The sequence below is a fragment of the Bos mutus genome, chromosome 28 (genome assembly GCF_027580195.1).
Source record: "Bos mutus isolate GX-2022 chromosome 28, NWIPB_WYAK_1.1, whole genome shotgun sequence".
Lineage (NCBI taxonomy): Eukaryota > Metazoa > Chordata > Mammalia > Artiodactyla > Bovidae > Bos > Bos mutus.
The window spans coordinates 19,427,684-19,569,780 of record NC_091644.1 but is presented as its reverse complement, the minus strand read 5'-3'; the positions used below and the strand labels follow the sequence as shown (position 1 = coordinate 19,569,780).

Below are 142,097 nucleotides of genomic sequence, written 5' to 3'. Positions count from 1 at the left end.
ACGCAAGCCTGGGCCACGTGGCCAACCTGTGCTGAGTAATACTAGTCACTGCCCCTGCCCCTCACTGGGCAGCCAGGCTGTGCCCGGCACAGTACTGAACACTTGACGTGGACAGATGACCTTCCCCAGAACACTGGAAGCTGGCACAATGGAGTTCTGGCATTCTGAAATGTCTGCAATTCCCATAGTCAGTAGAATACCGCTCTCATCTTTGTACCTGAATCATGCCTCTCCGACTATTTCCTTAGGGTCAGAGTTTATAAACCACTTTACAACCACTTTTAGTCTCCTGATACTTGCAGACGAGGACTTACGTAATTGTCAAGTGTCACATACAAGGCAAAACATTCACTTTTTTTTTTGCCAGTATCTAATATTGTGCTCCACATATAGTAAATGCTCAGTGAATATTCACTAAATTATTATCAATTATCATTCCTGGATGATTAGATTCTTTCTGGTGTTCTCCATCTGACCTCGGGTTGGTTTTTGACACCTTCTCTGCTCCAAGACCCCTCGGTGTCTTGCCTGATGCCGAAGTCACTTGCTGTTAGGACACAACAAACAAGCACACACTCCCTCTGCCCACTATGGCCACAGGATTCGGAGCCCCAGACCTGTGCCTGCCCTCAGTTTGCCTCTGTGGCCAGCTGGGCCAAGGCTGGAGCCCTGCGGTGGGTGTGTTCTTCCTTGTGGCAGCCTCGGGCCCCTGGGCGGCATCCAGAGAGGGCTTGGGACACACAATCATGGGCAGAAAAGCCACCTCTTTCCCTTCCTACTCTGACCTCGCCAGCATCCTCCCAGGATCCTCCCTGTCCCAAAATAGCCATCTGCTGCCTGAGATCTGGCCGCATCCTGCTTCTGGGCTGCGTGTACTGGTTGCCCCGGGAGTGATGGGCCTGCAGCCTGGGACGGGATGCCAGAGGTCGAGCCTTGTTAGAAAGGTCACAGTGGCCAGAAGTTCAGAGGAATAGGTGTGGACAATTTGCAAACCATATTGCCTGGTGGGACAGGAGGAGGGTCTCAGGAACAGATATAAAGGCCGTGGGACTTCCTGGGCCACTTGAGAAGAATACACAGCTCAGGCAAACTCCCCTTTCTCTGTCCCTGTTCTCAGTAACAAACCAGGAGCAGGACAATATAGGCTCCAGTCAGCAAGGAAGCAGCTACTTGAGACCCGCCACGCTGGGGCTGGGTGGGGCGGTCAGCGGGTGGGACAGTCCGCGGTCACACACACACACAGAGGGAGCTGTGATCAGCTGAGCCTCTGGATCAGATCACTTCACAGGCTGGGCCTCATCTCTAAGGCTCAGAGTAGGTCAGAGTCACATGTTGACCACCAGACTGAGAGGTCTGCACTTTAGGAGCAGGGGCAAGTGGGTGATACGATCAGGTTTGGGCATTCACGCCATCACCAGCACTGGTCCAGGGGAGGGATGGAGGAGAGAGAAGTTGCCTTCAGCCAGGATGGTGGGAGGGGCCACAGCCATCCTGCGGTTTAGGACTGCCAACGGGAGGTGTGCATGAAGTGTGGGGGATCCCAGAGGAGCCTGGGGCTCTGGGAAGACTCCACTGAGGAGGTGGTGCTGGAAGGTGGTTGTAAAGAACAAGAAGCAGATGGGAGGGCACATAGAGTACAGACTCAGCTGCCACCATAACCGAAGACACCCTCCCCACACTCCCCCACCAAATACAGAGATTTCAACGAGGTGGAGGAGGATGACTCTTCCCTAGCAGCCAGGGGATGGTGGTCCTGGCTGGAAGGCTGGCCTCCCATCTTCATCATGTGGCTTCTGTCTCTGGGCCGCTGACGCTGCTTTGTTCTCACCATCAAATGGCCATTGTGAAAGGGAAGGGACCCAGGAGAGTATATGCCCAAACCCTTAAAGGCAAAACTTGGGGAAATAGTTAAAAATGCATCACTTCCCTTCATATCTCATTGGCCAACACTTAGCACATGGTTGCCTTCTGGTCCAGGGGAGGCTGGGCAGTGTTTAATGCTGGGCGGCTGTGTGCCCAGACACAGATTTATTGTTATGGGAGAGCATGTCCTGGGGAAGCACTAATAGTCTGCACAGAGGGCATTCCAGGCTGAGTCATGACATGGACAAAGACTCAAGGAGTGAGAAAAAGACATGTCTGTTTAGAAATGGCAAGCAGTTGAGGGAAGCCAGAGCATAGAAGTAGTGATGGGAAACACAGGTGGAAAAAGACAACAGAGAGACAGGCTGAGGCATTCTGGCTCTCTCTGTTCAATGGGAGGCAAACGATTGTCATCCTGAGGATGGTAGTTGATTGGTAATGTCTGCCTGCAAGACTGTGCTGAGTTAGATCCCGAGGCTGCATCCAGGCCCAGCAGAAAGTGTGGAGGTCATTTAATGATGTCTGGCATGGGTATAGGAGTCGTAGGCAGTGAGGTCTGTGTCCTGGCTTTGTTACCCACAGAGAGTAAGATGTAGTGTCAGAGAAAGTTTGGGGACATGGTGATGTGACCTGGTACAATTCATATTCTGGAGCCCAAACTAGCAAGGATGTGGAAGGCAGAGAAACCCCTTCCAGCAACACAGTCTGTGATTCTGTGGACAGAACTTTATTTTCTCATGTGCTGCTATTTGTGTTGAGGTTGAAACTGCCTCTCGGGCTTGGTTATTTTCCATAGGTGCTGAGGGCTGGCATCCACATGTCCTGAAGTCTTTCCTTTGTCTAGCCTGGCCCTGTCTGTCCTGGCACCAGATTTCACCTACAAGAGCCTCGTGGTGTTTACAAGATCAGAGCTATGACCAGAGCTTCTATCCCAAACTGGACTGCAGTAGAGCAGATCCATCACCTCCTGTCTGTTTCTTTTCAGTTCTCCTTAGGTCAGACTTGGCTAACCCAGAAAAGGGAGAATTCAGACCAAAATATTCCTTGCTGCCATTGGTGAAGAAAAGGATTAAACAGCTGATGGTTAGGGAGAACATTTAAACTAAAGAAATACTGTTGTCAGAAACTCTGCTTTACATGCCAATCACTGATGGTTAATTCTGAGTCATTTTGGCTATTCTTTAAAACACATCCCTAAGGACCAGTCTGGGAAGAGACCCCGCTATTCAGTTCAGGCTCTCCCTTGTTCTGCTTTCACATGCTGAGTCAGCTTCGTTCTCCCCACCCCCATCCCACCTCCTCCTCCTGACTTTGCAGGTTTGACCTCCCACTCAGGCTCCAACCTCTTGTGGCAACATCAATGCTCCCTTTCCCGTGCCCACTGCTGTCCATCGGTGGCTGGGTTCTGTCAGTTCCACTCCTCTGCTCAGAAAGTATCCATGGCTGCCTAGTGCTTGTAAACACCCCCACACCAATGGTAAGTCCACATTCTCTCTCTAGCCTAGTCTCTGATCAGCATCCCACGTGCTGTACTCCTTTTTATTCAGTAAAATCGGGCTGTTCACCTGCCTGTATACCAGTGTCTCACCTGCGTGTATCTGCTCATGCTGCCTCTATAACTTTGTTCTCCATTTCTACCTCCAGACCTGCTACAGTATCCCCACAGTTCCTTCCATCTTTCTCTCCCACCCTAGTTCTGCTATTAAGTTACTATGGTAACATATTGCCTGGTGTGTGCTCAATGTATAATCCAGGCAAAACCACCTACTGGGACAAGTCATTTGTCTTCCAATGAGAAGTGAAAACAGACCAAGATGTGTACACCTGTGAAGCTTTCTCCTTGGCCACGAGCGTCAGTGATTTGATTTAGATTCTACAGGTGCAGTCCTCAGTGTGAGGCACTTACTCAGTGAGAGGAGCCTTTGTGGGTTTCCCGCCAGGGAGAACCTTCCCTGCCTATGAATGCCACCAGGCAGCCTGCTTGATATCTCCCCCTGGATGTGTTCCAGGCCACCCATCCTCAAAAGACACACAGCTGAAGCCAATGTCTCTTCCCCACACCCGGCCCTTTCCCAGTATTCCTGCTCCTGGGGAATGGCGCCGTTAGCACACCTAGGCCAGAACTTGGGCGCCAACCTGAAGACTACCTGTTCTTTCCCACCCCCTAGATCACTAAGTCTCAGGTTACCACCCTGCCAGTCCCTCCACTTCCACTACCACCATCATCGGTCTGCCACCATCTCTCACCTGACTTGCTGCGATAGCCCCTAACAGGCCTCCTCCAATACCCTGTCACCCAGAAGTCAGCATGTGCTGTGCTTGTTGTGCTTAGTTACTCAGTCATGTCCCACTCTTTGTGTGACCCGAAGGACTGCAGCCCGCCAGGCTCCTCTGTCCATGGGGATTCTCCAGGCAAGAATACTAGAGTCGGTTGCCATGCCCTCCTTCAGGGAATCTTCCCAACCCAGGGATCGAACCCAGATCTCCTGCACTGCAGGTGGATTCTTTATCACCTGAGCCACCAGGGAAGCCTGAAGTCAGCATGGTCTTTTTTAAACTTAATGCATCACCCTACGGCTTCCCTGGCAGCTCAGGTTCAATACCTGAACCCCTGGAGGTCAGGAAGATCCCCTGGAGAAGGAAGTAGCAACCCACTCCAGTGTTCTTGCCTGGAAAGTCCCATGGACAGAGGAGCCTAGCAGGCTACAGTCCATGGGGCCACAAAAGAGCTGGGCACAGCTTAGCGACTAAACAACAAGGCTTTAACTAGGCTTTAACCTTCAGCGCTTTCTGTCCCTTCCAGTATAAGGGCCCAAACCCCTAATGTGACCTGCCCACCCCCCAAGTCTCCCCTCCTGCCAGTCTTCCAGCAGGCTCCCTCGTGACACCCAGCTGCCACTCCTCTGATGGCATTTGGATGGAGAGGCTGTAGATGAAGGGAGCTGCAGTCAAGCCAGAGCAGCAATGCTGTGCTTTAGCTATTAGACAACTAGTTCAATAAAGCCTGGATGCTGGGCTTCAGACAAAGGCAGGTCCTGGAGTCTCTGTGGCCTCTTTCAGCTCCAGGTTGTCCCAGAAGAGGGCTGGCTGTGGCCTTAGAAAGGGCACCGAAGCCCCTGGCCCTCACGAGAAGGGGAGGATCAGGGAACAGGCTTGGGAAGGCCCACACAGCCGGGATCCAGGTGCTGCCCTCTAAGAAAACACTGCCCCCCACCCGCCCCGGCCCCCTGGAAGCGCCTCCCCTCTCAAGACCTTCAGCGGGAGGTTTAGAGCCGCCCAGGGAATTCTCTAAAGTTAATTTCTTCCCCATTTCCTCTCGAAAGCACTCCCAGACCCCCAGGCCGCCTGGAGGATGCTGATAATGTGTTTCTTCTAGATGGGCTCTGATAACGCCCACCCGGGTGGTCGCGGAGATTTGTAGAGAAATAAAAATAAGGAAATGGGGGTTCCAGACAGGCAGTGTGCTGCGCCCAGAAGGGCCCTGGACTGGGAACAGGTCCTGGACCCTGAGAGCTCCAAGCAGGCCACTGCCCTGTCTCTGGGCCTCAGTTTCCTCACTTGTGAAGAGAGGTGGACACCCGTGAAGAACAATTTAACCGTATCTGGTCAAGTGTAGAAAGCCGCCCCGCTCTTGCCACACCCTAGAGAAACACTCACACGTGCGTACAAGAGGAAAAGGGGTCCACCTCGGCACTGTGTGTGCCGTTGCCCAAAGGGAAAGAAAACCTAAATATTTGTCAGTAGCAGAGTGGAGACTCCTGGGGTATTGAGTAGTGCTACACTTAAGTCCCGCACATACGAACGAGTTATGTCGTAAGAGCACGTTCCTAAATCCAGTTTGTTCGTAAGTGAAGCACAGTTAGCTTAGGTACCCAACTAACACAATCGGCTATACAGTACTGTACTGTAATAGGTTTATAATACTTTAAACACAAACGATACATGAAAACCACAAAAAATAAAACATTTAAAAATTTTATAGTACACTACCTTGGAAAGTACGTAGGGCAATAAATTAGCTGGCATACAGGGGCTGGCATCAGGTGAACAGGCTGCCTGTGGGCCGCATCAGTGAGGGGACACTGGCCCACTGAGGGTAAACGGGGACCTCACTTTGTCCAGGGTTAGGTAAGTGCCCACAGAGGCATAAGCATCACATTTGGAAAGTGAGGGAGTGATGCTTTTGAAGAGAGGAATCCGGAAAGGCTTCCTGGAAGAAGTGGCATGTGAGGCAGGCCTCGCAAGACCAGTGAGATGTCAGTAAATGAAAACCTTTATAAGAACACGGTGAGTGACAGAAACCGTGTAATACAAGTGTAGAGACAGTGTTTCCCACTGTGGGAAGGGAGGAATAATCTAGAATGACTATAGCAAGCTCGTGTGGAGGGATGGAGGAAGAGAAAAGGACGAGAAGGCCGGATGGGGGAGATGGGCTATGGAGGGAGTTGGCTGACATGCTGAAGATGCATGGTAGGTTTCTCAGATATGGTGTGACATGAGCCAGCTGAACGGAGCTGCAGGGGGAGGAGAGTTAGTGCTGAGGAGCCAGGAAGAGGCAACACCAGTCCTGCTGAGAGAAGACACGGAACATCAGGAGGTACAGGTTGAGAGGTGGTGAGACTGCAGAGGCAGAATGGCAAGTGTAGGCCTCTGGTTAGGCGCAGGCAAAGCAGGGGTCGAGGCCATGCTGAACTCGTGAGCCCGGGTAACCAGTGACGACCCTGGCATGTATTTCTGCTAACAGATGGCATTATACCTCAAGCTTAGGACAGTATTACTTATATTCCCACCAAGCATTTTGGGCTGTCGGGCTGTGGTAATCCCTAGTTCAATGATGAGGAGACAGGATCAGAGATGTTCAGAGACTGTCCAAGGTCTACAGCTAGAAGACAGAGTCCAAGGCTTCCAATGCCGGCCCATTTGCACTCAGGGACAAGGCAGAACAGAAGGGAGTAGGGTGGAGAGGAAAGAGGTAGGGCTCTATTTTGCTTTTTGGTTTTTTATTTTTTGGCCACTCCATGAAGCATGTGGGATCTTAGTTCCCTGACCAGGGATTGAACCCGTACCCTCGGCAGTGGAAGCACAGAGTTTCAACCACTGTCAGGGAAGGCCAGGGCTCTATTTTGGATAAGCTGGCCGGGGTTGGCGGGGGAGGGGTAAGAATGCAGGATGTTTCTGTGGAAGTGCTGAAGTCCTGGGAGGGCTCCCGGGGGTGGGAGAAGGAAGCTCTGATTCTATGACCTTACCTGTACTGGCAGCTGTCTGGCCGCTAAAGCCACTGCTCAGGGCAGCGAGGGCAAGGGTGCGCCTTGCTGGAGACTTTGTGCCCTGGGAGTTGTCGCCTCTCCCAGGGTGAGCTCTGGCCCAACGTGTGCCAGAGACACAGGGGCTCCCTGCCCCCCACACAGTGGAGGGTCCTCCTCTGCCCGCTCTGTCCTGGAGGACCCCAAGTGAAGCTTCCAATGCAGTGGTGCTGAAAGAATGCCGGTGCCGCTCTGCTGGAAAGGAGAAGTAAACGGGAAGGGCCGTGGCCCGCATAAGAGACTAGGAGGTCAGACACCTTGACATGTGGACACAGCCCTCAGCTCTTCCTAGAGCCACCCAGCCGCCCACTCCCTGGCTGGTGCCCCCACTCCTTCTCAGCCCCACCAGCCTCTCAGCTGCTCCCCAGCAGATTCCTGTCCACCGTCAAGTCAGCTTGGATGGTCTCTGACAGCAGCTTGTCTGACTGCCTGCTTCGTACCCTGCACACCTCACTCCATCCTCCCAGCCTCTCTCTGAGATTAAGACTCTCAACATGACCACGTTTCCAGATGAGGACTTTGAAGCTCAGAGCACATCTGTCAAGGATACAAGGCTAAGAAGTGGCAGGGTTGGGACCTAAAACAAACTGTCAGAAGTTATGTCCTGACGGACTTCCTCCAGCCACGGGAGTGAGTACTTCCTGGGAGCAAACTGCGGACTTGGCAATGGCCATAATTCTTGTCCAGGGCAGTAGTATTGGATAAGGCTGGAGGACATAAATTAATAATGATAGCAACAATGTGTATCAAGGACTTACTCTGTGCCAGGCACTGGTGTAAGCTCTTTATCACTTTATCTCATTTAATTCTCATAATTACTTAACGTGGCAGTTCCTGTTATCTCCACTTTACAGATGAGAAGACTGAGGCTCAAAGAGGTTATGTCATGTGACAAAGGTCGCAGAACTAGCATGTGCTGGCACCAGAATTATTTTAACCTAAGAAGTATAGGGTCTTTCCGAGTGGTCCAGTGGTTAATAATCCACCTTCCAATGCAGGGTTGCAGCTTTGATCCCTGGTTGGGGAGCTAAGATACTGCAAACAAAACAAAACAAAAAACCAGAAGCAATGTTATAGCAAATTCAATTAAGACTTTTAAAATGGTCCACATAAAAAAAAATATATATATATATATCTTTAAAATAGTCTGACTCCAAACAAACCAGAACAGTGTCAGAAGGCAGACTTGCTCTGCCTCCCTCTGTCTCTGTCACTTTCACTCAGTCAATCAACAAACTGATGCCATGCTCTGTCCTCAGGAGGCTCAGAGGAGCTCAGGTGAAGGGAGTCCAGGTAAAGGGAAGAACAGGCAAAGCAGCGGCTGCTGCAGAGTCCGAGGGCTCCAGTAGGGGTGGGCCTACTGGAGACAGTGGCAGATGGGTCCCCTGCATGGGGCAGTCCAACTGCAGTCCTGGGGTCACCTCTGTGAGGCGGGCCACAAGCAAGGCAGGGATCAACACTGTTGACGATGGCCTGCACAGCTGGCGTTTGTCCTGAGTCACTAACCCCGGGGGTTAGAAGACAGCCAGTAGCCCAGCTGCACTGGGCTCCTTGGTGAGGAGAAGGAGAGGCCCCCAGATCCGCCTGAGGGGGTGAGGCAGAGGTTGGTGGGGGCTGGGCAGGCAGAGAAGGGAAGGAGACAAGCATCCCCAGAGAGTCTGACCCTCAGGTAGCTGAGTGGCAGCAAGACTGCCCTGGGCCTGCCTGCTCATTCTTTCCAGCTCACTTAACCAACTCAACCCAGCGCTTCTTCCTGCCCCGCGCCCCCCCACACCCCCCGCACCCCCGTCTTTGCCATCCGCTTGTGTATGGCAGACGTGGTAGGCAAGGCAAGGGGGAAATGTCCCCAGTGGGCAGAGGTGCAGTGAGAGGAGCTGGGTCCAGTGCCTGTGTCACCACATTCCTTGGCACATGGATACCTCTGCCCAGTGGAGACCCTGGGCCGGGGGCGGGGGTGGTTCGTGGGGGTCAAGCACCAGCAGGGGGCTCCAGCAGAGGGGTCTGCCACTTCAGCCAGCCCAAGTAGGGGAGGAAATGCGTGAACCCTGGCGTGGAGATGCAGGAGCACCCCCAGCAGGTACAGGGGGCTGAGTGGATGCCAGCTCCCCACATAGCTATAGGCGCTGTCACAGGGTAGCCGGGCACATGGTCAGGGAGGCCTGGGCTTCCGGGGGCAGCGTGAACAGGGCAGGGGGCAGTGGGTTCCTGGCATGTTGGCCTGGAGGGGGCTCCCCTGGCCATACCTCCAGACTCCCTCCTGGACACCTAGGGGTGCCCCAGGGCTTTGGGGCCCAGAATGTCCCCTTCATCGCCCTTCAGACTTAAAAGCTGGTGTCAGCCCTCCTGGAATGAGACTTTCCTCTCCCTCAGGTGCTCATGAGTTTGCACACTGTGGCCGCAGGGACATTGCTGTGGCTTCACCCATTCAGCAGTGCACCGGCGTTGGTTCTGATCGGCGGGTCTCCATGTGGCTCTAGTTCCCAGTACCTGACTGCATCACCCCCTGCTCTGCTCTTTGCTGATTGGAACTTGGAGGTGTTGACAGGAGCATGATGTTCTGTTTTTAACCTCAAGGAGTGGGGATGAGGAAGGGGCAGATGACTCACTGGACTGAATGTACACTGACTCTGGGAAATAACACTGGCAGTTCACAGAGATATTTTTTAAAAATCTATATCATGTTATTCTTTTGAAGTCATGTGCTCTTGCTCTGGAAAGTCTGTACAACTCTAGAAGAATCTGGCTCCCAACTCTTACAATTATAATCCTGGCTTCTGCCAAGTGCTCCCCAGCTTGGCTGAGGAAGGAGCAGGAAGGCAAGCTGTGCATTCAGAGAGGAGAGTGAGGAGCCTTTAAGGTGTGGGGAGAGATCAACCTTAACCCTGGATCCTGACCAGGTGCGGAGGGATGGAAGGGGGCACGTCTCCTCCTTACAGTGGCCGGATCCAGACCGCAACACCAAATGGACATCAGAGGCTACCTTTAGGGGGAGGCAGGGTCCCACCCTTTCTTTGAAGGGAAGCTTCTGAGCAATGCAAACTTTGTGTGCATGCTCAGTCATGAGTGCTCTGTGCAACCCCATGGATTCTAGTCCAGCAAGTTCCTCTGTCCATACGATTATCTCAGCAAAAATACTGGAGTGGGTTGCCATGCCCTACTCCAGGGGATCTTTCCAACCCAGAGGTCGAACCTGTGTCTCTTGCATCTCCTGCATTGGCAGGCAGGTCCTTTACCACTGAACCACCTGGGAAGCCCAGATGCAAACTTTACCTGTCACATAACCAGAATGGGAAAGACTAGGGATCTCTTCAAGAAAATCAGAGATACCAAGGGAACATGTCACGCAAAGATGGGCTCTATAAAGGACAGAAATGGTATGGACCTAACAGAAGCAGAAGATATTAAGAAGAGGTGGCAAGAATACACAGAAGAACTGTACAAAAAAGATCTTCACAACCCAGATAATCACGAGGGTGTGATCACTCACCTAGAGCCAGACATCCTGGAATGTGAAGTCAAATGGGCCTTAGAAAGCATCACTATGAACAAAGCTAGTGGAGGTGATGGAATTCCAGTTGAGCCATTTCAAATCCTGAAAGATGATGCTGTGAAAGTGCTGCACTCAATATGCCAGCAAATATGGAAAACTCAGCAGTGGCCACAGGACTGGAAAAGGTCAGTTTTCATCCCAATCCCAAAGAAAGGCAATGCCAAAGAATTCTCAAACTACCGCACAATTGCACTCATCTCACATGCTAGTAAAATAATGCTCAAAATTCTCCAAGCCAGGCTTCAGCAATACGTGAACCGTGAACTTCTTGATGTTCAAGCTGGTTTTAGAAAAGGCAGAGGAACCAGAGATCAAATTGCCAACATCCGCTGGATCATGGAAAAAGCATCTATTTGTGCTTTATTGACTATGCCAAAGCCTTTGACTGTGTGAATCACAATAAACTGTGGAAAATTCTGAAAGAGATGGGAATACCAGAGCACCTGACCTGCCTCTTGAGAAATCTGTATGCAGGTCAGGAAGCAACAGTTAGAACTGGACATGGAACAACAGACTGGTTCCAAATAGGAAAATACATCAAGGCTGTATATTGTCACCCTGCTTATTTAACTTCTATGCAGAGTACATCATGAGAAACGCTGGACTGGAAGAAACACAAGCTGGAATCAAGATTGCCGGGAGAAATATCAATAATCTCAGATATGCAGATGACACCACCCTTATGGCAAAAAGTGAAGAGGAACTAAAAAGCCTCTTGATGAAAGTGAAAGAGGAGAGTGAAAAAGTTGGCTTAAAGCTCAACATTCAGAAAACGAAGATCATGGCATCTGGTCCCATCGCTTCATGGGAAATACAAGGGGAAATAGTGGAAACAGTGTCAGACTTTATTTTTGGGGGCTCCAAAATCACTGCAGATGGTGACTGCAGCCATGAAATTAAAAGATGCTTACTCCTTGGAAGGAAAGTTATGACCAACCTAGATAGCATATTCAAAAGCAGAGACATTACTTTGCCAACAAGGGTCCGTCTAGTCAAGGCTATGGTTTTTCCTGTGGTCATGTATGGATGTGAGAGTTGGACTGTGAAGAAGGCTGAGCGCTGAAGAATTGATGCTTTTGAACTGTGATGTTGGAGAAGACTCTTGAGAGTCCCTTGGACTACAAGGAGATCCAACCAGTCCATTCTGAAGGAGATCAGTCCTGGGATTTCTTTGGAAGGAATGATGCTAAAGCTGAAAGTCCAGTACTTTGGCCACCTCATGTGAAGAGTTGACTCATTGGAAAAGACTGATACTGGGAGGGATTGTGGGCGAGAGGAGAAGGGGACGACAGAGGATGAGATGGCTGGATGGCATCACTGACTCGATGGATGTGAGTCTGAGTGAACTCCGGGAGTTGGTGATGGAAAGGGAGGCCTGGCGTTCTGCAATTCATGGGGTCTCGAAGACTTGGACACGACTGAGCGACTGAACTGAACATAGGAGCAGAGCCCCGCAGGTGGGACTGGGGTGTCCCACTGGTGACCCCTCCAGATACCTGGATGCTCTAGAAGCAGGATACAGAATACACCACTGTCCTCCAATCTGCTTATTTTTATAATTGGGAAAAATAACTCCAGTACTTTGGCCACCTCATATGAAGAGTTGACTCATTGGAAAAGACTCTGATGTTGGGAGGGATTGGGGGCAGGAAGAAAAGGGGACGACAGAGGATGAGATGGCTGGATGGCATCACCGACTCGATGAACATGAGTTTGAGTGAACTCCGGGAGTTGGTGATGGACAGGGAGGGCTGGCGTGCTGTGGGTCATGGGGTCGCAAAGAGTCGGACATGACTAAGTGACTGAACTGAACTGAAGGGGAAAAAAGGAACTTGCCTCAACCTGCACAGTTAGATGGGCATGGCCAGGTTCTCAGTGTCTTGTCCTCCAAATGAGTCCCCAGAGGCACTCCTGGGGCCACAGGAAGGGTGGACTTTTACGGAAACTGAGGCAAGACAGAGGAATGTAAATAGCCCAGTGGCCAGTGTTGGCCAACACTGTGATGCATCCTGAGGCCAGGAGCTCCCACCAAGATGGGCAGCTAGTTCCGGATTCATCTGTCCATTTGACAGTCTGTCCTTCCTGCCAGAATAAATGATGATGTCATGTCCCTAAAGCTGATTGGCCCCTGAAGCCACCACCCCCCCGCACGACTATTTCCAGGGATGAAGTCAGGTCCAGTCTTCTCGAATCCTCCCCTGGGCATGTCTCACTCACCCTTCTTGGTTCTGTGGTGGGCAGTAAGTCCTTTGAGAGTTAGACATCAGCCTTGACTCTCACTTCTTCCACATCCTGTCTGCCCAGCCCCCTGTAGGGTGGACAGCCAGGGCAGTAGGATCATGTTTCTGTAGAACAACAGACTCAAAGATTCTGAAGAAAGAAAAGGAAGATACAGAGAAGGAATGTTATTTTTATTGTCCAAAGGAAGCTCAGGCTTGGGCCCATTTCTGATGCTCATTCTAACAGCTGTAGTAGGGCTAGCTTACTCACAGCATTTGCCCACCATAACATCCCCTGTGATATAAGTCACTCTCTTAGTCTTGGGAAGCTCCAAGGTCCCCCAGCCCTTCTGTATTCCCATGCAATCTGGTCTTTGTCATCCAGCAGCACAGGAGACCAGGGCCCTGTGGACTGGCTACCCTTAGGCACTCTACCCACTAAGTCCTGGGCAGGCAGGGTGTGTTCCTACTCCAGGGCATCCAATCAGCCCCTTCCTCATGTTGCCAGGGCCACATGTCTTGCTCTTGTCCCTCCCCAACTTGTGTCAGAGCTGGACAGGCCAAGACAGGTTTTAGTTTGAACTTTGGCTTTATAGACAGAGTCTAAAACACAGAGCAAGAGGCTTCTTCAGCCGTGTGTGGAGGCATCTGACAGGATTGTGTGCTGGCTGAGTTCCAGGATTTGACTGTGTTACAACGGGCAAGTGACTTAACCTCTCTGAGCCTCAGCTTTCTCATCTGTAAAATGGGGATAATGAAGCATCTGTCTCATTGTACTGTTGTGGGCACTAAGGAGATGTAGGTAAATCTTTGGGCACAGTGCCTGGCAGCAGGAGGTGCCTACTACATGCTGCTCTTCAGCTCTCCTGAAGCCCCACCTGGGACTCTTTTGACTGCCCATATTGCCTCTCCTCCTGAGTTTCTGAAACACCACTGCCCTGAGACCAGTCCTTCCAAAGGACTATGTTTGAACATCTGTCTGTTATCCACAGCAAATACAGAAATCTCCACTGAGGCCCTGCTATACGCAGAGCACCAGGCACTTTTATACAACCTTCATAAAGTCTTCAGATCTGCACTGAGTCACTCTCAGGATCCCCAATTGATTGATTAATTGGGGATCAGGAAGATCCCCAATTGATTGATTAATTAGTTCAGAGGATGGGGTGTGAGCACTCCAGTCAGTAGGAATAGCACGTGCAAAGGCCCTGAGGTAAAAATGAGCTCAGTGTCTGAAGAGAAAGGGTGGAGCCACCTGGTGGAGCTGGTGAAAAGGAAGGAGGTCATGCCTCCAGAAGGGCACAGCTCTGGCCTGTGGGGTTTGTAAATTTCATCACTGGTGAACCAAAAGTTTTAGAGGGGGAGCCGCACACTTCATGTACTATTCATGAAGCCGCACACTTCATGTACTATTCAGGTAGGGAGAGAAGAGCCTACTGTGGGGTCCAGGTGAGAGGCGGTGGTAACAGAGGATATAGGAGAAGAGGAGAGGCCTGGGCTGTGTTTTGGAGTTGACATTGGCAGGCCTTGCTGCTGGGCCGTCTGCACTGAGGGGAGACGGAGAAGCAAGGCAGGACACACAGCTTTTCAGCTGGAGCACTGGGTTGTGCGGGGCGTGGGGCTGGAGCGTGGCTGAAGCCCTAAGTGCCGGGTTCCTGGAGGCACGGCAGCAGACCTGGAAGAAGAGACTGGAGGGACAGTCAGTGGCGTTGAAGGCGCCGGCTACTTAAGGATCTTATCATTTTCACACCCCCAGCTGTGGCATCTGTTGACTGGAGTGAGGAGTTGGTTGAATGGCCTGGTTTCACTTCCAGTTCATCAGTCCATGCCCGGGTTTATCAGGTGCAGAGAGGGGCTGGGTTTGGGAGGAGGGAGAGACGGGCCTGTCTGTATAGTTGTGGAACACAGCTTGTTGGCTGGTGTGATGCAAAGGGCCCCCAGAGTAAAGATGTCCTGAGTTCCCCTTCCCACCACACGGCTCCCGGTGCACTTCCTTCTCCACTGAATCCCGCCTGGCTAGGATGAGGGGCCCCCTTTGAAACTTGAGCAAGGTAAATTTAGGACAAATTCAGGAAGTCCTGCTTCTCACAATAACTCGGGAGCTCAGGGACCGGTTACCCCTCGAGGTGCTCCAGGCTGGGAATGTCACAGGATCCCAAAGGGATCCAGGGGAAAGGACAAAATACAGAGCCCTATATGGCTCTGGAGAGGAAACCTGGGATCTGAGTGACCTTTAAGTTGACGTCACAGAGGAAACCAGTCCCTCGAGGCTTGTGCTGGCAATGCAGTAGGGAACTTTCCTCATCTAGCTCCGAACCCCCCGAGCCCCAGGGCTGGAGGGACCCCACACTCTGCCCCATTCAGCCCTCTCCTTTTACCCAGGAGGACAGTCCTCTGTCGTCCCTGCCAGAAACCCCAGGGGCACCACTGCCTTCATGTCAGAGTCCAACTTGGCCCCACCTGAGTCCATCTCGTCCCCTGCCCGCCTTGCAGTCTCAGGAGGGTTCTCCCCCATCCCTTCCTCTGCCCTCTGCTGAGAACACTTTCTTCATCTTTGCCTGTTAACTCTCTCTTACCCTTCGGATTGGACCTTAGTTGTAATTCTGATCCAGGGAGTCCTCCCTGGTTCCCAGCCCCTCTCCACACCAAATGCCTCTGCTAAAAGCTTCCTCACAGCCTGCTGGTCTTCCAAGCATACCCTTATCCCACTGTGTCATCATGGCCTTTTAAAATATCCATCTCCCCTCTGCACAGCCAGCTCTGTGCCCTTCCCAGCACCTGGCATGGAGTCCATACTCTGCAAACCATCATTTTTAAGGTGTCAAGCCCAGAGAACAGAATTGCCTTGCACACAATCACAGTAGCATCCTTTTGTTCATTCATGCATGCGTGCATTCAACTCGTGTCATAGAGCACCTGTTCCACGCTAGGACCTAGCAGGGTGCTGGGGACCCCAGGGCGTGCAAAGCAAGTCCCAGAAATTACAGTCTAGTGAGGGAAGCACCTCCATGAATCCCACTAGCAGATGTGCGATTGCAGGGGTGACCACTCCTACCAGAGTATAGGCTTCCATGACAAACTGGGGAGAGTTCTCAGGGTAAGAAGGTCCAGGAAGGTTCCCCTGAGGAAGTGACCCTTGAGGAGTAGAAATTAACCAAGCAAAGAGGGGAGGGAGAACATTTCATTCCGGGCAAGGGAACCAGCATGTGCAAGGATCCTGAGATGGGAAGGAGGCGGGCGGGAATGAGGAACAGGAGCTGTGTGGCCAGAGCAGGGAGCTTGTGGGGAGAGAGTGACATGAGACGAAGTTCATATTAAGGTTTTTGCCTTTATCTTGAGAGCAATGGGGAGCCACAGAAGGGTATTGAGCAGAGCTGTGACCTAATCATACTGGTTCTTTGAAAAGTTCAGACTGACTTCTGTACAGAGCAGGGACAAGAACCCGGTGTTCTCACACCCAGCCCCCACGTGACATTCGTATTCTGTACACCTGCCCCCTGAGGTCACTGCATCTCTAAGGACTCTCTCCCTCTCCCCCACCTCCTGAGCACTCATCTGCCCATGCTCCTTTGGGCACTCTTTTATCCCTACGCCGAATGCTGGCCCCACAGTCTCTACACCCTTGTCTTCAGCAGCCACAGCAGGCAGAGGGTACCCAGATGCTGGGGGTTCAGACAAAGCCCACAGTGATTGGCCAGTGGCATTTACACCAGAGCAGTGGCCCTCACAGGCCCCAGGTCTGCAAACGTTGGAAGTCAGTGCCAGATACAATCTAGGTTAAATCTTCCCTGTTGCCTGGGCTGCAGAAACGCAGTGAGAGTAAACTGTTTATATTCTCCAGCTGCAGAGCCTGGGACCAAAGGCCTCCTGCAAAGAAATCGTGGCTCGTAGGATGTGGGAGGATGTGGGATCATCTCCTCCAGCACTCACTGTCACAGCAGGAGAGGAGGGGCCTGGGGAAACCCTGGGTCTCACACAGGGCAGTCATGCTGCATAAACTGTCAGGGGATTCAACCGGTGGTCACAGAGGTCACCAGCCTGCGTGGGGGCTCGTGTGATGATGCTAAACTCCTCCCCATCACACCCACAGTCTGGGGGGGTGAGAAAAGGAAATGGAGTTAAAGCCTGGTGGCTCAAAGCATGGGTTTGGGGCCAGACAACCCCAGTTGCAAGTCTTGCCTTTATCCCTCCTTCCCTTTGTCACTTGGGCAAGTTTCATAATCTCTTCAGTCTGTCTTCATTTACACTGAAATGTCGATTACGACTGCCAGTAGCCATGTGTGATTTGTCGTTCAGCCGATCAGTTGTGTCTGACTCTTTGTGACCCCATGGACTGCCAGGCTTCACTGTCTTCCACTATCTCCCTGAGTTTGCTCAAACTTAAGTCCATTGAGTCAGTGATGCCATCCAACCATCTCATCCTCTGTTGGCTCCTTCTCCTCCTGTCCTCAATCTTCCCAGCATTAGGGTCTTTTCTAATGAGTCAGCTCTTCACATCAGGTGGCCAAAATATTGGAGTTTCAGCTTCAGCATCAGTCCTTCCAATGAATATTCAGGACTGATTTCCTTTAGAATTGACTGGTTTGATCTCCTTGCAGTCCAAGGGACTTTTGAGAGTCTTCTCTAACACCATAGTTCAAAAGCATCAATTCTTTGACACTGAACCTTCTTTACAGTCCAACTCTCACATCTGGACATGACTTCTGGAAAAACCATGGCTTTGACTATATGGACCTTTGTCAGCAAAGTAATGTCTCTGCTTTTTAATATGCTGTCTAGGTTTGTCATATCTTTTCTTCCAATTACACTTCCATTAATTAAAATTAAATAAAGTTTAAAATCCATCTCCTAGGCCCAACCTTATTTCAAGTGCTTATGTGGCAACTGTGTTGCACATCGCAGAATCATTTCCATCATTGCTGAATGCCCTGCTGGACAGCTTTGATCTATAAAATGAGGATGATGAGGAGACTTACCCTGTGGATTTTGATGAGGATTAAATGAAATAATGAATGTTGAGCAACCTGACACAGCACCTCTCGGGCAGAGTAAATGTCAACCAGGGTTCACTGTGATGGTGAAAGTGGAGACAGGGTTGGTGACAGTCTGTTCATTTCCACGTACTTTCTCACCATCCTTCTGCATCTACCAGAGAGGAGCTGCCATCCACTAAAAAGGTACTAGAGTTCACTCAAGTACCTAGCATCAAAAAACCTGGGTTTATTTATCAGTACAGGGGTGCTGATCCTTTGCTCTGGGCCAGGCTCTGTGACTGGTTTTCAGTGGGTCACAGACTGGAACAAGAAATGGTCCTTATCCTCCAGGAGTTGTTGTTATATGTTAGTCACTCAGTCGTGTCTGACTCTTTGTGACCCCATGTAGCCTGCCAGGCTCCTCTGTCCATGTGATTTTCTAGGCAAGAACACCGGAGTGTAGCCATTCCCTTCTCCAGAGGATCTTCCTGACCCACGGGTTGAACCTGAGTCTCCTGCATTGCAGGCAGATTCTTTACTGTATGAGACACTAGGTAAGCCCCATCCTCCAGGACAGATGCCCACAAATGAAGTGCAGAATGTAAAATGCACCCAAGGAGATTCAGAAGCAAAAAAAAAGGGGGGGGGAGACTAGCAAACCCTGAGGGTGTCATTGGATCTCAGTCTTAAAGGAGATGTAGGGCTTGATTTTGGGAGGGGAAGAGGACAGCCCAGGCTGGGAGCAGCACATGCTAACACGTGGGGTATGGAAAGCTGTGTGTGCAAAGGAAGTGACGGACAACTCAGCATGGCTGGTGCAGAGGGCATGGGTCACAGGCCCTGTACTCAAATGCCAGAGACTCTGGAGTTGTAAGGTCAGTGATCCGAGGGAAGCTTGTAACTGTGTCCCGCCTGCCTGGGCCTCACTTCTGTTTCAAGTACACCTCCTTCTCTACCTGGAGTTACTGGGTCCAGAATGACATTCCCCATTTTCCTCTTGAACCAGCTCATTTCTCTTGTGTCCTCAAGCCTCAGGGAGAAGCAAATCTCACCCCTGACTACCAAGACCAGAAACTTGATCATCATCACTGCATCCACCCTGTCCCTCACCCACCCCCACACCTCCTGGCCCCCGAGGCAGCAGGCATCTTGACCTATACCTGGGACTCAGCTTCCTTGGCATTGTCTGCCCCCACCCCACTCTATGGGGGGAGGACTTACTCTCCCCATTAGTCCTCCTCCTGATCCTTGCCGAAGCTTGCTACCAATTGCTTCTCTTCCATTTTGGTCTCTTCTCCCTCCTCTCCACCTCGCAGCAGTTTCTCAAAACTGCAAACCCAATCGGCATCTCCATTGCTGAAGACATTAAACCCCCCTGAGATGCTCCCAAGATTTTGCTTCTTGCTCAGCCTGGTCTTTTTCTACGTTCCAGCCACACCAACCAAGGCATTCCCCAACCTGCAAGCCTCCTTCACCCCTTCCTGTCCCTCAGCCTTGCCCACCCTCCCCAGCAGGAATCAGCTTCAGGCCACTTAGTCTGGAAAACTTTTTCTGCTTCCTGCACCCACTTGCTTTCTCAGTGTTATCCCTGCTCCTTCCATTTCAGCCTTCCTCCACGTTGACTCTGACATCCACCTCCACAATTATCACCCACTCTGCTTCAATATGCAGATAGGTGCCCAGAGCCCACACCAGACCTACAGCATCAGGACCTCTGAGGGTTTAGATAGGGATTCCAGGTCATCCTTCTGTCCACTGACTTCTGAACACCGCTGCTGTCTATACTAGGGGTCTCCAACCTCTGGGCCATGGACCAATACCTGCTGTCAGATCAGTGGCAGCATTAGATTAGAAATAAAGTGGACAATAAATGCAATGTGCCTGAATCATCCCCAAACAATCTCCCTGCTTCCAGTTTCTGGAAGAATTGTCTTCCATGAAATCGGTCCCTGGTACCAAAAGGGTTGGGGACTGTGGGTCTGTAAGTGTCCTTTGGCTCGCTGTTTTGTTCTCCTCTCTTTCCCCTGCTGGACCGCACGTTCCTGGGGACAGGAGCTAAGCCAGGGACAGGAACGGAGCCTTGCTATCTGTTTCCCCAGTCCCCGCCACAGGACCTGGCCCGGAGCCCATGCCCAGTTGGTTCTGAATGAAGCATTCCTGGATGTGGCATGCTTCCCATACCCTCCTCCTTCCAGCTCGTGCCGGAAATAACCTTTTATGAAGGCTTTTGTGAGTGGCTTGTGATCTCTCTGGGAGGCCGTGCAGGTTTCCTTTGGTTACAGGGGAACTGAGATGAAGGGTGGTCCAGCCCTTGATGACAAGGGGCTGGGGTGGCCCCGGGACAAGGAGCCTCGATGAGGTGGGGGTCTGGTCATGTTTGAGGGGGGTTGGGGAAGAGTGTCCTGGTTCCTAATCAACAGGAAGGGCCTTCTTCCTCCAGGATCACTTTTCAGCCCAGCTGCTTGGACATAACCTGAGCTGGGGTTGGGGCTGGGGGGGAGGGGCAATGACAGACAGGCAGATGGGAAGGCCAGTGTCTGGACAGACAGCGCATGGCCCTGCAAGCCTGCCCAACTCCCGCACACCCCCAGTTGCTGGGGGAAAAGCCTGTCCAGGGAGAAGGCTCAGCCGGTCAGCACAACACCCTCTTGCTCCCCTCCCCCAGCCCTCTCCTCCCCTCCTTCTGCTCTCTCCAACCTCAGGGACATTCAATCCTTCCTTTGATGGACAGCCAAAAAAAGACTCCTTCCACATCCTAAATTTGTTAGCACCAGCTAATCATCTTAACCTTCCTCCCTCCTGCGCTCCCAACAGGCGCCTCCTTAAAGACACAGGGTGCTTTTTTTGAATCTCAGCAAGGAGCCCCAGAAGGGACCAAATTCCCCACCCCCACCCCCAGGTGTCCCTCCTCTGTGTAGTCATTTGTGCAGTCATTTGGGGTGGGAGCAGTCATTTGGGGTGGGAGCAGTCATTTGGGGTGGGAGCAGTGGCTGCAGCTCTGCTGCCTGGAACGCTGATTCCTGCTCCATCAGTCTTAGCTGGGGCTTCTCAGAGGGAGCTGCTGGTCTTCTTAGGGGCTCACCTGCAGGGAGCTACCTCAAGACTGAAACCAGGCAAATCCCAGGCGAGCAGATGGATTCTCTTGCTCAGACACTCCTCCTCACCCCTTTCCTATTGTCTCCACTCTCTCTCAACCCTATGTCCTAGCCTCTCCCTCCTTCTCCTAACAGCTACCATCTCCTGTATGCCCAACAGTGTACAATGACCCATGCTTGGGGCTTGACTCCAGCTCCTTCAGAACGCCAGGAAGTAGATGGTCTTATCCCCATTTTACAAATGAGAAAACTAAGGCTCTGAGAGGTGGAGGAGTGTGTGTGTATGAAATCATCCCAAGAGAGTCAGGGCTGGAGGCTGGACCCAGGCCTGACTCAAGAGCTGTGCTGTTGACCATCCTATCTCCAAACACACACGTCTGCATTGCTCACACATGCACGCACTTCAGGTAAAAGTGACCTACTATGATCTGCTCAATGAAGTCGCCCAGGACCGGGCACACAGTAGGTCCCCAACACACAAGTGCCCCTTCCTCCATCCTGTGCCTGTGCCTCCCTCTCTCTCCTTCTCTCCCTGCTTACAACCCAGGTGAGAAGAGCCAGGACAGCAGAGAATGTGGCTCCGACCTCATCCTGGCCCTAAGCCTCCCAATAAATAATGGGTCTGTATATAAGCCTCAGGCTCTGCAGCATCTCAGCCCTGGAGGACAGGCGTTTGCAGGCAGGGGATTAGGAGCCCTGAGAGGGAGGGATGGGTGCTCCAGCCAAGGCAGGGGAGAGGCCCCGAATCACTCTCCACCCTCCCCGTCTGTGACCTGTAAAAGCGACCAGGCAGGCCCCACAAAACCAGCCAAGAACTTAAAGAAAGTTCAAAGTCCTCAGTGGGGGTGGGGGTGGGGGTTGTTGCTGGGGAGGGGGTCCTCCCCCTGCAGGGGCTGCATCCTGACCCACAGGAATGGGAGCGCCTTCTGAGCACCAGTGTGTTTGGAACTCAGATGAGAAGCACAGCCCTTCTAGCCCCCTGGCTCCACCCTCTTTCCCCCTTCTAGCCTGTCTGGGTTCTAAGAGTAGGCCCAATGGATTCTAGGATCATTTGCTCAAATTCTTTAAGTCAGGAGGTGAGGGAGCCCTTGGGAACAGCTGAAGCAAGGGGCTCTGGGGAGGGGGCAGGACAAATGCAGAGGTTGCCAAGAAGATGGATAGATGGCAAAAGAGTATCACGAAGCTGTACAGCTGAGGTTCCTGACAACATGTGAGCGAACTGTGGCCTGAACTGAACTAAAACCACCCTGTAACAGACATCTTGAATGCATGTGATGGCCAAGCAACAAGAAACAAAGCTGCTGTTTAGCGAATGCTTATTCAGCGAGACACTTGCCTCCATATGTCCTGCCGTCCCAACTATTGCAAATTGCTACTATCAGCTCCACTTGTAAATAAGGAGACTGAGGCCCCGAGAAATTAAAAGAAACTTGTGGGGGCTCGCTAGCTACTGAGAGTCACTGGCATTTGAACCCTGGTCTGTCCTACCAAATCTCATATACAGTGGCTCCCAGTGTTATAGGAAATGCTGGAGGGACTTCTCTGGTGGCCCAGTGGTTGAGACTCTGCCTTCCAATGCAGAGGACACTGATTCAGTTCCTAGTCAGGGAACTAAGATCCCACATGCCAGTCACAACTAGAGAGGCCTATGCCCTGCAGCTCCTGAGCCTGTGTGCTCCAGAGCCCATGCTCCGCAACTAGGGAAAGCCTTTGCACAGCAACAAGAGTGCAGTGCAGCCAAAAAAAAAAAAAAGCACTGGGAGTGTAAGCAAAACCCCGCAGTGAAAAGAGGGAAAAGCCCACCAGTTGTGAGCTGATTTTCTGTTTCACTTGGCTGGCATCTGACTCACCTGTCTCCCCTGCCCCAAACTCCCGTTGTATCTTTCTGGAGGCAGATGGACAAGGGTGTTTCATTGGAGCAGAAGGGAATCCTCTTCTTCTTATAAAAACCGAATGAAGCATCTCCCTCAGAAGAAAGAGCCAGCACCAGGGGAGCTTAAGGCAAGAAAGGCTCCTCTATCGCCTCCAGTGTCCTCCTCCTCAGCTCACCTTGTCCCTACACGTCATGGGCAGTGCTGACGTCTGTCCAGTCAAGGGCTACTACATCCAGATGACATTTGCTCCTGCAACACCATCCCAAAGGGGTACCCTGTATTGCCTTTGTCCCCAGCCGCCCAAGGTCCCTTTACCCTCCTCTGCCTGAGCCATGCCGACAGATCGTCTCCTTATTCTCCTCCAGCTCAGATGGACTCAAACTGCCTTAACAACTTTGCCAAAAACAAAGAGAAGTTTCCTGGCTGGCAGTCCAGTGGTTAGGATTCTGTGTTTCATTGTCAACAGCCTAGGTTCGATCTCAGGTTGGGGAATTAAGATTTCTGCTCCCCCACTCCCCGCCAAAAAAAAAAAAAAAAAAAGAGAAATGTTAAAACCAATTATTATTATTATTTTTTCTTTCAGTTGTGCCATGCGGCATATGGGATCTTAGTTCCCCAACCAGGGATCGAACCCATGCCCTCTGCATTGGGAGCACAGATTCTTAACTACTGGACCATCAGGGAAGTCCCCACACCAATTTTAAAATGTCTTAGAATGTTCAGTTCAGTTCAGTTCAGTTGCTCACTCATGTCCAACTCTTTGCAAGCCCATGAATCGCAGCAGGCCAGGCTTCCCTGTCCATCACCAACTCCCGGAGTTCACTCAAACTCATGTTCATCGAGACGGTGATGCCATCCAGCCATCTCATCCTCTGTCATCCCCTTCTCCTCCTGCCCCCAACCCCTCCCAGCATCAGGGTCTTTTCCAATGAGTCAACTCTTTGCATGAGGTGGCCAAAGTATTGGAGTTCCAGATGTTAAAAAGTTCTTAAATTGCAGTGCCTACAAGGAACAGTTTCCTGACCCTAAGCATGCAGAAAGTCATATGCAGGCTTTAGCACTGTTCCTGGTCCCACCAGAGAGAAGAAGGGTGTTTGCTCCCCTTGAATCTCTTTCCTGCTTTCTCCAGGAGGGCAGCTGGGGGCTGGCAGAGATGCCCTGGTCGCCTGACCAGGTGCTCAGGAGGACTGGGGTCACAACGCTAACTCACCATTTCTCTCCATCCCCCCAAGGAGACCACGGATGGGGACTGAGCTAGGCAGCCCTTCTGCCCCATCTTTGGGAAGAGTTGTGGCATTATTGCCTCACGATTGCAGGTTTCTATTCTAATTTTTTCCGAATAAGAGGAGAGGATATTGTTTCTCTTTTTTGCACATCTCTTTTTGATCCTGGCTTAGCCCTAGCCCCCCTCCCACCAACCCTGGCCCCAGTCCTGCAGCCGTTCTGACCATAGTAGCATGGGAGGGCCTGTTTCTTCAGAAGCCAACTGTGTAGTCTGGTGTCATGTCCAGGGCCTGGTGATAAGGATGGTGTCTTCTGACATCTTCCCAGGCAGCCTCAACCTGTCCCCAGGGTCAGTCACCACTCTCATCCCCAAGTGACTCTTTTATGGGTGGTGGTTCTTTTTTTCCATCTGCTGAAGTCACAATGTTCCTGGATTCTTTCCAGGCCTTGCCCACTGTGCACTGCCTTCAGGGGATTTCAGCTTCCCCAGATTGTTCTGCCCCAGTGCCTGGGATATGCCTTCATCCCCCAGCCAGCTCCCAACAGAGCTCAGAGGTCAGGAGAGTAGCTGGATTGACCATTCTGGCCTCCACTGAATAATTTATTAACCACTGTCTCCATTAGGGGCTGTTAGCACATCAAAGGAGTATTTGTAGAGCCTGGGAAAGTAGTGACAAAGACTTTAGATGGTAGCTGCAGCTATACCGTAAAGTCTCTCTGGGTGAAGTGGAAGTAGAGGGAAGAGGCTCACGTTTGTTCTTGATTACAGCAAAGGCGAGATGAGCCCCAAGTGTCCACATTGCCTAACACGAATGTGTGCTTTGACTCATGACATCCTTGAGTTCAGGACTTTCTAAGTTTGCATTGCCCGGCGCAGTACAGCAAAAAGAGTAGATTCCAGAATCAGCAAGACTGGGGTTCACATCCCAGTCCTGGCATCTGGAAGCCGTGGGAAACCTGGCTCACTGTGGAGTGTCACAAAGGCCGGGCTTTACTCCCAGAAGGATGAGAGCTATAGTGCCGCTCTTAGAGGCCTGGGGAGGGGCCCTAGGGCCACGTGCGTAAACTGCACGGCACAGGAGGGCACTCCGTGAATATCATCCCTCACCCTTCAGGACATGTCCCATCTGGGGACCCTTTGGGGACCCTCCGGTGGCCACCCTCACTCCGAGGTGGCTGCCTTCTGATCATGGCTGTACTTGACTTAGTGCTGTCGTCATAGCGACTGTGCGCTGACTCCTCCACTGTCTCCCACCAATGGGCGAAAGGACCAGCTGTGCTCCTATGATATGATGCTCAGGGGCTGAGGCCGATGGGGTGCCCTGGGAAGCTGATTTTGAAACAAGGGAAGGGAAAGGGAGGAAGCAGGAGTGGGCAAATGGAGAAGCTGAGCTGCAGTGCAGTCTCAAGGAAGGCCCAGCCCACCCCAGGAAGCTCTGGCGCTGGGATGGCCCTTCAGTGGGCTCGGGGGCAGGCCCACCGTGAGGGGCCTTGGACAAAGGGATTCTGTTCAGCCAAGGCAGTTCATGCAAAGCACTGACAGTGAGGGCTGCATGCCGGCAGCACCTCTGCCTTCACTGGGGGAGCCACGCATCCCCCGGGGGAAGGCCAGTTCCCAGGGAGTCTCTGCACTGTTCCTGTGTAGAACTTAGAGGTCGGGCAGATTCAGCAAGCATGTCTGTTCCCCTTCAGCTCTGACTTGGAGGATTCCTCAGGTTCACAGAAGTGGGAGAATCAGCAGGTGCGCCTCCCTACCCCTAATCCAAAATCTGGACACCTTAAAGATTTCCCAGAGCACTTAGGACAAACACCAAGCACCTCCCTCTGACCTCCAAGGTCCTCTGGGGTCTGGCCCCTGCTTGTCTTTCCTGCCTCATCTCATGTCACCATCTCTTTTTTTTTTTTCCTCCCAAAGCTCTAGGGCAGAGACGCTTAATAGAATTTTCCACAATGATGAAAACATTTTACACCTGTGCTATCCAATACAGTCGCCGTCAGCTACACGTGACTATAGAATACTTGAAATGTGGTTAGTGAGACTGAGAACTGAGTTCTTTATTTAATTTAATTTTAATGGCCACAGGTGACTAAAGGCTACCAAATTAGACATGGCAGCCCTAACTACAAAGGCCTTTTTTTCTGTTTCCTAGACACCCAAGTTTGTTCCCACCCCAGGGCCTTTGCACTTGCTACGTAGCTTATCTAAAATAATCATCATTTGGACGCTCTCACACTGGCTCCTTCCCATTTTTGAAGTTCCAACTTCAGTTTCATCTCCTCAGAAAGGCCTTCCTCCACCACCTAAGCTAAAGCATTTTCACATTTTCTCGAATTCCATCCTCTCTTCATTACGTTACCATATTTTAACTTCTCTACAGCAGTTACCAATGCCTGGATTTTTCTCATTTATTTCTGATTTTTGTTTGCTTATCGCTTGCAACTAGAAAGAATAATAACAATGTAAAAATCTAACATTTACATACCACTTGCTGTATATTGGGTACTCGTTTAAGCACTTCGCATATATGATCTCACTTAATTCTCACAGTGCCCCCGTGCATCCAGGCGGACACTGAAGTCAGAAATTGACTTGCCCAAGGTCTCATCCCAGGACTCTGTCTTGTTCGCCTCTGTACCCCCAGCACCAGCTCAGGACGGTGCCTGACACAGAAAGCGAGGGCTCCATAAGTAACCATTGACTATGGGCTGGCTAGGACTCTCCTGGGCTGGTGTGAGCCCAGGGTGGTCTCCAGCCCTGGGTGTGGGGCAGCAGCCCTGCAGCTCTGTGGAACCACAGGCCGAAACAGTGGGCTGGAGGTGAGGTCGTGGCCTCCAGTCATACCCAGCCAATCCTGGAGCCCCCAGTGGGCTGAGTGGGAGAGGAGTGAGGACTAGATGGGTGAAACTGTCAGACTTCTCTCGGGGAATGAAGTGATGCTCTCAGCCAATGTGGACTCAGCAGCTGAAGCTGGACAGGGCCGGGCTGGGGCCAGGCTGGGGCTGGGCCAGGGAATGGGGCTGAGCTGGGGCTGAAGCTGCTTAGCCTGTGTTTATTGTGCTTTCCTGGTGCCTCAGGCAGAAGGGGACCAGAGCTTTGGAGACCACCCAGCCTTTCCTTCCAAGAGAGCTCTCACGCCCGCCTGCCCCCCTACCCCACCCCATGGAAACCCTGGCCTCAGGCTGCCCAGCTGCAGGGGCGGGGTGGAGGGGCTGTGTATGGTGGGTAAAGACTTCTCTGCTGTTTTTCCCTGGGAATCAGCACCTGATAAGACAGCCTGGGCTCCCAGGCCCCGCCTCCCCCCACTCCCACCCCCCACCACCGCCCCCTCTAAACAGCATCTTCTCTTAATTAAAAAGTCAGGCAGGGCCTCCTGTCGGGAAGCGACATTCCATAAGGAGGGGACACTGGTGGCCACCAGAGAGGCTTCACCCTCCCCTTGATACCATGTCCCCATTTCCTGTGGGCTCCACATCTCACCCCCTCTCCACGTGCAACCCCCAAACCTGCAGGCAGGGCTTATAAACATGCAGGAACTCCATCGAGGCCTCTTTTCCACTGGGGGCCTGGAATAGGCGTCCCCACCTCCCAGCTGAGGGACAGCACTTTGAAAACTCTCAAGAGTTTATACACATGTGAGGTCAAAAGCAAGGGCAGAAAGTCAGAGTGGTATTCACACAAGGTTTCCTATCAACCCAGTAGTCTTGCTTCCTTAGCCTAAGAAAAATTATCAAAAATGCTAAATGCACAAAGATATTAGTTGTAACATAAAATATAAAAAACAGAGATTTCCAGATCTAGTAGCCAGCAACTCTAGGCCAATCACGGTATATTGTGTAGTCATTTAAAAGATGTCTTTTGGAAGGCGGCAGGAATGTGGGAATGTGATTACCTTGTCGTGTTGAGTGAAAGAAGCAGGAATTCCCTATTGCGTGCTGGCTGGTTTCAGCCCTGCCTAGGTATGCATGTGAAGGAGGATCAGAGGGAAGAAGGGAAAATGGAAACAGTTGTGTGCGAGCAGGGGGCTCGGGGGGTGATGCTTTTCTTTCACAAAATGTCCTTTAATGTTCCTAAAGAGCTGTTTTAACAATAAATAAATGCCAGAAAAACAAACCAAACTCTTTTTAGAAAGCAAAGCCAAATGCGAGATCCAAAGTGTTTTCACTCTTCTCAGCTCAGATGTATCCAGTTCCTCGGCCCCTCTTCACCACAGCCATCCCGCGGCCCCAACACAGACCCATGAGGTCACCCAGCTCACTGTGCAAACCAGGCTGGCCCCCCAGCCTGTCTGGGTTGGGATATAAGACCACAGACAGAGCCCAGCTTCATCCTTTCTCCTTCCTTCTGCCTCTTCTCCTATCACATGTTTAGGCTCTTTCAGTTCAAAAGATAGTGGTTTCCATCTATCTCTGCTTGCCACAAGACTCTGGTTAGAGCTTCTACATCCTCCATTTATGAGAGTTCTTTCCCGGCCAAGGATGGCAAATATGTTTGTTCACGGGAGCCAGCTGTGATTGACTGGTCGTGGCTGCCAAAAGTATGAGAAGCAGCATAGAGATAGATTAGTTATGTCTGCCCTGGGCCCTGGATAGATCAGTAGTGGTCTGTATCCCAGGTCTTTTCTATCCCAGAGTAGTCTGGTACTACAAATAGGAGTTTGACATCTGGACTTTCACCTCAACCCTGCCAGTGCATCCCTGCAGAATCTTGGGTACTAAACAACTTTGTTCCATGTAAGGAAGAGTGGGTGTGCCCAGTTCCTTAGGGAGTGTGCTGGTGTGGAAAGAGAATGGACTCTGCAGTCTGATGGGCCCAGGAGAGAATCCTACCTCCATCATTTATTAGCTATTTGACCTTGGAAAATCTATTTAACCTTACTGAGCCCTGGAATTTTCACCTGGTAAATTAGAATGTGTGCAAATATACTGTTGTTATGGGGATTAGAGATAGTGAGTAGGAAGTGCCCAGTCTACCTGCCACCCACTAGCTGTTATCCTGTTCAGAAGGTTTGTTGTACCATCCAGGCAGGTGGTATGGAAGAGGCCCATGCCAGAATGCCAGCCTGCTGTCCCTGAGACTATACATTTCGTTATAGCTAAATGGCCCACAGGGAACTTCCCTGGTGGTTCAGTGGTAAAGAATCTGCCTGCCAATGCAGGAGATGTAAGAGACAAGGGTTCGATCCCTGGGTCGGGGAGATCCCCTGGAGGAGGAAATGGCAACCCACTCCAGTGTTCTTGCCTGGAAAATCTCATGGAGAGAGGAGCCTGGTGAGCTACAGTCCATGGGTCACAAAGAGTTGGGCATGACTTACCAACTAACAACAACAAATGACCCGAAGTTAAACATGCTCACCTTAACCATGACCTCGTAGGCAGGTAGCACAGGTGCTTGGGACATGGTTAATTGAGAGAGAGAGACAAGCAGATTTTTCACTTGGTTATGCTATTTTTATAAGTTAAACACTCTGAATTTTGACCAAACATTAACATTTATTAATTATTCATCACAGTGTATATTTTTAATTGTGTTCAATTTAAAGTAAGATTTAAGAAAAGTAGATACACAGGGCAATTAAGCATCTCACTAATTGTTAATTAATCTCAATCACTGTTCAACACAACCCTGCTTTACCTCCAAACCTGAGTAAAGCTCAGCTTTCTAACTCACCTGGCACCCTGAGGCTTAGGACTTGTTCAGTACTAGTCTCCAGTTCTGGGCTTCCACACCCAGCAAGAGAAGGGAGGCAAAGGCGGATGAGTGTAAACATGCTTGAAGTTGGTATAGCTAGACAATTCCACACTTGATTAAAGCTGACTCTCAAACATAAGCTCGGTTTGCAAATACTATTAGGACACTGTTTCTTCACAGACTTCTAGCTCAGTGACAGCCAATTGACTCACTCATCCACCCATTCATGTTCTCAGCAATATGAGCACATATTCTGGGCTGTGGGATTGGAACACATCAGGTCTGGAAGGTTTCCAGAGGTTATGAATTGTGAATTAGCAGCTTGAAGACCAAATGCAGCTTTGTTTAGCTTGCAGAGTAGTAGTTTAAAAAAAAATTATTTTAATTAGTATCAGCATTTAGAAATCAGAAGATTTTACATGAATTATCCAATTGGAACTTTTCTTGCTTATTTTCAAGATTTGACAGTGGTGTGTCTGCATTCCCTCCTGGCAGTACTTAGTTGGAACTGATAGGCAGTGACTGTATCTTAGGCGCACAAGCAAGCCTTTGGCACTTTGCCACAGTCTCTACCACTCCCTGTTGGGCTACACCTGGCTTTCTTCATTCATTCATTACCTATCTGGCTTCTCATAGGCTCTGGAGTTGGCAGCATCTAATCTTCCTCAACTTCTCTTAGAATAGTGACTAATGATTGAAGGTTGCACCCATCAGAAATCTTAGAGTCTAACAGAAAAGACAAAAAAGAAAAACATGTAAATGGCATCCTTGCATAGAAATGAGAACAATAGCTAACCAAATATTTTAAGAACTTTGAGAGAATTGTGCGTAGGACTCTGGGGTTGTAGTAAATCAAAGCCAACTGCCTGGAGGAGATGCCGTGGAGCTGCGATGTACATGCTGTGACCTCTGCTGGAGAACTCTGTGTGCCTTTGGATGTGACGAAGGAGCATTGCTTGCACAACTGCTGACTTCTTGGGAAAGACCCAAGGTGAGGGATGGGGGCGGGGCAGGAAGTAACTCTCCTTGGGAGAGCTGTCCAGAGCTTGTGGGAGGATCTCATGGCCTCTTGCCAGAGTTAGACAAGGGTGATAAGTTCAAGTGGGGCTCTCGATCCTTATCAAAATACAGGTCAGAGCCAGCAGAATCTGATGGACACCCCAGCCCTGACTGGTTGCCACCCTGACACCACAGGGAATGTCTTGATAGAAAACCTCTCCCCATTCCCTGGCCTCGCTGCCCCCATCTGTGCTCCAGCAGCCCAGCCCCTCTGCCCTGTGCCGGAGGCCACTCAGGAAACTGGCGGCCAGAGAACAATGCCTGCCTTTGGCCTCAGTCTGCTGAGTTGGGCCTGCAATCTCCATCAGCAAGACCTATACTGAGATTTCCTCACTCAGGACTTCTTCTTCTGACCCCAACCTGGAAGTGTCCAAGGAAGCAAGAAAATGCGTAATTCATCCCGAGGGTTCAACACTGGTGACTTCATACTATTTCATTCACATGGTGGCCCAGCCCCATCCATCCTGCTCTGCTTGTCTCAGCTTACCCTGACCCCTGCCTGTTTGTTCTTTGCAGTTTCCAGGGCTTCAGGGGCTCATCTGGGAGGCAGAGCAGCATGGAAATTAACAGCCTGGGTCCTGGGTCACCAGTCGTGACCCCACACAGGAGATACTACCTCTCTATGCCTCAGTGTTCTCATCTGCAAAATGAGGCTCACAAAGGTATCCATCTTATAATGCCTTTAAGAGCTGAATACGGTCATGTCCATAAAACAAAAGAACAGTGCCTGGAACATGGGAAGAGTTCTCTGTGTTAGCCATACTTGTGGTTGGAATGGAGGAAGGCATCATACCCTTCTGGGATAGGAGGTCATTTTTTCCAAGTTCATAACCATAGTAATTATCATAGCTATCATTTACTATATATGCTTACTCTAAGCCAGGAATAGTGTTAAATTTTTATCTGTATTCTTTCCTTTACTCCTTGAAATCCAACAATGTAGATAATATGATTGGGCTTCCCTGGTGGCTCAGACGGTAAAGAATCTACCTGCCAATGAAGGTCCATCTCTGAGTCAGGAAGATCCCCTGGAGAATGGAATGGCTACCCATTCCAATACTCTTGCATGGAAAATCCTGTGGACAGAGGAGCCTGGCAAACTATAGTCCGTGGAGTTACAAAGAGTCAGACATGACTGAGCAACTAGGCACACAGATAATATCATTACCCCCATTTTATAGGAAAAGACACTGGGACTCAGAGAGGTTATGCAACTTGCTGAAGGTCACACAGCTAGCAAGTAGCAAAGTTGGAATTTGAACCTGTGACCGTTTGGCTCCAGAGCCCATGCTCTTACCCATGATTCTGGGCAGGAGCCCAGTTGGATAAGTGGAAAGTGCAAGTTGTCAAGGTTCTGTCCCTCTGCTGCTAAATAAAGTAACAATGAAGTTATGAGACCGAGTATGTGTGTGGCTGCCTGTAATTGCTGCTCAGACAGGCAGTGTCTCGGTGAGGTTAACAATCAGCCTTGAGTGGGGGTGCTTGAGGACCCAACTTTAAGAGAGATGAGAGTGGTCTGAATGACCATGCAATCCTCAGAGGGACTGTTGTTGTTTAGTCTCTCAGTCGTGTCCAACTCTTTTGAGACCTCATGGACTGTAGCCCGCCAGATTTCTCTGTCCATGGGATTTCCCAGCCAAGAATACTGGAGTGGGTAGCCATTTCCTTCTCCATCAAAGGGACTAGAAAGGACTTATTACAGATTTTCATTCTCAGCAGTCTATCTTTCTCGCCCCACCACCAAAGTCTTACTAACTTTTATTTGCTTTCACTTAAGCGATAAATATAGGGGTCAAAAAGGAGAGCTTTAAGGTATAACTGATTCCAAATGCCAGCCTCTTAACAGCTGTGTGACCTGAGATAAATTACTTAACTTCTCTGTGCCTCAAGAGACCCATCTGTAAAATGGAGCAATGAGAGCTGAAACTGCTTGTCAGGGTTGTGGAGGCTAATCTGTGATGTAATGCACAGCTCTGCCACTAAGCACATGGCAGAGCTGCCCTGGCTCTGGCTCTATGACCATAAGCCACTGATGTGACCTCTCTGCCTCAGTTTCCTCCTCTGATGGCTATGGATAATAGTAGTGTCACTTTGCAGGGCTGTCGTGAAGAGTAGATGAGATGATGTAAAACATGCTTGGCTCTTGATGGAGGTTGCTGAGTCCTTACTAAAATATTAGTATTTATAACCATGGTGAGACAAAACTCAGGATACCAGCCCCATAAAGGGTTGTCAATAACTGTGACTTTAATATAAAAAAAGTTCATCCTTGGAAGCTACAGGCCTTGTTGTAAAGACAAAACCCAAGAAACCCATGGCCTCTCCTGGGTCTCCGGGGAGGGGAGCGGGTAATGTCCCATTGTGGGTCTGACCAGGGTCTCGAATCCTCACCGACCCAACCCTCCCCTCCTCCAGCAGTTGCCTGGTGGGGCCTGGCCAGCAGAGCTGTGATGTTTGAGCTGCCCAGAGCAGGGCCTGTCACAGGAACATCGGATACTGTGGCCAGATCCGGCGACAGGAAGAAGGTCTGGGGTCAGAGGGGTGATGCATCGGAGGCTTGTCCTCCCGCAGGACCAACATGACAAGCAAAGGGACTAAGAAAGCCCCAGTTCAGGGCTCAAGTGCAGGGGGATAGGAGGAGAGAGGCAGTCAAGGGTCTTGTTAAGACCACTGCCCCTCCCCGGACAGTCAGTGGTCATTGGCGCAAGTCTGCAGGTGAGCGGGCTGCCCAGGGGCTGGAGCCAGAGGGGGAGACCCAAGTTCGCTGGGCAACACTTCTCCTGCCTGAACCCCAGACCCCCGCCCATAAAATGGGGCCACTGGTACCTGCTGCAACCTTTCAGGGCTGTTTTGTGGGTCAAATAAGGAAAGGTAAAACAGGAGCCTTGAGTGGACAGAGGGCTATGTGTCTATGGACAGCCAAGTCCAGGCACATGGCACCCCAGGCAGGAGCTCACTGGGGAGTAGGGACCCAGGTAGGTGGGGGCCTCAAGGGAGAGAGGACAGCATCCCTCCAAGACCTGAAGCAAACCTGATTCTAATCTGGATGAAAGTCAGGGTCCAGCACCTGAAATCAGGGGGAGAGCCGCAGTCTGACTCTGGGGGGCCCCTGGTTTCTGTCTGCAGGAAGGAGTTGTCAGATGCTCAAGTGGAGAGACAGAGTGTCCAGGTGTTACTTGGGGGTGGGGGGGCACCTCCTGAGCTAGAGGAGCCCCCAGGAACAGGGACAGTGTCTGACTTTCATGGTGTCCAGCACAGCAGCCCATAGGCGGCCGGTGCTGAGCAGGTATTTATAATGATAAACACTCATCCTGTGAGCATGCAGGGGACACCCCTCATGTATACGAAGATGCAGTTGTCTTCCCCCTCCTCATACTGCACTCAGTTTTGCTCTCAAACCCCTTCCTCTGCTGAGGGTGAGAGAAATAACCCAGAGAACTCAGCCATGTCCTGCTTAATACTTAGCCTTTGAGGCTCATCGCTTGGTCAGTTCAGGACACCAGCCCTTGCTCTCTCATCCTCCCAGGATTACAGCTGTCATGGTGTTGGGGAGAGGACGCAGATGTGGCCTGTGGACATCTTTGGTCGGAGCCATTGTCCATTCTGCAGGGGCTGATGCTGCCCTCTGTCCCCTGGGTAGAGCCCCTGAAGCCAGGTCCCCACACCCAGCCTCCTCCTGCTTGTCTGTGGCCTCCTGCCAGCCCGCAGCCCTCGGGGCCACTTCCTGGAGCCGCAGGGCTGCTTCCGCATCACTGGGTACGTGGGGGTGGGAGCTGCAGTGGTGGAAGATGTCCCACCCCTCAGCATGCTTGGCTGTGGGCTTCCTCTTTGACTGTACAGACTGACCAACCCCGCAACCAGAGCCATCTTCTGGAGGGTTCTTGACCCCAGACACTTACCCTCACCCATTCCCAGCCAGTCCAGGGATTGGCTTCCCTGGAGACACGGGGCTGTGTGAAGAGTGGATGGAGACTAGAATAAAATCGGGGTTCTGTAGGAAGGAGGAAGGGAGCACGAATGTTAGGGAGACAAGGAGAGTCTGCTCCCCAGGCACCCCTCCCACACACATCCAGAACTATGTGCCTCCCCCACCCCACCGCCTCCGCCTGTCCCCAGGCCCTTCCCAAAGAAGATGGGGAGCAAGGTCAAGAAAGGGGGACAACCTCCGTGGGGAAGGGGGGCTGTTGCCAAGGGCAGAAGGGTCCAGGAGCCATCAGAGCTGGCCCCAGGCCCCGTCATGGTGTCTGCAGGAAGATGGCCACTCAAGTTGCCCTCCGGTGGCTCCAGATGTAGCAGCAGTAGGTCATCTGGGGACCTCCTGGGACCAGGACATGAACCAAACTGGAGGGGATCTTACTGGCTCCTGTCCCTTTTCTGCTCACATCTCCCAGTCCCTCTGCCAGTCTTGATAATTGGATGGAGAAAGGGCTGCAACTGATGTTAGTTCCTACCCCTGGCATGAGGTGTGGCTGGGGAGTCCAGGGTACCCAGCCTCTCTACTCTGCTGCCCCTCAAGGCTAGCCCAGCCCTCCCTGATTAGTCAGAAAATAATCCCCATGTTTCCCTACTTGATTTCCTGTGTCTCACCCGCCAGATGGCTCTAGTCCCAAGATGACTAATGGATTTCATCTCACGTGCCAGCTTCTGCTGATTAATAGTAGCCACATTGGAAAAAATTATGAAGCCTTTCAAGGCTCGCTGGGGGAAGACTTGCTGTGATTGATTAGCAATGTCTGCCACGAGTGCAGGAATAGAGAGTGTGGTATGTGTGGTTTTAGCTCACTCCTCTCAGGACCTGTTGCTCATCATCAACCTGAGCTGGAAAGGTCTGGAGATGCCTTGTGGCTGACATCATCATAGGACAGATCAGAGGCACAGTGTGCTGGAACATGGTTAACAGTTGGCTCTTGGGTCAGGGTGAGGCTGCTTTGTAGCTTTTGCCAATTTCTGTGGTGTGAATACTCCTACTGTGGTTGATTTCTAGCTGCCAATGTGACATCACTGAACGCAGAGCTGGGATGAGATGAGCATGACCGGCCCTCACAAGACACCATCTGAGTACTTATATATTTTTTTCTAAAAACTGTAAAGCCTGCCACCTCTCAAAGCTCTGCCAGTGGTGGGCTGCTCCAGGAAGGGCACTAGACTGGAACTCAGGATCCCTTGCCAGCCGTGAACCATAGGTAACTTACGTCCTTTCTAAGCCTCAGTTTCCAGATCTGTAAAATGAGAGCTGGGTTGTGGTGAAGCTCAGTGAGCTAAGACACAGGGTTCTTAGCATCAGTTCACTAAGCATGGTTCGTCAGACATGCTTCCAGGGCACCAAATCCAGATGCTTTGCTCAGAAGTTTGCAGGGACCATCCCTGTAAAGCCAGTATCCCCACTGTGGGGTTGCACAGGAGAAGGGCTTCCTGTTTTCTCTGACATCAGTCTCCAAGGGCAGAGGCTGCCTCATTTCAGTTTCCCTTAATAGGCCATCACACCTGTCACTGACCAAGTTCTCTCGGTAGTTTTTGAGCTACTCGTGTTTCTGTCTTTCAGCACTCCTTAATGCTGAGGTTGCTCCGTCATTTCCGCTCCATGTGTGTGGCTTCTTGGGAGCCTCATGGTCCTGAGAGGCCGTGCCAGGCTGTGTTCATGCCACAGTAGTGTTCTGCAGTCCAGCACGTTGAGGACCAGCTCAGGAATGCATGACTCTGTGACCATGAATACATACCCTCAGAGCCTCAGCTTTTCTATCTGTGGAATGGGAATAATAATAATAGTAGCTACTTTGCTCATTCATTGGGAGGTATGTAAAATTGTTTGCATAGTGTCAGGCACAGAATAATTGCTCAATAAATGACTTGTCATTTGTCCTAGCAAAGTCTTGAGTGGAGGGAGAATGGGCTAACATATAGAAGATCCTCAAAGTTGGCAAACCATAGGTAGAGTGAGGACCAGGGCCTCAACCTAGGAGCACAGGCAGGACTACAGGCATGTGGGAAACCTGGAGACAGGACTTCTTCTGTTAGTCCATGCTGGATTCCTCACTCTTGACGCTTTTGAGATTCGGAGTCGGATAATGGTTTATCATAGGAAACTTCCCTGTACATTGTAGGGTGTTTAATGGTACCCCTGGCCTCTATCCATTAGAAACCAGAAGTGGCCTCCCAGTAGTAACAGTCAAAAATGTCTTCAGATATTGCCATCTGTTCCCTAAGGGTCAAGATCCACCCCAATTAAGAATCCCTGTTCTAGCAGACAGAGCAAGACAGGCACTGTAGTTAGTCACCCAGGTCCTAGGAGAGCCTGGGATGCAGAGCATCTGTCCTGGCAGGATGGGTGAGTCAGCACGTGGTGGAGACAAGTGGCAGGTGGTCAGCTGCAGGCAGCCTGGCACCAAGCACCAGGCGGCATGGGTTGGGGCTAGGACCCCAGCTGCTAGGAGCCCAGCAGTCAAACAGGATCAGATCACAGCTCATATGATGTTGAACTCGGGCACACTCTGTGGCCCTTTTCTTCTCTATTCAGGATCAGGATTGGATCCAAGGTCTGGATGGGACAGAGCCCTCTATGTTTTGGGAGGCGGGGGAGGGCTGGTAGGAGGGGAGGGCTAGTGAGGAAGGGAGGGGGAGGGGCCTTACCTGCCCAAATTAGAAGGCTGCCCCTTCCAGCCCTTATGACCTCCAGTCTGGAAGGCACAGGCTTCCAGGAAAGAGAGACCAGGTTCAAATCCAGGCTCTGTTACATGGAAATTAAGCCTAAAAAATAACAGATGCTGCCATTTAAGACAGGGAGACCACCTTAGGCAGGTTGCTTAACCTTGAAGCCTCAGGTTCTTCATCTGTGAAATGGGGATAATGCCAAACTCATGTGGTTGTTATAAGGATTGAACATGCTGTTATAAGGGCTGTGTTTAGCAGTATGTCTGCCACATCATAGCCACTCAGTAAATGTTGATTGAGTGAGTGAGTGAATCCTCCTACAGCCTATCTCCCTTAAATCCTTTTGTTCATTTTAGTTCTCTTCTCTGGAATCTCTCCAGCTCTCTGACATAGGAAACTTGATTTCTCAACAGGAGGAAATGAGTTATTCATCTTGTGTCACTAGCACATCAGGCCTGGCAGATATTAGGTGATTAAAAAATGAAGTTTTCCTTCCTCACATGCAAGGACTGTGCCTTATTCATCTTTGTAGAGCCATAGCCAAGCACAGCTTAGGATACACTGCAGGCTTTTGTTAAATGTTTGCTGAGTGAATAAATGAGCATGCTAAAAATGGTTGAAATAAAGGTGTGACACAGAACACAACCCAGGATTCTTTACTGGAGTCCATCCCTACATGTCCCTTCAGGAGGAACATGACTGTCTTGGTTGGAGGAGATCAGCCAATCCCTAGGAAGGGCAAGTGTGGCCTCACTGAGGTGGTGGGTGAGAAAATAGACTACACAGGCCATGAGAGGCAGTGTGGCCTGTTAGGAAGACTCCCAGCTGGGGAGTCAGGAGACCTGGGTTCTGGACCCATCCCTGACACCCATCTACGTGGTGACCCTGCATGACCACTCCCCTCCCTGGGTTCTGTTTCTTCATCTGTACAATGGGGACTTGGCCACGCCTTGGGGTGACTCTTACGGTGCTTGGCCAGGGTGACCAGTCAACTAATGGCCATGTGACTGAACATGGCCAAGTGACCCACCTGGGAGAGCCACCAGTGGCATTGAGGCACGGCTGATTTCATGAAGCATCAGCTCCCAAGCTGCTTGCGAGCTGCTGGGCATTGAGCATGGTGCTAGTTGAAGCGTGCTCTCTGAAATCCAGAGCTCTGATGGAAGCTAGCAGGGGTGGGACTGCAGGTAGATTTCCCAAGGGGCCCACAGATTTTCCAGGGGGACCCTGGAGGATTATCCTTAACAAGGAAAAACTGTTAACGATAGGGTCTTTTGTGGTAAGTCCTCTATTCCTCTTCCGGAGAAGGCAATGGCACCCCACTCCAGTACTCTTGCCTGGAAAATCCCATGGAAAATCCCATGGATGGAGGAGCCTGGTGGGCTGCAGTCCATGGAATCGTGAAGAGTCAGACACGACTGAGCGACTTCACTTTCACTTTTCACTTTCATGCATTGGAGAAGGAAATGGCAACCCACTCCAGTGTTCTTGCCTGGAGAATCCCAGGGACGGGGGAGCCTGGTGGGCTGCCGTCTATGGGGTCGCACAGAGTCAGACACGACTGAAGCAACTTAGCAGCAGTAGCTATCCCTCTTCCCCTTCCAAAGGCACAGAATCAATTGAAAAACACAGGCTTTTTCCATCCTGAAGTCTGTGTGAGTGGCAAGTGGGGGAACGCTAGCCTGGTAGAGCTTGACAGAACCACATTCTCTCGCATCAGAAAAGCGACCCATAAAAGAGAGATGAGAGGGTGGAGTCCAGAGAGAGGAGCCAGAGGCTGAACACAGTGGCATCTGGGGGAGAGGACTGAAGAGGTCTGTGGGCGATTTGGGGGTGAGGTGGATGGCTTTTTCCTTTTGACTTTAATTGAAGGATAATTGCTTTACAATAGTGTGTTGGTTTCTGCCATACAACAACACGAATGGGCCATAGGTATATATGGGTTGCTTTTTGAGTGAGAGGCGTGGACGAGGAGACAGGAGCTCCACCGGTTACTAGCAGCTTGACCTTGGGGGGTTTGTGCTGTGCCTCAGTTTTCTTATCTACAAGATAGGTATAACAGAATCTACTCTGTAGTGGAAAACACTTAGAATTGGGCCCAGCATGTCGTAAGGACCACAGCAGTAGGCACGGCGGTGGTGGTGGTGATATAAAAATCCTTGAAATCAGCAGTGAAGTGAAGTAGCTCAGTCGTGTCCGACTCTTCGCCACCCCATGGACTGTAGCCCACCAGGCTCCTCCATCCATGGAATTTTCCAGGCAAGAGTACTGGAGTGGGGTGCCATTGCCTTCTCCAGGGGGTCTTCCTGACCCAGGGATCGAACCCAGGTCTCCAGCATTGCAGACAGACGCTTTACCATCTGAGCCACCAGTGAAATGAGCAGTAGAATTTATATTACTTGGGAGGACCCAGCAAGCCTCTCCTCTGGGTGGGACCTAAGTGCCAAGTCTCAGGTTGGCTCACCGGCTGCATCTGGTGACAGATGCATGGCTGAGGCCGCTAACAGCAGACAGGGCCATCACCGGGGCTCTGCTGTGTCACCAGGGACGCCGCCCCCGAAGCCTGTGCACTGGGAGCGGGCACAGGGCATCTGCTCTCCATGTGGCTAAAACCATTCCCACATTGCCGTGGGCTGAACTTTGTCACCAGCCTGTTTCTCACGAGGACACTTCCCCGGGCCAGGAGGCACGGGCTTCCCAGCTGGGCTGGGCCCCTCTTGCTGGTGCACTCAGGATATTTTCAGATTCTGGGTGACGTTCCCCTGCCCCTCCATCTAATAGATCCCAGATGTCCCCCTCCTCCCTCGACCTCCCTCCTTCTTGCTGTTTGAAAGCCTCACTGCCGGCCTGCCTGGGGCCTCCTCACCCGGGAACTACCCCTCTCTGTTTCCCTTAATGTGATGGCTTGACAGAGGCCAGGATGAAAGAGGCTGTTTCCTCTGAGGATGGAGAAGCAGGCAGATGAAGGCAGAGAGAAGGAAGCTGGCTTTGGGAACACGAGGAGCCAGGGGAAATATAAGGAGTCTTTATTGGCCAAGCATAAAAGAAGCGACAGGAGTCGCAGCTGTGTTAACGTGGCCAGGTCACTAGGGGCTAGGCAGACGCCCCAGGAATCCCACGGGCCCTGGGCTTTGGTGAATCGTGTTTGCAGAGATGCCTTTCAGTTCTCAATCTCTCGGCTGCTGCTTTTTTCTCTCCCTTACCTCCCTACCCATCCTCCTGCCCCTTTTGCGGAACACTTGAATTTGTAAGGAACATTTGAATTTGTAATTCTTGGCTCTTGGTAATGAGATAGGGCTTTTGCTGAGGCCTGTGGGAGGGAGGAGGCGGGAGGTGGCCACAAGGAGGAGGAAAGAAAGGAGGGAGGCTGAAGGGAGGGTGGGGCCGGGGCACAGAGGTGCGCGGTGAGAAAGAGGGAGTGGGCAGTGGACCTGGGAGGGCAGAAAGCCTGACTCAGAGCTTACCAGAAACCAGGGCAGGCCTGATAGCCATCAGGGGGGACCTCAGGGAAAAACCTCCTTTGGCTCCTGCCTGTTTCCCGTTGCGTTTCGTGGGAGCATGGAGAGACAGCAGGCGTGCTGATGAGCGTGATCTCCAGGTTCTGTCACCCTCTGACCCTTGTCAAAGTGCCTTGGTGTCCAGCACCCCACATTTAGCAGTGCCACCAAGAGCCCAAACTGGAGTGGATCCCTCAGAGCCTGTTTTCTAGCTGGGGTATGGACTGGAAGTTAGGGCCACAGCCCAGCTGCACCTGGGGCCCAGACCTCTGGATTTCTCATCCAGTGATAAAAATACAGAGGTGAAATAAAGGGGGAAGAGATTAGATGGGTGAAAGTGGGCCAGGAAAATGCAAACTTCGGAGACCAGCTGGAAACCCCACGGCTGAAGAATTCTTGGACACTCCTTCTAAGGCAGCCCTTATGGCGGTGACACTGACCCTGGCATTTTCTCTCTCTCTTTCAGGGCCTCCTGTAAGTACTCCTGTGAAGTCTGGTCTCCAATGTCCAAAAGACCTTGCTCTCTGCTGGTAACCGGGCCCGGGGTCGGGGGTCTGAGCCCCTTATACTCTGCACTGAAGTCTGCAGGGTCCCCCAGAGGGTTGACATGGCCGTCACTTTGTTTCCCATCCACTTCTGCGCCCCCCAGGGCCAAACAGAGGTTGTGCCCAGGGGAAGCCTGTCCCCGAATATAATCTGAAAGGCTGGCTTGCCCCATTGTTAGCCTGCTCCTTTGTCCTCCAAAGAAGCAAGTGGAGTCAAAGGAGCACCAGGTATAAGAAGAAAGAGGTCATCTCTACTCAGGTCCGGGTCCTTGAAAGATCTCCTGCCCTTTCAGTAAACAGGTCAGTGAGTGTGGACCGCTCCTAGGACATGGTCTTCGCCCCACTGTGTGGGCAGCTCCATCTGGCCAAGTCACTTCAGGCAGGTGGTGGCTGTTGGTGGTGGTATTTTTATGTAAGAGGTGATGTCAGCAAGTTAGACTGGGAAACAACACAATGTCGAGGCAGCCAGTCGGTCTCCTTCCCCTCGCATTGCCCTAGAGTCCAAGGCAGGGCGGGGGAGCCGAGCCATTTCCAGAGAACCTGAGAAGAGCCCAAGGAGACTGTCTCCCTGAAGTAATGGATCCAGAGAACAGGAGCGTGTCTTCTGAGGACAGCATTTGATACCCCAACAAAAGACCCAGAGATCACGCCCCGAGGAGCTGGGGATTGGAGTTGAAAGGGCCGAGCCCTCTGCATCAGATCTTTCTCAAGGATCCTGAAAGCCTATCACCAGCCCTTCCTCGGAGAAGTCATTTCCATAGCTGTTGTCTTGATCTGAACCGTGGAGAGCAGCCACCCTGTTTGTAATGAGACCATGATGTTCCGTTCCATCCGCGTTCTGAAAGGCACATTGAACCCAGGCTGACGATACCGCCCAGCTTGCTCGTTGCTCACTTAGAGAGAGAGGAAAATCTTGTCATTCCCTGAGAGGAGGAGGGTTGATTTATCGTGCGTGTTTTGGATGTCAGACCTCAATTCCTGTCATCAATCTTCCAAAATAAACTCTGCATAGGAAACTTCGATGGACCACCTGCTGGAAATGGGCTGCTTTCCCCTTTCTTTTCTGACAAAGCCAGAAAGAGTCCTCACCTCCCCCACTCCAGGGACCTCCCCCATTATACCTGGTCCCCACAGCCAGGCTCCCCAGCTAACCTGAATCAGTACTGGGTCCCTGCCTGACTTGGGGGCTGTGCTCCCCAGGAATGCAGTGTCCTGAGAGCTTCTGCAGGCCTTATCCCACAATGGTCCCCAGCCAGGGAGGTGCTGTCACTGCTGGGGGCTCTGCAGGGTGGGAGCAAATTGGGAGGTGGTTGGGTGGGCTTCCCAGGAGGCACTAGTGGTAAAGAACCCGCCTGCCAGTGCAAGAGACATAAGAAACATGGGTTGGATCCCTGGGTCAGGAAGGTCCCCTGGAGAAGGACATGGCAACCCACTCCAGTATTCTTGCCTGGAGAATTCCATGCACAGAGCCTAGTGGGCTACAGTCCATGAGATCTCAAAGAGTCGGACACAACTGAAGCGACTTAAATCGTATGCATGCATGGGTGGATATGATCCTCTCCTCCCAGTGCCTGCCCACCCAGCCCCCAGTCCCATGGAGTGAGGGACAGGGGCCCAGGTAGCTCTCCTGAATTCTCAACCTGACACAGAAGAGGCCTGAGTCTTCACCCAACCCTGCCTGAAACCACAAGATGAAGAGGAAATTGGAAGCCTACCAGGGTGGAAATCACCCCCTTGCCTGCTCTCTCTGCTTCCCATAAAGGAAGAATGCTACCAGCCCGGGGCAGGGAGAGGGAGATGGCAGTTGATCACAAGGCCGGTCTGCCGCCCTCTGAGTGTTTCTCAGTGCGCCTCCTGGGGTAACTCCGGTTCCTGTGGACACACGGACAGTCAGCATCTAGAGAACTCAACCGTGGAGGATGGATTTAAGTAGCAGCGGGGATCATCTGGGCGGTCAAAAATAGGTGCCCACCACTGCTGCACCCCCGCTACCCATGACAGACATTGCTAATGAATTAGGAGGCATCTTAACAGAGTGCTTTACTCAGTCACTACCAGTCTGCTGGAGTCCACACTAGCTGACAGTTGTTGGCCATTCTGGCTCTAGGTTTAAGAGAGAGTGTCTTAATGACGCCAACTGTGAGACTGAAACAGATGACCAAGGGAAGTATATGTGTCTCTTACTTGAGGAAATACAGGATGTTCAGCTGCTAGCCTTGGTTGAAAGTGATGCTTGCTGGAATACTAGCTAACACTTAACTATGTGTTAGACACTGTTGTATTTTTATGGAAGCAGTGTAATAAAGTGATTACAAGCATGGACTCTGGAGCCAAGCTGCATGGGTCTGAATCCTGCTTCTGCCACTTCTAGCTGTGTGACCTTGGACAAATTACTTTACCTCTCTGTGCCTCAGTTTCCTCATCTATAGGATGAGAATAGTAATAGTACCTGCCTCATCCAGATGTAAGGAATATATACATAATTATATGTATGGCCTGGAGAAGGAAATGGCAACCCACTCCAATATTCTTGCCTGAGAATCCCAGGACAGAGGAGCCTGGCAGGCTACAATCCATAGGGTCACAAGAGTCGGACACGACTTAGTGCCATCTTTCTTTCTTATATGTATGGTGTATATGTATACATACATATGTGTGTATATGTATACATATTATACATACCTACATGTGTGTATAATTATGTATATATTTTTCCATGTAAAATATATTAACTCATTTAAACTCTAGAAAGAGAAGGCTTCCCTAGATGATCCCCAAAGATTTTCAGGAGGAAATTATTAGTCTTTGCATTTTTATTCATTAATTTACTACTTCATTTTATTTCTATCCCACATTAATCCAAGAAACATTTGGGAGTGACTCATAAACTAGATAAGGAAACAGTGGGTAGGTGTGTGGAGAGCAGAGGCAAGGAAACAAGGGGCATTCAAGCTGATGACCCCACAGCATCCTGTGCAGCCAAGTCACAGGTTCAGCTTGGAGCTTCCTGGCGGACAGAGAAAACGGGAAAGCAGAGCTGTTGTGAGAGTCAGGGATCAGGGAGAGTTAGGTGAAGCACTTCTTTACCTGGTGCCAAGACCCTAGAGAACTTCCCCTGAGTGCAGGTGATATCAGTGGCCAGCACACGAGCAGTTGGACAGAGCCCCTCTGTGCGTCTCCGGGTCAGAGCCCCTGTGTGAGGCTGGGAACCCTCCACAGATGCGCCTGCCTCCTGGGACCAAGGGAGGTGGCCGCCCCTTGTGGGCGCACTCCCTGATGGCATTTAGAAGCGGCGTGAAGAGGGACTGGCTCAGGGCTACAGCTCTGGATCAAGGAGGACACCAGGGCGGCCCCAGGCTGTCTTTGTGGGGCTGGGAAAGAAGGTGGCTGCGTTTCCAGGTTCATTTGTTCACAAGCATGAATTAAGGACCTACTAAAAGCTCAGCACTCCTTGAGGCAATGGGGACACAACCAGGAGCAAAACAGAACGTGCCCTGCCTGCCCTGGAGCTTACCTTTTAGTGCCCCAGGGGTAAAACTCAGCAGAGAGGAGGAGTGGACACTGACCCTCTACCTCTGCAGCCACTAACCAGCATCCCCTGAGCTTGGTTCTCTGTGGGGGTGTCACTGCTCCCCACCCCGCCTCACGGACATCCTCAGAAACAAGGCCCCAGGAAGGGGGCCTTATTTCTGGCACTGCCTGCATTTGCTCAGCAGCCCTGGGGCAGAGGGACTTGTCTCCAGATGGACACCCTGAGACCTACTCCTGGTGTTGCCATGGGTTTCTGGGAAGAGTGGGATGTCTGGAAGGAGGAAACACACCTGATGGCTGTGCCTCTGAAAGCAGAGTGGGCCCAGCTGCACACGCCTGCCAGCCAGTCCTCTTCCCTTCTAATGACTGTGGTCCTCAGCGCTGGCTCCCTGCCAGCCCTGTGCCACGTGCTCTACATACATCAGCTCATTCGATCCCAAGAGGTAGAGATTGTTCTCCATTTACAAGATGAGGAAACTGAGGTACAGGGAGGCCAAGCGACTTGCCTGAAGTCACAGACTAGTAAGTGACAGCCAGGCCGGCCGACACCAGAGCCCTGCTCTTAACTGAAGCTTGCTTCTCCCTTACCACGACCCTGTCTCTCCTGACCCCAGGCCTCAGCCATGCCAGGGTGGGGGCTCGGCTCCAGAAGCTGTCTCCAGGTAGTCCTCCCCACCCTCTGCAGGGCGCCCCATGACATCACACCAGGCAGCTCCTAGAGCAGTTTCTCCACCACCCTCTTGTATCAGATCTATCTGGAAGTTGGAGGCCAGAAGGAAAAATATATGAGTTTTTCAGAAGCTCCTTCGTTCCTGCGCCCACGCCTGTGCATATTACTCTGAGAATAACGATTATGATCAATACTTTGTTGAATGTTTTCCTCTCTTCAATGGGATTTTAGATCCATCATAGGGAGTCTTTAGCCTACACCCAGAATTGTGCTAGGCAAGAGTCCTAGAATTATTCATGTAAAGGGTTTGAGACAGACATGGTTGTGCTCAGTGAAGACAGGCTCCCAGAGCCACATGGGGTGGGGTCCAGCCTCCTGCTCACCCTCAGCGCCAACTCACTGTAGAGAGAGTGGCCTGAAGCCAGTTAGAGGCATCAAAGGAAGGAAGTCCCACTGCTCCCCTCACCATCCCAACGGAGGGGAAGAGGTCCCCCCAGGGAGGCTCCCACCCTCTGTTCCCTGGTCATGGTCCATTGGCGCAGGTGGGGCAGGTCCACCAGAAGTGTCCCAGGCAGACTGGCTCCATCAGAGACGGTGTCTGGCTTCTCCTGTGTGGTAGGACAGGGAGGGCCAAGCCCCAGGCCCTCAGGCCCTTTCCCAGGCCAGGGCCAGACCACATGAGTGGGAACCCTGAGACACAGAGGCTCAGAGAGAGGGGATGTGCTCCTGAGGCCCAGAGCTCCGATGGCCCTTGAGGGAGAGTTATGAAGAGGCATTCTTGTCTTCTGTCCCCTGCACAGGCCCTGGGCCTGGAACACAGAAGGCCTCTGCTAACAGCTTTCCTGAACGAATGAATGAGTGACTGAATGCATGCTACAACTGAAAGGAAGCTTAGTGATTAAGACCCTGTCTTCATTTTATTTATAAAATAACAGAGGCTCATAGAGCACAAGGGACTCCAAGTTCACACAGCTAGTTGGAACTTTCAGACACTGCAATACCCTGACCTTCCTAAACTTCACTCTTCCTCCTTAATTTCAGGGTCCTGCTGGAAGACCCGGCCTCCCCGTAAGTACCTTTCGTTTCTTTTTCCCTTTGCCTTTCTCTCACAGGCTGTTCCTCACTTCAAGGACAGGAGAGGGTGGGTGGCCACTTTCCACCAGGTGTGTCTGGATGGGAGGCCTCTCTTCAGCATCTCTCACCTACGGCTGAGAGTGAAGCACCTGGGTACCTTTCCTGGGGTCCCAGGCAGGCCAATGACAGCATGCAGCCCCTGCAGGGCTGCACCTGACTTCAGACTGATGGCCCCGTAAAGGGGGGCTGGATGGGAAGGCAGCCCCCTGGCTTACTGGTTATCCTGCCTACCAGCGTCATTAAAGGCCACTGTCCTTGCTTTGTCCCCTGGTAAGAGTAGACTCAAACACTTTATTTCCCCCTCGAGTTACCATTTCTGAGTGCTAGAGAAGCTGGGTCCAGTAACCACGGGGGCTTTGGGACAAAAGTAGAAATAGTACTCATAACCATCTCTCACTGAGACCTTAATACATGCCAGGCACCAAGCTAAATGCTCTTTATACATTTGATTCGTTCACCAACTCAATAAAAGGGGTACTATTACGCCCATTTTATGGATGAGGAAATAGAGAGGGAAAACAGCTGGCCCGATTGTCCAAGCCTCATTTGTAGACCTGTTGAAGGCCCCATGTTATCACACAGCATCCCACACTGCTATTTTCTGTGATCCATACTGGGTATATGAGACCCATCTTTAAAGTCTTCAAAGACATTGCCCTGTAGAGTGTAGCCTGGGGCATCGATGCATGGAGTACTGGATACCATGGGCCCTCAGATGGCTGTTGGCTCAGGAGAGATGCTCTAGCCAGCCAGAGGGCCAAGGTGGGCATTTAGGGGGAGCCAGGGCTGGCACCAGGCTGCCCTCTCTCCCTGCCCCGAAGGCCACATCAATTGGATTCCAGAGCCTCCTGTGCATCTTTCTATCCCAGTTACTCCTCTTTTCAATGTGAATTGTACTATAACCTCTTGACTACACCAGTAACTTCTAGAATTCAAATCTAGCAAGGACTCTCTTAATGAAATACATGTGGGAGAATGTTTAGCTTTGAAAATGAAAACTGTCCCAGCAAGTATGAACCCTGGAGCAAAGAAGGACAGGGCAATCTGTCCCATGAAATCCAAGGAGGGGGAAAAGTCAGATGGCTAGGGGAACGTGGGCAGACTTTGTTTTTTTTTTTCTGACAACGTCCACCTTTAAAAAGCATTTGGGGGCAATTCGCAGAGCAGGGGCCGCCACACAAGAATTTCCAGTCTCCGGCCACTCCATGCCCGTCCCTAAACCAAGCATTTTATGGCCAGGACTGCAAAGACCATTAGTTTAAAAAAAAAAAAAAAGAAATGAAACCAAAACACACATCCTGCAAGATCATTCAAAAGCACAAGAGCAAGTGAGCCATTGGGATGTCACAAGCGATGACCAGTGGGCCTGGCATCCTCACTGGGAAGGGTCACAGCTACTCTGGGAGTGACCAACAAAAAGATCTGCTGATGCTTGTTGTGAAGTGCAAAAGTGTGAAGTACACACATGTTTATAACAGTCGCTTCCCCGGAACCTTGCTGGGCTCAGTACCTGTAGACGAAGTCTGCACGGCACTCACCAGGTGACAGGCACCCAGAGTTAGATTCCCAGAGCCATCGTCTCTTGACATCCTCTCAGGGAGCTTCAGGGAGCTCATGGATCGTGGTTATGATCCATGCTCATAACCCTTGCTGCAACCCTGCCACTCTTTGCCAAAGTCTGAACACTTTACTAAAGACACCTTCAGTCTTGACAGTGTGTGTGTAACAGGAGCCTAATTCAGAGCTGGTTGCGACTCCCTGGTGTGTCCATGTACATCTTAGGATGCTAATTATCCCTCACAGCATTTGCCTAAGTGGCGTCAGCAGACACAGAATCGCTCCAGAAGTGCCCACCCTTCAGATGAACCCACAAACCCAGCTCTTTCCTACCGGGACAAACACCATCTGATTTTCAGCTCCTGTGGCTTTCCATCCTTCCAGGCTCCCAGCAAACCCCAAGCCCTACCCCAGATTTTATGAGTCTGCACATATATGATTGCAAAAAAATATTCTCTACCAAAAGAGGGAAGAATAAAACTTAAAAGCAGATTTCCAGAATGAGGAGATATAACCCCTGGCTGCAAAACAGAGCAGTTCCGTCCGAGCAGCTGAAACTCTTGATGCGGCTGAAGCCGCATGGCGCACTGTTGGTGCCGGGTTGGTGGTGAGGAGGGGCAGGACTGTATTGGTAGTCTTTGCAGACACAGGGCTTGGGGAGGAGCTGGGGACCATGAGCACTGTCCCCCAGCTCTGACAGAGACAGAGCAAGGGTAATGATTCACCCTTCTGTCAGATGGGAGCTGCCATTCACTCTCCCTGCCTTGAAGCTGAGCGTGACAAGGATGCGACCAGTCTGTGGGGCTCAAGGGGCAAGTTCACCCACGATGCCTGGGAATCGTCCCAAGCACCCAGGCAAACCAGATCTTGGGTGTGTAGCTAGCCATGGGGCCCCTCACATGCTGGCCTGGCTCTGGCCACCTCTAATTGTTTCTGCCTCCTTCATCAGGGGGACAAAGGTGCCATTGGGATGCCTGGACGTGTGGTGAGTTGGAGCATCTCTGCCCGATGGGGCAGCCGTTGCTTGCTTCCCTGTGCTGGCATGGCCTACAGACCACCCCACCCCCTAGGAGGCACTCGGACCTCTCGCTTCTCCTCACCCAAGGCTGCTGCAGAAAGGACACTCGAGGAAGAGGGGAATGGTTTATTCCAACCCTTCAGATCTTGCAAAATGGCTTAACTCTCCAGAGAATTGCCATGGCAAAGGAAAAATCCAAAAATGGCACGAATAAAGGCTCTTTGCCAATCACTACGAAGAACTCCCATCACTCTACGCCCTAACCTCTCCCCCCGCCGAGACAGGCAGCACACCCTCAGATTTATAGCTGTTCCTGCAACCATCCTCCAGCAAGAGCAGTGAAAGATGGCAGGAAACGCAAACAGAAAGTGTCCTACAGAAACTACAGTGTAGCCAGTGTCTGGAGGCATCTTCCCTAGACAGAGGCTACTGATGAAGACAGGGCTTCCTTCCAGGCAGTGCCTCCAATCCTCACCAGGAAGGTGGGGGTTAAAACCTTCGTTTCCTGCTGAAAAAAATAAGATGGTGAAACAGAAGACATGATAGGGAGCTTGTGTCACAAATGGGAAGGTTAGCACTAGGCTTTGAGGGCCCAGCACCAAGGTTTTTCCTGGTGCTTGGAAAGGCAGCACCTGGTGGCCGCCTAAGGCAGTGATGACCGCACACCGGCCTCCCCGCCCCCCCAAGTCTAGGACATGGCCCCAGCTCCTCTCCCCGTCTGACCTCTGAGTCCCCACCAGCTGCCAGCCTCAACCTCCACCCTGGTTTCCAGTGCCCCCTACCAACCCCATGCCATCTCTCCATGTCACTCACATGCTTTGCCTTGTTTACATCACCTCTTGGCCTGGGTTGGCCTTAGGCCTGGGTCTGGCATCCTGTGTGCATGGGCTGGCCTGGTGTGAGCCCAGAGCGCAGAGGCACCAGATCACAGCTAACACTTGAAAGTGCTGTCTCGTGCTCAGGGCCTTCCACGCGTCAGCTCATTCGGTCCTCCCCAGAACTACATGAGGCAGGCACGATGTCCACCCCCATTGTTCAGATGAGAAAACTGAGGCTCGGATGTTAAGTGTCTGTCCCAAGGTCACAGGTCCAGGAACTGGCTTATTTTAATCCAGGCAGCCTGACTCTACATCTGTGCTCCTAACCCTAATAATGGAATCCTGCCTCCCACCTCCCAAATCCCCTCCATGGGCATCACAGTCTAAGGAGGGTCTGATCCTTAGGGTGAAGCCACAGTTCTAGGCCTAGGTTCTGGGACAATTCAGAGGTTCAGGACAAGGGTTCCATGTCACAGAGCTTTGAGCTCCCTTGGGCCACTCAACAACTGTCAAGACAGGGAGACTGGGAGCCCTGGGCCACCCCGTTGGGCGGTTCTCCCACCACTTCCCAGATCACAGCACTGTGGCATTCCTGCCTCACCCTTTCTCTAGGCTCCAGCTCTCTAAGCCCAAACCCTGAGTCCCCCACGCTGTCAGTGTGTCCTTTGTAGAGTAGGGGGATGACATTCAGCCAGCCTTCTCAGGGGCTCACTTTGGGAAAGCCTGGGCCAGGTTCATTCTCCACTGCAGCCCTCTGAGATCCTGTTTGTCTATGAGCACGTTGAGACTCAGTTTACCCAGGATTGGGGTGGAGTTGGGTCTGGTACCCAAGACACCCAAGTCCTTCCTCCTGACAGGTAAGCTTCAGGAGTCTCTACCCTGTGTGCAGCCGCCAGCCTGCCAGGAAGCCTGCAGAGTGCAAAGCAGCCCCTCCAGGACTGCCCCCTCATGCCGTCCTTCTTGGGCCCTATGCATGTGTCCCCCCAGGAAGTGTCCATCCAAGCCTTGATCTGACCACAGCGGGGCAGGGGGTGGGGCAGGAGAAAGAGCGACAGGAGGTCTCCCCATTTCCGTCTACACAAAGCTATTTTCAAACCACCTTGGTGCTTTTATGCTGCTTGTGCTGTTTTAAATGTGACAATGGACCCATTTGGCTGCCCAGTAGGCGTCCTGGCGTGGGCCACCTGAGAAGTACTGGGGTGGGCAACGCGTGTGAAATGCCTGAGATGTTCTCGTGATTCACCAGAGGTGGCGCCCCTGGCTGCTATGAATGAGGGTGGATTGGTCACCATGGGTCCAGGGGTCCTTGGCCATGACCCACTTCCCTCTGCATCCCGGATGCATCCTCCCAGATGTGTGTCCTTCTGTCTGTGTTCCTCTTTGCATCTTGCCTGGCCACTCCTAACGACTCCTGTTGCGTCTAGCTTGGCAGTTTCGTGCTTGGTGTTCGGCTAGACCTTCAAAAGGACTGGACTCCACCTCACCTCACAGTCCTTGAAAAAGTCTCTCCCATGCCCACTCCCTCCTCAAAAGACCCAGGCTGCTGGGGCCACAGATCCCCAGACATGTTTCTGGCCTGGGTGGGCTCTCCTTCTTTCTGTCTCTCTCTGTCTGTCACGTACACACACACACACAGATGTCAGGAGGGCTTCTTAAGGTCCCTGCCACTATTTCCTTCTTAGTTATCTGGCTGGGGCCAGCCTTTGGGCTGAGACAACAGCCTTTCATGAGCTACGCTTGTCAGACTTGGGACCTGTCGAGTGATAGCATCTGTGTTTTGTTTTGTTTCTTATTTCACGGTGATTTCTTGTGTTTGGTCATCATGCCATTAACACAAATTCTTGTGCGTGTGTCTCTCTCTCATCCTTTCTTTTTTCTCTCCCTCCCGCCCTCTCTCTTCCCTGCACCCCATGTTGCATGTGATCGCCCCAGGGAGGAAAGGGCCAACCAGGCGAGAAGGTGAGTCAACGCTTTCCCCTCCTCACCAGTGCCTCCACCCCCTGGACTCATGGGGGTGCTTTTGGAAGCCCCCCATTCCAGCCCTCCTCCTGGTGCACAGGCCCCAGTGGAGGATGCCAGCCCAGCCTGCTCTGCCCTCGCAGCCTCTCACGGCCGGGTCTCCTAACAGCCTCCACCCCATCAGGCAGGAGTCGTGGGCTGAGGTCCCACTTCCCTGACTGAGGTCCCACTCCCATGGCTGAGGGGTCTCCGCTGCCCGTGGGGGCTGCACGTGGCCTCCTGGCACTGATTTTGGCCTTAGATAGTCACCTTCCCAGAGGTGAGGAGAGCACCAGCTGCCGTTGTATGTGGCTGGTCCTATCCCCACCTGCAGCCCACCACTGCCCCCTCAGGCCGAGACACTCTCTTTATGCTGCTCCCCCCGAGACAGTCCCCCAGCAAATGCCCAGACTCCCGGGGTGATAGAGTGGAGTCTCCCAGGAAGCTAGACGCCGAAGAAACAGTCCTGTCCTGGAACCGGGTGGGCTCTGAGGGATTATAGAGCAGTGTAGCTAACCAGCTGGCTCTCCAGATGAGGCCCAGAGTGGGTGTGAGGCTTGCCCGAGGTCCCACAGGATTAGAGATGGCAGAGGACTAGAAGCAGACTCCTGGTCCCAGCTCCACACTTCCTCGCTTGGACACCACAGTGTGTATTTCTGCAAGTCTCCCCACCTCCGAAATAAAAATGACAACAGTAAGGACAGCAACAACCATATATTAAGCGCGAACGGTGTCAGGCGCTGTTCTAAGCGGTTTACTCTGTAACAGTAACATCCCAGGTAACAGTGAGGTAGCCCTTCCAGGGAGGCTTGGTAGTCTCATTTACATGAGAGGGAACTGAAGCACAGAGAGGCAGGGTCACATACCTGAAGTCACACCACAGAAAGTGGCGGAGCTGGGGACTTCCCTGGCAGTTAAGACTTGGCGCTTCCACTGCAGGGGCCCAGGGTCAATCCCTAGTCTGGGAACTAAGATCCCACATGCCTCATGGCATGGCCGAACAATTTAAAAATTTAAAAAAAAAACTTTTTTAAGTGACAGGGCTGGAGAGGATTCCCAGGGTGCCTGACTCCAGGTCAGACTCGGGTCCCTAACCACTGTGCTCTGCCGTCCTCCAAGTATAACAAAGACTGGGTCTCACTCTCACGGGCGGTTAAACCACCCAGGAGAAAGACAGGGACACAATCACAGTATAAGGATAATAGCAGACACTTGTTAGTCCCTTCGAAGACCAGGCATTCTTTTAAGCATTTTACACCATTATCTCATGAAATTTTCATGAGACAGGCGCTATTATCTCTGCATTACAGGTAAGGAAACTGAGGCAGAGAGAAGTTAAGTAGCCCAAGGTCAGCCAGCACGGAGCAGAGCTGGGCTTCAAACCCAAGTGTTTTGGCTCCTACCCATCACACTATGTTGCCTTGTATAAAAATTATGATATAATTGCAATGGAATAAACAGCTACTTAATTTGAATTCACTCTTCACCTGCGTGTGAGGCATGACATTTTACAAATGCATTTCCGTCCCTTGCCCTGTAAGGGCAGCAGAGTTTCTCTCAGCATCCTGTTCACAGAGGAGATATGTGGGCTCAGAGAGGTTCTGTGAGGCAGAGCAAGACCTGCAGGTGAGGCCTGGGCATTTCCTGGACTCCTGGAGGGAAGTAGCATCCTGCCATCCTCCAGCCGGGCACCGTCAGAATCCTTCTGCCAGAACATCGCCTCTCATCCCCACTTGTGTTCATACACCCTTCATCCTCCTTCTGTCATACTTCCCCAAGCTCCAACACACACACACACACACACACACACACACACACACACACAAGCTTATCCAGGCAGCTGGAACACGTGGCACTTTGAGCCCCCAGCCCAGCATCCACCATCCTCTCCGGGCTGAAAACTCTGCCGCAGACTTAACCCTCTGTGGTCACTCCACACCAGGACTAGGAGGCCAAAGCAGCTCTAACCTCCAGGCTCAGGCCTGCTGGGCCCACACAGCAAGTGTGTGTCTTGTCCCCACCTCTGTTTACAGCAGCTCCACCCAGGGGTGGGCTGCTTTCTGGCAGTTACAGGTGTGCAGCCACGTGGGCACTGGGGACTGGGGAAGAAGGCTTAGGGGGTGTGAAATTTGGCTGGGGCTGGGGCAGGCTGGGGAGCATCCTGAGCAGGGCCCTGTGGGGACGCCTCTAGGGCCTGAGCAGCCATGGCTGAGCTGAGTCTCCCTCCTTCCCTCTCTCCCCCCACCCCCTGCACCTCCGTCTTCCCCATCACCACACGACATCCTCTTCTCCCCACTTCCCGGCCTGGGGGCCCACCGCCCTCTTTCTCTGGTCCACAATCATGTGCTCTCACTCATATCTCTTCTCTCCATTCCTCCTGCTTCCCCACTGCCCTTCTTGATCCTTCTGGAATGTTCCATGCATCCTCTTTTCATCTCCTCTCCTGTGAGTCCTTCATCTTCCTCCACATCCTCTGCCTCCTTGTCCTACGGTCTCTGGGTCTTGGGGTCCCCCCCTCCCTCTCTGCCTTCCCCACCTGCCAGCTTCTCCTTTCTGTTCTTCCCCTTTCTGTTCTTCCCCTCTCCCGTCCCCTCCCTCTCCCCTCCTGCCTCTTTCTCTCCCACACAGGGCGCCCCAGGAGATGCCGGCATGTCCATCATTGGTCCCCGAGGCCCCCCTGTAAGTGGTTTTTGCCCTTCTTTGGGATGGATGGATGGGTGAGTTAATGAGACGGGCTGGGTGGCGAGGGGGTACACAAGTCCTGGCTGTGCCTCTGGTGTGATGTCCACCACATGGGATGCGGTCAACCCGGCCAGGCCTCAGTGCTGCTGTCAATGTTAAAGAAAGTAAATCTGCCTCAGTTACACCCTCTTGGGAAGGTTCCTGAGAGCCAACCCTCTAGCCACGAAATGACAGCCGCTGTGAGGCAGCCCTGCTGTTTACAGGCAGAGGGAGGAAGTGCTGGCTCTTCTTGGGGTGGGGAGGCCCGGTGCTCCAGCTTTCCAGGAGACAAGCCTTGTTTCCAGATGCCCAGGGAGCAGCTACCCCAGAGGCCTGGTTCCCTGACCCAAGCTCCCACTCCTGGTCTTGGCAAAGCCTGCCCACCACTCGCCCACAAAGGCTCTTTTTTTGTGCTCGGTGCTGGGTCCCAGTACCCTCTGCCCAGCGGACGGGGGCTTGGGAAAATCAAGAGAAGCTTCCGCTGCAGTACAGTTCCTTAGGGACCAAAAGGGGGGCTCGGGTGATTGCAGGAAGATGCCGTGACTGTGGGAAGGAGGACTGACTGTTTTTCTCAAAGTGTCCAACCCACGGGGCTTCAATCAAATCTCCAATTATCAGGGCAGAAGGGGAAACTGAGGCACAGGGAGGGGAAGGGGCTTGGCTGGGATCCCGCAGATAGAGAAGGATTAGAACCCAGGACCCCTGGCCCCAAGGCTCCCCCCATAGCAATGGGCTGCTGTCTCCATGCTCTCCTGGGCTCTTTTGCTAACTGACCATGCATGGGAGGGAGGAAGGGATGTGGAGGCCTAGCCTCAGACTCCCAGAGCCTCACCCAGTGGGTGGATGAAGCCTTCTAACTTATCTCCCTGTGTTCAATGGCAAGCAGGAATCTTCTACCCACAGACTAAGGAGAGGGGTCAGAGAGCAAATTGCTAAGCTCTGTCCAAGGGAGGAGACCCTGGGACAGTCAGGGAGGGGCTATGGTGAGAGCTGGGAGCAGAGGGGGAGAGCCCAGGAATTTTAGCAGGGGAAGCCAAAGGATAGAGTGGGGCTGGCAGGGCTGGCCAGTTGGGGGCCTGGGCTGGAGGCAGGGATTGAAGGGTCCTGGGCTGCACAGACAGGCTTCAACAAGGTTTCCATGGCTCAGACCACACAATAGTGCTGAAGACTGACACTTTGCACTTACTCTATGGCAGTATCCTGAGACCGTTACACATAGCAGCTCACTTAACCCTTACGAGAACCTCACAGGGAGGTACTATGAGCACACCCATTTTATAGATGAGAAAATCGAGGCCCAGAGAAGCTGAGTGACTTGCTGAAGGTCATACACGTGAGTGGGGCCTTGCTAGGATATGACACTCAGCCGGGCTGTGTGCTCAGAGTCTGCCCTCTGACCTCTGCTGCTGTAGCAGACCACCCGGCCACAGAGTTCCCACCACCTGTGTTTCTGGGCTCACGTGGCTGCTGCCCCAATGGACTGTAAGCCCCCTCAGGTATTGGGTATTCCTGACAAAGGTGGTATGCAGCTGGAGGGCAAGTCAGGAGAGGGGAAAGTCACAGAGAAAGACAGTGCCCTAGGTTCCAAAGGCAAGGACCAAGCCTGGGGTGGGCCTGTTAGGAGGACAGGGGAGTAACACGGAATATGGGCCGTACCCCTTGGCCACCATCTCTGCCTGCCTCCCCATGTGACACGGCGCTCCATTCGTATGGATCAGGCTGGTCCTCTCACACCCTCTTAGCTGCAGCTTTCAGCAGGCAGCATAGAGGTGGTTGAAAAGACCCCACATTCAGAGAATACGGTCAGAGGGCAGGGTCTGCTTTAGCCACCCCCCCCACCCCCCACCTTCCGCCCTGCTTCTGGCTCCGCTTACATAAATATAACCACCACGCTGGACTTGGTTCCAGCGGTGAGAAGTACTTTCTATTTCTGGTAATAGTGACTGCTTCCCTCTCATGGACACCTGGAGACATGCTGGGTCCTAAACTGAAAGACCATGCATGCGCTGGTCTCCTTCAGCTCCCAGGCAAGCTGTGAGGCAGGCCCTGCCAGCCCATTTCCCAGAGAGGGAAAGAAAGGAGCAGAGTTGGCCTGTGGTCACCTGGCTCCTCAGCGCTGGAGCTTGGTTTGGGCCCAGTCAGCCTCATTCCAATGCCAACGTTGTTTCCCCAACACCCTCTTTCATGTTTTAGTTTCAACTGTTTAAAAAGGATATTTACCTTGAGGAGAAAGCCCTCCCTGTGAGTGCTGAGTTGGTGTTAAAGAGGCTTTATGGCACCAGAAGGCTTGACCAAGCCCAGGGCCCTCTGACTTTGGCCTGTGTGTGTGACCACCACAGAGATGGCTGGGCCCACCCCCACTGAGTCCTCACTAGACACCAGGGCAGCCCCTGCAGCTCCTCCCAGCAAGCCCCCTGGAGCTAGTGAGAGTAGGGGACCCCAGAAGACCAAGGGACCAATGCAGTCAAGGGGCAGAGGTCAAGTGGACAAGCCCTCTGTGACCGGCGATGATGGGGAACATATGGCTTTCCACTCAGCCAGGAAGGGCCTTGAATATACGCTGCTAATGAGAACCAGCCTTGCTGCTCTAGGGGCCACCTGCCCCCTCTCTTGGAGCTTTAGAAATGGTCTTTGCAAAGAGGGGACCTCCACGCACTTTGGTGAAGGATGGTTCAAAATGCCAGAACAACGGGCCCCATTAAGCTGAGATGGAGGCTGGGACTCGAGACGCTGGCTGGCCCGGCAGGCACTGGAGAGGTCATCAGCCAGGCTAGGAAAGCTTGTTCCTTCCCACGGCCCCTAGCTTTTCTTCAGAGGCAAGGAAGAGCTATCCAAAGTTCCAGCCCTCACTCGCAAGGAGACAGCCTACAGCCAGGGTGAGACACCTGCTGGATGTGTCTTCATTTATTCATTCCATTAATACTTGTCAGGCACCGACTGCATCCTAGATCCTGTGTAGACGATGAAAACCTGACTGCAGCCCGCTTACCCTTTTGCAGAGAGAAACCACCCTATAGTGATTATAGTCCAGATGGTCAGTGCTTAGCTGGGAACAATTAGGGACACGGAGAGAGGCACCTGACCTGGGGTGAAGGCAGGCAGGGAAGACTTCCAGGAGGAAGAGGTAACTAAACTGTGATCAAGGAGGAGCAGAACTTCCAAGGCAGGTGCAATTCCTGTAAACTACTGGAGAAACGGGCAAAGTTCTTTTTAAAAAATTATTTATTTGGCTGTGTTGAGTCTTAGTTGCGCCATGCAGAGTCTTTCATTGCAGCACACAGACTCTAATTGGGGCACATGGGCTCCGTAGTTGTAGCACGTAGGCTTGGTTGCTCCGTGGCATATGGAATCTTAGTTCCTCAACAAAGGATTGGAACCAAGTCCCCTGCATTGTAAGGTGGATTCTTAACCACTGGATCACCAGGGAAGTCCCAGGAAAGTTTCTTCTAGAACGAAGCAAGAGCAAGGATGGTGAGAAGGTTGTCGAGGTGAGCGAGGACCCAATTGTGAAGGACATGACGTCCAGGAGTTAGGACTTTATCCCTGGGGTTATGTTCTGCTAAGCCAGACTTGCAGTTTACAGAGCTCCCCTGATCCTTCCTGCTCCAGCACTGAGCATGTTTAGAAGAGGCTGCAGGTGTGGGGCTGGCTGGAAGGCTTAAAATGGGCTGTGATGAGAGTATTTACAGAATCACAGATTTCCAGAAATCGGCGAATGCTGCACAAAGCAGGGCTCTCTTCCCTATTCTCCCCAGCATGAGTAAGTAAGTGTTTACTAGCACAGAGTCCTGTTGAAGATAGTCAGCACTGACTTGGGGCGGGGAGGTGGAATGAGGCAGGCTCTGGACAGATTCATGACTGGCCCTCTTTGAGAGGTCAGCCAGGATGGAAGCTTCTCACCATCCAGAAACTTTGGTTTGTCTATGTGGCTTTACCCTACGCACATACAGGCAGGAGAAAGGAAGGGAGAAGTAGACATAGGGATCCACCTGGCTCCCTCTCTTCCCTGGCCTTGAAGAGATTTTAGAAAGCAATGTAAAGCTTATTTCCCTTGTTCTTATATTGGTGTTGTTTAGTCCCTAAGTCATGTCCAGCTCTTTTGCAACCCCATGGACTGTAGCCTGCAAGGCTCCTCTAGGATTTCCCAGGCAATAATACTAGAGCGGGTTGCCATTTCCTTCTCCAGGGGATCTTCCTGACCCAGGGATCAAACCCAGGTCTCCAGCTTTGCAGGCAGATTTTATACTATCTGATCCACCAGGGAAGCCCTTGTTCTTGTATAGAAGGACATAATATTAATCAGCAAATTAATCTACAAATAAATCTATCATCCATAATTTTAACATGATTCTAATACCAGTGAATTTGGGGGTTAGTTAGGAGTTCAGTGAAACAATATTCCATTTCATTTGGAAAAAAATCTTGTAAGAATTTCAGAAACTTTTTGAAAAATAGAGAAAGGGGCATAGGAAGGAGAGGTGTAGTTCTTCTACTAGATAGTAAAACATATTGTAGAAACAGAGCAATTAAAACAACAAACAGAACAGAAATAAAGCTAAATACATCTTGAAATTTGGTCCATGATAAAGACTTCACTTCCCAATAGAAAAAGAAGATAGATTGTTCAGGAAATGATACTGAGACAACTACAAACAGCTTAGAAATCAGAATAAATTTCAAATGAACAAAATACTTAGATATAAAATGTGCAGCCATAAAATTAGAGGACAAAACATGAGCAAACATTTATATTTCTGAACTGAGGAAGGTCTTTCAAAACATGACCTAAAACCTAGAAGCCATAGGAAAATATTGATATATTTGTTGACATAGATGTAGAGTTTCCATATGGCAGAAAGTATATCATAAAAAAGACAAATGCCAAATTGGAAAGAATATTTGCAACACATATGACTCTCAGTTATTATTCTTGTCAAAGAGCTTTACTCAAATCAGTAGGAAAAAGATAAACCATGCAGTAGGAGTTTTTGGTAAAGAATGCACACAGGCAGTTCCCAAATAAATACAGCCAGTCAATAACCATTGGCAGAGATGTCCACCTTCAGCACAGATGTGAAGATCTAGATAGAAATTAGATAGATCTAGATAGAGTTTCAAGCCTCTCCATGTGCCTCCCCAATACCCTACCTCTCAAGGAAGTGGAGTCCCAGTTTCCAGTTGGTCAATGACAACATCCCTCCCAAGATCTCCTGAAAAAGCCTTGGTTAGCCCCAAACTTGGCTCTGGGTTGGAGAGACGCACCCTGCTACCAGGGACGGCTCTGTAATTAGCAAACCATGTGATTATCCCCACCATGTAAATATTATTCGGAGCGGGACTGAAGATGTTTCTTGGAATCCTTTCCTCCTGACCGTTTCTTTGGGCCTCTCAGTGTTCAGCGTAACTGAAAGTTTACACGGGGAGGTTTCCGGGTTTTCTCCTTTGTGCTATTCTTAGCATCACTTATCCTTGAGAGGAGAGAAGCCTGGGCCCTTCTGCTACATGAGTGGCATCTCCACCCTCTTGTCCCTTTGGATGCTTTCCACAAGCCCATCCCAGGCCCGGGGCATGCTCCAGTGTGCTACCCGCCTGACCAGTGCGTGGATTCTGCCCACAGGGACCACCCAGCCTTGTCCCCTGGGCATGTCCCCTGAGCAGAGGCCTCTGGACACTCAAGTCCACAGCTTCAAGGAGGACCCAAGCAGCCCAGAGAGGTTTCATGTTTACAGCAGATGGACCCAGAGAAATCCTCCTCTAGATATAGGGTCTGATTTGAATCTACTGCTTGGCGAGGACAAACCTCCATTGACCCTGAGACGTATCAGATCAAAAGCAACCTTACTGTGTTGTGGTGGCCTTAGGCTCAGTTCAGTTTAACAAATTTCAGTTCAGTTTACCGTGATGATGGCAGCTACCATCTCAATAGGCTCTGAAGATGTAATTGAATGACCCTGTGAGTTTATATAGCTAGTCCCATTCTACAGATGAGGAAACTGAGGCATGAGGAAGATAAGCGGCTTGCTCCAAGTCACACAGCCCTTGGTGGTGGGGACAGGATTAGAACTCAGTCTGCCTGACTCAAAACCCCAGACTTGGGAAGAGACTGAGGCCATCGCAGCCAACAGGAGACTCCAAGCTTAGAGCTAGTCATGTGAAGGATGTGGTGTGTCCAGGGACAGGCAGGTCAGCCAGGGTGCCCAAGCAGAGAGTAGGTGGGAAGGTGAGGCACGAAAGGAGCTAAAGTGGTACATCGGGATGAGATCGAGGCTGACCTTGGAAGATATGTGAGCAAAAGAGAACCCTGGCTAGTTCTTCAAATGGAGAGTGATGGGATCCAGGTTTCTCAACTCTCTATCACCTTGGACCTCCTGGTCACCCCACCCCAGCCCTGGATTTGCACAGCCTCAGGCTTCTTCTCACCTCCACTCTTCTCCTTTGTCCTGAATCTGGATCATAAACCACTGGACTGTGGCCAATGAACCTGCCTCAAATTTCCAACCTGAATACCGATCTGTGTACTTTGCCCCCTGGGGGAAATGGGCATGATGGCTCTGCATCCCACAAAGATGGGAGGTATCCAGACATTGTCCAACCAGGAGAGCCCCATTAGCCAGGGTGAAGGGACACTGGACAGTGGACAATCTGACCTGTTCTGGCCTGAAAACACATTCCGAAGGTCAGTTCTGATACCCAAACCATCCTTAGATAGGTGGCCATGAGCACCAACTGTGTAAATGAAGAGGACTTGGACAATCACAGTCAAGGAGTTCAGTGTGCTGTAGGTACTGTAGATACAGAGTCCCCAGTATCCTTGCTCCCCACCCTGTTCCCACGTAGGGGTTCAGAGCATCCAGGTGGGCAAGGAGAAGCTCAGGGAGCTACTTCCCAGAAAGACCCAAAGGAGGCTGACCACCCGCTGTCCCCTTTCCCACCCCCCGTCCCTGGAGATTTCCTATGATGGTCCGTGTCCAGCTTTCCCCAACCTGCCTCCCAGGCTGCGTCTCCCAGGGATGATCACAGCGGAATGGGAGGGAAACCGTGGACCCTCTGGGAGCCCAGGTGAACCAGGGACTAAGGTTTGCTTCCTCGCCTCCTTGCCCATCCTCACTCCTCTCCCACTCTTTTCAGGGTCAGCCGGGCACCCGGGGTTTTCCAGGATTTCCGGTAAGTGGAGAGGACTGGTGAGTTGTGTCTGCGGAGACCCCCGGTCCTGGCTGGGTGATGAACTTCAGGCAGGGCTGGCCCGTCAGCAAGGACCCCCTCCCACTGGCTTTCACAGAAAGCCGCCAAGGAGAGTAGCCTGGTGCTCGACTCACAGTGCAGAAAAGGACTGGGACATCAACGTGGAGCTAGAGGTGCGGCAGGCCAGACAGGCTGCAAGGTCACAGGCTAGGAAGCCCGCTGGCCCGTGGACTCTGGGGAAGATGATGCATCTTGGGGAAGCCACCTCCAACCTGGCTTTGAGGGTTAATCTGCCTGGGGTGTGGGGCAGTCGGCTGGCCATCTGAATGTCCGGGGAGCCCCTCCTAAGGCCTACGAGAGATTCTGAAAGCAGGATAGGAGGCAGGCCTTTCCTGCAGGCCTCAGGACTGGCTGGCCCTGCTTTCCAGGAACACGCCGTCCACTTTCCTCTAGGGTGAGAAGGATTTTGGTACCAAGGTAACTGCCACCCGTCAGGTGCCAGGCATGGGGCAGGTGGCATTTCATTTACTCCTCACAAAAACCCCATGTGGGAGATTATTTTATTCCCCATTTTAGAATGGGAAGCCAAGGCTTACCTGTTTCATAACAGCCAGTGGTGAAGCAGAGACATGAACCCTACCTTGTTAGAGTCCAGAGCCTGTGTCCTTAACCACCCCCAGGCTGCCTGTCTGCCAGAACGCCTGTGATGCTCAGTCTTCACATCTGGCCTGTTTATCTTTCAGGGTCCCATTGGGCTCGACGGCAAACCGGTGAGTGGCCCCTTTCACACTGTGGGCTCCTCCCCCTCGCTTAGTCCAGATCACTAACCTGGGGTCTTTTAGTCCTTCTACGAGACCCTGACTCCTTAGAAGGCACTTTAGATAAAAATGAATGTTCTTGGGGTGTACAGTCATTGCCAATGAGAAGGGGAAGAAGGGCCATTAGAACGAGTTGTCCCAACCCCCTTGGGTACAAGTCCGTGGCCAAACTGTACCCTCAGCATCTAGAATTTGCTGATTCCGGGCCTCCTGAAGGAGCTGGAAAGGAGTGAGGCGGGGAGAGAAGAGGGCTGGAGAGCTCAATCTGCTATTCTGAAAGGAGCCTGGACTCTAGCTCACACCCTCACCCCCCGAACCCTCACCCCAGCACCTCAGGGTGCCTCCTGTGTTCTCCTCAGGGTCTCCCATCCTGTTTGAGCCCCCACACATGCCCAAGTCCATGGGGAGGCTGCTGCCCGTCCAGAGCGCCTCTCTGTTCATTTCAACCCTTTTGACATGGTCGCAGACACAGATGTTCATGAGAGGGGCAGCTGTGGGGGAGGGGGTCCTGATTGCAAACAGCTCACTTGCTCTTCTCCTTCCAGGGCCGGCCGGGACCAAAGGGGGAGATGGTAAGACCAGATCACCCTAACCCTAAGCCTTCTCTCAAGGGTGGGTGGAGGGGTCGGACTGGCCCTCCTGGGCTAACAAACCCTACCCAGCCGAGGGAGTGTCTGCCCCAGGGTCACTCCCCAGCTGGGTGCCACGCATCCCACTTACTCGGCACAGGGAGGAGAGGTGGGCAGGGGGCTTCTCCACCTGAGGAATGAGGAAAGAGAGGTCCAGAGAGCGTCCTTGCTTGGCCAGTGTTACACAGAACTGGCAGCTGGTGTCCCCAAACCATCACTCATGCTCAGCACTCACACTGGGAGCGAGGGGTGTCCATCCAGCACTATGTCCTGAGCCTGATTTTCTTTTTTAAAAAATAATTTTATTTATTTATTTTTGGCTGTGCTGAGCCTTCGTTGCTGAACAGGCTTTTCTCTAGTTGTGGCGAGCTGGGACTACTCTCTGGTTGCGGTGTGCGGGCTTCTCCATGCAGTGGCTTCTCTTGTTGCCACGTGTGGGCTCTAGGGCTCACAGGCTTCTGCAGTTGCTGCGTGTGAGCTCAGTAGATGCAGCTCCTGGGCTCTAGAGCACAGGCTTAATAGTTGTAGCACACGGGCTTCGTTGCCGCACAGCACATGAGATCCTCCAGGATCAGGGATCAAACCCGTGTCTCCTGCATGGACAGGCAGATTCTTTACTGCTGAGCCACCAGGGAAGCCCTGAGCCTGACATTCTAGTGTTCCCTGCTCCAGGCTGCCCAGGGCTCCAGGCGCTCCTGCCCCAGCCAGGCAGACAGCAGGCCTGGGGAAACACACCACTGTCCCCACCTTCCTCCTGCTCCTTCCCACCTTCTGCAGAGCCTTAACACAGTCCATGCAACCCCAGAAGTAATGATGATGGTCATCATCTGGGCACTGTGCCCTAATCCTCATAATAACAGCTTATTGTCCTCCACTCTATAGAAGGGGAGATAGAGGCTCAGGGTGGTTGAGTATAGTGCTCAAGGCTACACAGCTCATAAGTAATAGAATGGGATTGAGACCCACATGGTAGGATCTTACCCTCCACCATGCCTCCTTTTGCTACCAGGGTTCTTTGTTTAGAAAGAAAAGGACCCTTCTAAGGGGCTCCTCCTCCTGCCCTCCCTCTGCCCCACCCCAGTTAACCACCCATGAATCTTCCCTGTCTGTTCTGGAGTCAGAACAGATTTGAGTGTGGGGGGGAAGGGTGAGGCCATCACTTCTACCACGAACCCACATCGGTGTGATAGATCCCCCTTCTGCCTCATGGTCATCCATCAAAATCCAACAGGCCACAGAGCCATTAGGCTCCTGTTTGGCTTGGCACAGGGACCCCAAGCTATTAATTCCACATGCCATCTAGTGTCATTATCTTGGCCTGCTGATCAGCTGACCATCTCCCACTCTCCTCCCTTCCCGGATGGTTTACCATCCGTCTGGCGTCCAGCTTGAGGGCTAGGGCTTACCACACACCCCCCCCACCCCGCTTAACCTGTGTCCTCACCTGTCAAAAGGGGGTCACCTCTGCCCCACCCACCTCCTAGTAGCCCTGAGAACCTGATGTAAGGTGTAGACAGGATCAGGGTCCCACCAGTGGTGTAAAGGAGAACCAGGACTCTGAATTCACGTCTTGTCCCACCACTCACAGGGCTGTCGTAAGGTGCGAGGAGTTAATTCGCATCAAGCGTTTCAAACAGTGCCTGGCCCAGAGGAAACACCGCCAGCGGCACACTGCCCTGACCCCGACCTGTCCTAAGGGGGCAGCCTCAAGAGCTCGTTGGTGCCAGGTGTTGCTCGGCCTTGAAATACTTAAAAGAAACTCGAAACTCAGATTTTTGTCGTACTCTCCATGCTCTTCAGTATTGGCAGTTAATTGAAATAAAAGTGTGTGGGTTCAGCAGAATATCCCCGGGGACCGTGATTGTCCCATGGGCCACCATTTGGGATGTCCAGACTCAATCCTCCATGTGTCTGCAGTCCCAAACCTTCGGGTTATTTTGCTGAGTCCCTGGACCTCCCTCTCTCATCATACTCCTCTCTCTGTCCCCAGGGAAGGTGGCCTGGTCCCCTCAGTTCAGTCCCCTTCCAGATGCATCACAGTCTGTTGAACTTGATACTAAACACCTGGTCCACCGCATGGGCTGGGATGCCAGTGGTTTGTCCCAATGACCACTTGTCCGTTCCCACAACCTCCTGGGAACCTCTCAGTTTGGTAATTGGCCCAGTTAGCAAGTCAGGGACAAAAGGAGGCCTTTCATCCACCCAGATGGATCTGTCCCCCATCCTGAGGTCTCCAAGCCCTACAGAGACTGGCCTGGCAGACAGGCCCTCACAGGCCCTAGGATGGTGGCTGGAAGGGACCTCAGAGCCCCAGGGGCTCTGCCTGTGACTCCAGCCAAGTTCGGAAGCCCTGCCCCCCGGGGTTCCAACTCAGTTCAGAGCACGCAGCAGAGTGGACGCAGCTGGACCTTCACAGTCCCAGTGCTGCCACTGCTCACTGAGCCACAGGGCCTCGTCTCCATCACCTCATCCCGGAGAAGGAGCGATGCCAGCACCTTCCTCTCAGGCCAGCGTGGGCGTGAGCTCAGCATGTCCCAAAGCCTGCCCCCCAGGGAGTCTTCAAAACAAGGGGCGCCTTCCCTCTCCCTCTCCGCTCCACACCAGCCAAGCGTGAGGCCTCCTCAGCCCTGGCCTCAGGTCAGGCCCCTAAGAGAGCTAGCCGGATGCTGCATTCTCCTCAGAGAACTGGGGTCCATCCTGAACCCAGGCTCATTTCTCAGCCCTATGAGCTTTTGACCAGATCCCCCGGAGGGGAGCTCTGAGGCCCTTACATTCCTCCAAGGAATCCAGAACACAGAGATGAAATTCCTGCTTCTTCTCTTTGGCCAAAATTTCCTCCAAAGTTCCTGATGTCTGGAACACTGCCCCAGCCCCCATGTCCCCAGAAGCCCTTCTGGCTCAGTGGGTTTGATGCTGAGGCTGCGGAGGGTAGGAGTTAGAATGTGCTTTCGGTTCTGAGAGGAGATGGCCTGAGAGTGCAGGGCGTCTGGCAGTAGCAGAGCCCTGTCACGCACGCTCACGCAGCCTCCTCTGTGGCCAGCCCACAAGATGCTGGCAGGTGCAGGGATAAATGAAAGATGACACCTGTTCTTCATCATAGTCAAGTGCGGGGAGCAGGGCACACCTAGTCATGTCTGCGGGTGGATGAAGAAGCTGGGCCACAACAGCTGGACTGTCTCGGGCACAGGAAGACCAGACATGGGTGGCTAAGCCCGGCCTTTGGGACTCAGGCCTTTCAAAAAGTTTCTTGCGCAACCCCATGCAGGGCCGCATGACTGATTCCACCCGTCTTCTTTGTTCCACTCACCTGTGCGTGTTTCCGTCCCTAAGGGTCTGGTGGGTCCCTGGGGACAGCCGGTTGGTATCTCACCCCAGGGCTTTCCAGCAGAGAGGCTTCGGGCCCTGAGTCCTGAGCCTCGGTTTCTGACTCTCTCATTTCCATCTCTTTGTAGGGACCTCAAGGACAAAAGGGAGAAAAGGTAAGCCGATGGGGGTTTTCTAGAATTTTCATCTCAAGAAGCAGTCTTCCAACAGGTTGAAAGGGTTATTTTCAAACTTCAGTTTTTATCAACAGAAGCAGGGAACCCGCTGTGGCACTCAGTGTATGAGAGAGAAGGGAGGCTGCCCTGGGTGGGGGTCTTTTCTTGAGGGAAGGGGACAGCCTGGAGCCTGGCCCTTCTCAGCCTCTTTCTCTACACATCCCACCTGCCACCTGCATAGTATTTCTGACCACCTCCCATGAGCCTCTAGGATTTCAGGGGGTCCGTTTTGTAAACTCCTGGCTTGGCCCTCTTCCCAGCCTTCTATGTGCTCTGTCTCCTTGAATTTCTGATGGGGGCTCTGCTGGGCTTGCTCCCAAATGAATGGTGCAGGGACCTGGCACCCCAGCTCAAAGAAGGCATGTCTGAGGGCTCTGTTGCCCTTGCCTCGGTGTCCGCTATTCCCATCCAGGGACTCCTGTTTAGGGCCCACCCAGAGGATGGACCTTTCCGGAAGATACTCCCAGCCAGGCATGGAGCACAACCCCTGACTCCACTGTCATGGCACACGATGTATGGTGGCAGAGTCCTGCCCTTGGCTCCTTGGGGCCACATGAAGGCAGGCCCTGGGGGTTTCTTCCCCGCTGCCAAGCAGGCATGAGGGAGGGAATCAGACAGAGCCCAGAGGCGGGTGGTGTGTGTGCGTGTGTGTGGTGTGTCCCCGGGTCCTGAGGTTGCCCCCCAGGGTCCACCTCCCAACAAGTGTCTAACACCTCCTCTCCTTCCCTCTCTTCCCCAGGGTCAGTGTGGCGAGTACCCACACCGGGTAAGTGAACCCTGAAAACTGATCCATCCCTGGGGCACAGCCCCCAACTTAGCCTCCTCTTCCCTACAGTGCTTGGGGCCAGGCGCACACAGATCCTCTGCACTCAGCAGACAGAGCAGCGCCATGATGGGGGCAGTGCGTCTGGCCGGCCCCAGGGTTGTGCCTGGTGATCAGCGTGTGTGTGTTTGTGCAGAGCTATGTGTCTCTGTGTATCTACCCCCGCGCTGGCTGGGGCTGGGAGCCCCCAGCATGCGTGTATCTGGAGCTCCAAGTGCCTGGCTGTGCGCTCCTCAGCAAGTAGCCTTCAACATAAGGCTGTGCAACTTGTGTGAGTTTGGTCTGGCTCCCTACCCGGCGTTTCTGTGTGTCTGTCTGTCTGGCCAGCTGCCCAGCTGTCTGCCTGCCCTGGCCAAATCACAGGGACTTTTGGGTTAGTCATTGCTTCAGATGACCCAGACCTGCATGCTGGGAGATGGTTGGAAGCTGACTGTCAGTGCAAGAGTGAAGTCTTTGTTTTGCCTAAGAGTCAAGGCAGCCGCTCCAAGTGCGGTGGGGCTCTCAGGGCTAGTGTCCTGGTCTTCCCCACCCCCAATCCAGTTCCTCCGTTCCCTTGCTGCACACCAGGATACGGAGCCCAAAGCCTGCTGTAGTCCTGTTGAGGGCCCTCAGATGTGTGCACTAACTAACGTTGAGAGCCACTCGGGGGCAGGGCTGAGGAGGGGCGGGGGGCAATGAAGGTGCAAGAGCCCCAGTGAGCTGGGACACCCCTCATTTTGTGGATTGCCCTCACCACTCTCAGCCCCGGGCAGCGGGGACCGGCATGACAGGCATCTTTAGGTGTCCATCCCCCTGTCGCGGGCAGCCTTGTGCCCCCCAACACACACAGTGTGGCCACCCTGGCCATCCACCCCTGCCAGGCAGGGGTCTTGAGGGAGTGGAGAGAAAGACTAGTCAGACCCTGAGTCAACCAACCTGGCTCCAAAAGGCCCCAGGAGGGCCTTGCTAGGTGCTGACCTCTGGTTCCCAGGCCAGAGAGAGGCTGGGGGCAGGGTGCAGCCTTGAATGTGAGCGGCTGGGGTAGGGGTGAGGCCAGGGCTGAGTAGGGGGCTCAGGCAAACCGGCGGCAGTGCAGACAGAGCCAGCTTGGCGGCGGCATGTGCTCCAGGGAGTCAGGGGCCCTGGTGTTCCGGCCAGCCTGATCCCGATACAATAATAGAAGGTCAGCTGTGTTTATTTGAAACGATGGGCTCACAGGATTGTTATGTTACCCGAAAGAAAGACAGCATCCCCCAACAGCAAAGACAACACAACTGCAGCCGCTTTGACAGTGTGTCCTTAGCTCTGAGCGTGGGGCAGGGAGAAGGGAGGGACTCTGCCCTTGAGCCCAACCCAGGAAGAGGGAGCCAGCAGGGATGGCAGGCTCCAGCACGCCTTGGCCACAGGCTGCAGAGAAACCCAGGTTATGACTGCGCCAGGGTGTAACAAGTCAGGCTGGGTGAGAGTGGAGTTGGGGATCCAGCTGATGGGCAGGGCAAGGCAGCTGGCACCTTCCATTCATCTGGAAGTGGGTAGGAAAGCAGGGTGTTTCTCGGGTAGTGGGGCTGTTGCCTTTCTGAGGGGTCCACAGGCCTGAGGGGGGTGGCAGGCCTCCCAGCCCATGAGATACATGATCGAGGTGGTCTGAGCCTCTGTGCCAGCCTGCAGCATCCCCAGGGAGAGAGGGGTAGGCCGGGTGGACAGGGGGTGTCTGGGGTGCCCTGGGACTGGGAACTGGTATCTGAGCCTGGCACTCACTCTTCCCGTTGCCCTGTCTCCCCCCAACCCCCTACCCTAACCCCACCCCAGGAGCACCTAAGTGGCTCTCTAGCAGCTCTGCGCTCCAACCAGATAATTATTCTGAAGGTTTGTAGGTTCTGGAAGGTCTCTGGGCCCCTCTGGTGAGAGGCTCCATGGACACAGAGCCCAACGTTGCACATCCCCAGGCCCCAGTGAGAAGGTTGGGGCTCCTCGCGTAGCAGATACCCACTAAGGTGGCAATGACCCAGAAAGGCCGTGACTGGGCTCCGGGTCCCTGGCTGGGTGCATCCTCAGCCCAAGCAGCCCTTGCTTCCTAATGCTCCTCCCAGCCACCTTGTGCGAGCTACAATGCTTTCAGAAACAAGAGGTGGATTATATGCCCTCTGTTTTCACATGGGTTCTAACCTCTTCCTAAAGCTGTGGGGTGCTCAACTCCACTGGATAGAGAGACTGGAAACAGCTAGAATTTTCAGAAATGAAAATTGCGTTAGCTAACATGATTGCCTCTCCCCGCCCCACCCCCACAAAAAAGTGCTTGAACATGCCAGAGACGTCTTTGTCCAGCCTCGATGTTCCAAGCCCCTGGGTGAGACCTCAGTAACACTTAGCTGGTGCCCACACTGGTCACACCCTCCTGCTCAGCCCCCAGGAGCCGGGCTCGGCTCTGCCCTTGACCATCTTCCCCAGATTCGCTGACACCAGCCCTTCTCGTCCAGCTGAAAAAAGAACCCAGGGGTGGCTGCCCACCAGCCTGGCTTCAAGTACCAATTTAGGCTGATCCTGTGGCTCCCAAATCAGAGCCTCAGAGTCTGTTCCCCTTAGCCCTGCAGCCTCTGTCCACGACCAGGGACCGTGGGCCTGGCAGTGCAACGTTGGGCCGTATGTCGGGAGGCCTCTGTGGCCCGGCTTGGCTATGGAGGGCAGGCCTGGCTGGGGAGGCCCCTCCCCACTGGGGAGTGCTGCTGCCAACACCCCGAGGGCTTGCCTCCTTCCACGGATGGGGTGCCTTCCAAGGGCAAGCTCAGCACTGCACCCACAAGCCTCGAGCGGCCCGTCCATGCCCTCCCTCCAGTGCCTCACACCCGCTAATCTCTCTTCTCTCTTCCTTTCCTCCCTCCCTCTCGGCCACCCTGCCTTCCTGGCGGACTTTCGACCCTCCTGAACACCTGCGATCTTTGGCCTCTGCCCTCTGGCCTTCCAACTCATCTTTCTCCTCAGCTGCTGCCTCTCCTCAATTCAGTGCGGCTGGCTCCACCCCCAGTCATTAAAAGGCGGACCTTCCAGGTAGACACCTCCCTTGGCCAGACCACACGGGGCTTCCCAGGGGCTGGCAAGTCTCTGGGCCCTGACGAACCAGCTGGGGCTGTGACAGTGAAAGTCGCTCAGTCATGTCTGACTCTTTGCGACCCCATGGACTGTAGCCCACCAGGCTCCTCCGCCCATGGGATTTCCCAGGCAAGAATACTGGAGTGGGTGGCCATTCCCTTCTCCAGGGGATCTTCCTGACCCAGGGATCAAACCTGGGTCTCCTGCATTACAGGCAGATTCTTTACCATCTGAGCCACCGGGGCTGTTGGCAAAAGCAGAATCTCACTGCACTCGCATTGCATTAAATTAGACAAAGACGGACCTACAAATGCCATACACGTGGAAATGCACAACACCCAGGCCCAGCAGCTTCAACCACTGTCTCACTGTTACTGCTCACAACAGCCAGCAAAGCAGCCGCCACTGTGTGCCAGGCACCAGGCCATGCGTTTTCCAGCCTGCTTTCGTTTACATTCTCACAATGGTTGTATGAGTTAGGCATGATCATCCTTGTTTCACAGATGAGCAAATCAGGCTCAGAGATGTTAAGTAAGTTGCCTGAGGTCACACAGCCAGTAAACTGCAGAACACCCACATTCTCCAACTCTTACTAGTTATGCAATTTGGGGCGAATTACTTCACCTTTCTGTGCCTCTGTTTTCTCATCTGTAAAATGAGAATAATGATGGTTCCTACTGTATAGGGTTATTGTGTATGCAGAGCACTGGAAATACTTCCTGGCAGTTTAAGCGCTGAAGTTAAATTGAGGCTCAGAGAGGTGAATTTGTACCCAAGGTGGCACAAACAGCAAGAGAGAGTGGGAACTGGCAGTCGAGTCTTCAGACCCCACACCCAGGGCTCTCTCAGTTGGACCTACACCCTTTATATTTAGAAATGCAGATTGCTTAGCATCTGATCACTTGTAACCTGAGTTTGAGAAGCAAGGGAATTTGCAGAGGAAATGTAGCCCACAACCAACAGGTGTAATCATTGTGAGCAACTGCTTCCTTCTTCCTGCCTTACTAAGCCAAGGAGGCTGGGATAGGACCAGATCACAAAGAACAAAGAGCAAGAGACCACAGACCCAGGGATCTAGGCAAAGGCATTGCAGCTTGATGCCAGGCCAGGAATTCCATGGCTGCCACCCGCACCCCTAGCCTTGCTCACACTGGGGGTCAGAGGTAACCCCCAAGTTCGCAGGAGTGCTGGAAGTGGCAGGGCTCTGAGATGCTCTCTGAAAGCCTGACAGCAGGGCCTGGAGCCACCATCTGGCCTGACTCAGGAGCCCAGGGGCCTGAATGTTCAGGCATCTGATTGAACAAGGCTGAAAAATCACTCCAATTAATGGCTAAAAATACAGAGGGACACGTGACACGTGTGCTACCCAAGCCTCCGTATCCCGTTACACCAGCCAGATCCTTGAGAGCCTCCATGTGCTCTGAGCGCTTACCCAACGCCTGGTTATTCAGGGGGCTCACTGGCAGCTCAGAGAAGCACCAGGCCCACCCCACTCTCAGCCACCCCTACCCATGTCAGACTCCATTTCAGGAGAGCTGAGTCCCTGCTCTCAGAGTGGCCATTTGCCTCGGCCCCCCTCACCCACTTCCTGGCCCTAGTTGCACTGACTGCTGTGTGTTGAGCCCTTGCTGGGCTCCAAGCTCTGTTGTGAGAATTCTACACGGATTATCCCATGTAATCCCACACGGGCCACCAGGAGTGGAACTGGCATTCTCATCTCTACCTTACAGAAGAAACTGAGCGGGGCCAAGGCATGCTACTGCCTCCCTTTTCAAGAGCAGGAGGAGGATACACCAGAGCTTTCTGTGCTGCCCTGACCTGATTTCTGAAGTAGAGAGAGAATAGGGACCCCTGTCTTTCCTGCTGCAGATTCTGCCTTGAGAATAAGGTTTTTATTCTGTCAGCCACCGTGGGACACAAAAAGGCTTGTCCGTTTCCAATCAATAAACCAATATTGATTTCACAGGCTCTGTAAGATGTTTAAACATTGGGTTTAACATTAGTTGAAAAAAATGATGTGTTTAGCAGATGGCATTGAAGGTCATTGCCAAAGTGCAGAAATTTGGATGGTGAGCAATTCTTGCTGGGGGCTTATTTGGAATGAATAGAAAAGTCTAGAGTTCTGGGTTTTGATTCCAGTTCCCCCAAATTGTCCGTGTGACCTTAGTCAGGGTGCTCAACTTCTCTGAGCCTCCATTTTCTCTTCTGTAAAATGGGACTTGTGACCCATCTCTGCAGCTGCCTTCTCCACCATGGACTCTCCGAGCCCTTAAGTGGATTCTTAGAGGGTGTGGCAGGATGTAGCTCAGGCCAAGAGTGGCATTGCTGGTGGCCTCTGTCCTAGGATATCCCATTGGAGAGATGGTTCAAGCGGATGCTGCTAAAATCTGAGTTCCCATTCTGAGGTCATGCACTCCTATTTATAATATGGGGTTTGCAGCAAGCATCATCAGGCCCCTTTTCTATGTACAGTGTCATAAAGGATTACTGAGATCACACTGAGAAGGGCGGGCTGGCGTGCAGTCTGGCCACCTGGGTCTCCTGCATCCCAGCCTGGAGCACTCACACCTGCCGGACTGTTCTACTCGAATCTGTCTGCAGGGCTGGACCCCTCAGCGAGAGCTGAACCCAGAACCTCCCCAGAGAGGTCGTGGAGAAAGCAACCTAACGACACTGGTCTGCACAGATTGCGGATGACACGGGCTGGCCCCCAGCCCCGAGAGCTGGGTCACGTGGACCAGGCTGTCTCCTCCTCCTCACGATCCCACCCCTGCCTCCCTGGGCTCTGGGTCCACCCTGGGCACCTGCATGGGGTGGGGTGACAAAGGCTTCAGGATAAGGAAAAAGAATAGTAATAGCGACTCCAGAAAGGCACGAAGCACTTTACACCTTCAAAACTCAACCAGACAAAGGGCTGCAAACTCAACTGTCCTCTGAGGTCAGGCACAGATCACACAAGTGATAAAGCAGGCTGCACACAGAATGGTTTGGACAGGTGGGGCCTGAGGGACCCGGAGAGCCCAGCTGATGGCGGCCCCCGAGGAATGTGGGTCTAGCTGGCCCAGGCTCCATTTTCTTCAGCAGAAGCTACCAAGCCATGTATATATATATATATATATATATATATATATTTTTTTTTTTTTTTTTTTACATAAAATCTCTTGCCCAATTGTTTGGTGAGCTAAGCAAAATTCTGTGGCCTCTGACCTAAGGACTCAGTTGATCCTCTGGGCCAAATAATCAAAGACGGCAAAATGTGACAGGAAACAAGGAAAGGCTGTTCTCATCTGACGGCTGGGAGGCCAGGGCGCGGAGATGGTGGGCTCGTCACACGCAGGGAGGCGTCGAGGCAGGCCGAGGCCGCCGGCCACCTCGGCTGGACCCTGGTCATCCGACCAACCTGGGAACAGGACTTCGGCTGGGCCGGGGGGCACTCACCCGCTCCTCCGCCTCTGCCACCGCAGCGGGGCTCTGCCCTGGGGACCAACAGCCCACGCAGCAAATCGTCTCTGGAAGCCTCTCCTCTGGAGGCCTAATGTCTTGGCCACCTCCTCACTGCCACCGGCCTCTGCATGCGTCACCACCACCACACCGTCACCTCACACCACGCCGCCTCCCCCAGAACCCACGGCAGGGCCTCACCGGGTGCATGGCACTGGGGCGGGACGGTTCTGCAGCCCAGGGCTCTCTCTCTGACACTTGTTTCCACCAACCTCAGGGTGAACAGGGCCAGGCTGGCATCCAAGGCCCACCAGGGCCACCAGGCCCTCCCGGACCGAGTGGACCTCTGGGGCACCCAGGACTGCCAGGGCCCATGGGGCCACCAGTAAGTACCCCTCCTGCTTCCCACCAGCTCCTCTCCTTCAAGATTCACCCCCTGAATTCTCTGGAAATTTGGGAACTGGGTAACCGATGGGACTCTGGGCCCCCGCTGAAAGGGCAGAAGCACATTGGCAAGGCTGCGGGACGTGGCTGGCCCCATCCCTGTGGGAGCTGCCCATCCTGTCATGCTCACCAGTTGCTCTCTGGTTCTGAAAACACGTAATGGGATCATGTGTTCCACTTCAGCCACTGCCTCCCAGGGGGGAAACCCTGAGCAGGCCTGTCTCTCCCAGCCTCAGGAGAGAGGAGCTTGGAGAGAAAGTTCCCGGGACCACTCTGATGGATGTCCCCTGCCCCCTGGGCTTAGGAAAACTCGAGTTGGGACAAAGTGTCCTAAAGGAGATAGCAAGGGGGCATCTGATGGCCTAACAGACACGCCTTTGCTGGTGTGTGTGGATTTCCCACTCCCAGGCCACCTTCCAACCAAGTTACACACCCGGTCAGGCAAAAGGACCCTGCCTCGAGCCTGGGGATTGGACCACTGCCAGGAGGGGCCCAGGGAAGCCAACAGACACCCCTCTGGGCAAGACCACACTCAGGCAATAGGTCAGTCCCAGTGTCCACCGGGTCATCTGCTTGCAAGCTCTAGCCAAGCCCCAACTCTTTCTCAGCCCTATTTCATGCAAGAAAGCACCAAGGCAGAGTAACTCAGAAAACCCTGGACTTCTTCTTTAGAGAAAATGCATCTCTACCCAGAGCTAAGACCAACGTCAGCAGTTATTAGAGGCAGAGGGACACAGTCTGTTTGATAATGTTTTTTCCACGTGGCTTTTTTTGTTTAAGTGTTTTTCTTTCTTATGACAAAAGCATCATATATCCATTGTGAAAAATTTGGAACATAGACGAAGAAAAAGTTTTAAACTGTCTGCTTTCCCATATCCAGGCTTCCCCATCATTAACGCTGGGGAGAGTCCTTTCCATTTTTCTCCTTAGACTTCTCGGCACATAAATGTTTTTCAGGTCGGTGACGTTTTGAATAACTTAACACTTGGTATCCTGTTACTCTTTTCACTTAATCTCGTACACCATGCCCTTTCTTACATCAGGAGTCTCCCATGATACAGATTTTAGGACTGCTGGGTCTCTTTACAATGTAGTTAATGGGTTCCCTTCTGAAATGCTGCTACTGCTACTAAGTCGTTTCAGTCGTGTCCGACTCTGTGCGACCCCATAGATGGCAGCCCACCGGGCTCTGCTGTCCCTGGGATTCTCCAGGCAAGAACACTGGAGTGGGTTGCCATTTCCTTCTCCAATGCATGAAAGTGAAAAGTGAAAATGAAGTCGCTCAGTTGCGTCCAACTCTTCACGACCCCATGGACTGCAGCCTACCAGGCTCCTCCATCCATGGGATTCTCCAGGCAAGAGTACTGGAGTGGGGTGCCATTGCCTTCTGTAATATACATCCTTAAACATAAATGTGTGTGCATATCTCCAATGCTTTCATTGCAATAGATTCCCAAAAGTGGAATTACTGGGTCAGGGGTGCCCCTGTCAAGTAGCCCACAATGAGTATGACCACATTCCAGGTCACTTGGCTTCACACCTGGGCCCTCGGCTACCCCGGCTTCCAAGGCTAAGGTTCCATGTAGAGTCCCCCTAGGCTGGGTCAAGCAGCCAGCTTGACCAGAAGGCAGCATGGCAGTGTGAAAACCTACCTTTCTGGGAGAGCCAGCTCTCCTGCTCAGCTTGATCCCCGTAACGGATTTTAAATATTTCCATGATTTCTCCCCAGAACCCTGGGGAGGGAAGTTAGTCTCACTTCCATGGATTGATGGATGGAAAAGCAGAAAACCTAAAAGGAAGTGGAATTTAGAGAACTGAACCAAACAAACCAAGCCAAGAAAATAAACCAAAATTTTAAAAAGTGCTCAAAATCCACTTCTTTCCTGACGGCCCTCACCCATACACACTGGGCTCCCGATCACTGAACCCAAGCCAGGCTGTTTTCTTTGTTAGGTTGTTTATAAAGAAAAAAAAAAAACCAGAATGCGTGTTTTGAAACCAATTGAAATAGGCCAGACTCAGGCATCATGGTTTTCTCCAGCCAGTGTTTGCCAGGCAGACCCACGCCCGAGACCACGCTGGAGCCTGCCTTCCCTTTCCTCTCCCTTGGGCTCCTGCAGGGCTTGCACCACTTCCCCCAGCTGGCTCCTGTGGTCACAGCCCCCCGGGGTGGGGAATGGAGACAGAGGGCTCCCCTGCAAGCTGGCAGGGCCAGAGGCAAAACCCAAGCTCTGCTGGGCAAGGTCAGCTTTCCAGGGAGCGGCTCTAGTTAGGAGGTGGGTGGGTGGGGACCTGGACCAAACACACTATCAATTTCGCATGATGCCATTGACCTATTTTACAGCGGGCCAGCACACCAGAGATGCCCGAGGCGCCCATGTGGCTCCACAGAGGGACATGAGCCTGTTGTCCCCATGTGCCCTGAGCAGGTTTCAGATGCCCTTTGAGGACCCTCTTGATCTGTTCTCCAGCGCATCCAGAACCCGTTACAACCTCCACTGTAAACGTGTTTGTATGCATCCCTGCTCAGTCGTGCCCGACTCTTTGCAACCCCATGGACTATAGCTGCCAGATTCCTCAGTCCATGGGATTTCCCAGGCAAGAATACTTGAGTGGTTGCCATTTCCTACTCCAGGGGATCTTCCCGACCCAGGGATCAAACCCGAGTCTCTTACATCTCCTGCACTGGCAGACAGATTCTTTACCAACTGCACCATCTAAGTGTGTTTAGCCCTCACCATTTGCCAGTGGAATCCATCTCCACTCACCTTTCTTCTTGCTTCTGCAGGGCTTACCTGGGCCTCCTGGACCGAAGGTGAGGGTCCTTCTGGGTGATGCATCGAGTGGGTGGGAAAGTGCCCTGGTGGGTAGGGGTGGCGCGCTGACAGGTACTGAGTAAGGGGCTGAAAGGGAATTGATCGGCTTCCACAAGGATTGCACTTTCGTGGGCTCAGGCCAAGCAAGTGCTGTGGCTGGTATGGAAGATGCGGCCCTGCTCTCCAAACAGATCATGGTCCGAGTTGGGAACTCAGGTCCCAGGACATTGTCACAACATCCCAGTAAAACAGTGGCTCCTAAGGGGCCAGAACTGGAAAGGACCTTCGGGGCCATCCAGTTCCTTTCGAAACCTTATCTGGAAGCCCACAGTGTCGAGTCTCCCTTTGAAGCTGGAGTCCCTGTGGCTTTAGGAAAGAGAAGTTGCAAAGCACTGATCCAGCCAGTCATTTCACAAATGCAGAAGCTGAAGTCCTGGGGGACATGACTTGTCCAGGTGCCACAGGGAGCCCGTGGTAGAACCAGAACTGACCCTCAGGGGTCCTGTACCCCTGCCAAGTCGACCCTTCCCTCCTCCCTCAGCCTCTGCAAAGACAAGGACTGGTTCTGAAAAGTCAAACAGTCCCTGCTATTGTTCCAAGGTTGGCTGGAGGTGGAGGTCAGAGGTTTTGGAGTCATTGGAAAGAAGAGGGATGGTAACGAGGAGGAGGAGGGTGAAGCAAGAAAACCCCTCTAATGGCCTTATCTTGGTTCCCCTCAGGGAGACCCAGGGATCCAGGGCTACCACGGCCGGAAGGTAAGAAGGAGGGGAAAGGAGGACCCGCTCTCCACCAGGTGACAATCCATGTAGGGCTTCACCACAGTGTACACAGGGTCTGGACTTGGTCCGTACATGCTTTTGCACACACATCAGCAGGGGCCTCAAAACTCTTGAATTTAAATGATCAGGGGGTTTGTGTCTCCACTGAGGAAGCAGGAGGCTCAGAGAAGGAAGGGCCTTGGGCAAGTCAGTGGCCCTGCTGGACCTCAGGCCAGGAATGTGTCCCCTGCCAACCCAACTGGCCGTGTCCGCACAGAGGCAGACCAGGTTCTCACCTGCCCCCTGAGAGCCTAGTAAGTGGAGACCAGGCAGAGCTTCTGGGTATGGTAGGGGATATGGATGATCCCAACTCTGCTGTTTGGCCACTCACAGGCCAAAGAGACAGGGTTCCTATGCAAATAACCCTAGTGAAGGCAATTGCACTAACCACTACCATCCCAAAGCACCGTGTCAGTATTGGGGTAGGGGGTTCAGGGAAATTCATTCTAGGTTGGGAGGATCTCGGGAAGTCGTCTGAGAGAGGACAGCCTCTGAGTTCAATCCTGGTGAATGGGTAAGTGTATCAGTTATCTATTGCCATGTAATGAACCATCCCAAACTTACTGTCTTAAAACAATTCTTTCTCAGGATTCTGTGGCTTGGCCAGCTGTCTCCTCGGGGCTCACTCATGCAGTCACATGGGATGATGGCTGGAGAGGCCGGGGGGCCAAGACAGCCTCGTCCACATGCCTGGGGCTGGCGCTAGCTGCGGCCTGGGCTCCTCTGTTCTCCTCCACATGGCCTCCCAGCCCCTAGTGTAGGGCGGATGGATTTCCTCACAGCACGGCAGGCCCAGGTCAGCCTTCAAAACAGGCGAGTCCTAGTGCACAAGTGCTTTTCAAAAAGCATCTCTTGCATCACATTTTCTGAGGTCCTGTTGGTCAAAGCAAGTAACTCAGCATTCAAGTCAGTGGGGTGGGAGGACTCAGCCCCTTATTCTTACTGTGGGAGGGTGGCAAAGCCTTTGTGACCATCTTTAATCTACCACTGTGCTCCTTCAAGCAGCAGATTTCAAGGGAAATGGCATTTTAGACAGGGAAACAATTGAGCCAAGGCCCAGAGATGGTCATCACAATAACTTTAATAATGTAAAAATAATTTTAACACTATACACCACTTACTGAATGTCTCCTGTGTGCCCGGCTGGCCTTCAACGGGACCTGCATTATTTCTAATCCTAGGAGGCTGGTACTCTTCTTCTCCTATTTAACAGATGAGGAAACTGAGGTACAACCTAAGTGGCTCATAAGCGGCAAAGCAGGAATTCAAGTCCAGGTCACGGCCCTTCCCATGATGCCATGCATCATAAGGAGCCCATCCCACCCTCCAGGCCCCAGCTGGGAGGCTCTGGCGCCTTCCAGGGGAAGAAAAGAGACAGGAGAGAAAGGCAGGACGAGGAAGGGGAGGATTCTGGAAAGGGAAGAATCAGCTCTGGAGAAGCACATTCCACAGGCTCTGTAGCTCTGTAATCCGACAGGGGCCTTCACTGCATTGTTTTATGGGTGCTTGGTGGGTGACATTGCAACACCTGAGAGATCTTTCATTAGTTCTGCATAAACTGCGAAGTTTGTACTGTGTCAGGAAGTGGAAATTACAGCCCCCGAGGTTGCTTCCATCCCCTCATGCAGACTCACAAAATTTACTGCCTCCCGCTGCAGCACAGGGTCGGCTTTCCCATTAGCAGCCAGACCAGCTCTTTCAAGCTGTGAAGAAACTTCAGGGCAGCAGTTCCCCCTGGGGTCATGGGGATGCTCACGGTTGGCATCCCTACCATGGCAGGCATCTGCATTCCCCTGCCAACTGGAAATCTGGTTCATTCAGAAAGGAGGTTGGCGGGGGCAGTCTGTTGCCCTGAGGATAGAGAGGCGTCAACTTGGGGCTAGGGTGTCATGATGGTACAAGGCCTGTTTCCATGATTGTGGCCATTCTGTATGAAGTTTGTGGGAGGAATCTTTCAGCCCTGACTGTGTGGAATTTGCAGAGGAAATTAGCGTGGTCCTACTGACAGAGGGGCAGCCTCTGATCCTGGGGAAGCCTGCTCTGGAGAGAGAAGGCTTGGGGCTGCTAGAGGAGGCTCAGGGCTGCTGGAGAAAGCACAGATGCACTTCTTTTGCCTGACTAAGGATAAAGCAAGTGCTGATGGGTACCTTGAGAAGGAGGGAGCTCCCCGTCACCAGAAGCATTTAAGGAGAGGCTGGAAAACTATGGGTCTGTCATGTGTTAAGAGAAGCTTCTATATCCGATGGGAGACTGGATTGAAATCCCTTCCTGCTCAGGGAAGCAGCAGCTTCCTAAGAACAGAGCTGGCTCCATCCTCGCTAGAGAGGAGCAGCCTCCCACCCCACCCTGGCTTTATGAGTCAGACCCCTCGAGTCTATGTCCAGGCCTTTCTGCATCCACATCCAGGGCTTGTCAGAAGCATTACTGCTCTTAGGTCTCCTGGGGTTCCGAGAAGGCCCTTCTCCTTCATGCTCAGTTCATGTTCCCCACGCTTTCTTTCTCTGTTGACCTGCCCCTTCCCTTTCACAACAGCCTCTTCTCATGGAATCCAGTGGGAGCTGTGAGGCTGCCGGCTTCTCTGCGTTTCTGGAAGGCTCCTGCCACCTCCTTTTCTCCTAGCCTGTCCTTGAGACTTCTCAGTAGGTGCTCCGGAGCCACCAAGTGGCCCTAGAACTCTCGTCTCTCTGCTGGCCCTCACTCTGCTGGGACCCTTGTCCTGTCATCACTGAAGCCACAGCCTCCTAGTCTAACAGAGGCCAGAGGGTGTGCACTGGCGACCAATGGCCAGCAGCAGAGCCCACCCCCAAGAGCTTGGGGGTCATTCCTCAAGGTCAGGCGATACTCAGGAGGCTACGAGTGCCTGTTCCCACTGCCTGAGCCCCAGTGATCACCATACCCAGGCAGAAGTATTCTTCCCATCAGAATTCTTAGATGAAGAGTCCTTTTTTCATGAGATATTACTTTTCTCCTTAAAGTGTTTCATCCCATTTTTCAATTCTTGGATGAAGAATCTTGCCCAAGGACAAGGGCAGCAGTTACTTCACGTCGCTGGTTCAGCCAAAGTCCTTTCGCTCTGTCTCTCACTCATCTCATCTCACCTTGGCCCAGTAATTTGATGCGTTATCCCCACTGTCAAGAGATGAGAAGCTCAGAGAGGTCAATACTCTGCCCAGCGTTGCACAAGTCAAGTGTTCGTCACTCAGTCGTGTCCGACTCTTTGCGGCCCCGTGGACTGTAGTCTGCCAGGCTCCACTGTCCATGGAATGCTCCAGGCAAGAATACTAGAGTGGGTTGCCATTCCCTTCTCCAGGGGGATCTTCCCGACCCAGGGATTGAACGCAGGTCTCCTGCATTGCAGGCAGATTCTTTACTGTCTGAGCTACCAGGGAAGCCCCAACATTGCACAGCTAGTGATAATCATGCTGGGATTGGAATCTAGGTCTCACGAGTCTGAACCCAGGAGCCAGTCTTCTTGCCCTAGTGCAGAAGGAAATGTCTGCTCGGGGGAGGGGCGGTGTCACCCCAGGCTAAGCCAACTGTGCAGACCACCCTCCCCTGTGGTTTCTCTGGAATGTGGAGGGGTAACCCTCTGGCTCTTTTCTTTTGTCCACCAAATCTCTTTTCTCTCTTTCCCTCTCTGCTCTCTGCCTAGAAAGAGGCCTAGAAGGAGGGACCCACACGAAGGGCAGCTTGGTCACAGATGCTGGGAAGATGAGAGTTTGCTCCCACCCAGCACCCTGTGCCACCCAATGGGGACATGGAACTGGGACAGAGGCCACGGGATGCCCCGTGTGTTCAGGGTGGGGCCCCAGGGTAACGACGGACCCCCACGTCTGCTTCCGTTACTCTGTCCTGGCGACTTGACACGTACGCGGGGAGGCCTTTCAGTAAGGGAATTTAACTCTCAGCAGAGGCGCTTCTGGTCCTGTGAAGTTTGCTGTTGATTAGTTCCATCCACCACCACTACCACCACCACCCGCCCCAGCAGCTGGTCCCAGCCTGGCATCCTCTCAAAGGCCGGCCAAGGCTGGCAGGGCAGCATCTCCACCGGCTCCCGGAGATCGCAGCCCGGTGTAGCCAGCGGGCCGTGTGCTGCCGCAGCCCCACTCGCACCCAGCCCCATGGCTTAGACACTGTGAGCATTGTGCGCCCATGTGGTACCTATTTGATCCAAATTTATGGCACCAATCTACTTTCAATGTGTTGCAAGACACAAAATGTGTGTTTAAAGCATCGCAACCTTGGCTCTCTTTCAAGAGGATTGATGAGTATTGTCAGACTGTGTATGGATCACAGAACCTGGTGAGAGCTTATCTCCAAGCACGTCAGAACTGGCCCGTCCATCTTGGCAGTAGCGGGGTGCCTTTGACACATGTGGCGGTCTGGGTGTTAAGCCTTGGGGTTTGCACGAAGGACCAGAGCCGAGCACACATTCCCATCCTGCCGGCTCCGGGCTGTGTGTCTTCAGACCAGTGCAGGCAGGATGTGAGAACCTCGTGTTTAGTCAGCTTATAACTGAGGTTGCACCTCCTGGAGGCTGTGGGGCTCCAGGGAAAGAGGGACTCCCAGGGAAGGAGATCTGATGGGCCCTGTGGTCGGCTGGCTAGGGCGCTGGATTGAGGGTATGAGGAGCAGAAGGGCACCCACCCCGCCCATCTGCTCACCCTACCTCAGTCCTTCTACAAAAAGGCAGAATCATTCTGACCTGCCAGTCAGAGCAAAGCATCACGTGGGTGGACATATCATATCTGAAGAATGATAACTAGAATTATTATATCTACCTTTCTGGGCCTTTTCGTGCCAGGCTGTATAGGGGCACTTTGCTTGCATCATCTCATCAGATCCTCATAACCGCCCTTTCAGGTAGGTTTTATTCTTATCCCCAATTTACAGATGAGCAAACCGAGGTTCACAGAGGTGAATCCCCCTAGAGCCACAGCTACAAAGCAGTGAAGCCAGGTCTTTCTGGCCCCAAAGTCTTGTTCTGGATGACTTTACTACCTGGGTTTTATGAGCCCAGGGGACCTATAATTTCCAATATCACACCACCACTGCCTACTCCCATCTCCTCCACTAGAAGGAAAGAAGGAGGGAGCTGGCCTGTTTTCCTTCTTGTGAGAAGGTTGTGGCTGGATTCAGGCCCTCCTCCAAGTCTCCCAGTCTCTCTGTGAACATCTAAAGCAGAGAACTTGGGGGTACTTGGTGTATTTTATTCAAAGAACCAAAGAAGGGGAGTACTTTGCCCATTGGCACTGATTCTACCCGAATGCTTCCCCAGGGAGCTGACCTGGTCCTGCGACCTCCAATAAAGCCAGGAGAAGGCCGTCTGAGCTGTGCACCCCAGCGGAGAAACCTAAAACTTCCCTGCATCCCCTGACTCCCAGAGGACCTGGGCAACCCTAGGCTCCATGCCATGCTGACGTGCAGCAGAGCATGCCCTGCAGATGGAAGCTATAGAGGCAGACGGGGGACAGCACTTGCTTTCAAAGCCAGGAATTCCTGGGGGGGCATCCAGGCCATTTCAGTTAAAGCAGATCAGGGAGCTGAGACATGGGCCCCACATCTGAGGCCTCGTGGGGGCTGACAGCCCTCCTGCTCCACCTGCCTCCAGCCCCCAGCCTGTGCTCTCTGCCCCCTGTTTCTCCTACACTCCCAAGTCCCCAGATTAATTAGAGCTGACTTTTCTTTTTGGAACTAACTACAAAATCAACCGATCTCAAATCGAGATTACAACCCAGCCGCCCTTCCAAAGCCCTGGCCTTCGATGGGGCGCCTGACCCCGGTAATTCCCTGGATCACTTCCTGCCGGCCCTAATTACCGGACGACCTGGCGTTTCCGTGGCCCCAGGCCTCTCCAGTCTGGAGCTGGCTCCAGCGGTGGCGAGAAGAGGGAGCTGAGCTGCCCTTCTCCCGGAAGGGAGCCCTGGGAACTCTTCAGGGGAGAGAAGGACATTAGCTCTCCTCACCCGGCTTTTCCAGCCCAGGAAAGGGCCCTGGTCCAGACTTAAGGCCTGAGTCACCTGCTGGCCTCCCCCCAGTCCTCCGCTCCCCACACTTCTCCCCTGCAGAGAACAAAGCGTCTGTGTGGAGCTGCTCAGGCCCAGGTCCCCACCCCACCCCCACCCCGACCGCAACCCACAGCAGGAGCCTCACGTTAGGGAGGTCCGTTCATCTCCCCCTGCTTCTCTGGCCTGACCTTTGCTCGGCTGGGGAACTGACCTGGAAGCCCCCCACCTCTTGCCTCCTTTGCCAAGTCCCTGCCCTGTTTGTTCAACAAACAGTAAATCACCAATTAAGAGAGCAGAACACGACTGGTTTGTGCTCCAAGGAGCTTGCTTCCATCCCATCATCTGGGCAAAGGATGGGTCCTCCCACCTGGAAACAGAACCAGAATACAGAACCTATTGATGCTTGGCAGGCATTCCAGGCAGGGGCAGCAGGAGTCAGTGGCGTCCTAAAAGTGGGGGCTGGGACGGCCTTAAGGGTCATTCAGGGCAGCCCCCTGTCTACCCACGTGAGCTCACCCAGCACTTTCTTAGCCACCAAGACCGGAATCCACCCCTTGCAGGCCAGCCATCCAGCATCCTTGATTCTGGGAACCAAGGTTAGAAGAGCCAGCCTTTCGCAGGCCTGGCTCCACAGCATCAGCCACCACCCTTGCTCCGGGCATCTGGGGCAAGACCCTTTGTAATGCTTGGAGCACCCACTTCCCCAGCCCGCCTGGGGGAGCCTCCAGGATCCCTGCTCGGAGGACAAGAAGTGCAGGAGATAAATTGGGGCCTTTGGGTTTTGGCAAACTATGAGAGCTCTCTCCCCAGCTGAGATGTTAGTGAGTTAGTGGATCTAAATTCAGCACAATTCCAAACTTAAACCTTTTAAACAAACAAACAAAAAACTTTCATGTAGGAAAATGGGAACGAAGGAGCCTCTAGGTGTGCTCTTACAAAGACACGCCAAGAGGAAAAGCTCTGCGAACACACACGTGTCACTGTCCTCCCTTTAACAATGGCCCTGGAAACACTCCCCACTCCACACCCCCCATCACCCTGCAGACGGATGCCCTTGCTCACAGCCACCCTGGAGTCCTTGATAATGACTCTCAGCCCGCTCTCACCTCTCCCATCATCCAGAATCAGTGTTTTCTGGTGCAAGCTGAGTCCAGACCCTGGTTCAGAGGTCAGGCTGGGGTGAGCCCCGGGAGACAAACCCTGGAGAAGGAGACTGATGAGAGTGGAATGAGCCCGCGGGGTGGGGTCAGCCAGGGGCACCCTGGCTTCCTGCCCAGCATAGAGGTGGGGGTGAGGGAGGCCCTGAGATGGGGATCAAGGGAGTCTGGGTCACTTGCAGAATTAAGAGACTTGACCCAGAGGGAGGGGAGGGGCAAAAGGTCAGCCATCCTAACGAGGAGACTGCCTCCTCTGAGGGGCCCAGATTTCCCTGGAGAGTGCGGTTGTATCTTCACAGACAAACCTTCAGGGTCTGAAGACAACCTCAATGACATCAGACACCCTCACTCCAGGTTTTGATCTGCACAGCCTGTGTGGAGACTGGGGACAGAAACCCAGAGATGGAGCGTGGGCAGACCCCAGCCTCCTCCCCTGCTGAGGCACCCCAGGCTGTGCTCTGGGGCAGGAGGAGACCCCCTGAGCCCCCTGTAGAACCACAGTTTTACCCACAGCTAACATCCCTTCCCCCACGGAACCTTGCTCTGGGGCTGCCAACACACCCAGAGCAGGAGTGAGTAGGAGGTGTCTAGTCCTCATTTTGCAGGATCCTGAAGCCAGAGAGAGAAAGTAACCTATCCGAGGTCACACAGACACCCCAGCTCAGCTCTCTCACTGGAGGTGGGAAAGGTGAGGGCAGAAGCACGGGAGGAAAGCTGACAGAAAGATGGGAAGAGAAAGAACGAGGTTCAAACGGGAGATGTCTGAGTAGCCAGGGCTGCGCAAGCTGACCTCCCACCTGTACCCACCACCACCCCAGGGAACTCTGTCTGGTGTCCCTCTGGGCTGAGTCAATCCAGTTGAGTTGTTTGGAATGGAAACTGGGGACTTCAGCTTATGCGCTGTAGCTGCAGTTACCAGAATTCTGACGAAGTCCTGTGGCGCCCTCTGCTGGCCATAGAGCAGAACTGTGGTCACAGGCCAGCCGGGCTCAGCCTTTTTCTCCGGTGCCAGTGGTTGAAGACAGCCCTGGACTGAGCACTGACCCCTCACCCCTATGGGGCACAGACCTGAGGGCCCTCCAGAATAGAGGGCTTTGGCCTGCAGAAGGTGTTTAATGGAAGCAACGGATTCTTGGGGTGGCCAAGCAATAAAAGCATCTGATGCTTGGGGTTGGCTGAGAGAAATGGCTACCTGGGCTTTGGCAGACAAAAGACCTGTGTTCAAATTTCTGCTCTGCATGACCTTGACTATCATACCTGGCCTTCCAGAGCTCACCTGTGGGACAGGAATAACATCCATTCCCACACTGACTGGAGGGGACTCCTAGAGATTGAACAGAGGATAGATGTGACGGCTTCACTCAGTGCCAGACACAAACGCAATAGATGGCTGAGCCTTTCTCTGCTCTTTCCTACAAGAGGGATTTTCCAGAATTTAGTGCCTGGGATGCAATCTTGTCTGTTGCAGTCGCTTCTGAGTCCAGCTTCACCACCCCTGCCTGTGGCTCAGAGGTCCTGGTGGGGTCGGGGTGAGGGAGGGCTCCTGCATTGGAAGCTAAAATTTCTGGGCCTTTTGCAGAATTTAGAGATCTGGCTCAAAGAGGATGGGGTGCAGCCATCCCTGGCAGACATGATTTGAACGGTTATTCCAAGCTTCCGGAGCAACCCCTCTCGCTGACACCCTCGAAGGCCATGCTTCAGGGCCGAGCCCTTGGGCCCTGAATCTGGTCCTATTCTCATCGTTTCTCTTGTTCCTTCCTGCAGGGAGAACGGGGAATGCCAGGGATGCCAGGCAAACATGGAACAAAGGTATGCAGCTCCCCCCACTCCCCAGCAGCTCCCCAGCCGCAGTGCCCTCCCCTACCGCCTCCTCCTCCTGCATCCTGTCCTCCCATAAAAACAGAGATGGGGTGCACATTTCTTCTCATCCTCTCCCCTTGCTGCCTGGCCTGTTGTTCAGGCAGGGGTGTTCCTTTTCAGCCCATGAACCATCACTCACCAGCAGCCTCCCAGCCTGCCCAGGCCTCCTCCTGGGCATCAGTGGGTCATAAAAAGAACTTTTCAGGTACCCTCAGCTCTGGCTGCAGTCCTGAGACCCATGTGGGAATCAGGATCCCCTAAAAATGACATTCGCTTGAAATTTACTAAGTGCTGTGCTTGGCAGCTTATTTACCTCAAAGTTGGTGGTCTGGAGCTGGTAAGGAAGTAGGGTTCACTCCCAGCTGCTCCCCAGTCCACTGGGACTTAGAACTAGAGGGCTCCCTTAGGGAGAGTCCCACAGGCAGCCTCAGAGGCCAGTGAGCTTAGTAAACTCAGCCACCTGCTGCTGTTCACTTCCCCGTGGCTCTCCTTCCCCCCCTTTCTCCTCCATCTCCTCCTCCTTTCGTATTCCACCCATTCCACCCAGGGACGCCCCTCATCTAGCCCAGCCAGGGGCTGCCTGCCATGGTGCCCTTTGAGTCTCCCAGGAGGGTCTAGAAGCCCAGGGAACCTGGCTGAGCATAGAGGGTCTTTCTCAGGCCACTCTGTCTGAGCCAAGCTCAGCAACCCCCTTCCCGGTGTACCTGGGCGGCAGCCCAACGTCTCCACGTCTCATGTCTGGCCACTTCTTCTGTGCACCGTCCCCCCTCCCCCCGCCAGGTGAGAACGTCCCCATGCCTTTCCTTGTCTTGCCAGGGGGCTCCTGGAACCACTGTGGCCAGGATGAAGGTCAATGGACCTTGTAACTCAAGACCTGAGGGGCATGATGGGAGGGGTGGAGAGAGGACAGAGTTGGGGTTTCAGGGGCTCAGTGGGTGGCCATTGGACCAAGGCAGGAGCAGACAGAATTCAGAACCATTGCCCTTGAAGCAATATGTATGCCAGATGCTCAGCTTGAACAACAGATGTTTAACTAAGCCACGCAAGTGACTGGCAAAGGTTTACCATTCTCAGCTGAAGGTCCCACCAGCCTGCCAATGTGAAAGGAGTCTAGTGCTTTGCTTTACTCTCCAGAATTCAGCCGGTGGGCAGGAACACTCCCAAAGCAGAAATAATGTGGATCTCCTCCAGGACATTTACAGGGACACGGCATCCAAAGCAAATGCCCCTTCCTTCCTCTCCCTCCTCCTGGGCTGCCTGCCTCTCACCTGCCATCGTCTCACCTCGGGGAAGAATAAGGAACAGTCTAGGAGGGGCCCAAGTCCGAGGCAGAGGAAAGCCCTGAGCTGACCAGACACTTCTGCCCCCAAATGGCTTCACTTCTCTGCTCCTGGCCTCACTCATCTGGCTCTCTCACATTCTTTACCAGAGTCTTCTTTTCTCTCACACAGGGTGAACCTGGGATCCCAGGAGCCAAGGTACTGATACAGAGGAAATGTTCCAGGCAGCCCGGAGCATCAGGCGTGGGGTGGAGGGGGGAGGGGCTGCTGTTGTTTTGCTCCGTGTCCCCCGAGGCTGGTCCAGAGCTGGGGACCTGACTGAGCAGAGGAGAGCCCACCACAGAGGGGCTTGCTGGTCAGGAATGCGCTGCAGATGCCTCGCGTCCCCCTGCCTGGATCCTGGCCCCGGCAACAGTCTGGTTTACATTCCCACCAGCTGCAGCGGGCAGCGACATGGTCCCCTACACCTGCAGGGCTTTGTCTCTCATCCAGTCCAATAAGAGGTGTAACATGAGAAAAGTTTCCATGGCCAAAGACATTTGAGAAATAATGGAGTTTGAAACTGTTACAAAAGCTTCTTTCCTGCAGGCCTTCTCAGAGCCTTTACTGTGCTAAATATACATTGGGAAACCCTTTTGGGGGCTGCAGAGAATGAGCTGATTAGATAGCATCACTGACTCAATGGACATGAATTTGAGCAAATTCCGAGAGATAGTGAAGGATAGGGTAGTCTGGCATGCAGCGGTCCATGCGGTCGCAAAGAGTTGGACAGGACTGAGCGACTAAACAAAACCAAAGGAACTTCTGCAGCATTTTCAAACTTTCTGACGAGGACAATCTTTTTTTAAGAGGTGCGTCTTAGGGGGCAAGTATTCTGGAAACACTCGTCTATGATTACTGCCCCTCACGCCCCTCACCACTCCCACCCCATCCTCTTATCAGTGACTTTTTCTTCTTACCCCAAAGGGAGACCCAGGAGCAACAGGGAAGCCGGGGCCCCCAGGTTTGCCGGGAAAGAGGGGGCAGAGGGTAGGACACTGTGTCTCTGAGTGTGTGCTCCCTCCATCCCGGCCTCTCCTGGTCCCCCCGCCGTTCCCACCCCCACCCCCATGGCTGTCATGCTGCTTGCGGTGTGCGGTGGGTGCACGTGTGCCCAGGGAGAAGGGAGTGCTGGCCAGGATGGCCTGCAAATCTTCGGAAATTCACACTCGAGGGCACAGCCTTTCTCCCTGAAAGCCATTGGGTGCCCAAGAGGAAAGCCCAGCAGAAGGAAGGGAGGTCCTCCCTGCCCCTGCTCCCATCCCCCAGGACCTCAGCAGGGCAGCCCCACACCCTTCCCCTTAGACCACCCCCGCCTCAGACAGGGGTATGCCCCCACTAAAGCCGCAGGCGCCACAGGGCGAGCTGGGGCCTTAGGATTCATGTCCCCCTCATCACTGGGGCTTTTACCTGGCCCTCCTCCCCTCCCTTGTGTGTGTGCTTAGTAGCTCAGTCATGTCCAGCTCTTTGCAACCCCATGGATTGCAGCCCGCCAGGCTGCTCTGTCCATGGGGATTCTCCAGGCAAGAATACTGGAGTGGGCTGCCATGCCCTCCTCTTGTCATTCACATTTCTACCCCAGGGCAGGTGGCAAGGGGATGACACCTAAAGACCTGATGCAACACCCTTTGTGTTGACCGCTGAAAAGTTTGTTGAGGCATCTGAATGAACTATGAGCCCAGGGCCCTCAGTGTATATTATTACATATGAGAACCACCATCGGACTATAGCAGTGGAGCTTCTCATGCTGGCCTGGAGGGGCACTCTCGAGGGGCCCTCCTGATACAGGACGCTGTGAATCCAAGTGAAGTCTTTGTGACACAGAAGGAGGAGCATCAGGAGAGCTGGGTGCTGCCCTGAGGGGGTCGTCCACAGTCACGGAGACCCTTCATCTCTGCAATGAGAGCGGGGCTCTGGGACCTAAGTGAAGGGCAAGAAAAAGTATTCTTTGGTGGTAGAATAGAGAAGGGTACTTGTTTACTGGGCTTCCCTGGTAGCTCAGCTGGTAAAGAATCCGCCTGCAAAACAGGAGACCCCGGTTCGATCCCTGGGTCAGGAAGATCCACTGGAGAAGGGATAAGCTACGCACTCCAGTATTCTTGGTCTTCCCTGGTGGCTCAGATGATAAAGATGGTCAAGAATCCACCTGCAATGTGGGAGACCTGGGTTCGATCCCTGGGTTGGGAAGATCCCCCAGAGAAGGGAATGGCTACCCACTCCAATATTTTGGCCTGGAGAATTCCGTGGACTGTATAGTCCATGGGGTCACAAAGAGTCAGACACAACTGAGTGACTTTTGCTTGTTTACTAGGGCTGCCCTAACAGGACCGCTGACTGGGTGGCTTCAACAGTGAACATTGATTGGCCCACGGTGCTGAGGCCGCAAGTCCGAGATCAGGTGTCAGCAGGGCTGGACACCCTTCTGCGGGGTGTCCCGTGCCTCTCTCCTAGTTCCCAGTAGTTTGCTGGCATTCCTGGTCTTCCTCGGCTTGTTGAAGCATCACCCCAGTCTCTGCCTTTGTCTTCACATGGTGTTCTCCCCGTATGCATGTCTGTGTTCAAAGTTCCCTTTTCTTTATAAGGACACCGATCATACTGGATTAGGGGCCCACCCAACTCCAGGGTGACCTCATAATTTAGCTAATCACATCTCTAGTGGTCCAATTGCCAAGTAAGGTCACATTCTGAGATACTTGGAGTTAGGACTCCAGCATATGAATCTCATGAGACACAATTCAACCTGAGGTACACTTCTCAAAATATTCCTCCAAAGGAGAAGTTCTGGTATGATGGGTTTTGTCCTCCCTAGAGGCAGGGAGGTGGGCAGAAAGTTCTCCCTAAAGACCAGGAGCATCTAATTGCTAGACGTTACAAACATGAAAAACAGCAAAGCAGTTTTTAAAAAATAATGCCAAATATTGGCATTCTGAATGGCTCATATCTCCCTAGGAGACCCCCCTAAAGGGACTCAATGCTCTTGGCTCCTCTCCCTCCATAAGTGCCAAGGGCCCTGCCCACACAGGACTGGGAGGACAATGATACCAGTGGGAAGTGTCCCAAGGAAGGAGTCAGGTCCCGGATAGGGTCCAGCAGGAAGTGAGTCCTTCAGCGAACAGCCCAGGTAAGGGCAGGGAGGCAGGAGAGAAGAAAGTCAAGACCCTACGTTGGAGGGCTGGTGTCTTCGCCAACATACTAGAGAAATAGTTCCTAACCCAAACTGTCTGCATTTCCTCCACAGGGTGAGAAGGGGGCTGCCGGGTCCCCCGGGCCACTCGGCCTCTTGGGGCAGAAGGTGGGTAGCAACCAGCTCTGAATGGTGGGTTCTGTGTAGAGGTCCAGCATCCATCCCCACCCACATTTCCCACCCTGCACATTCACACGGGCCCCAGCATTACAGGGGTCCCTCCCAGATTGGGGAAAAGCAGTGGGAACACAGCCGGATTCTGTCTTGGGGGACAGAAGCACGGGAAACTGCATGGGAGGTCCTGACTGTCCCCAGAAAGCCCCAAATTCAAAGAATTTACTAGCTATGACTTGGTCTGATTTCTCTCCACCAGGTCTGAAAATGTAGTCTACAGTACGTGAGCTCCATAGACATTCCATTAAAAAAAATAAAAAGAAGTCAAATAAGTTTGGCTGTATACAACAGCACCCTCAGAATTCTACTCAATGCTCTGTAATGGCCTATATGGGGAAAGAATCTGAAAAAGAGTGGATGTATGTACATAAGTACATGTGTATGTATATATAACTGAGTCACTTTACTGTATACCTGAACTGATACAAGTCAGCCATACACCAATAAAAAACTTTTTAAATAAATAAAGCAGGCTCCTCAGAGAGTCATAAGCACCTTGGCCTGTCCAAGAGGCTCCCGGCACCCCGTGGTGAAGGAGCCTGGAAAGCTTCATTTCATTTTGCCTTTCTGACATTGCTTGGCCACCGGACCCCTTTTTGTCACATTCTGAAGATTCCCAACCTGCTGAAGGAGTGCTCCCTGAAACACACTTTGAGAAACCTCGATTCTGGTCCTGATGGGGTTCTTGTTCTAGCTTACACCTGTTCCACTTTAGTAACCAGTTCCATTCTCTCCTCACATCCCATAGCCAGGCTTCTGAAAGCCTCTGGTCCCCAGCCATGCTGGAGCCCACAGTTCCCCAACATTCAGCACAGACCAAGGGGCAGGCTGCTGTCTTCAGTCCTTTGAACTATGAGGGGAGAAAAGACAGAGACCAACCACCTCCCTCGAAGTTAGTGTTGGTAACTCTACCTTCCACCCCCAGGGAGAAAAAGGCGATGCTGGCAACTCCATTGAAGGAGGCAGAGGGGAGCCCGGTCTCCCAGGGCCTCCTGGACCCCCAGGGCCAAAGGTGAGTATTTCCCTGGGATCAGTGCTCAATCCAAGTGCCTGTGGTCCTTATCCCTAGTCCATTTGGGGCACTCTGTATCCCGGGCACCTTGCCTTCTCTCCTCCCCTAAATGTGTGGTTGTTCCAGTGGATTCTAGAAGGTCCGAGCTCCTGGGACTGAGCTCCTACTTCCAAGCAGTGACCTTGACCCTCCAAAAGAGATACCCTCTCTGGGGCAGATGGAAGTAGGAGCCATTGACTCAAATGGCTGTGATGTAACTGAGTCAAGGACCAGTGGCTGCCAGGTCTTTGGATAATCAGAAAGGCCCGTAGCCTGGACACTGAATCGGCCACAGAGACTCCTGCCTCTCCCTGCTCCTCCGGTCCTAGGCCTCCTGGGGACCCCTCCCCACATACCTAGGCCCTTCCCACTCGCCTCTGCCTCCCAGGCAGAACCTGGTGAGGTGAGTAAGTGTTCCAGGCTCCAAAATGACCTGCCTCCTACAGCCGGAAGTTCATGAGGGTCCATAGTTAGGAGCCTCAACAAGCTGGACACGTGTGTTGACTAAGAACCGAGGAGGGCCTGGCAGCACAGAACTCAGAGGGAGAAAGGAATAGATCAGGAGGGCTGCTTGGAGGAGGTGGGCCTGGGCAGGGCCCAAGGGTGGGGAAGTCAGACAGGTGGAATAGGGGGAGTTAGTAGATACGAGCAAAGAGACAGAGCCCAGAGACACTTGCTACAACATGAATGGCTGGACCATCTCTTGCCCCCTGTGTGTCCTCATCCCATCTCTCTCCTGTTGCCCAGGGGGAAGCTGGAGCAGATGGCCAGCCAGGCCCCCCAGGAGAGCAAGGAGACAAGGTACAGAGGGCCTCGATCTAAGAGCAGGATGAGGGTCAGCTTGGGAGCTCAGAGGGAGAGAGAGTCTTGGCCGTCCCTGCCACTGAGTCCCCAGACACAGGGCTGACAGCCATGACTCCTGCCTGCCATCTCTTGTGGTCACCTTGGGCTTTGGGGAACTTCCTCTGAGATGGCGGCCAGGCACAGGGAGGCCTGGGGAATGCAGTGACCCAGAGTCCCCGCATCTACTATTTTCCAACCGCTGGTAAAGGCGGGCTCCATTCTCTCCAGCTCCTTCTGGGCACAGGTCAGCATGGTGTTGTTGTGGGCACTGCAAGACTGTGGGTGCGGGGAGGTGCCGGCTGCTATCTGGAGGTGACGCTCCCTGAGCTGACCAACTGAAGGGTCAGCAGAAGTTGAATTATATTAAAGGGTTTGTTTTCCCTTTGTTTTTACTTTCTGTCTTCCTTTTTAAAGCTGTGTTCAGTGTTCACATTTTCCCAGCTCAAGTATGGAACTGTGCTTCGCTTTTCACAACTTACACCACCTTTCATTTATTCCCCACGGTTCTGTCCTGTTTCCAACAAGTACAAATCCTCCCCCACCCAACCTGCTCCAGGAGGCAGGCTGTTTCTAATCCCTCACCCTGGCCCCCCACGTTTCCTCCCACAGTTTGGGTCTTCCACCAGCAGACAGGAACCGCTGGGGCTCTCCACGGCGATTGGCGACCACCCAGGCAATCGGCACAAAGTTTGAACCCTTGCTCCTTGAGCGGGATGGGAACAGAGGGGCAGAGAGTCTGGTCTCTGTACCCAAGGAGGTGGCTGACTTAGGGGGCTAAAGAGAGGTGCCCAGAAAAACAAGGATAGAATCACCAACAGCTAACGCAGGACAGAAATAAGACCTTCCAGCGTGAAGCTGAAGGGAGCTCAGAGGGAGAGAGGCATGCTGGCTGGTGGAAGCACTTCCCAAAGGGAGGACCCTGCATGAGCTGGAGCCCTGCGCCCTTCTGGCCTGGGCTGAGCTGAGCCTCCTGGCCCCTCCAGGGCCTCAACACACAGACCATCTGGGGACATCAGATTCTCTGTGCCCACTTTATGCCTATTTCACTTCAATTTTGTCCTGCAACAGGGGGAGCCTGGACCAGCTGGAGAACAGGGACCTACTGGCCCCAAGGTACGTGCATCTCTCACCCAGAGAATCAGGGCACCCCATCCCAGCTCCCTGGGGTCATGGTGTGAAGTGGCTTGTCTGGGGCTCTCCGGGAAGAGCAGTCTGGTCGGCTGGGTTGTCTGGCTAGGATGTCTGACATTGCAGCCACAATCAGACTCAGCGTCCCCCAGGTCTGTCTAGTCTAGGGTTCTCCACTAGTTCTGGATTCCCGGAGCATCCTCTGGGCGTGTCTGGAGCCCCAGGAGCCACCGCCAGCAGCTCTGGATCCACCTGTGCAGCCAGTGTCAGCTCTGATCCCATTTGGCAGGAAGAGGAGGTGCCTGTCCTGAGGTCCCCGCTGGTCCAGGCTCTGGGTACAGGTGTCATTTGTCTCCTAGGGCTCCAAGGGCGAAACTGGGAAAGGAGAGATGGTGGACTACAACGGCAACATCAACGAGGCTCTCCAGGTAAGTGGGGCCACCCAGAGACAGAGATCTGGGGTTACCTGTGGGCCTTGATGCTGGGCCCCAGGCCTGCTGGGCGATCTGAGCTCTAACACTCCAAGGCCTGGCCACTAGGCAGAGCTTCCAGGGAGCTCCCTTGTCTTCTCTCCTTTGGCACCCCCCATTATCCCCCAGACACACAGCCCCTTCATTTGAAATCCAAGTGGCCCAGCTCTGGGTCACTGAGAGTCGTAAGTGGAGCATCCTGGCACCTGTGGGGTGCTGGCCCACTTGGGGTTCTGGGACTCCCATTTCTTTGGCACACAAACTCCCCCCTTCACTTGGCAGTACTTGTCTTCCTGGAACCCATCTACCTTTGTGTCAATGTAATAGTTCAGATTCATACGGTGCCCTCCTTTAAAAGTGGGGTTCTTGGGGCTTCCCTGGTGGTCCAGTGGTTGAGACTCCATGCTTCTGCTGTAGGGAGCCTGGGTTCAGTCCTTGGTTGGGGAACTAAGATCCCTCATGCCATAAATGTTTTTTTTTAAGTGGGGCATTACTGACATTTGGGGCTGGTTAATCTTGGTTGGCAAGGCAATGGCAATGGCACCCCACTCCAGTACTCTTGCCTGGAAAATCTCATGGGCGGAGTAGCCTGGTAGGCTGCAGTCCATGAGGTCATGAAGAGTCAGACACGACTAAGCAACTTCACTTTCACTTTTCCCTTTCATGCATTGGAGAAGGAAATGGCAACCCACTCCAGTGTTCTTGCCTGGAGAATCCCAGGGATGGGGAAGCCTGGTGGGCTGCCGTCTACGGGGTCGCACAGAGTCGGACACGACTGAAGCGACTTAGTAGCAGCAGCAATCTTGGTTGTGGGAAGGCTGTCCCGTGTGCCAGAGGATGTTCAGCAGCATTCCGGGTTTCAACCCGCTAGATTCCAATAGATGGCACCTATGTCATTGCCTCCCAGCTATAAAAAAACAAAGTATGTCTCTGCACACTGCCGAATGTCCCCAGGGGGACAAAATCACCCCAGATTGAGAACCGCTCCTTTGAAGGAATCCTTGTATCTATGTGAATCCATTTTCAAGGTGTACAGATTTTTTTTAATGCCAAGAATTGTCCCTCTAATTTATTTTCAAGTAGCTCCGTGTTTTTCTCTACTGTGTTTAAAGGGAGGTACATCTTTTTAAAGGGAGGTACATCAGAGCCTTAAATCTGGGTCTTAGAAGAAGAGGGGAGATGAAGGGAGGGTCCCGGTCAGTAATTTGAAAGAAGACATGCTTCTTTCTTCCCTCTCTGGTAAAGGGACAGCTTGCAGTCCCCTTTAAGGCATGTCTGACTCTGTTGTGGACAGCATTTGGTGCTCGTGGGGTGCTCTCTGTCCAGTGATTATGACCCTCTGGGAGAGGTGAGGGTGGGGTGAGTATGGGAGGCACAGAGTCCTCGAGAGGGTCTACCTCTGTGGTGCTCCTTCAAGGGGCCCAGCGCCCACACTTCAAGGACTGTTTTGAGGGACCTTCCAGATGGCTCTTGATTTGCTCTTCAACTGATCATGTGGTTGATTTTTAGGAGATCCGGACACTGGCCTTGATGGTGAGTCCTCGTCCCTTGATTCCCACCGGGTGCTGGGCTGAGGGCTGGGAGTGGGCAACATGAAAGACAAGCCTGGAGGTCTCCCCTCCAGAAGTTTAGGGAGTGGCTCTTCACCAACTCAGCAGGGTGCTCTTGTCAAAAGATAAATGCTGGGTTCTCTCTGCAGCGGCATCGAAAAAATAGTGGTATGGAGGAAGATATTTCTATGTTTCTCCTTTTACCCAACCTTTCACTAATAAAGTATAATCCTAAAAAATCAGCAGCAATCCTCCACCTTTCCTGGAAATCAATTTCATTATTTGCATCTGGAAAACCAGTGTATTCTAAGCCTGGATCCTGCATGGGTGACCACCAGTGATAGGCCCTCAGTGAATATCTGCAGTTAAAATGATCACCACCTGCTTTAACTTCCAGGTCAGAGAAAAGAGGAGAGATCAAGAAATTCTTAAACTACTCACATTTTATGTCATTCAATATTTTTTAGTGGCCATATGCCAGAGAACACATTTAGAGATGATACAAATCCAGAATTAAGCACCAGTCATACGATGCCTCAATCCCAGAGATTGGTATTAACCAAATGGTTCTGGAATCAGTGAGCTTCATTTGCAAACATTAAAATATATTATTTGAAATAGCTATTTGAAACAAAACTTTCATGGAAAAATTTTTTTTAATTTTTAAAATCAACCTTGAATTAACTGTACATACAATAAAATGTACCCACTTTAGGTATAGAATTTGTTGAGTTTTGATAAATGTATATAGCCTTGTATCCACCACCTCAATCACTCCAGAAAATTCCTTCATGAGACTCAAGAGTCAATCTCACACTTACCCCACTGATCTGCTTTCTGTCACCACAGCTTAGATCTGTCTTCAGTTCTGGAGTTTCTTGTGAATGGAGTCAAACAGTATGTCAGCATCTGCATCTGGCTTCTTTTGCTCCGCATCACGTGTCAGAGTTTCTTTTCTGGCATGGCCTGGGCAGTGCTTGGTTCTTTTTCACTGCCGTATAGTATTCCACTGTGTGAATGTACCAGACATTCACCTGCTGATGGACATTTGGGTTGTTTCCCAGAGACATTTTAAAATCACTGTCAGGGAAGATCAGATTTGTCTTCTAGGAACCCAAGGATCCCCCAGGGTGTAGTGGGAAGGGGAAGAAGAGGCTGATAGGTGTGGCTTTAGGATCCCCACCCCTGTCTTTAGCCTAAACACACTCAGAGCTTACCTGCCTTACACTGTGGAGTCTCCTTGTTATTTTCTTTGCAAAAAAAAAAAGTCTTCCTACTGCTGATGAAATGTTTGGAAATAATCAGACTCCACATACACCTCCCTGGAGATAGGCCATCCCTCCTCAGTCGTAACATTCTCCCACGGGTCTCTCTTTCCTTTCCTAGGGGCCCCCTGGTCTTCCTGGGCAGATCGGCCCACCCGGAGCTCCAGGGATCCCAGGCGAGAAGGTAACACTGTCTTGACAAGGCAGATGAGACCCTGCAGAAGCCCCGCGTGCATCTCTGAGCACGGGACCCCCGGCTGCCCCTATCTGTGTCTTTCTCATGTTCCCAGGGCCACCACGCCACTCCAGCCTGTAATTCTCCCCAAGCTCCAAGGCGCCGCCTGCCCACCATCCCTCCCACACCCTCAACTCTGCAATTCTCCCCTCAATGTCTGTCTCAGGCTCCTGTAATTCACAGGCCCCTCTGTTTCGGCGAGGCCTGGGTCCAGACAAGCTCCTGCCCTAGCTGGACCCACAGCAGGGACCCAACCCACCATCAGAGCACGTAGCACTTGAGCCCCTCTCCAGCCTCATGCCTCCCTCCATTCCTGCGTCCTTTTATCCTCTGCCCTCATCCCTGTGGCTTTTCTCAGAAAGTCATGCTCATTTGTCCTTCTGTCTTCTACTCATGAGGCCTTCTGCCCTAAAGTCCCTTCTTGTCTCCCGTACCTTTCAAAGTCCTCATATTTCAATCCCACCTCGAAGGCTGCCACCTCCTCCCTGAAGCCTTACCTGATCTACCAGGAGGAATTTGCTGCTCTTTCCTCTCAGCTTGCTTTGGTGGTGCAGCTGGTTATTTGCTGTGCTGTGCTTAGTCACTCAGTCATGTCCGACTCTTTGCGACCCCATGGACTATAGCCGGCCAGGCTCCTCTGTCCATGGGGATTCTCCAGGCAAGAATCCTGGAGTGGGTTGCCACGCCCTTCTCCAGGGGATCTTCCCAACCCAGGGATTGAACCCAGGTCTCCCACATAGCAGGTGGATTCTTTACCATCTGAGCCATGAGGGAAGCCCAAGAATACTGGAGTGGGTAAACTATCCTTCTCCAGGGGATCTTCCCTACCTAGGAATCAAACCGGGATCCACTGTGTATTAACCACAGGCCTTGGGCTCACAACTCTGCACTGGGGTCCTCGCCTGTAAAACAGAGTCAATAAAAGTACATACCTTCCACCTGTGCTGAGGACACCTGATGCAGCAAGTGCTATGTTAATAAGAGATACTGTTCTCCTCTGGTCCGAGAGTGACCTTGGGTTGTTCTGGCTGCAGGGGGAGATTGGACTGCCAGGCCCTCCCGGACTCGATGGGGAAAAGGTAAGGACACGCCCAGACAAACCTCTAAAGATAGTCTTTGCCCTGGTGGTGAGGGTACAGAAGGCTCTGGAGGGAGCCCGGGTGTACACCTTGTGAGGAAGGGAGGAGAGAGGAGGGGGGACCCGCCTGCAGAAGCCCCCCGATGCCCACTACTGGCCCCAGGAGGAGCCAGGCAGACCCACGCTGGGATGGGCCAGGGCTGGTGGCCAAGGCCCCTCAGATTGCCACAGGCAACTGCACAGACTCTCTGCCTGGTCCCATAAAGCACCAAAGAGCCAAGTCCTCTGGGGCCCCAGCACCCCTTTCTTTCATGTTCTTCCCCTCGATCCTCCATGAGTGTATCTAATATGTGTTGTTGATCTTTTCTCGAGGGACCTCGAGGCAAACCAGGAGATGTGGGCCCTCCTGGTCCCCAAGGCCCCCCAGGAAAGCCTGGGCCTGCAGGAATGAAGGGAGAAGACGGCCTCCCGGGGAGCCCAGGAGAGAAGGGGGAGAAAGGGGAGACGGGGCAGCCGGGACCACCGGTGAGCGCCAGGGCCCATCTAGCATGATACAGCTGTGTACTGTGCCAGGTGCAGCTGGAAACAGGGTTGGGAGCCGGGCACAGGGGCTCACCTGCTTTCTCCTCCAGCCTTACTTTATGAAAGCTAGTTTCCTGCCTCAAGAGACCTGGGTCCTGCTCTGTCACCTCCCATTTGCAGGAAAGTCACTGAGCCTGGCAGAGCCTCAGTTTCCTCATCTGTAAAATGGGGATGATAATGCCATCCCTGGATACCTCCCTGGGTTGTTGGGAAGATAAAGTTGTGGGTGTAAAACTGTCTCTTGGGACAGCATACAGAAGCCCTAGACCCAGGAGAGGTACAAACAAGGAACCTTGCCCAGGCCAGCTAGGTTTGACCTAGGAACCTTCTTTGGGCCTCACAGCTTCCTTCTGAGAAATGGACGGCACCCTAGACATAGGCTCTCGGGGGAAGGGGGTCCCACGTGCAGGCCGCAGCTTGTCCGCAGACCTCAGTGTGACAACCTGGCCCTTGATTAACAGAGATCTTTGTCAATCCATAGGGTCTAGACGGCCCAACTGGGGAGAAAGGAGAACCAGGTGACCAAGGGAGACCCGGAGCGACTGGACTTCCTGGCCCAATCGGGCTCCCAGGATTTATAGTAAGGCGAAGGGACTGAGCATCACGGTTGTCAGCAGACCTCTGCTGACGAGGGCAAGCAAGTGGGGTGTCCTGACTGCGGTCACCTGCCCAGCAGGTGCCTGGTGTGATGAGGCTGCACTGACCTCATCTGCCATCCCAGCCTGGGGACGGGAGGGTCCACTGGATGAGCAGCTGCTCCCTGAGGGGCAGATGGGTGTCAACAGGGGTTCCAGCTCCCTCTGCTCACAACATGATGGCCTCCCTCTCCAGGGGCCAACAGAGTTCAAAGGTGCCAGAACCTTGGACTTGGAGGAATTCTCCTCTTAGAAGTAGAAAGAATCTCGGAGGTCAACCAGTCCCACCTCTGACCCAGTGCAGGGGCCCTCAGAGGCCACTGACTGCCCACTCAACTGGGACAGGCAGGCAGCTGGTGGCCTCCTGCCATGTCCCTTCCAAACTGGAGGGAGTGCTCCCTATGTGGTGTGAGCGTCCCCCATCAACACGCTGTGGGCCTGGCTCTGCTTCTGGAGCCATGTTTGCTTTCGGTAGCTGCATAGCAAGTCCCCACAAACTCAGTGGCTTAAAACAACACACATGTGTTAAGGCAGTTTCCATGGGTCAGGAGTCCAGGCACAGGGCCTCCGCCCAGCGCTTCTCAAGGCTGCAGTCAGGTTGCCATCAGCTGCATTCCCATTTAGCGCTGGGGTCCTCTTCTGAGCTCACTGCTGTTGGCATAATTCAGTCCTTTCTATAGTAGGACTGAGTCCCCCAGCTCCTACAGGTCACCTACATGTCCCGACCACACAGCCTTTCTCATAGCAGGCAGATCACATTACAATAGCTTGCTTCTTCAAGGCCAAGGCCAGCAGGAGTGTGTCAGTGCACGCAAGCAAGACAGAGGGGTGTGTGTGTGTGTGTGTGAGACATACCTGTAACACAGTCTTAACCTATCAGTTGTATAACATCTGTATAATTTGTACCTAAGCTTATAACATAATCACAAGAGAGACAGACCATCGCCTTTGCCACAGGCCGTATTCTGTTGGTTAGAAACAAGTCCCAGGTCTATGCTAGTGTCTCTACCCTGTCGGATCCATGCAGAATATCAGCCTCTCCTCCCACGTGCTGTTAATAGAACCTCAGATTCAGGAAGCCGGTGGTCACAGGCCCCCGGTCCCGGTATTTATCCTCAGGCCCGTTACCCGCCATAGCTTCCCAGGTGATCCTTGCAGACACCTGGACACAGCCTAGTCCCAGTCTGGTTCGTCACAGATTTGAGGGTGACTATCCCGGACTCCCCGAGTGCTGGCATCCACGCCGTGTTGTTTTGTGTCCACAGGGAGAGAAAGGAGAACCAGGGGAGAAGGGTGACCCAGGAATGGAGGTAGGTTGTGCCTGCTCTGCAGCTTGTGTCACGGGGCTTGTGACAGGAACCTCATCACACCACAGCCTCCAGTGGGCACAGCATTGCCGTGCTCTAGAATGAAACTCACGACTGCCTGGCACAGGAAGAGGGCAGGAAACAAGATTTCCTGAGCACTTCAGGATCCTTGTGAAGTTCGCTCCACTGGTCAAGTCCCTCAGTGGCATTCACATGGCACCTGCCAGGCTCCATTCCCAGTGCTAGAGCCTGGAGACAGGAAGTAAACAGACCGCCCCTGTGCAGCAAACAATCTCCATTTATGGGCACTAGAATGGCAGCAGCTCAGAGAGTCGGGTGAGCACCCCGGAGGATGGGTCTTTGGAGCAGCGTCTGTAGGAGTTTGCCCAGAAGCTCCAGAGGTAGGGTTTCCAGAGAGAGACAGTATTCGTATGAGAAGTGTGGTGGTGAAGGGGAAAGGAGAGAGCTGTGGAGTGAGAGGTAGGATGGAAGCCACCTTCTCATAAGACAGGAAGGGATCAGGCTCAAGGAAAGAGCCAGGAAAGCAAGAGAAATCAAGGATGCGTGAGGGAGAGGCTATTTGTTGGGAGAACCTGCGCCACCCCAACACCACTGCAGAGACCCCCAAACCTTCTCAGTCCCCAGAGAAGTCGCCTCAGTCACCCTTCAGTGTCACCAAGCCCCACCAGCATTTAGTAACCCAGACTTGATTATAGAACACGTGTGTTATTTATTTGGATAGCCTCCTAAGGAAATGCTCTGAAATTCAGGAAACACATAATATGCAAAAATGTTCCTTCCAGATGTATTTAAAGTACAAATTGGAAACAGCCTGCATTTCTAACAAGGAGGAAATGATTAAATAACTTACCGCAACAATACTAATGGTAATAATAGTCCCCATGTTGGAGAGTTTTTCTTATGCCAAGTCCTGCTCCAAGCCCCGGCTAGTAGGAACTCATTTTTATTCCATTCAGTGAAGAGCTGAATATATACATATATATATATATATAATATAATATCATCATAAGTATAGATACACATTTAAATACATTTTATTTATCAAGAGAGTGTAGAAGAAAATAAAGCAAAATATTAGCATTACTCAGAGATATTTATGCTTTTTCTTTCTTTCAATTCTTTTTCAATTAATTTATTTTTTTAATTTATTTTTAACTGAAAGATAATTGCTTTACAGAATTTTGTTGTTTTCTGTCAAACTTCAACATGAATCAGCCATAAGTATACATTCTTTTTAATTTACTATGTTAATGAATTTGTATTCCTTTAAAATTTTTAATACTTTAAATTATCACATAGTAAAATTGACTTTTCAGGGATGTGTGTACAGGTCTATGAATTTTAGTATATGCATGATTTGTATAAACTGTACTCCCATCAGGATATATGATTTACTTGTTTATACTAAGAAAAAAAAGTAGTAAACATTTTTTTTTTAAGAAGGTAGAGTTTGCAAAGATTGCATTCCCTACAAGGTGACTATAGTATTGTGAAGCTAAAAGCTCCACATGGCCAAGGGACAACAGGAGTTCCCTGTCTGCCAAGTGCAGGGGCTCCCTTTGTGGTCACCTGGCAGGGAGTCCCCATCCTGGCCACACTCCAGGGGATTCTGTCCCTGGAAAGGTGAGGTGTCCAAGGAGAGTCCAGAAGCTGAAGTGGGGGACCCACTCAGAAAAGAGCAGGCAGGTCTCCTCCCAGCCTCTTGGGTAACTGACCATGGACAAATGGATGTCCATCTTCACCGGAGACAGAACCTACCGGTCACAGCATCCTCCTCTGAGAGGAAGACCTCCCAGGGTTCCTTCATCTTCACTCTCCAGTCCAAATCTCTTCTACTTTAACCTACCTTCAAAGGAAATAGAGACCCATATTCCCCCTGCTGTCTGTTACCAACCTGGGGAGCTTTAGGAATATTCTTGAGAAGCATCTCAGTCTCCTTCCATTCCAGATAACCAATCTCTGTTTCTTTAAGCTAAAGGTCTCAAACTCAAACCCCAGCCAGGACCAAGCATGAACAAATGAATACAAAAGGTCTGGGTTCAAAACAATAGAGAGGGACTTCCCTGGTGGTGCAGTGGTTAAGACTCTGCACTTGCAGTGCGGGAGGCAGACAGAGGTATACTCCCTAGTCAGGGAGATCGCACATGCTGCGTGGCACAGCCAAAAAAAAAAAAAAAACAATAGCAAAATCCAGTAGGGAGTGGTGAGGACTAGGGTAAACCAAAGAACTGAAGCCCCACCCAGTGGGGAAAGCTCTCCTTGAGCTTCAGGTAATTGTTGCCATGCGAGAACAAGAACAGGTTCAATGGTATGTGAACCGTGAACTTCCAGATGTTCAAGCTAGTTTTAGAAAAGGCAGAGGAACCAGAGATCAAATTGCCAACATCCGTTAGATTATTGAAAAAACAAGAGAGCTCCAGAAAAACATCTATTTCTGCTTTATTGACTCTGCCAAAGCCTTTGATTGTGTGGATCACCACAAACTGTGGAAAATTCTTCAAGAGATGGGAATACCAAAGCACCTGACCTGCCTCTTGAGAAATCTGTATGCAGGTCAGGAAGCAACAGTTAGAACTGGACATGAAACAACAGACTGCTTCCAAATAAGGAAAGAAGTACATCAAGGCTGTATGATGTCACCCTGTTTATTTAACTTATATGCAGAGTACATCATGAGAAACGCTGGCCTGGATGAAGCACAAGCTGGAATCAAGATTGCCGGGAGAAATATCAATAATCTCAGATATGCAGATGACACCATCCTTATGGCAGAGGATAAAGAGCCTCTTGACGAAAGTAAAAGAGGGAAATGAAAGAGTTGGCTTAAAGCTCAACATTCAGAAAACTAAGATCATGGCATCCAGTCCCATCACTTCATGACAGATGGATGGGGAAACAGTGTCAGACTTTATTTTGGGGGGCTGCAAAATCACTGCAGATGGTGACTGCAGCCATAAAATTAAAAGATGCTTACTTCTCGGAAGAAAAGTTATGACCAACCTGCTGCTAAGTCGCTTCAGTCGTGTCCAACTCTGTGCGACCCCATGACGGCAGCCCATCAGGCTCCACTGTCCCTGGGATTCTCCAGGCAAGAACACTGGAGTGGGTTGCCATTTCCTTTTCCAATGCATGAAAGTGAAAAGTGAAAGTGAAGTCGCTCAGTCGTGTCCGACTCTTGGCGACCCCATGGACTGGAGCCCACCAGGCTCCTCCATCCATGGGATTTTCCAGGCAAGAGTACTGGAGTGGGGTGCCATTGCCTTCTCTGATGACCAACCTAGCATATTAAAAAGCAGAGACATTACTTTGTCAACAAAGGTCTGTCTAGTCAAGGCTATGGTTTTTCTAGTGGTCATGTATGGATCTGAGAGTTGGACTATAAAGAAAGCTGAGCACCGAAGAATTGGTGCTTTTGAACTGTGGTGTTGGAGAAGACTGAGAGTCCCTTGGACTGCAAGAAGATCCAACCAGTTCATCCTAAAGGAAATCAGTCCTGAATATTCATTGGAAGGACTGATGCTAAAGCTGAAACTCCAATACTTTGGCCACCTGATGCGAAAAACTGACTCATTTGAAAAGACCCTGATGCTGGGAAAGATTGAAGGCAGGAGGAGAAGGGGACAGCAGAGGATAAGATGGCTGGATGGCATCACTGACTCAAAGGACGTGAGTTTGAGTAAGCTTCAGGAGTTGGTGATGGACAGGGAGACCTGGTGTGCTGCAGTCCATGGGGTAGCAAAGAATTGGACATGACTGAGTGACTGAACTGAACTGAACTGAAGAACAAGAGCCTGGGGCTGCCAGATTTTCTGGTTTTTCAAAAATGTCTAGAAGAATAGACATTTTGAGGCATTAGGTTTTTTTGTGTGTAGGGAAATGAGTTGTTGTGAGTTTCTGACCTGTTCTAAGCCTTCGTTTGGGAGGCTGTGTGCTGGTGGTTCTGTCTTCCCCCTTGCAACTCCAGCCACACCCCAGACTATGGCAAAGGCAGGGCCACTGAGAGTATAACAGGGGGTGGGCTAATCGTTTCCCTTTGGCTTCCAGGTTCCTGGGCCACCAGGGCCAGAGGGGCCTCCTGGACCTCCGGTGAGTTGGAAGGCTTGTCTGTGTTTCAGTTCACTGTGACTAGGCCCCTAACGTCCCCTCTCCATGGCAGTCACTGGGCTTAGCCTCAGCCTTAGGTCAACCATGGTCTATTTCCACGGAGGGATTTTCACATCCACGTGTCCCCTCCATGCTCCTCTTCCCTCCCACCTTAAACAGGCATCATCTCTGTGACACCAAGGAGCCTGGGTGTTGCCTGGCTTCCTGGAAAGAGTTGACGGGCTTGACAGCCCCGAGGTCTGGTCATGGGGTCTGGTCCTTCCTTGCAGAAGTCAGAGTCACTCCGTTCCTTTGCTATCGGACTTCTGTTCTTCTCCTTCTATTCTGACTAACCAGCCAGCAGGATTAAAATAGAAAGTGACCCATTTAAAACTGACTCCACTAGGTTGGCCCTTCCATAGTTACAGATGATAAGGCACCTTTAAAGGGACCCCTCTGCATTATACCTAGAGGATCCCTAAGCCTCCCCCCGGACCAATAGATGCTGGTCCCTGCCTCTGTGGGGTTCACAGTCCCCATGAGGATGGGTCACCCCATTGCCACTGGTACAAGTAGTAGCAGTAGCAATAATGGCAGTCACCAACATTTATTGAAACTTACGATGTGCCTGATACAATGCTAAGCATTTTGCACATATCAATTTATTTCACTTTTACTTGTTTCCCTCTGAATCTTCCTTTCATGACACTGAGTATTTTCTCAGGAGTCAGCTGTGGGGGCCACGGAGCGATTCTCAGTTAGTACCTGGCTGGGGAAGCCTGGCTCAGGCCTCACTCCAGAAAGCCCCAGCAGATCCCCTTTAGCATTCCCTTCTATCTCCCCGAAGTGGGGATCCCAGGCCAGGCTTTATACCCTATGCCCTTGCCCTTTTGCGGTCCAACTTGTGGACAACGAGATTGACTTAACCAGAAATGCAGTTCTGAGGTGCCTTGTTTTGATTCCAAATGCAGGGGCTCCAAGGCGTTCCTGGACCAAAGGTAAGATGATGTCACATGGCAGGTGCTGGGTGAGGGGGTGGAGGAAGGAGCCCTGTCGGTAAAGACAGAAAAGCGAGGAAGTGCTTCAGAGGCAGACCAGCTGACCCCTTCCCTAGATGGAATTATGTGACACTTTAGCCAATGGGATAGAATTAGGACAGAATAAAGTCCTGCGGTCCCATTAACATCCATCACTGATGCTGGACAGGCTTTGGATTTAGAATTTTCCCATCCATCAATCCACCCTATAGAGTGACAGGTTAGATTCTTAGCAAATGATGAGATCCTTTTTCCATGTAACCTACCCAAGACCCTTCACTCACCCTGAAGTATAGGTGGGAGACAGGGCGGCAGAACATGGGACCCCTTCCTGGAACCAAGCCCATTGGACTCTGGCCTGGGATTCTCCCAACCCCCTCCCCCAACATCGCAAATGGATACAAGAGGCTGCAAACTGCTGGCATGGGGAAGCCTGTGTCTCCTGCACTGACATTCTTCGGGGGACAGTTTCTTTCCCTGATTAGTCTGGGAGACTCAGGGATCCAGTGGCGGCATTTCAGGCATTTGCCAGCCAGGATCCCCAGCGTCCCAGTTTTTCTGTTATGCAAATAGTCATCTATGCCAATGCCTGACCTGGAGCTGATGTGGGTTTGTCTCCTCTCTTGCCATCCCCTTTCCCTTTGGGGACCTCAAAGTTACTACAGAGACACAAGGGATTCTAACATGAGCGGAGCCAGGCTAAGAATTCAGTGATTCCTGGAGTCCCCAGCCAGCCACCCCTGGATCAGCCACCTCCACCTCCTCCCTCCTCTGTCTGTCCTCCTCCCCACCATCCACCCCTGTCTCCAGAACCCTAGAATGCGAGGGTGAGTTGTCTGGGCCATGCTCTTCTGTGATCTCGCCCATCTCCCTTCCCTGCAGGGGGAAGCAGGACTAGATGGAGCAAAAGGAGAAAAGGGCGTCCAGGGAGAAAAAGGAGACCGAGGTCCTCTGGGATTACCCGTAAGTATCGTGGACCCTACGCACTGGTGTGAGGAGCCCAGCCTGGTGGTCCTGAGGAGGTGCTGAGCAGGGCCCCTGGAAAGACCACTGGAAAACTCGAGGTTCAAAAGTTGTGAGCATCCCGGAGCTCCATGGGGTTTTGCTTTCCCACCTGGACTAGACTGTGGGCTCGAATTCTCTTGCTGAGGGCCTCCTCTGGGCTGGGCCTGGCCTAGGTTCTGGAGGATTGTGGATTTGAATAAGATAAGTCCCCACCCCCACCCCAAGGAGTACCCAGCTGGAGAACCAGAGGGAGCCCAAGAACAGCCTTATTGTGCTCAGTCCTAATTATGCTCGTTTGAGGCAATAAAAATCTCCCTTTACCGGGGCCGAGCTTAGAGGACTTGAGAGTGCTGGGACAGTGGAGTGTTCTCCATCTCTCTCCTGCTTTCCCAGGCAGACTCCAAAGAGCCCCTGCTCTCTGCTCTTAAGCACTGGCCACAGCAAAAAGCTTGCAAAAAGTCAGATCTTCCTGTCCCAGCAGGCTAAGATCACTCACGTCTCGGTTCTCTGAGCTCTCTAATCTCAGCTAAAGGCCCCAGGTCAGGGTGGGGGCTGCTCGGCAGGCCTCTGCATCTCCAGATGTGGGGCCTGGGCTCAGTGAATTCCTGTGCCCCAAGCTCCAGTGGGAACCCCACTGGCCTGGTCACTGCCTTACCTGTCTCCAGGGAAGCACACGTCACCACCCTCCCCAGAGCCCTGGGCTCCACCCTCCCTCACACCCCAGTGAGGTTGGCACACATTGTTTGTTTTTCAAGATCTGGAAGGAAACTTTAGGATTCCCTGTAATCATTTTATTAATGGGTCTGGAGAAAAAAGTGAGTCACTTGAATTCACAGATGAAGTCAATGGCCCAGCTGGGCCAGAAGCTGAGCCTCTACTGAGGCCACAGCCTTGCAAAGAGAGCTTTTCCCAGCTACTGGGGCTTCCTCTCTCCCGAGCACAAGGCCAGCTCCCACTCCAGGAAACCGTAAAAAAGCAGGGGAACGATAGGAAGCCCAGTTGCCCCAGCTTGGCAGGGCTAAAAGGTCTGGTTAATGTAATCACAGTGACCAAACAGCAAGAGCAAAAGGTATGATTACACCTCATTACTGCATCAAATGTGGGAATATTTAAGGAGCTGATTTCGCCTGACAGACTACAGTAACTGATGACTTTAGCAGACACTTTTCCCATGTCTTAAGCTGTGTCCAGAATGATTAAGTGTTTTTTACTATTAGAGAGACTTCCAGTCCCCTACTCAACCACAAACCTCTCCTTGTTCACTTTCCTGGCCCCAACGACCCTAGTAAACATTGGGGAATTCAGTCAGAGGTTGACATGAAGACCAAACAGGTAATATAAACAAAGAAAGCGCCAGAGGGAAGACAAAGGATCCAACTGTCTTTAATTTTTCAGCTTTTGATAGAGACAAGGGAACAGAGAAGTACTTTTGCTGGCTTAGGAAAACAGCAGAGCAAACAATATTCATAAAAGACAATTAACATGGACTTCAGAGGGACAGTAAGGAGCAGTGGGGATTATGGTTCCTGGAAACCGTGTGTCTCTTCTTAAAAGGCCCAATCCCTGCTCAGTTCAGCTGACTTGCCTTAGGGGAGTGAGGGTCCAGAATTTCTGCATACTCTAACTTTTCTAAGGAAGCCAGACATCTGGCATTTGATGGAATATCTCATTTTCTAATATTAAGTCAAAATTATTTGCAATACTACAACACATATAGAATATGTTAGTGGTCCACATACGGCCCCAAAACCTCCAGTTCATGCCCTCTGCTCCAGACCGCTCAAGATAACTCAGTATTAATCCTGCATAGAGGGATTTCCCTGGTCTTATAGTGGGTAAGAATCCGCCTGCCAGTGCAGGGGACACAGGTTCAATCCCTGGTCTCAGAAGCTTCCACATGCCCTGGAGCATGTACCACAACTATTGAGCCTGTGCTCTAGAGCTTGGGAACTGCAACTGCGGAGCCCACATGCCTTGACTACTGAAGCCTGTGAGCTTAGAGCCCATGCTCTGCAACAAGAAGCCACCACAACGAGAAGCCCATGCACCATGTTCTTCATTCTGCATAATGAAGAATAACCCCTGCTCACCACAATTAGAGAAGGCTCACATGCAGCAAAAATAAATAAATAAATAAATTACATACATATATATATACACACTGCATAGACAAGGTATATGGATGCTTAGCTCAAGTTCTATTTTTAGGCTTCACCTCCGTGTTTTAGTTCATACAGCAGCAACCTGTGTTTCCAGGCACATCCTACTGAGTTCTTCCTATTTACCCTGCAGAAGAGATTCTCCATGCGGGCTGTACACTGGAATCACGTGGAGATTTCAAGTGTGCTATTCCCCAGGACTCCCTCTTGGAGACTCTGTTTGAATTGGGCTGGGGTGGGCCCAGGCATCTGTATTGTTTAACATCACCCCCAGGAGATTCTGACGTGGTAGCTAGGGTTAAGAACCACAACTTTCTAGGCCATAAGCAAGATCAGTCCCAGGATTATGTGGTCCTAGGACTGAGAAGCAAGGCCCTGTGAAAAAGTGAAAGTGTTAGTTGCTCGGTCATGTCCAACTCTGCAACCCCATGGACTATAGCCCACCAGGCTCTTCTGTCCATGGAATTCTTCAGGCAAGAATGCTGGAGTGGGTAGCCATTTGTTTCTCCAGGGGATCTTCCCAACCCAGGGATTGAACCCGGTCTCCCACTCTGCAGGCAGATTCTTTACCATCTAAGCCACCAGGGAAGCCCCCTGACTGAGAAGCGAGGCCCTGAAGGATCCTACCACCTGATATCCTTCATCCAGGATGAAAAGCTCCCTTCCCCCCTCTTTCCTGGGGGTATTCCCCCACCTTTAAAATCCTGAGGCCTAGGCTCATTTCTGAGGCTCAGTTGGAAGCCATTCTCAAGAACTCAGTCTTCACTAGCCTAGAGTGTCCTAGCTACTCTCTCCCTGGCTGTCATGTCGGCATCATCAGCTCTCCTAGGTGGTTGAAGGAGCAGCATCATAGCCCAGCGCAGGAGCGAGAGCTCTAATTCCCACTGTCATATCACTGGATGCTGCCTAGTGAGTGGGTCTTAATAGCATCCCCCCTGCCAGCCAGTTTAATTCCAAGGGGTAAATGGCCTTAGACCTCTGTCCTACGAGCAATCAGCTGCTCCTAAAGCCTCTTTCCCATAAAAGAGGCCCTGTCTGGGATAACATGAATGGATTGAGTTTGTGTTAAGCTTTGCCAACTGTAAAGTGCCAGGGAAATGTCAGGCAGCATGAGTATTATCATTCAAGGCCCAATTCCTCCCACCTAGTTGAAGCTGAAGTAGGCCAGCATCTACTGGATGTCGTAATCCAAAGCTGAGCCGCCTGGGTCCCCTAGTGTGGACTCACATCAGCAGGTGTGCAGAGGAGGCTAGGAAGACCATCCTTACCGGGGCCCCACCTGCCATGTCTTCCCCAAGTAAGACTGGCCATAGCAGGATGCACTCGCTCTGGTTCAGACACCTCTCCATGATTGTACTTTCTGTATCTCTTTCCCTGGAACACTGCAGCCTCTTGGGAGAGAGGTTTCTGAGAGAGGGTGAAAGGAGAAAGGGGAGCAGGGGGCACAGAGGATTGGGATGGCCGTCGGCACTGATCTCCATCCGGCTTGCTCAGCAGTTGGCCACACTGCACTCAGTGTCTCCATGTTTTTGTTGGTTTTCATGTGAATACATTACCTGTCCTCCCAAGCTTATTTCTCCCATTTTGTTTGATGACCAGCATTTATGTCTGTCCAGAGTCACTGCTTCACTCACCTCTCCCCTCCCTGGTCCCTTTTTCTCCCTCCCATTCCTCCCTTCCCCTTCTTCTGGTCAAACTGTTCCCTTTGTCCAGGGAGCTTCAGGTTTGGACGGCAGGCCTGGGCCACCGGTGAGTGTCACTTCTCCATTACCCCTCCACCCACCCCCACCCCACCCCACTCCTGGCCTATAAGCCCTTTCATCTGTCTTGCTGTGGCCTCGTGTTTGTTTTTTTTTTTTTTTTTTCAATAAATCATGGCTTATCCCACCACCGACACCAAAAAGTGACATCTGTGCTCAGTTCACAAGTGCTTATTTAGGCCTCTTGACCAAAGACCATAGGCCTTCATCTCCATTTCCCTGTTCATATATGCACACAGGGTCCTCACATCTGAGTTTCAAGACCACTGGATGTGGGGTGGGAGGCTGCTCAGTAGCAAAGAATCTGTTCCTAAAGGAATGCTGAGTTCAGCCTGGGACTCAAGCCCTAGGGGTTTGGGCCGTGACTCATCCCCACCAAACACAACAGTGTCTGTATGTGCCCGTCATGCTGTGTTGTCTTCATCCTGTGAGCTCTGTCCATCTCCTGTCTGCCCACAAGGGCTTTCTAGTCCTGTGCAGCCACATGTATGTGGGTGAGGCCAGCACTGACGGGCGAGGGCGGGTGGGGCATAGATGAGCCATAGGCAAGTCCCAGCTTAGTGTTCTGAGAGCCTTTGACATCCATTCCTTCACCACATCTGCCTCACACCACAGTCCCTCTCTCTCTGTCCTCCTTGCACCCAGCACACCTTTCCCAGGTGGCCAGTCTGAGCTAGAGGGATTATCTGTGGCAGAAATCAGAGAAACCATGACTTCCTCTCAACTACCTAGTCCATTCATATTGGACAGAGGGGAGCAGTGCAATGTATACATTTATATTTTCTGTCCCCTTTGAACCTGAAGGTTTTTTTCTCATCAAATCAATAACAGAAAGTTAAAGGAAAATGTTTACAGGAAGAGTGATCCTGTCTTGCCAATACTAACATTTATTGGGCACTTCCTAGGTGTCAGGCCCAGAACCAAACGCATGCCACGTTTTCATCCATTCTAACCTGGCAGCAGCCTGGGAGGCAGACACTCCCGTTCTCATTCCCATTTTACAGGTGGGAAAACGGACTCTTAGGGAAACCAAGAAACTTCTCCAATATCGCAGTTTATAGGCCTTTGAGGGAGGAGTTGAAGCTGACCAGTGACTTCAGAGTGCTATTCTGACACTCTGCCACAGACATCCACATCTTTCCCTCCTCCCTCAAAGGGGCCACCGCGAATATCATATGTCTCTTTTTTCCACTTAAAGTAAATCAGCCTTTGCCCACTTGCTCCCACCCAACCTGTCACAGCTACATCCCAGCACCACCAGGAACCGCCCATAGGCCCAGGCCCAGTCCTCATGTCCTGAGCAAGAAATACAATCACTGAGGCTGAGCAATAGGAAGCTCTGAATTATAGGTTTCGCCTAGCAGTGCTGTAAATCAGGAACCTGGAGATGTTTAATTATGCCCTAGCAAGCCCCACTCTGTTTCTAAGCAACACAGCTCTGATCACCCCCACTGCCCTGTGGGGCACACCTCAAGTCAGCCCCAAGTCAGGGGCACGTAGGGCACACCTCCACGGCAGGCCAGCGTCAGCAGACATCCACTAATCTACTCTCCAATCCAGCCTGTCCCTCAGGGCCTGGGATGGGGACAGAAGGCCCGGCCAGAGGCTGAAGGCCAGGGCCCGCAGTGGGGGCGGGGTGGGGGTGGACGATGGCTGAATGACCCTCCCACGCCTGCCTCTGTGTGTGCATCTGCATCGGTCTCTGTGGCATGAAGACCCTCCCGCTGCATGTGGAGCTGCGTCAGCAAAGGCGTGCCAGCCCCCAGCCTCCCCACCCCTGGGATGGCGTCAACTCCCTCCCGAGCGCTTCTGGGAGCAAACTAAGCAACCGTTCTCCTGCCGTTTTCAGCCTTGGCAAGCTTGGCTGTGAAGCGAAAGGGTTTCCTTCCTCAAATCTGGCTCTGAGGCAGGGGGGAGAGCTCTCTCCCCGAGGCCCCCAAAACCAAACAGGAACGCGGCCCAGTCCAATGACCACCCTGCACGAGCCGGGCCTCGCCAACCCTGAAAACTGGGCCTCTGGACCTTGCTCATCTCCAGGCATCGGGCGGGGATCCTGGGCTCCCCTTAGCATCAGGGCCCTCACCTCCACATTTTCTCACCTCCCCAGGGTACTCCAGGACCAATCGGAGTTCCAGGCCCAGCGGGACCAAAGGGAGAGAGGGTGAGTGCCCAGCGAGGTAGACCAGGGGCCCCTCAGCCCCTCCTCTGCCTCAGGCCCTCAGTCCTGGTTCCTGCGACCCACAGGGCCACCGTGTCAGCCCAGCCGTCTCAGCCCCCATCTGTTCCTCCTAGACCCAGCCAGCGCCTCATGCATGTCTTCTCTTGATGATCCTCCCAGCCTGTGGGGGTGCAGCAGGCCTGGGGTGCTCATTTATTTTCTGGCCGTGCCACTCAGCTTGTGGGTTCTTAGTTCCCCAACCAGGGATCGAACCCATGCCCTCTACAGTAGAAGCTCTGAGTCCTAACTACTACCCCTGCCAGGGAGGTCCTGGGGTGCTCATTTTGTAACTACAAGTGAACAGAGACTTGGAGAGCTTCCTCCCCTCAGTTTCTGGTCACCTGGCTTCGGTCACAGGTGACTGGCGAGGCCCCAGACCCTGCTGTCACCAGACATGCCTGAACTCTGCAGTAACTTAGGGAAACAGCACAGAACATGGTGCCAGGTGGTGTTAGAAATCCTGGGGATGTCAAGAAGCCAGGAGACCTGCGCATCAGACCGGCTCTCGTGGGTCACTCTCCTGCAACCAGTGCAGTGGGCTTGTGCAGGGGTTGGGGGAGGAAAGCTCCCCACTCCTCCCAACCAGGCCTGGTTTCCACACTCTCAGGGCCTGGCATCACTGGAGGGCTGGCATGGGCACTGGACCTGTGAGTGGGCATCTGCTGGGCTTTACACCTGTAAGAGCAGAAAGCCCACCCTGCTGACTCTCCCCACAGGAGAGGCTTTGTCTCTTTGGTTCTCAGACCACACAACGTGGGGAGGGTGGGGTGGGGGAGCGAGCTTCTGGAGACAGATGTGGGCTTCCCCGAGCTCTGCAGCCACTTGGAGAACCAGGGTGGCTGCTCTGAGGGGTGACACCTGCAGCTTCGGAGAGAAATCAGAGCTCTCTTTCTCTCCCCATTGCCCCTCTCCCTCTCTCTCCCTGTCTGCCTTGCCCATGCCCATTTCCTGCTCCTTGCTGTCCTTCCCTGCTTCTGCCTCTGGCCAGCCAGTACCCTTGCCCTAACAAACACACGGTCCACAGAGGCCAGGATCTGTGGAAGAAGGGTGAGAGGAGCTCCCAAGCCCCCTCCTCAGGGCGTGTAGTCCATGCAGTCACCCCACCTTCCAACCAGCCCTTACTTCCTGGGAGGCTCTTTGAGGAGACTGGAGAGGTTGCCCAGGTTTCGTATGAAAACAGAAAGTGGCTGTCGGAAGGTTACCGTGTCAGGGAAGGCTCATGTGTTCTTTCTCTGGTTTCAGGGCAGCAAAGGTGACCCTGGGATGACAGGACCAACGGGAGCAGCTGGGCTTCCTGTAAGTCTCGTGGGGTCAGAGGCTCCACCCGCCCGGGTCCCCCACCACAGAAGCACTGTCAAAACAGAATACCCAGGGCCTGGAGCAAAAAATCCAGGGCCAAGCGAGGAGAATTCTCATCTCTGTGACAGATGAAACAGCCAACTGCCACCAGCCCACTCTCTAGCACTCCCCTGCTGGGCTCTGCTCCAGGCAAACCCCGGGGCCCATGGCCCCTGATAGGGAACCAGGTCCTCACCAGTGCGGACCATCTGGCACACATGGCTGAGCCCCTTCCCTGAAGGCCTCTGTGTTCGATGCAGTGAGGGTCTCACAGGTGACTGTGCCATGGCCCCTGCCCTCATGCAGGGACAGAGCCACGTCCAGATCACTAGACGGCAGGGAGACATCTCCCAAGACAGGCAGCTTCCCATTTGCAATGGACTTCTCCTTGCTGGGTTATAGAAGTCGGCTGCCTGGGAGGGGCAGGACTTTGGTTTCCCACCCACTTGAAGGTCGTACACTAATTGGGTTCCATACTCGGCAGTGCTTCGACACCTCCAGCCAGTCTTTGCTTTACATCCCTCTCCAGCAGAAGACAAGGAGGAAAAGAATTGAAAGCAGTCTTGTAGAGAGGTTTAGTCACAGCAACATTGTTTGCAATAGCTAAAAATGTGAAGCAACCAAAGTGTCTGTAGATACATGAATGAATAATCAAAACGTGGTATATGTGTGCAGTAGCGTATTTTCCAGTCTTAGGAAGGAAACTCTGACATTCTACACTACGGTGAACCCTGGGGACATTTAAGTGAGATAAGCCAGTCACAGAAAGACAAATACTGTATGACTTCACTTATATGAGGTATTTATAGTAGTCAAAACCATAGTGACAGAAAGTAGAGCGCTGAGTGAAAGGTGGAATGAGTAGTTACTGTCTAATGATATAGAGTTTTAGTTTTGCAAGGTAAAAAGAGTTTTGAAGATGGAAAGTAGTGGCAGTTACACAAAAATATGAGTGTACTTAATACCACTGAACTGAATGCTGAAAATGGTTAAGAAGGGAAATTTTGTGCTGTGTGCTAAGTCGCTTCAGTCATGTCCAACTCTGTGCGACCCCATGGACTGTAGCCTGCCAGGCTCCTCTGTCCGTGGGATTCTCCAGGCATGAATACTGGAGTGGGCTACCATGCCCTCCTCCAGGGGATCTTCCCGACCCAGGAATCGAACCTACATCTCTTATGTATCCTGCATTGAAAGCCAGGTTCTTTAACAGTAGGGCCATATTTTACCACAATAAAAAAAATTGAAGGAAAAAATAATAGAGAACAACTTGCACCTTGAAAAGAGGGGCTCAGGAGTTTTGGAGTCATTTTTATAGCAAGAGGCAAGTGGGATCTAGGAACTCAAATCTGGTCAGTACTCTGACAACCCAGAGGGATGGGATGGGGTAGGAGGTGGAAGGGAGGTTCAAGAGGGAGGGGACACATATATATCTATGGCTGATTCATGTTAATGGATGGCAGAAACAAACACAATTATTGTTAAGTAATTATCCTCCAATTAAAAAAAAAAAAGAAGAGGCAGGTGGGAAAGCCATGCAAACACCTGCCTATCCAGGAGCAGTCTTTGCTCCCATCTAGAAGAACCCGACCCCAGGCCAGGGTGTTGGCTGCAGAGTGAGAAACCAGAACTGTGTCTGACTTTACCCATAACTCATTATCTGTCTCTAGGTCAAGTTCCTTGAGCAGGTATTCTCCTTTGTCCCCCTTCCTTAAAATGGGGCTCATGAAACCTGTCTCTGATGAATTAGGCACATAAAGTAAAGAGCTTTATGTGGAGAAGGCAATGGCAACCCACTCCAGTACTCTTGCCTGGAAAATCCCACGGGCGGAGGAGCCTGGTAGGCTGCAGTCCGTGGGGTCGCGAAGAGTCGGACACGACTGAGTGACTTCACTTTCACTTTTCACTTTCATGCATTGGAGAAGGCGATGGCAACCCACTCCAGTACTATTGCCTGGAGAATCCCAGGGACGGGGAGCCTGGTGGGCTGCAGTCCATGGGGTCACACAGAGTTGGACATGACTGAAGCGACTTAGCAGCAGCAGCAAAGAGGTTTTTAAGCCTGGAAGGAAGGACTGTGTGGCCATCCTGTGTTTTCTCCTTAACATGTTTTTGTTTCTCTGATTTATTGCAGGGTTTACACGGACCACCCGGGGACAAAGGAAACCGGGTCAGTCTGAGTCCTCACACTTTGGCTCTGATCACTAATGTCTTCATGGCGAGGTGGAATGACCAACTGGGGATTCCTGACTCAATGTGGAAATACAGTTTTTCCTGATAAATCATTCTAAATTAAAAGACTTTCTAGTGAGGGGCTTAATCCGTGGCACTCAGGGAGCCTAGGGACCTAATCCTGAAATTGTAGCACGTATTTTTCCACGAGGAAAGGGGAGGCTGAGTCCCAGGGCGGCCATCAGATTAGCATTGCCATTCAGTGACAGGAGTCACAAGCCCAGCTCTCTCTAGGTTGCCCTGATAATGGGCCCCTAAACGAGATTTTTACATCCATCATTGCCGAGTCCTCGTCTTCTGACACCCAGTTTTACCAGGCATCCCAGGTCACTGGTGAGAGAGAAAATAAATCCCAGCTCCAAGAACAAGCAGACAACTGTTGTACACAGGCAAGCCTTTTAAAAGGATCCCAGCCATTGTTTCTCTTGGAAAGAGTCGGCAGGACTATGACATGAGTCACGGCTTTCAGGACCCTGCTCCTCCTTTGGTTTCTGCCATCTTCACCAGGACACAGTCCTGAGTGTCCGCGGCACCCACAGCCACCTGACAGCCTCATGGCACACTGGTGCCCAGGAGCAGTCATCGCACAACATCTCACCAAGGGCTGGCCTTTGCTTCCTTTCTAGAACGTCTTGTTGGCTGCCTCGTCACGGTGGTTCTCAGTGGGGTGCACATCCCCTAGAAGGCCAAGAGCATCTTCTAGTGGGAATAATATTCCAGGATCTTAGAGGTAGAAGAAGAGTAGGAAGAACAAGAGAAACATGCTCCAAACTATGATAAGACGTTCTGAGTCCCCACGAGAGTTAGACACAGAGCACGGGACTTGCAGAAGCCTGGTCTTCTGCCTCGTCTTTGAACACTGATAATAGAGCGTTCATGAATAGAACATGCCAGAATCGGTACATTTATATCTGGCATCAGCACCAGTCTCTTCCATTTAAGATGGATTTACTGAACAGTTCCATATTCCTAAAGTTTCCTTTCTGACAGCTGGTCAGAAGCAATCCATTTATCCCATGTATTCTATGAACAGGAAAGGAAAGGCAAAACTACCCTGTCAGACTGTCCATGAAAAGCCCATCGTTGCTTCGCTGTTGCTTGTGGAGGTGAAGCTGGAGATGTTCAAAGCCCCTCACGCCCACTGGCTATGCAAGGGGGCTCCTAAACTTTGCCTCACATCACACCTGGGACACCCCATCAGAGAGGCTCAGAATAAACCACTGGAATAAACAGACCCACTTCCAGAAATGGGCCAGCCAGTTACGGCGGCCTGGAAAGCCCACCTCCAACACTGGCATCCGAGAGTTCAGGCCACTAAAATAATTGATCATTCCACCTCTCAGTTGGCATACTAACCTCCTTTCTAATTTATTTCTGGAGTGTTCTGGTTTTCTTTGTTATGTTCAATTAATACTTGTTAAGCCTCTTTCTTAAGACTTTTCAGTTGGCTTGAGGCACTGGGCCATTTGAAAGCTACAAAACCAATCTTTCCAGTGGTGGTGACTGTGTGGCTCTAGAGGCAGAAGCGAGGCAAGAAAATGCCCTTGTCAGGACTTCCCTGGGAGTCCAGTGGTTAAAACTCTGCCCTTCCAATGCAGGGAGCTCGAGTTGGGGAGCTAAGATTCCACACATCATGCAGTGAAGCCGATAAATAAAATTTTTCAATGCCCTTGTCACAGATGGAGAGAAGGTGGGAGGCTGGTGGCTCTGATGCTTAAAGAACCGAGGTCATTGAATGAGCCACTGAGGCCCCATGATTCAGTGGGAAAATATTTCTTCTCCAGATCCTATTCTAAGGTTTTATATACTTCTCCCCTGTCCCACATATAAATTAGCAATATGTCACTTAGTAAAAATCAAGTCCAGAAAACAGGCAAGTTACACGAACCTTCCTTGGAGTGCCTCATAAAAAACCAGTAGACTTCTTCCAAAGGGCAGGTCTCCAAATCAAGGGCCAGATAATTCTTCCGTCCAAGAGATCTGACTCTCAGGAGCCAGAATGTCCTAGAAGAGTACCCCCGACAGCTTGCCTCCTCTTTCAGACCTCTTCACACCACTGGCCTTAATGGGGCTTTTGAGGGGAGAGATGAGTGCTTGGTGATAAAAGCCTCCAAAATGAAGAAAGGTCCAAGCAGAGTCAGCTCTGTGCCATGACCAGTTTTTTCTGGCACCTGGAAACTCAGAAGGCTGACACTTTGGTCTAGGGAAAAGGCCAGAAGTGCTTAGGTGATGCTCAGGTTGGAAGTTTCATTACTGCTTGTGGAGGTGAAGCTGGAGATGTTCAAAGTCCTTCATGCCCACTGGCTATGGAAGGGGGCTCCCAAACTCTGCTTCACGTCACACCTGGGGCACCCCATCAGAGAGGCTCGGATGGGTGCCCCAGGTCTGTTATCCTATCTCCGAGTGACCCAAGACACAGCCTTAAGAACAAGCTACTCCAAGTCCCACCAGAGAATGGTCTTGGGGCCTCCTTCCTGCTCATGGAAGGAGGACGGTCCTCATGGTGGTGGGCAAGGCCCAGAGGCCAAGACAGGCGGTTTTCTTAGGGGACACACATGCCAGGGGAAAGAGTCTGTCCTTGTCACCAGGGGCATTCTCCTTGTCCCTTAACAGCTCTGTGAATTTAGCCCGAGAGCCACTTTTAGGATGAAAAAATTCATCACAGGGTAAAGGGTGGTGTGAATTTGGCAATCAGGGCATCAGGAAAATTGGGTTTCACTGTGGAGCTTCCTGCAAACCAGCCAACTGAAAGGTCTGGGAGCATTCATGCAGCTTCTGTCACTCTCCGAGAGGTGCCGTCTGCAATGTGTGTGTGTGTGTGTGTGTGTGCAGGTGTGTGTGTATGGGAGAGTGCATGTGTGTGCATGTATGTACATGCTTGCGTGCATGCATGTGGGTGCACATGCGTTTTTGCATCTTGCTTCCCCAGGTCCCCTTGCCTCCTTCCTCTCCCCCATCTGCTCTCTCTTGGCCTGGGCCTGCTTCTTCCTCCCTTTCCTCCCTGAATATTTCTCCCTCTAGATAGGTTCACCCATTATAATAATCCCATAGCCTCATCCTTTCCCTTCCAGTCCTCCAGCTTCAGTTTATTTCCTCTAAAAGCAGTGTTGTTCATTTTTTAAGAACACCCTGCTACTTGATTCTGCCTGCCCCCCTCCCATACCAATTTGACACCCCTCTGCACCAAAGCAGAGGGGTCCTCTTTGGGGAAAGGGAGCAGCGAGGATGTAGGTGAAGTTACAACTCTGATGACCCAATAAGACCACTTCCTGTGCCCTTAGAACCTGACAGCCCAGAGTGCAAGTTTCCCATCCTGAAGGGACCTCGGCTAACCCTCTGCCCCCCACAGGCCCATCATCAGGACCTGCAGAGTCCCACTCCCTGGAGCTGTGCTCACCCTCTGAACTTAAGGAACTGTGCTCACTTTTGTGCTGGCCTCACCCAGAGTATAAGGGGCACCTTCCCGAGAAAGTTTCCCACAGGGCTTCTTCATCCAAATAGCAAGTGGTTTCGCTTGTCCACTGTCTGCAGGTTAACTGTCCCATGATTTCCTCATCGGTGGGCATATCTTAGAGCCAATGCCATGACACCTAAGATGCATAGACACATTTCCTCTTAAACACACTAAGTAGGCATTTGCATTTTAGAAAACTCACTTAGAAGGATGTGTTGGCAATTGCAGGTAACCTCTGAAATCAAGAAATGTGGGTAATTTTCAAAGGCCTGGAGAAACATCTTAAGTATTCTTATCCATTGCCTCCCTCTAAGGAACCCCTGTAGCCTTCCACTGCTGGAACGCTGTAGACAGGAGGCCCAGCCTCCGACGGCAGCCTTGGCTCCTACAGTGGCTGACAAGAAGTGACGACTGTTACTGCTCTTATTATGAAGCTGCTGTCATGACTGAGCACATACTATAGGCCAGTGCATGCGTGTGTGCTAAGTCGCCTCAGTTGTGTCCAACTCTTTGCAACCCCATGGACTATAGTCTGCCATGCTCCTCTGTCCATGGGATTCTCCAGGCAAGAATACTGGAGTGGGTTGCCATTTCCTCCTCCAGGGGAACTTCCCGACCCAGGGATTGAGCCTGCATCTCTTACGCCTCCTGCATTGGCAGGCGAGTTCTTTATTGCTATGGTGGTTTAGTCACTAAGTCGTGTCCAACTCTTGGATTCTTGCGACCCCATTGACTGTAGCCTGCCAGGCTCCTCTGTCTATGGGATTCTCTAGGCAAGACTACTGGAGTGGGTTGCCATTTCCTCCTCCAGGGGAACATCCTAACACAGGGATCAAACCTGGGTCTCCTGCATTGCAGGCAGATTCTTTACCAACTGAGCTATGAGGGAAGCCCTTTATCCCTATATGCCAGTATTAAGCACTAAATGTGCACAAAGACCTCGCAACAATGTTCTGAGGGAGGTGCTATTATCCACACTTTACAGATGAAGAAACTGAGGCTCAGAGAGGTTAAGTAAACTTCCAAAGTCTCGCGGCTGAGAAGAGGCAAATCCCGTTCAGCTGCAAGCCTTCTCTCTGACCATTAGGCTACCCACCCCGAGACACAGTGGAAGCCCCCAAGCCTGAGACAACCGGCCTTCAATAGAGGAGAGCTCCAGGGAGACTTCCCAGGGGCATGCTTGGTCCCTCATAAGGAAATCCCACATATAAAACCCCAACTCAAATTCATTACACAGAGTTTCCCACAGCCCTTCTTTAAATGTAGAGTGACCTTGACACATGTAAAATAGGGTTCAGTTTAGAAAGATGATGTTTGCTGAAGCTTTTCAGAAACAAATGAATTCCTTGAGTCAACATATCCGTATACAAGTAGCTGCCCATGACCTCAGACCAGGATGGGCCAGAGAACGGGAGGACCCAGCTGAGAACCTAGACACACAACATACACACATGCACTTGTACACACACACAAGCTCATGTACTACCATGTGTGTCGCACGTGCCTGCATGCCAGGTTCACACACACACACACACACACACACACACCAGGGCTCTGAACAAAATCACCCTGCCTCCTAAGAGAATGTCAAAGGGATGGACCCAACTGGGACAAAAGCTGTTAGGGCAGACCCTTTTTCTCTAATATGAGTGATCTATGATGATCTTTATTTATTTTTGGCTGTGTGGCACATTGGATCTTAGTTCCCCGACCAGGAATCAAACCCACACCCCTTGCATTGGAAGATGGGAGTCTTAACCACTCGACCTCCAGGGAAGTTCCAGATCCCTTAAAAAAATGAACCCTCAAAGAGAAGGAAATGGGTCCCCCTGTCCATTATATAGATGCATTCCGGGCTCAGAATTAGTATCACCCATCTGCACTTCCTCCCACCTCTGGCTCTCAGCCCTACTGACCCACACACACACCTGCCTTAGCCAAATACTCAGGTTCTTTGTGGGGTGGGGTGGACACTGATCCCTAATCCTGTTGAGGAGACTATCCTAATTGAGAGAATCTATTTTCCCCTCTTTTTTTTTATTCTGTCTCTAACCTTAACACATGAATGATCCTAAAGTTTTGATGTTTTTTTTTTTTCTTGGACTAAACCATTATTTACAGGGGGAGAGGGGGAAGAAAGGCTCTAGAGGGCCTAAGGGGGATAAGGGAGACCAAGGAGCGCCTGGATTAGATGCCCCCTGTCCATTGGTATGTTTCCATCTATCACTTGGTTTTTCTGGTTTTTCCTGGAGGTTTGCAAGCTGGAAACAAAGAAGGCAAATAAACTAAGATGAAAACCGAATGACTCCATTGACACCACCAAAACTGGTCTGTTCATGTGGCCGATGAAATTCTGCCTGCTGTTGGTGTTGCCTTAAAACCACAGCTGCAAGCAATTCCCACTAAATCCCTTCCCTTTGAAGATGCTGAACAATTGATGTGTGGAAATGGAGACACCACATGGAAAGGGATTTGGGAGCAGGCCTCGGCTCTTAGCTCCGGGATGGCTTTGGAAGCCAGGGTAGCATTTGTGAACCACCCCTGTTTGCCTTCTTTGTTTTGGGGCCACCTCTGTGGCCAGCAGTCCAAGTCATCTGAATTCCCACTTGGTCAGGATGCAGGACGCCAGGGCTAGCATCTCCTGAGGGTCACCTTTGCCCCAAACGGGGCAGAACGAGGCCAGAGAGGGGCTTTTATATACAGCCTCTCAATGCCCACCAGCCATCCGGCCAAAACCTGCAAAACTGCAGACCAAGGTCAGTAGACACACACCCCCAGGAAGCCTTCCCAAAACAGCCAATGAGGAATGATTCATGGCACATCTGCTGGGCTTCTCAAGTGTCCCTCAACCCATTGGAAGGTCCTGAAATTATGATGCATTAAGTTGAAGCTCGTGTGTGTTGACGCCAAGTGCGTCTCTAAATAGAGAGGGGGCTGGAAGGACACGTCGCCAAGCTCAACATTCCTGGATCCAGAGAGAGCACAAAGGCTGAATTGGGAAGGCGGGAATCAACTGGGGTTTGAGGTTTACCTGTAGATGCCCTAAGGGTCCTGCATCCTGGCCAGGATAAGACTGGGCCTCTCCACGCCACAGGCGGAGCTGGCCAGCCTTGACCGAAATAATCATCGTGGTTGGTTTTGTGAACAGGGACACCGAGGTTTTAAAGGAGAGAAAGGGGAGCCGGGGTTACCAGGGCTGGACGGACTGGATGCCCCGTGCCCATTGGTATGGCATCACCCTCCCTTGCCTGCATGGCCAGTATGGCCTTCCCCACGTGTGTGGTTTGTGCCTGTGTGCCTCTCCAACTGCCCTCCACACTCCTGCTCCCTCCATCTGGCCTCCGCTTCCCACCTCTTCACTCTGTGGACACCAAGGGTCACCCTGCCTTGGCTGGCCCTCAGGGGCTCCTGCACAGCCCCCTCTTGCATGCAAAGTCTGCCAGGAAGCTTCTTTTTCTTCCTCTTGCAGCTGCTTCAAAAGCCCATCACCTTAATGTGAGCTGGTCCTGCCCACCCAATGCCAGCTTTAGCTGCATCGGACCCTCCTTTCAGAACAGCTTCTAGACAAAACTGCCACCAGAAAGGAAGCCAGGGAAGTAGAGTCTCTGCATTAGCTCTCAGGACTGTGACTTCTCTGCCTTCACACACTGCAGTTAGTTGGATGAACATTTGAATGAGATGCCCAAGTTGGCCCCATGTCCCTCTCCACACCAACATCTCACTATTTAGCAGAGGACAGATGGACACCCTTATAAACACAGGGAAGAATGAGGAGTTCTAGAACCAAAGTTAGAGGAGGGGGTACTCTGCCTGACCTTCCAGCACAGACCTGGGATCACTGTCCAGGTGACACCCCAGTACGAAAGGATAGTCCAAAATCAGGATTCTAGATCCTAGAGGGTTCATCCTTTTCTGCTTGAATCCCAGAAGATGCTGCAAGACCCTCCCTTGGTTTCCTCTTTTTTTCCCCTATCTTTCAGTGGTTTGCCACCAAAAAGTCTAAAAGAACATGGAAAGGTTGAGAATGTGGTTAAGGAAGGGAAGGGAGGAGACAGGGAGGAAGGGAGACATCGGGGACCCACTCCCAAGCATAAGACCTGCCTAAGTGGCTACAGTTCTGGTTCCCCAAGGTCCAGTCCCTCTCCAGGAAGGGACCTTCTAGGCTTCTACAGCAATCCTTTCAGCGCACTATGGGGGAAGCAGAAGATGGCCCTTCACTCCACGGCAGTTTGCTCACAAGCTTCCTGCCCCCCCTAAATTTCCCGAGGAGGTTTGGAGCTCGTGGAGCTATTTTCATACCAGTAATTGTCAGATGAGAATTCCCAGCCTCACATCCCCACTCCAGGGTCACACAGGAATTATCTTGGGACAGAGGAGAAAAAGCTGTAAGAAGAGATGCTATGTGACCCTGACAGGTGACCACAGAGCCCCTTGAAGGGACTTTCAGGGACCAGGAGAGGCAGATTAAGCTGATAGAGTGGCTGCTTCCTGTCCCCCGCCCGGTCTCCTGAATCCTCAGCATGCAGCATGCACCTCACAGGCACCTTTCTCAGCCATGGAATCTCCCACGCCCTCCACGGCACCTCCACTGATCATCAACCAGTCATCCCTTCTACCACAGCCTTTTCCAGGATCCCGAAATCTGAGTTCTGCCGGCTGCAGCCCTGGCTCCTCACCCTGCTCTTCACCCACACACTGCCACTGCACCCCCTCCCTGCCTGCCCAGCCCTCCTCTGTCCCCCCTGCCACCGTCCACGTGCCAATGGGAAGCCGCTGTGGCCCGCGGAGGCGCCTGTCCCTCCCAGAGTCCATGGGAAGTGTTGCGCGATGGCGGGCTGGGAAACGGGACCCAGGTCTTCATGGAACCCTGGGATGCACCACCTTCCCCTGCAGAACCTCCCCAACCCAGAAGGGATGGTGAAAGTCACCTTGATTTGACCTTTAATGCAAACTGGCATTTTCTCCAATAATGTATCATTTGTCTTAATTTTGCTGTGGAAGTTTACGTACCTTCCCTTTCTTGTTTGGCGTTGTTGCTGTTTGCCGTCTCCTGCATTGTGTTACTGTGGGCGTGGGGCAGTGGGCGGCAGGGGCGGGGGTGGGGGAGAGGCGGCGCTATTGATCAGGATTTTTAGTACAAGGTAACTAGACTTCTTCAGCACCCGTGCAGGGCCAGCTGTCTGCTGGGCTCCAGGTGAGCAGTTTCCGCGCCTGTCATGGGTGGATGAGTAGGTTCAGGCATAGGGGGCTCCCATTCCAGCCCCTCGGGGGCTGACCACTTGCTCGGGTCTCCTGAAACCCTGTGTGCATCTCCTTCTCTGCCCTGGAACCTGGAGTTCTAGAACCTGGGCTGCAGTTCTAATAGACTCAGACTGAGAACCAGATCGCTGCCCTGGTTCAGCCTCATCCTCCCTGCCTGCTCCTCAGGGGTTTCTAGTTTCCCCCAGGGCGCACCAGAGCAGCCAGGACAGCCGGGCGGAGGAGACTCAGGATGTCCTGAGGCTTCAGGTGCTCAGCGGGTGCACCAGCAGAGGGGACAAGTGGCCCCTGGTGAGTTCTCATCCTACCACTGCGCAGCCCCCCAAGTCCCCAGAGACAGCAAAGGCTGTGCTGGGAGCCCCGCCTCCTTGCTGAAGGCACCTCAGCCCCACAGTGAAAGCCTGCGAAATCAACCCTCCTCCTCCTATTGATCAACAGATGGGAGCTGCCTGGATGTCCGCCCCCAGCTGCTAAGGAAGAGAGAGAAATCAGAGAATGAGAGAGTGGGGTGTGTTCGTTCCATAGAGCCGCACCTTCCCCAGGTTTTATGGAGGAGGAAACTGAAGCCTCCAGGTGCTGAGTGGCTTGCCCACAGGCACTGCACACCCAGTACAGCCAGAGAGGAGACCAGCAGGCCTCCGGACTGTCCTCTCCACCACGCTCAGGTCGCCTCTGCTCACGGGCCCACAGGCGATAGGACAGCCCATCTCAGCTTTGAGCTGTCACTACATGTGAGCTCGGCCTGCAAGCAGACAGGCGGGCTTGCTTCCTGCCTCCTTCCGAGGCTAGGCCCTGGGGTAGAGAAGAGAAACAGACAATATCAGGTGGGCCGCGCCCTTGTTCCCCTTATCCTGCTGCTTGTTGGGCCATCCTGGTGAGTCTGAGCCGTCTGCCTTTCTTCCTCACTGCAGGGTGAAGATGGCTTGCCAGTCCAGGGCTGCTGGAACAAGGTAAGCTTTCCCGGGGTTCCAGGGCCTCAGGGCAGAGTTGTACGTGGGCTCCATTTTCTGCCGTGGGATAAAGCATGCACGATTTCCCTTCCAGGCCTTCCTGCAGATGAGGCAGCAAGACATGGGTCCAAAAAGGAACAGTCCCAAAATCAGGGTGCCCGTTAAACATTCCACTCACTGCATGCATTTGAGAACATTTAAAAATGGTTTTTAGGGCATCAGCAAACCCAGTGTATGGAATTTCCATGTTCCTGGACAGATGACATCTTTATGCTTCTTGAGGTTAATTTATACCATACTTCTTCTACAAGGAATTCTAAACCATGTTTCAAAATCAGTTATCATTAGCTAGTCTCATAGTGTTCATAAGAGGCCATTTAAGCCAGATGATGACGTTTATCCAGATGTAGGAAATCTCAGTTGCTTTAAGGATAAAGTCATATGGATTCTATACCTCCTCACAGAGACCTGCCAGCTCGTCATTCAACCCTTCCTCTTGAACTTAAATAGTCAGAGTTTCATGCTTCTGCACATTGAGACCTGCCCACCCTCTCTTGGAGTCCCACAGTTCCTACCAACAGGGAGGTTTCATTTGTTCACACTTGCCTTTGGCATTTGTCACCATTAAAGCCACCTGACACCAAAGGGCTGTGCCCTCAACATAGTCACCCGACTCATCCAGGGCCCCCAATGTGCAAGGCTCCCCGACATGACCAGGGCCATTGGTTTCCTAATCCAGAAACCCAACTTGGTCTTGGAAAAGGCAGCACCTGCCATGCAGTCCCACCTATGGCTTCCCTTCACCTTCCTCCTGTTCAGAGACTTTTCAACAGCCCTCAACCACCACTGTCTTAAGATCTTGGTTCATTCTCATTAACGAGCTGGAGATCCTTACCTGTTCAAGAGTTTGTGCTTAACTAATCCAGTCCTGCCCAGTGACAGCACTCACTTACAGTGAGATGAATCCACTCCTCTGGCTAAGTGTCCACCATCTCATTAGCTCACAAGATTCGGTAAAAGCAATGAAACCACCAAGACACCAAGCTGTAGGTTGAGCATCTACTCACCCAGGTACCTAAAACACCCCCTAGCCAGAGAGAGGAAAAGCTCTGCTTTCAAGGGAGATTCCTCCCCAGGAATCTGTCTGTCACTTCATCCTCTTGGTTAATTCCCCTAGACCTAGTTAAAGCTCCAAGAAGCAGGAAAGAGGTGTGTCCCCTAAGAAAAAGATTTTCTTCTTCAGGGTTGCTGTGGATGGTTAGGAGACAGAAATGATTGAGCTTAGCAGGGGAAGAAAAGCTACTCTCGAGAGGTACAATGTCTGGGAGAAGCAAAAGCAGCTGGAGAAGCAAGAAGCAGCTAGAGAGCCTGATGTCTATTGATTCACATCATGAATTCATTCTGGGAAGATTTGGTAATTCAACAGCCAGGCCTCCAAAGGCTGCATAGAGAGAAAGTGCCCTCTAGTGACCAATGAGGGGAATGACTGGAAAGAAAAAGTGTTAAATAGTTTCCCACTGGATGCTGACAGTCAGCACCAGGGTCTTGGAGGAGGGGTTCCCGGCTCCCCCAGGTCCCCTACCCAAAGCTCTCCCATCCAACCCAGAATGAGACCTACCTCACTTCCCACAAGGGAAATAAACACCCACAGACACTAACCCCGTGTTGTTCTGTGTTTGTTTTTGTTTTGCAGTGATGCCTCTAACCTGGGATTGGCCTGTGTGTGTGTTTGTACATAGAATATTTATTTTTATACAGTTTTCACTTTTTGAAAATGCCCGAAGTATGATGCATCTTACAGATTATTTTTTAAAAAAGGAAAACCTGCATATTTTGTACAGAAAATACCAACCTCTTCCCTTTTGTTTACAAGATGTTTTGCATACGTCTAAGACTCTAATACACTTTTCATTTGTGAGTACGGCTGTACGTTTGCATGATATTTGTGCACACTTATTAAGTATTGAAGCTTAATAAATTATTGTGTTCCAGTGCCAAAGGGGGCCAACCAGCACTCAGGTGCTGGCTGGTTTGTGTGTGACATCACAGATACAAGAAGGTCCATGGTGTTTGTTAAGCTAGGTGTGTCTCAGAATATTTTAAACGCTTATGGATTTTCACTATTAAAAAAAGTGAAACGTGGAAATTCTTGATCCTGATTCATCACTAAATTAATTACATTCTTTTCTTGTTAAATCAGGAAGTCCCAGAAGCAGGGGTCCTCACAAATATAATGGTTTGAGGACTTCCCTGGTGGCCCAGGGGTTAAGACTCTGCACTTCCACTGCAGGGCACAAGGGTTTGATTCCTGGTCCAAAAAGTTCTACACGTCTTGCAGTGTGGCCAAAAAAAAAAAGAAAGAAAGAAATATAATGGTTTGAACCATTTTAAGTCCAACAGAGGAAGGGCCAGGACTGTATTAAGCGACGTCTTTGGTAATGCACCCCACGTTCTTGACAGCTCCATGTACAAGGGTGAGGTTCAATTGTGCTGAAACCCTTCAAACCCCCAGGGTTACAAAGGGCTAAGTGCTAGTACTTTTGATTTTTGGTTTGTTTTCCTTCCTTTTGAGCTGCAATCATTAATACCAGCTATTGTTGATGGTGGCCATTCATTTGCTGTAAATTTGCAAGGTCCACTCACAACTAACAGCTGAAAAGTTTGCCCCAATGATCTTTTTGCTCCAACAAAGGACATTCAGAAACAAATCTGGTTAAGATATTGGCATTCTGGTTTTTTTTTTTTTTAAGAAATAGAATTTTACTGCTTTCTGTACTGTTCTTAATACACTGTTTATAAAGGTCTCACTGCTTATAAATAAAACAAACCTATTTTAATGACTAGGCAAATATTACCTATGGGGTAGCACACAGGTTTACTATTAGGTATTACAACATAATTGGTGCTTCTGAAGGGCTTGAACATACCAAAGTACTTGAGTAATTTAAATACCCTTCCCCATTTTGTTCATACTTTGTCTTTATATACATATATCCTTTCATCATAGACAGCACAAAAGCACACTGGAGCAGAGCCCCTGTCCACATGTAGTCACAGGAAGTCTAAGTTAGTGAGCTTCACATTCGCGGGGCCCCTGCCGCGTTGTGGGGTGAGGTTGCACTCACAGACTCTTTGTCTGCATGGGACCACATGCTGTCCAAACCCCAGGGACCTTCCTTACTGGTGTTCTTACCAAATGTCCACTCAGATAATTTAGACGTCAGACACCTTCCTCCCCCGAGTCTTGGCTTCCTTGTTTGAAAAGTGAAGCTGTTGAATTAGAGCTGCTCTCTGTGGTCATCTGCCCCTCACCAGGCGGCAGAAGCATGAAGGACCCAGGCCCCAGCTGCCAGCTGGCACAAGTTACTTTTCCTACTGAGGGGGTCCCAGGATGCCACACTTCCCTGATAATGCCTAAGCCCACTCCCCAGACCCCACCCAGAGCCAGCTGCCCCACCAGGCACAGTGAACACAAGCCTGGGCCTTTGGGGGGCTTTCAGAGGTTAAGACAATATCTTAATATTTTCATTTCTTTTAAATCCAAAAGAAAAAAACTGAATATATAACCATGCATCCAGCCAGGATTATATTTATCTTTCTACCAGAGCAGTCATAAAATGTAATTTAAAAAAATTTTTGTTTTGTTTTGGAGTACAGCTGCTTAACAATGCTGTGACAGTTTCAGGTGGACAGCAAGGGGACTCAGCCGTACGTACACATGCATCCATTCTCCTCCAAACTCCCGTCCCATCCGGGCCGCCATGTAACACTGAGCAGAGGTCCCTATGCTGTACAGTAGCACCTTGATCATTTTTTGTATTTTTCTGAAGGAAAGCGTCTGCACAGTCAAAGGTGCCTGTAAGTCACAGCACAGCTTTGTCCGTCCTCTCCTCCTGGAGACATGCTCTTGTCCTGGCTCTCCTGACTTGTGCTTCCTGCAATGCCACCCTCTTCACCGTTTATTTTGCTTCCTCACCCCTCACCCGAGGTCCTAAGGAATCAGAGTGTAACCTGGCTTTTCCAGACTCACTGCCTCATTCCACTTCAGGGTCTCACTGGAGCAATCAAAACCCACTAGTGATTTTGAAATAGGGTCAAACATACCCTGGAAAGTTCCGGAAGTTGAAATACTGTGTTAGCTGAACACCCTGAAAAACTCTGGGCAAACCCAAACCTTACTTTGTTTCCATCCTCATCTTTTGTTCATTTACTTCTTGCTGTGCTGTGCTGTGCTTAGTCGCCCAGTCGTGTGCGACTCTTTGCAACCCCATAGTCTGTAGCCTGCCAGGCCCCTCTGTTAATGGAATTCTCCATGCAAGAAGGCTGGAGTGGTTTGTCATGCCCTTCTCCAGGGGGTTTCCCAACCCAGGGATCAAACCCAGGTCTCCTGCATTGCAGGTGGTTTCTTTACTGACTGAGCCACCGGGGAAGCCCTCATTTACTTCTTACACCTCAGCTGATATCACCAAGGATTCAGAGTCACTGGCAAGAATATAGATAATAAAATAGAGAGATGTGTAAAGAAAAGTTTATAAGTCAGAGTCAAGGAAAACAAGTCAGAGGCGGGGGCAGGAGAGCCCGGGAGAGGCGGGGAAGAACCTCTCAAGTTTCACCTCCAGGGGCTTGGTGGTAAGAGAAAAAAAATCATCAGCCTGGTTTCATTTGGTACCATTTGCTTTGGCACTGTCTGCCTGGAGACTTGCAAACACCCAGCTAGACGAAAGACTGAGTCAGCCCCCTCCTGAGTGATGGTATAACAGGTCCTCTAGGTCCAAGGAAGGATTCTCACCAAGGTCGGCCACTTGTACCTGTGCATCTCCCTCAGAAGGAGACAGCCCCTCCCACACACCCCACGGCCCCATCACCGCCTCCCACACGCCCCATGGCCCCATCACCGCCTCCTACACGCCCCACGACCCCATCACCGCCTCCTGCACGCCCCATGGCCCCATCACCGCCTCCCACATCCCCCATGGCCCCATCACCACCTCCCACACATCCCATGGCCCCATCACTGCCTCCCACACCCACCATGGCCCCATCACCACCTCCCACACCCACCATGGCCCCATCACCGCCTCCCGCACGCCCCATGGCCCCATCACCGCCTCCCACAAGCCCCATGGCCTCATCACCGCCTCCCACATGCCCCATGGCCCCATCACCGTCTCCCACATGCCCCATGGCCCCATCACAGCCTCCCTTGGTGCTTCCTCCCCACCTGGTCTCCCTTCCCAGGATCCCAGCTTCACCTGGCAGAATGGAGAGCCACAGACGTGGGGAGGGTCAGCGTCAGCCCGAGAAGGGGGCCGGCTCTGGCCAGGAGTCAGGAGCCTCAGCTACCAGCCCTTCCTCCCCCACTCAGTTTCCCCAGGTATCAATGACAGGGACCTCTGACATCTTGAGGACCCCCTGATTCCACTGACTGGTCGGCTCTTGGAAGGACTGGGACACTGGAGCATGGCGTGCCCCTCAACCTAGAGTCGTTTTCAGCTGTGACAGTTTTGTGCATGGAGCTGGCATTGCAAATCCATGGGCCGCATGCATGTGCTTCGTAACCCTGAGTGACCAGACTCCTGGACATGCCCTGGGGAGTGGGTGAGCGGGGTCAGCTTTCCTGGGGCAGCAGTGGCTGCAGACCTGGTCTCTCCCAATGGTGTCCAAGTTGCCACATTCTTCAGGGACTCAACAGCACAACTTTAACCACCCGGCATGCAGCTGGAGTCCCAAAGCCCCATGAATGTACAGGGACATGGCTGCCTTTCTAACTCCAGGCTCTTGTGCCCTTCCCGGGGCCCCACCCACACACCTACAGCCTGGCCCCAGCCTCAGCCCCGCACCTGGACACACTCTCAGGCAACTTGAAATGTCAAGCACCTAAGACCCCATCCACACCACTGAAAGAGGGTCCAGAAAAGAGGAGGAGATCCACACAGAGACAGAGGGCAGAGAAGGAAAGAAGGAACAGGGAAAAACCAGTAGCTCATTGCTCCAAGGAGGGGAGTTTTCAAGGGGGAAGTTTCCTTGAAGCAGTAGTGGAGGAGGGCCAGGGAGGAGGACACGGGGAAGGGAGCTGGATTTGACAGGCCTAGGCAGAATTCCACACGCAGAGACCCTCAGTTCCTGGAAGAGCCCTGCTTCTGAGAAGCAGTTGGGTGTCTGTTGAAGGAAAACGTAGATGGAGGCAGAGCTGAGCCAAGGATGCCTCACACCGTGGGGCCTCCCTTTCCAGGTCTGTTCACCGGCTCCTGCACACACCCTCTGCTTCCCCCTCCACACACACACACACACACCCCCACACACACACACCTGGCCTGTGGGGAGCCCTCGGCCTGGAATGCCTGCTTTCTCACCTGTCAAAATTCCACCTCCTTCTAAGGCCCAGCTCAAACCCCAGAGCCCTAGGAAGGCCTTTCTGGGTTCTTCTGTTGGATGAGTCGCCCTCTCCGAAACGACTAAGAACTGTGTCTTGTTTTTTTTCCCCTCCACCTTCTATTAGAGGAGGAAATTAGGTCTCCCATACTAGACAGTGAGCTCTTAGAGGAAAAGGACTTTCTCTTTCACTGGGCTCCTCAGGGACCTAGCTCAGGTCTCTCCCTGCCATGGCTGGGACTCATAAACATCCCTGACCTGCTGACTTCTCAATATACTTTATTAAGCACCTACTGTGTGCAGGCAGTGGGAGGGAAGAGGGGCACCTAAGGACCGTAAGCCTGCCCTCCGGGAGCTAATACGGTGCCAGGCAGTGCAAGGACTGTGCCAAGTGCTAAGTGAGGGTACATCTGAGGATGCTGTGGCACCAAGGGGAAAGAATGAAGAGAGGACCCAGGGGCCAGGAAGGAATTAACAGCAGCGAAAAGGAGCTGGCCACTGCAGATGGGGGCCCCTTCCTCCTCTCGTCCTCCTCATAGACTCTTCCAGTGAGCGGGATCCTGGGTCATGCTAGCTTCTGGAATTACAGGAGGGCAAACCAGATTGTGGTGGAAAGAAGGGAATATAAAGAGGGTGGGTCCAAACTGGGAGGGCCCTTTCCAAGTTCGCAGGTCAGTGGGACCCCTGGCTCAGGGAGGCATCCCTACGTGCCCATCAGCAGCGGGGCTCCTCCTCAAACACTCGCCTCTCTGCCTCCTCAAGGGCCAGAGTCCATGGTTAGTCGCCAAGAAGTGAAGCCAGGCAGCCCAAGCCTTGGGAAAAGCGTTTTACCCTGGAGGAAGGAGAAGACGGGAGCTGCCTCTGGACAGAGGGTCGCGGGCCGAACCCTTCCGGGGGGTCTGGCTTGAGGGTGATCAGAGGGTGACCGCAGGAGACCGAGAGACACCTGCCCTCACCCTGCCTGTCTCCTCCAACTCTTTGTTGGGCTTTCTGCCGCGGCCCTGCAGCTAGCGCCCTCTGCTGGCAGCTAGCGCCCTCTGACGTTGCCGCGCTGCAAGGGTGCTGGGATGCCATTTAGGTGGTGAAGAACTGTGATCTTTGAGCGACCTCTCTGCAAAGTGGCTGCCGGCATGGTCACCCTCTGACCTTGAAAGCCTCCCCAGGAGGCTGTGGCCAGAGACTGGTCACCTTTCCCAGCTCCTTCTCAACAGATTTCCTTTAACTTCCTTTGGTGCTGCCACCATGAACCTTTTAACTTCCTGGGCTCTTTCAAATGTTGTAAGCTGATCAACATATCAAGCAAGCTGCAAAAGCAAAGCGCGTGTGTCTTCAAGAGAATATGGCACAACAGTGTCGTAGAGGACAGAAGCCCATGAGCACGACTAGGCGATGAGCTCGGACATCTGGGCTGGCCCTCAGAGCCGAGGGCCTCACGTCTCTCGTGTGCAGTCCTGGGATGATGGAGATAGGCAGCAAGCTACCTGCTTCCAAGAGCATCTGGAATAAGCCTTCTTCTTAGGCTGAAGGGACAGTGCCTGGGATGTACCCACCACTGCCTTTCTTCTTCCTTGGCCACCATACGCAGAGGCTCAGTGGGCGCCCCTGGGTTTTTACAGCCAAATTAACCAGCCATCCAATGCTCCTTCCATCCCTAGGCCCACGGGAGAAATATAAAACAGCCCTCTAGAACACGGTATTAACACATGAGTGAAGGGATTTGAGGACTTTCACTGACTCACAGGATCCTGGACATGCACATATATCAGTAGTAAAATGGTCTGTGTCACGTGCTGGCAAACCACCAGCTCTGAACCTACATCACTGGAGGAAGACACATCCATCACAGCCACCTTTTAAAGAGGAAACTGCCGGCGCCCAGGTTCATTTTACTGTTTTAAAAAAAAAAAAAAATACAGGGAAATCGCCTGCTAAGAGACATTTTTCTTGCACTCTGCTCATTCCAAAGACAAAGTGTTTTATTGCAAAAGTCTGCCAAAATAAGCCAGCCTACAGCTCTCCCCGCCAGTGGGAGGCACTCTGGCCAGGGAGGAAGGAGGTCTGTGAGCTGGGCCTGATTGCCCAGTGCCGGCTGGGCCACCTTGGACAAGTGCCTGCCATGCTCTAAGCCTCCTCTGTAACCTGGGGAAGGTTCTCCCTGCCTCACAGGCCATGGGAGGACTATCTCCATGAAAGGACTTGGAACATGGGAGAGAGCTGTATAAAGGTTAGACAAGGAAATGGTTAGTATTCAGTTCAGGGAAAAACCTTGCTTTTTGTAATCAAACCTCCATTAACTGGAGTCACTTGAGAAATTGTTCATTAAGATTTCTGGAGAAATTCGGTTCAGAGCAGGCCCCCTTGTGTCCACACAGAGGACCTGCTTGACAGACATTGTGGACACTGAAAAATGGAGATGTGGAAATGGTGGCCAACCTGATGGGGGACAGGATAGATGTGAACTGACTTCCCCACCCCAGGGAAGTTGCTTTTTAAAACTAAATGTCATAAATGTTTATACTGTTTATTCTCTTTTCTCTAAAAAGAGAAAAATCAGCAAATTTTTTAAATCTTTCTTTAAAATTCCAGTTACCCATATTCCTAGTTGAATGAGGATTTTTTCCCTTTTGTTGGCTCCAATGTAAGATGTGTTATTGGGAATTCCTTGGCGGTCTAGTGGTTAGGACTCCACACTCACTGCTGAGGGCATGGGTTCAATCCCTGGTCAGGGAACTAAGATCCCACAAGCCTCGTGGTGTGTCCTAAAGACAAAACAACAACAAAAATAAGATGTGTTATTTATTCTGGGCCTATTACCATCTCCCCAGCAGCAACTCCCCACTTCTGCTCCCTGCCTGTGGCCTCTTGGACATTGAAGCCAACATTCCCCATGCAGTCAATCTGTCGTCTTAAGTTTAACAATCATTTCCTCGGTATTTCAATAGAAAAACTTCTCTTGCATTGCGTCTTGCAGGAAACTTCAGTGCAGTTAATTGAACATTTGGTATATTTTTTAAATGAGTCAGAACCTAATTTTCCGAATTGCATAATGAAGATCAACAGCTTATCGGACTGATTATATAGATTAGAGAGTAAGGAAAAATAAAAGATTTTCAAGAGTAATTCCTTGATGATAAAAGCACTGGTGAATTACTTTTTTTTTCCTTGTATAATTATTTTTGTAAGGACCTATCCATACTGCAGGCAGTGGGTCTCTTGTATGGAAGAAAAAAAATTTACCTGCATAGAGTTTGCTGATGATTTAAGTTTCTCTAGCATTTCTGTTTTGATGTTAAGGTGAGATGTCTTCTTTTTATTTTTAATAATTGTATTTTTCCTATGACTTTTAAAAAGTTATTTCCTCCAAGCTCTCCTTTGGGTCAAAAGTGCCTCCCGTGAAGGCAACCTGGTGCTAAGTTCCTGGAGTGAGGCATTCTATACTGGATTCCCTGCCTTAGGTGCCCCCAACAACATGCTTTATTTTTCTGGGCTCCAAAATCACTGCAGATGGTGACTGCAGCCATGAAATTAAAATATACTTGCCCCTTGGAAGAATAACTATGACAAACCTAGACAGCGTATTAAAAAGCAGAGACATTACTTTGCCAACAAAGGTCTGTCTAGTCAAAGCTATGGTTTTTCCAGTAGTCATGTACAGATGTGAGATTTGGACCACCGAAGAATTGATGCTTTCAAACTGTGGTGTTGGAGAAGACTCTTGAGAGTCCCTTGGAATGCAAGGAGATCCAACCAGTCAATCCTAAAGGAAATCAGTCCTGAATATTCATTGGAAGGACTGATGCTAAAGCTGAAGCTCCAATACTTTGGCCACTTGATGCCAACTCATTGGGAAAAAAAATCCTGACGATGGAAAAGATTGAAGGCAGGAGGAGAAGGGGATGACAGAGGATGAGATGGTTGGATGGCATCATCAAGTCAAGGGACATGAGTCTGAACAAGCTCCGGGAGATGGTGAAGGACATGGGAGCCTGGCATGCTGCAGTCCATAGGATCACAAAGAGTTGGACACGACTGAACTACTGAACAACAACAGGCTCTCCTATCCTGACCACTGCAGGAACCCCTGTCACATCCTGGTGCTTTTTTCCAAAAAGAGATCAGTTTTCAATTAGCAGGACTTCTCGCAGCTCCAGGTCAGTTACTGGTCTCCATGGCACCCCTTCACCACGTCCCTCAGTGTCCCGGGCGTGCATCTCCTCCGCTTGTCAAGCAGATGGTGAGAGCCCGGAAGGTGTCTACCTTCCTACTGCCTTTGTCACTTTCCCAGATGGTTCCCAAAGCCTCTTACCAATCTCTGACCCTGCAAGGGGTAAGACCCCAGCCCTTCAGCCTGAATGGTCTTCTCAGCCTTTCCTTTTGGTTCCCCCTGAGGATCTCACCTCCTTATCTTGCCTCCACCCCCGACCCATTTTCTTCATTTTTTTTCAGTTCTCTCTCCATTCAGACCGCCCTCAGACCACCCACCACCTCCATTCTCTCACCCTCAGACCACCTGGCTCCCTCATCTCTCTCTCCTCACCTCCTTTTGCCTCTCTCCCCATCCTCAGCCCCCACCCACCCACCCCCCAGTTCCCCCACACATCTCTCAGCTCAGGCCTCTGAGCATCATTGTAGCCCACCTCTGCAAAACAAGACCCCTGAGGAGAAAGATCTGCAATCTGGTCAACATGTGTGACAGCTTTGTTTTCCTACCAAACACTCCTGCTGCCGTTCAATTACATAGAGTTGTTGACAGATGTAACATTTATCCTGTTATGTTCCTCATAAGAAGAGAAATCCACACCTTTGTTTTATTTTATTTTATTTGGGGTTTCTATTCTGAATCTGATAAAACATTGTTATTAGGACCTACCAGTGAAGAAATACTTTATTTTCTGGCTTCAGGGTCATAAGTAAAGTCTCCAGGGTTTTTGTTTTTTTTTTTACTGGTTTTAAGTTCAATAAGTCACAGCACATTTCTTAGTCTAGACCTGTGACTTGCTCTGTCTCCAGAGGAAACCTAGAGGCTATGGTGCGGAGAGTTTCCTTTTCCTCATCCTTAAAGTAAAAGGTTGAGACTAGATTTAATATTTTGTGCTTCTATAATTCAGTAGCTTTTTTGCTGATTTCAATGGGTCAAATGCATTTTTCCTTATGCCTATCAGGGATTGGTTTGGTTTGGTTTTCAACCAGGTGTCCATGTTTTCTAGTTTAAAGAGGGGGTCTGGCTCAAGCCTGCGTTGAGAAACACCCGCTCCCCACCGAACCTGGGTAGAAAGCTGTTTTGGACAAGGAGGGGCAGCAACTCCCTTGCTGGCTCTTTCCTTTTTCTTTGGGAACTCACTTGGTTTCCTTCCATGCATGAATTGCTGGAATCTGGGATAAAGTCTCTAACACACAATAAGACATTCAGAGAAACCCAGTGCCAAGTATTTGTGGCTAAAAACATAGCTGATCATTTTCTTTAAAACTGAATCTTTGGTTTATAGCTTAGCCAAAATGAAACAAACCAATTCCATGGCCATCCAAGACTCCCACAAAAGACCCTCAGTATTTCCCATGAATGAGCAAGGGTCTGCAGGGTCCCTGCCACCATAGCCATTAAAGTGCAATGTGTGCTCCTGAATGATCAATGTGAGAAAGTCAATCTCTAAGTAGCTCTGTTGCTGTCCTGTGGCCGAAAGGGTGTATAACTGTGTCTAAGAGAAAATTAACAGTGTTTTATGTGCTATCAGAAGGCATTACTGCAAGTTCATGCAGGACAAAGTGATGTCCCTGGGGAAAGGATTGTGCGTGGACACTGTAAAAACACGTCTTCCAAGCCCCTGCCCAGCAGGAGTAGGGGCAGAAGAGAGCAGCATTTAACTATACCAACTGGACAAGAAACACACTCTTCCCGGGCACGCAGACTTGGAGGAACTGGCTGGTTCTTTGTTGGGACACAGTCCTCCAGTCCAAATGTTAACCTAATCATAAACCAAGCAGGTTCCCACTCGGAAGGAGACCCTGAAAGAAGCCTGGTTTCTCCAGTTAAAGTTTTCATTTCTGAAGTAGCCATTGGTGAGGACGTCCCTCATCTAGTCCTGAGGCATTCACACTGGGCTCTTCAGAGCAGTCCAGTTTTGAACGTCAGTGCCCACATTTCCCAGCTGGTCTACCCCAGTCTGCTGACCACAGAACAAGATGCCTTCCTGGGGCCCTGGAGACCTGGGACCTCGTGGACTCTGCTACCAGCCACACAGAGACACTCACCAGATGGTGGGAACCCCAGAGCATGTCGGCCCAAGGCCCTACCTTCAACCTCCGCTTCCCTCTACTGGCCACAGAGACCACTTCAGGGCAGAATCCCTGTGCCTCAGACCCTACTTTGCTTCAATAGCCAGACTCCACTAAGCACCATGACCTCTTCAATCATATTCTAAAAAAGGCCTTCAAAGAATTTTAATTAATCTATTTCGATAATTTTCTTTGAAAGAAACGGTATAGAATCTCCTATTATATTCTAGCGATTCAGCCAAAAAAAAATGCCATTTTACCAGGAAAAAAAGCACAAAGGGCAAAATGCCTGATTCCCTTATTCCCACCATTTGCTTTCTGCCCAGCTGGACTTTGCAAACTTTCACTGTAATCCCAAGCGGATCTTTCCGGCCTGTATATTGAAGCAATTGGATTTTATGCATTTGTTAATTTTACACTTTTATTTAAGCTTTTTTTCTTGTTATTTGGTGCATTTGAAGTACAATGTTTAAATGCACAGTGTTTTATTTCCATGATGAGCTTGATAATGGAACAGTTTCTTTTGCTTCTCACAATCTTCAGTTTGTGTTTCATTGTACACACCCATTGATACATTTTGTGCTGCTGCTAACGTCATACATGTAAATATCTTCTGTTATATCTTGGTATTTTAAGCATTGCCTCTTTTTTTTAATTGTGATCACTAGCACTATTATTCTTTTATCATTCTTAATTTTGAATTTTTTTTCTGGTGCACTCTATTTTTCCAATCACCTTTGATATTTTGGAATTATGTTAGTTATTTGGGATAATAGACATAGGAAAGCACTTTTTTAAGCAGTGAGCAAGATCTTTGATAGACGGATATTGACATTAAAAGATCAGTCCTTTAACATGTTACCTATATGGTTTTCTTCTTCTTATCAGGTGCTATTTCAACAAAACTGATTCCTCTGCTGGATTGTTCTGTCCTTTCCATTTTTTACTTTGATTTTTAATTGCCTATGATTCAGTTTGCTAACCTGATCCTACCAGGTCAAAGACAGCATGGCAGTGGGGTCTTTGCTCCATTTCAGTAACTTCCAGGCTACAGGTGAACCACAGGGAAAACATCCCAGGTGATCAGTACTTGCCTAAGGACCTATTTCTAGATGGCTTCACAAGTGGCTTCTTCAGTGTTTTTGACATAGAGGGCAGAGCCCCTGGCTGACCCATACCCACATCTGTTTGAAACTTCTTGCCTCCACAACCAGGCATTCTGAGCAACTCCAGCCACTGTGACACCAGGGTTAGGGCACTGAGACGGGGTCAGCTTCGATCCCAGTTCCGCCAGTGGTTCACTAACTGACAGTCTACTTAGTGACCAGTCTAGTCTGGTCCTTGGCCCCATAAAGTTCAAGGCTGAATAGTCTTTGCAATTGGAATTCTCTCTACTGAAAAACATGGCTGAGCAAATAGCAAATGAGCCTATTCCTTGAAATGTACCCTTGCTCCTCCCAGATGAGTAACATTGCAGCAAATAAGTCCAACTACTCTTTTAAGTACCTTACCCACTGGAAACCCACAAAGG

The 142,097-nt window shown here is 51.8% G+C and overlaps 2 protein-coding genes across 2 annotated transcripts in view; both read left to right on the top strand.

Annotated features, from left to right (window-relative positions):
* The window catches only part of LOC138986068 (collagen alpha-1(XIII) chain-like), a 24,087-nt gene extending 22,276 nt beyond the window's left edge, over positions 1-1,811 (top strand). The window contains exons 3-4 of the mRNA XM_070364502.1: positions 1,118-1,211; positions 1,697-1,811. Of these exons, the coding sequence (XP_070220603.1) occupies positions 1,118-1,211; positions 1,697-1,811 (209 nt within the window). The remainder of the gene's footprint in view (positions 1-1,117; positions 1,212-1,696) is intronic.
* Positions 1,812-41,463: 39,652 nt separating this feature from the next.
* COL13A1 (collagen type XIII alpha 1 chain) lies at positions 41,464-129,842 on the top strand. The gene is made up of 37 exons (XM_070364482.1): positions 41,464-41,468; positions 46,782-46,808; positions 49,381-49,416; positions 52,200-52,226; positions 54,894-54,944; positions 62,115-62,150; positions 62,912-62,938; positions 63,532-63,558; positions 67,068-67,094; positions 67,894-67,920; positions 70,936-71,001; positions 74,762-74,869; positions 77,717-77,743; positions 78,464-78,499; positions 87,492-87,536; positions 89,039-89,065; positions 92,145-92,198; positions 93,190-93,276; positions 94,063-94,116; positions 95,227-95,271; positions 95,646-95,714; positions 97,266-97,289; positions 98,693-98,755; positions 99,841-99,885; positions 100,257-100,409; positions 100,948-101,046; positions 102,367-102,411; positions 106,474-106,515; positions 107,484-107,510; positions 108,432-108,512; positions 112,427-112,462; positions 114,581-114,634; positions 115,934-115,987; positions 118,161-118,196; positions 124,861-124,938; positions 127,883-127,921; positions 129,615-129,842. The coding sequence occupies exons 3-37, from the start codon at positions 49,402-49,404 to the stop codon at positions 129,615-129,617; spliced, it is 1,734 nt and encodes a 577-aa protein (XP_070220583.1). The 5' UTR covers positions 41,464-41,468; positions 46,782-46,808; positions 49,381-49,401; the 3' UTR covers positions 129,618-129,842.
* Positions 129,843-142,097: the final 12,255 nt, after the last annotated feature.

What these genes read in the sequence shown, in the direction of transcription:
- COL13A1 (XM_070364482.1), top strand. An exon ending in TCCGGACACTGGCCTTGATG is followed by an intron (nt 97,290 to 98,692) that starts GTGAGTCCTCGT and finishes TTCCTTTCCTAG; the next exon opens with GGGCCCCCTGGTCTTCCTGG. An exon ending in CCGGACTCGATGGGGAAAAG is followed by an intron (nt 99,886 to 100,256) that starts GTAAGGACACGC and finishes TCTTTTCTCGAG; the next exon opens with GGACCTCGAGGCAAACCAGG.